Source organism: Hemitrygon akajei, chromosome 27 (genome assembly GCF_048418815.1).
Source record: "Hemitrygon akajei chromosome 27, sHemAka1.3, whole genome shotgun sequence".
NCBI lineage: Eukaryota > Metazoa > Chordata > Chondrichthyes > Myliobatiformes > Dasyatidae > Hemitrygon > Hemitrygon akajei.
This window is the reverse complement of record NC_133150.1, coordinates 7,685,623-7,829,801: the sequence shown is the minus strand read 5'-3', so window position 1 is coordinate 7,829,801 and position 144,179 is coordinate 7,685,623. Positions and strand designations below refer to the sequence as shown.

At 43.4% G+C, this 144,179-nt stretch overlaps 1 protein-coding gene across 2 annotated transcripts; it reads left to right on the top strand.

Annotated features, from left to right (window-relative positions):
• Nucleotides 1–86,526: 86,526 nt before the first annotated feature.
• LOC140717106 (T-complex protein 11-like protein 1) lies at nucleotides 86,527–143,571 on the top strand. 2 transcript variants are annotated; one of them, XM_073030334.1, is made up of 10 exons: nucleotides 86,527–86,625; nucleotides 94,416–94,619; nucleotides 106,384–106,516; nucleotides 108,090–108,210; nucleotides 109,372–109,592; nucleotides 111,565–111,701; nucleotides 120,296–120,465; nucleotides 122,351–122,532; nucleotides 126,884–127,056; nucleotides 133,779–143,571. In XM_073030334.1, exons 2-10 carry the CDS (start codon nucleotides 94,463–94,465, stop codon nucleotides 134,006–134,008), a joined length of 1,524 nt encoding a protein of 507 aa, XP_072886435.1. In that variant the 5' UTR covers nucleotides 86,527–86,625; nucleotides 94,416–94,462; the 3' UTR covers nucleotides 134,009–143,571. The 2 variants fall into 2 exon arrangements, with proteins under 2 accessions (XP_072886435.1, XP_072886434.1); XM_073030333.1 differs by having other exon boundaries at nucleotides 126,881–127,056.
• Nucleotides 143,572–144,179: the final 608 nt, after the last annotated feature.

Below are 144,179 nucleotides of genomic sequence, written 5' to 3'. Positions count from 1 at the left end.
CTAAGAGGCGGTCACAATGTATACTAAGAGGCAGTCACAATGTATACTAAGAGGCGGTCACAATGTATACTAAGAGGCGGTCTCAATGTATACTAAGAGGCGGTCACAATGTATACTAAGAGGCGGTCACAATTTATACTAAGAGGCGGTCACAATGGATACTAATAGGCGGTCACAATTTATACTAAGAGACGGTCACAATGTATACTAAGAGGCAGTCACAATGTATACTAAGAGGCGGTCAGCATTTATACTAAGAGGCAGTCACAATGTATACTAAGAGGCAGTCATAATGTATACTAAGAGGCGGTCACAATGGCATACCAAGAGGCGGTCACAATGTATACTAAGAGGCGGTCACAATGTATACTAAGAGGCAGTCACAATTTATACTAAGAGGCGGTCACAATGTATACTAAGAGGCGGTCACAATTTATACTAAGAGGCGGTCACAATGTATACTAAGAGGCGGTCACAATGGCATACTAAGAGGCGGTCACAATTTATACTAAGAGGCGGTCACAATTTATACTAAGAGGCGGTCACAATGTATACTAAGAGGCGGTCACAATTTATACTAAGAGGCGGTCACAATGTATACTAAGAGGCAGTCACAATGTATACTAAGAGGCGGTCACAATGTATACTAAGAGGCGGTCACAATTTATACTAAGAGGCGGTCACAATGTATACTAAGAGGCGGTCACAATTTATACTAAGAGGCGGTCACAATGTATACTAAGAGGCGGTCACAATTTATACTAAGAGGCGGTCACAGTTTATACTAAGATTTGGTCACAATGTATACTAAGAGGCGGTCACAATGTATACTAAGAGGCGGTCACAGTTTATACTAAGATTTGGTCACAATGTATACTAAGAGGCAGTCACAATGTATAATATGAGGCGGTCACAATGTATACTAAGAGGCGGTCACAGTTTATACTAAGATTTGGTCACAATGTATACTAAGAGGCAGTCACAATGTATACTATGAGGCGGTCACAATGTATACTAAGAGGCAGTCACAATATGTACTAAGAGGCGGTAACAATGTATACTAAGAGGCGGTCGCAATATATACTAAGAGGCAGTCACAATGTATAATAAGAGGCGGTCACAATTTATACTAAGAGGCGGTCACAATTTATACTAAGAGGCGGTCACAATGTATACTAAGAGGCAGTCACAATGTATACTAAGAGGCGGTCACAATGTATACTATGAGGCGCTCACAATGTATACTAAGAGGCGCTCACAATTTATACTAAGAGGCGGTCACAATGGATACTAATAGGCGGTCACAATTTATACTAAGAGGCGGTCACAATGTATACTAAGAGGCAGTCACAATGTATACTAAGAGGCGGTCACCATTTATACTAAGAGGCAGTCACAATGTATACTAAGAGGCGGTCACAATTTATACTAAGAGGCGGTCACAATGTATACTAAGAGGCGGTCACAATTTATACTAAGAGGCGGTCACAGTTTATACTAAGATTTGGTCACAATGTATACTAAGAGGCGGTCGCAATATATACTAAGAGGCAGTCACAATTTATACTAAGAGGCGGTCACAATTTATACTAAGAGGCGGTCTCAATGTATACTAAGAGGCGGTCACAATTTATACTAAGAGGCGGTCACAACGGCATGCTAAGAGGCGGTCACAATGTATACTAAGAGGCGGTCGTAATGTATACTATGAGGCGCTCACAATGTATACTAAGAGGCGCTCACAATGTATACTAAGAGGCGCTCACAATGTATACTAAGAGGCGGTCACAATGTATAATAAGAGGCGGTCACAATGTATACTAAGAGGCGGTCACAATGTATAATAAGAGGCGGTCACAATGTATACTAAGAGGCGCTCACAATGTATACTAAGAGGCGCTCACAATATATACTAAGAGGCGGTCACAATGTATAATAAGAGGCGGTCACAATGTATACTAAGAGGCGGTCACAATGTATACTAAGAGGCGCTCACAATATATACTAAGAGGCGGTCACAATGTATAATAAGAGGCGGTCCCAATGTATACTAAGAGGCGGTCACAATGTATAATAAGAGGCGGTTACAATGTATACTAAGAGGCGCTCACAATGTATACTAAGAGGCGCTCACAATATATACTAAGAGGCGGTCACAATGTATAATAAGAGGCGGTCACAATGTATACTAAGAGGCGGTCACAATGTATAATAAGAGGCGGTCACAATGTATACTAAGAGGCGCTCACAATGTATACTAAGAGGCGCTCACAATATATACTAAGAGGCGGTCACAATGTATAATAAGAGGCGGTCACAATGTATACTAAGAGGCGGTCACAATGTATAATAAGAGGCGGTCACAATGTATACTAAGAGGCGCTCACAATGTATACTAAGAGGCGGTCACAATATATACTAAGAGGCGCTCACTATATATACTAAGAGGCGGTCACAATATATACTAAGAGGCGCTCACAATGTATACTAAGAGGCGCTCACAATGTATACTAAGAGGCGCTCACAATATATACTAAGAGGCGGTCACAATGTATAATAAGAGGCGGTCACAATGTATACTAAGTGGCGGTCACAATGTATAATAAGAGGCGGTCACAATGTATACTAAGAGGCGCTCACAATGTATACTAAGAGGCGGTCACAATGTATACTAAGAGGCGGTCACAATATATACTAAGAGGCGCTCACAATATATACTAAGAGGCGGTCACAATATATACTAAGAGGCGCTCACAATATATACTAAGAGGCGCTCACAATGTATACTAAAAGGCGCTCACAATGTATACTAAGAGGCGCTCACAATATATACTAAGAGGCGGTCACAATGTATAATAAGAGGCGGTCACAATGTATACTAAGTGGCGGTCACAATGTATAATAAGAGGCGGTCACAATGTATACTAAGAGGCGCTCACAATGTATACTAAGAGGCGGTCACAATGTATACTAAGAGGCGGTCACAATATATACTAAGAGGCGCTCACAATATATACTAAGAGGCGGTCACAATATATACTAAGAGGCGCTCACAATATATACTAAGAGGCGCTCACAATGTATACTAAAAGGCGCTCACAATGTATACTAAGAGGCGCTCACAATGTATACTAAGAGGCGCTCACAATATATACTAAGAGGCGCTCACAATGTATACTAAGTGGCGCTCACAATGTATACTAAGAGGCGCTCACAATATATACCAGGAGGCGGTCACAATATATACTAAGAGGCGCTCACTATATATACTAAGAGGCGGTCACAATATATACTAAGAGGCGCTCACAATGTATACTAAGAGGCGCTCACAATGTATACTAAGAGGCGCTCACAATATATACTAAGAGGCGGTCACAATGTATAATAAGAGGCGGTCACAATGTATACTAAGTGGCGGTCACAATGTATAATAAGAGGCGGTCACAATGTATACTAAGAGGCGCTCACAATGTATACTAAGAGGCGGTCACAATGTATACTAAGAGGCGGTCACAATATATACTAAGAGGCGCTCACAATATATACTAAGAGGCGGTCACAATATATACTAAGAGGCGCTCACAATATATACTAAGAGGCGCTCACAATGTATACTAAAAGGCGCTCACAATGTATACTAAGAGGCGCTCACAATGTATACTAAGAGGCGCTCACAATATATACTAAGAGGCGCTCACAATGTATACTAAGTGGCGCTCACAATGTATACTAAGAGGCGCTCACAATATATACCAGGAGGCGGTCACAATGTATAATAAGAGGCGGTCACAATGTATACTAAGAGGCGGTCACAATGTATACTAAGAGGCGCTCACAATGTATACTATGAGGCGCTCACAATATATACTAAGAGGCGCTCACAATGTATACTAAGAGGCGCTCACAATATATACTAAGAGGCGGTCACAATGTATAATAAGAGGCGGTCACAATGTATACTAAGAGGCGGTCACAATGTATAATAAGAGGCGGTCACAATGTATACTAAGAGGCGCTCACAATGTATACTAAGAGGCGGTCACAATGTATACTATGAGGCGCTCACAATGTATACTAAGAGGCGGTCACAATATATACTAAGAGGCGCTCACAATGTATACTAAGAGGCGGTCACAATGTATACTAAGAGTCGGTCACAATGTATACTAAGAGTCGGTCACAATTTATACTAAGAGGCGGTCACAATGGCATACTAAGAGGCGGTCACAATGTATACTAAGAGGCGGTCACAATTTATACTAAGAGGCGGTCACAATTTATACTAAGAGGCGGTCACAATGTATACTAAGAGTCGGTCACAATTTATACTAAGAGGCGGTCACAATGTATACTAAGAAGCGGTCACAATTTATACTAAGAGTCGGTCACAATGTCATACCAAGAGGCGGTCACAATGTATACTAAGAGGCGGTCACAATGTATACTAAGAGGCGGTAACCATTTATACTAAGAGGCAGTCACAATGTATACTAAGAGGCGGTCATAATGTATACTAAGAGGCGGTCACAATTGCATACCAAGAGGCGGTCACAATGTATACTAATAGGCGGTCACAATGTATACTAACAGGCAGTCACAATTTATACTAAGAGGCGGTCACAATGTATACTAAGAGGCGGTAACCATTTATACTAAGAGGCAGTCACAATGTATACTAAGAGGCGGTCATAATGTATACTAAGAGGCGGTCACAATTGCATACCAAGAGGCGGTCACAATGTATACTAAGAGGCGGTCACAATGTATACTAAGAGGCAGTCACAATTTATACTAAGAGGCGGTCACAATGTATACTAAGAGGCGGTCACAATTTATACTAAGAGGCGGTCACAATGTATACTAAGAGGCGGTCACAATTTATACTAAGAGGCGGTTACAATGGCATACTAAGTGGCAGTCACAATGTATACTAAGAGGCGGTCACAATTTATACTAAGAGGCGGTCTCAATGTATACTAAGAGGTGGTCACAATTTATACTAAGAGGCGGTCACAATGTATACTAAGAGGCAGTCACAATGGCATACTAAGTGGCGGTCACAATGTATACTAAGAGGCGGTCGCAATGTATACTAAGAGGCGGTCACAATGTATACTAAGAGGCGGTCACAATTTATACTAACAGGCGGTCACAATTTATACTAAGAGGCGGTCACAATGTATACTAAGAGGCGGTCACAATGTATACTAAAAGGCGGAGAGGCGGTCACAATTTATACTAAGAGGCGGTCACAATTTATACTAAGCGGCGGTCACAATGTATACTAAGAGGCGGTCACAATTAATACTAAGAGGCGATCACAATGTATACTAAGAGGCGGTCACAATGGCATGCTAAGTGGTGGTCACAATGTATACTAAGAGGCGGTCGCAATATATACTAAGAGGCGGTCACAATTTATACTAAGAGGCGGTCTCAATGTATACTAAGAGGCGCTCACAATGTATACCAAGAGGCGGTCACAATTTATACTAAGAGGCGGTCACAATGTATACTAAGAGCCGGTCACAATGTATACTAAGAAGCGGTCACAATTTATACTAAGAGTCGATCACAATGTATACTAAGAGGCGGTCACAATGTATACTAAGAGGCGGTCACAATTTATACTAAGAGGCGGTCACAATGTATACTAAGAGGCGGTCACAATGTATACTAAGAGGCGGTCACAATGTATCCTAAGAAGCCATCACAATGGCATGCTAAGTGGTGGTCACAATGTATACTAAGAGGCGGTCGCAATATATACTAAGAGGCGGTCACAATTTATACTAAGAGGCGGTCTCAATGTATACTAAGAGGCGGTCACAAATTATACTAAGAGGCGGTCACAATGTATACTAAGAGTCGGTCACAATTTATACTAAGAGGCGGTCACAATGGCATAGTAAGAGGCGGTCTCAATGTATACTAAGAGGCGGTCACAATGTATACTAAGAGTCGGTCACAATGTATACTAAGAGTCGGTCACAATTTATACTAAGAGGCGGTCACAATGGCATACTAAGAGGCGGTCACAATGTATACTAAGAGGCGGTCACAATTTATACTAAGAGGCGGTCACAATTTATACTAAGAGGCGGTCACAATGTATACTAAGAGTCGGTCACAATTTATACTAAGAGGCGGTCACAATGTATACTAAGAAGCGGTCACAATTTATACTAAGAGTCGGTCACAATGTCATACTAAGAGGATGTCGCAATGTATACTATGAGGCGCTCACAATCTATACTAAGAGGCGCTCACAATGTATACTAAGAGGCCGTCACAATTTATACTAAGAGGCGCTCACAATGTATACTAAGAGGCGGTCACAGTGTATACTAAGAGGCAGTCACAATGTATACTAAGAGGCGGTCACAATGTATACTATGAGGCGCTCAGAATGTATACTAAGAGGCGGTCACAATGTATACTAAGAGGCAGTCACAATGTATACTAAGAGGCGGTCACAATGTATACTAAGAGGCAGTCACAATGTATACTAAGAGGCGGTCACAATGTATACTAAGAGGCAGTCACAATGTATACTAAGAGGCGGTCACAATGTATACTAAGAGGCCGTCACAATTTATACTAAGAGGCGCTCACAATGTATACTAAGAGGCGGTCACAGTGTATACTAAGAGGCAGTCACAATGTATACTATGAGGCGCTCAGAATGTATACTAAGAGGCGGTCACAATGTATACTAAGAGGCAGTCACAATGTATACTAAGAGGCGGTCACAATGTATACTAAGAGGCAGTCACAATGTATACTAAGAGGCGGTCACAATGTATACTAAGAGGCCGTCACAATTTATACTAAGAGGCGCTCACAATGTATACTAAGAGGCGGTCACAGTGTATACTAAGAGGCAGTCACAATGTATACTAAGAGGCGGTCACAATGTATACTATGAGGCGCTCAGAATGTATACTAAGAGGCGGTCACAATGTATACTAAGAGGCAGTCACAATGTATACTAAGAGGCGGTCACAATGTACACTAAGAGGCGGTCACAATGTATACTAAGAGGCAGTCACAATGTATACTAAGAGGCGGTCACAATGTATACTATGAGGCGCTCACAATGTATACTAAGAGGCGGTCACAATGTATACTAAGAGGCAGTCACAATGTATACTAAGAGGCGGTCACAATGTATACTATGAGGCGCTCACAATGTATACTATGAGGCGCTCACAATGTACACTAAGAGGCGGTCACAATGTATACTAAGAGGCAGTCACAATGTATACTAAGAGGCGGTCACAATGTATACTATGAGGCGCTCACAATGTATACTAAGAGGCGGTCACAATGGCATACCAAGAGGCGGTTTCAATGTATACTAAGAGGCGGTCACAATGGATACTAATAGGCGGTCACAATTTATACTAAGAGACGGTCACAATGTATACTAAGAGGCAGTCACAATGTATACTAAGAGGCGGTCACAATGTATACTAAGAGGCGGTCACAATTTATACTAAGAGGCGGTCACAATGTATACTAAGAGGCAGTCACAATGTATACTAAGAGGCGGTCACAATGTATACTAAGAGGCGGTCTCAATGTATACTAAGAGGCGGTCACAATGTATACTAAGAGGCGGTCACAATTTATACTAAGAGGCGGTCACAATGGATACTAATAGGCGGTCACAATTTATACTAAGAGACGGTCACAATGTATACTAAGAGGCAGTCACAATGTATACTAAGAGGCGGTCAGCATTTATACTAAGAGGCAGTCACAATGTATACTAAGAGGCAGTCATAATGTATACTAAGAGGCGGTCACAATGGCATACCAAGAGGCGGTCACAATGTATACTAAGAGGCGGTCACAATGTATACTAAGAGGCAGTCACAATTTATACTAAGAGGCGGTCACAATGTATACTAAGAGGCGGTCACAATTTATACTAAGAGGCGGTCACAATGTATACTAAGAGGCGGTCACAATGGCATACTAAGAGGCGGTCACAATTTATACTAAGAGGCGGTCACAATTTATACTAAGAGGCGGTCACAATGTATACTAAGAGGCGGTCACAATTTATACTAAGAGGCGGTCACAATGTATACTAAGAGGCAGTCACAATGTATACTAAGAGGCGGTCACAATGTATACTAAGAGGCGGTCACAATTTATACTAAGAGGCGGTCACAATGTATACTAAGAGGCGGTCACAATTTATACTAAGAGGCGGTCACAATGTATACTAAGAGGCGGTCACAATTTATACTAAGAGGCGGTCACAGTTTATACTAAGATTTGGTCACAATGTATACTAAGAGGCGGTCACAATGTATACTAAGAGGCGGTCACAGTTTATACTAAGATTTGGTCACAATGTATACTAAGAGGCAGTCACAATGTATACTATGAGGCGGTCACAATGTATACTAAGAGGCGGTCACAGTTTATACTAAGATTTGGTCACAATGTATACTAAGAGGCAGTCACAATGTATACTATGAGGCGGTCACAATGTATACTAAGAGGCAGTCACAATATGTACTAAGAGGCGGTCACAATGTATACTAAGAGGCGGTCGCAATATATACTAAGAGGCAGTCACAATGTATAATAAGAGGCGGTCACAATTTATACTAAGAGGCGGTCACAATTTATACTAAGAGGCGGTCACAATGTATACTAAGAGGCAGTCACAATGTATACTAAGAGGCGGTCACAATGTATACTATGAGGCGCTCACAATGTATACTAAGAGGCGCTCACAATTTATACTAAGAGGCGGTCACAATGGATACTAATAGGCGGTCACAATTTATACTAAGAGGCGGTCACAATGTATACTAAGAGGCAGTCACAATGTATACTAAGAGGCGGTCACCATTTATACTAAGAGGCAGTCACAATGTATACTAAGAGGCGGTCACAATTTATACTAAGAGGCGGTCACAATGTATACTAAGAGGCGGTCACAATTTATACTAAGAGGCGGTCACAGTTTATACTAAGATTTGGTCACAATGTATACTAAGAGGCGGTCGCAATATATACTAAGAGGCAGTCACAATTTATACTAAGAGGCGGTCACAATTTATACTAAGAGGCGGTCTCAATGTATACTAAGAGGCGGTCACAATTTATACTAAGAGGCGGTCACAACGGCATGCTAAGAGGCGGTCACAATGTATACTAAGAGGCGGTCGTAATGTATACTATGAGGCGCTCACAATGTATACTAAGAGGCGCTCACAATGTATACTAAGAGGCGCTCACAATGTATACTAAGAGGCGGTCACAATGTATAATAAGAGGCGGTCACAATGTATACTAAGAGGCGGTCACAATGTATAATAAGAGGCGGTCACAATGTATACTAAGAGGCGCTCACAATGTATACTAAGAGGCGCTCACAATATATACTAAGAGGCGGTCACAATGTATAATAAGAGGCGGTCACAATGTATACTAAGAGGCGGTCACAATGTATACTAAGAGGCGCTCACAATATATACTAAGAGGCGGTCACAATGTATACTAAGAGGCGCTCACTATATATACTAAGAGGCGGTCACAATATATACTAAGAGGCGCTCACAATGTATACTAAGAGGCGCTCACAATGTATACTAAGAGGCGCTCACAATATATACTAAGAGGCGGTCACAATGTATAATAAGAGGCGGTCACAATGTATACTAAGTGGCGGTCACAATGTATAATAAGAGGCGGTCACAATGTATACTAAGAGGCGCTCACAATGTATACTAAGAGGCGGTCACAATGTATACTAAGAGGCGGTCACAATATATACTAAGAGGCGCTCACAATATATACTAAGAGGCGGTCACAATATATACTAAGAGGCGCTCACAATATATACTAAGAGGCGCTCACAATGTATACTAAAAGGCGCTCACAATGTATACTAAGAGGCGCTCACAATATATACTAAGAGGCGGTCACAATGTATAATAAGAGGCGGTCACAATGTATACTAAGTGGCGGTCACAATGTATAATAAGAGGCGGTCACAATGTATACTAAGAGGCGCTCACAATGTATACTAAGAGGCGGTCACAATGTATACTAAGAGGCGGTCACAATATATACTAAGAGGCGCTCACAATATATACTAAGAGGCGGTCACAATATATACTAAGAGGCGCTCACAATATATACTAAGAGGCGCTCACAATGTATACTAAAAGGCGCTCACAATGTATACTAAGAGGCGCTCACAATGTATACTAAGAGGCGCTCACAATATATACTAAGAGGCGCTCACAATGTATACTAAGTGGCGCTCACAATGTATACTAAGAGGCGCTCACAATATATACCAGGAGGCGGTCACAATATATACTAAGAGGCGCTCACTATATATACTAAGAGGCGGTCACAATATATACTAAGAGGCGCTCACAATGTATACTAAGAGGCGCTCACAATGTATACTAAGAGGCGCTCACAATATATACTAAGAGGCGGTCACAATGTATAATAAGAGGCGGTCACAATGTATACTAAGTGGCGGTCACAATGTATAATAAGAGGCGGTCACAATGTATACTAAGAGGCGCTCACAATGTATACTAAGAGGCGGTCACAATGTATACTAAGAGGCGGTCACAATATATACTAAGAGGCGCTCACAATATATACTAAGAGGCGGTCACAATATATACTAAGAGGCGCTCACAATATATACTAAGAGGCGCTCACAATGTATACTAAAAGGCGCTCACAATGTATACTAAGAGGCGCTCACAATGTATACTAAGAGGCGCTCACAATATATACTAAGAGGCGCTCACAATGTATACTAAGTGGCGCTCACAATGTATACTAAGAGGCGCTCACAATATATACCAGGAGGCGGTCACAATGTATAATAAGAGGCGGTCACAATGTATACTAAGAGGCGGTCACAATGTATACTAAGAGGCGCTCACAATGTATACTATGAGGCGCTCACAATATATACTAAGAGGCGCTCACAATGTATACTAAGAGGCGCTCACAATATATACTAAGAGGCGGTCACAATGTATAATAAGAGGCGGTCACAATGTATACTAATAGGCGGTCACAATGTATAATAAGAGGCGGTCACAATGTATACTAAGAGGCGCTCACAATGTATACTAAGAGGCGGTCACAATGTATACTATGAGGCGCTCACAATGTATACTAAGAGGCGGTCACAATATATACTAAGAGGCGCTCACAATATATACTAAGAGGCGGTCACAATATATACTAAGAGGCGCTCACAATATATACTAAGAGGCGGTCACAATATATACTAAGAGGCGCTCACAATATATACTAAGAGGCGCTCACAATGTATACTAAGAGGCGGTCACAATGTATACTAAGAGGCGCTCACAATATATACTAAGAGGCGCTCACAATGTATACTAAGAGGCGCTCACAATATATACTAAGAGGCGGTCACAATATATACTAAGAGGCGCTCACAATGTATACTATGAGGCGCTCACAATGTATACTAAGAGGCGCTCACAATGTATACTATGAGGCGCTCACAATGTATACTAAGAGGCGCTCACAATGTATACTATGAGGCGCTCACAATGTATACTAAGAGGCGCTCACAATGTATACTATGAGGCGCTCACAATGTATACTAAGAGGCGCTCACAATGTATACTAAGAGGCGCTCACAATATATACTAAGAGGCGCTCACAATGTATACTAAGAGGCGCTCACAATATATACTAAGAGGCGGTCACAATGTATACTAAGAGGCGGTCACAATATTTACTAAGAGGCGCTCACAATATATACTAAGAGGCGCTCACAATATATACTAAGAGGCGGTCACAATGTATACTAAGAGGCAGTCACAATGTATACTATGAGGCGGTCACAATGTATACTAAGAGGCGGTCACAATGTATAATAAGAGGCGGTCACAATGTATACTAAGAGGCGGTCACAATGTATACTATGAGGCGCTCACAATGTATACTAAGAGGCGGTCACAATGTATAATAAGAGGCGGTCACAATGTATACTAAGAGGCCGTCACAATGTATAATAAGAGGCGGTCACAATGTATACTAAGAGGCGGTCACAATGTATACTAAGAGGCGCTCACAATATATACTAAGAGGCGGTCACAATATATACTAAGAGGCGGTCACAATATATACTAAGAGGCGCTCACAATGTATACTATGAGGCGCTCACAATGTATACTAAGAGGCGCTCACAATGTATACTAAGAGGCGCTCACAATATATACTAAGAGGCGGTCACAATGTATACTAAGAGGCAGTCACAATGTATACTAAGAGGCGGTCACAATGTATACTATGAGGCGCTCACAATGTATACTAAGAGGCAGTCACAATGTATACTATAAGGCGCTCACAATGTATACTAAGAGGCAGTCACAATGTATACTATAAGGCGCTCACAATGTATACTAAGAGACGGTCACAATGTATACTAAGAGGCGGTCACAATGTATACTAAGAGGCGCTCACAATGTATACTATGAGGCGCTCACAATGTATACTAAGAGGCAGTCACAATGTATACTATGAGGCGCTGACAATGTATACTAAGAGGCGGTCACAATGTATACTAAGAGGCGGTCACAATGTATACTAAGAGGTGCTCACAATGTATACTATGAGGCGCTCACAATGTATACTAATAGGTAGTCACAATGTATACTAAGAGGCGCTCACAATGTATACAATGAGTCGCTCACAATGTATACTATGAGGCGGTCACAATGTATACTAAGAGGAATGCATACACACGTTCAGGCTCTACATAGACAGCACCAGAGGTCAGGGTTGAATCTAGGTTGCTGAAGCTGTGAAGCAGCAGCTACACCACTCTAGTTTTCTGACCAACATTCAATCACTGAACATTTGTGGGATTTTGCTGTGCAAAATCACTTCCATGTTTTTCAATTTACAACATTTCAGAACATCTTCGGCAGTACAAGAGGTCTTGTTAGGAAATTTATAAATACAAGACTTTGCATTAGGTCCAGGGGTTTCCAACCATTCTTATGCCTACCGTTAACCGAGGTGTCCGTGGATCCCTGTATTAGATTGTTTAAGCAGTCATGCATAGTTATCACTAACAGCCTGTCCTGATTCACCACATTGTCCAAGTCCCACAGATTAACTGCTAAGCTTATTTTGCTTTTCCTATGTAGCCAGGAAATTAATTATTTCATTATTTTTGATGTATTCAGCAGTTGAATGACTCATCAGCTCTTCTCATTATTTTATATTGGCGCACTTCTCTTATCCCAAATCCTCCATTTAAATGATTAATAAGACTTAGACAAAACATCTGATTGATGCTAAAAGAAAATGTTTTATATATGTAATGCTGGAAATCCCTCTCCAAGGCCTCAGCTCAAACAAAATAAAATTGCAAGAAACTTTCTTGGGTCATTCGCCTGGTGCATGAATATGAAAAGGAATTATTTCATTTACGACAGTGAGGGAAGTGCCAAGAAAGCTCACCAGCCCCTCTATTTCGTCAGGATAGCTGAGGGAATTTAGCATAACCACTTTGATTCTCACCATTTTTATCAATGCACTGTGGAGAGCATCCTATCCAGATGCATCATAGCTTGGCACAGCATCTGCTTCGGCCGTGATGCAAGGAATTACAGAGAGTTCAGCACATCAGGGAAACCAGCCTCCCTTCCATTGCCACTTCTTGCTACCTCAGTAAAGCGGTCAGCCAAAGCAAAGACCTCACCAACCTGGGCATTCTTTCTGCTTCCCTCTCCCCTCAGTCAGCAGATACAGAAGCCTGTAAGTGCATACCAGCAGACTCAAAGACAACTTCTATCCCTCCACTGGTTATAAGAATGTTCCCTCGTATGATAAGAATGGACTCTTGGCATCTATTTCATCATGAGCTTGCACCTTATTATCTGCCTGCACTGAACCTTCTTTGTGGCTGTAACACTTCATTCTGCACTCGATATAATCGTTACACCAGAGAAGCATTTCTACTGTGACAATAATGAATCAATTTACAAGAAGCATACATACCTTGGCCTGGTCTCCTCTCTCCCTCTTAAAAACAAAACCAAACTGCTAAGCCAGTACCCTGCATCCTGTTGAAGTATTAAGAATAATTAAGCCAGGAGCATGTTCCTAGCAGACATTTTATTTTCAGCTTCTTATCAGTAAATAGCAGAAGATACTTGTCTCCTGTGCTCGCTCCCTCCTGAACTCTTTGTTGTCATGGACAATGTCTCTTCAGTTCCATTGAGGGATGGGAGCCAAGAGCAACTGGTACACACTATTTTACTTCATTACTTTACTTGTGTGCAGGCAGGTAGCAATATTTGGCCAACAGAGACAAAGGGAGTGGTACAGGAGCTGTACAGTATCAAAAAAAGCAAGAGCATAGAGTAGGGCATCCAACAGAGATCTGTGGGAACATGGAGCATGATGCTGTAGAGGATTATTTGTTCTTCTGCAATCTTTATTTGAAGGTGCATGAATATGAAAACGAATTATTTCACTTACAACAGTGAGGGAGAAAATTTTACTATACAATTGCATCACAAGATTCACATCTGCCATAATTACCCTCTTCCTCAAAATGAAAATTTAAATTTCTCTGTAATGTAATTTTCCATCACTGATGACTATTTGATCAGCGTATAATTTTTTTAAATTTTCTACCTCAAATAGGTTATCAATGTATTTAAAGTTGACTAGTTGCTCCCTCTTGGTGAGACAATATGTTTTAGACATTAGGGTGGAAATTTACAACTTCTTCCAGTAACTTTCAATTCAATTTTCAGTTGAGTACTATTACCTTCTGGGTCAAAAACTGAAAGGTTTCTCAATGCAGACCTCCAGTACATATTTCAGTTTTAACTAGTGCTGTCTTTCAGATAGGATGTTGCCTGTTCAGGGGAATGCACAAAAAAAAAACTCATGACAATTTTTCAAAGAGAGGAAGGCATTCTTTAGCAATAATTGTATCTATCAATTTTTAAAAGTTATTGTTTGTAGAAAACTTGCTGTGCATAAACTGGGTGCCAGAATTGTCTATGAAACCACAATAACTACTATTCCATTTTTATCCAGTGGTAATGAAGCATTTGGAACAGAAACATACTCCTTTTTTCACAGTATCCTAGACACCAGTTAGAATAAACAATATATTGCCAACTCCAGAAATTTCTTCTAGTCAATATAGATTCAAACCAAGTGGAAATATAACTCCCACTTCTGATGCATTAAAACAATGTATTGGCCTATTTGGACCTGTGTTGTCCAAGTCCCACATATTAACTGCTAAGCTTATTTTGCTTTTCGTATGTAGCCAGGAAATTAATTATTTCATTATTTTCGATGTATTCAGCAGTTGAATGACTCATCAGCTCTTCTCATTATTTTATATTGGTGCACTTCTCTTATCCCAAATCCTCCATTTAAATGATTAATAAGACTTAGACAAAACATCTGATTGATGCTAAAAGAAAATGTTTTATATATGTAACGCTGGAAATCCCTCTCCAAGGCCTCAGCACAAACAAAATAAAATTGCAAGAAACTTTCTTGGATCATTCGCCCTGGTTCTGGCCTTACACGAAGCATGTCATCGTATCTGTGGGTTAACAGTGCCGGCAAATCAAAAGGGTACAGCTGGTTACCAGAGACAATGACACATCACTTGAAGAGAAGTACGGAAGTTAAATTCAAATACTTCTTACAGACGTGATTTCACCAGCCTTCTATTCACCCCGCCAACTTTAGTCATTTTGTCAGCTATACTATCAAAGAGGGAAAAGGAAACAAAAAGCTATTAAGGGTTTAAAATTTACACAGTAGCTTTAAGACAGCCATGAAAATGTGCATAATTACCATCTGCTCAACCAGTCTAGTCAAAAGCAAAATTGTAACTGGCTTTGAAGTTATTTTTGTATTGCTTAGAATCAAGATACTTCAGTATATTTCACAAATCCTACTTTATAGTAGCATTTGGTACATATTAAAAAGCAAATTTGCAAAAGGTCCTTTGTAAATTTGCACAGAAAGACTGTAGTTCAAAAGTTGAAAAGGTCATTGAGTACTTAAAGAGGTTAAGGTCATGTGTCCATTCATATTAATAAATTCTCCAATACATTAACGTATTGCTGTTCACAGTACAGCTAATACCTACTACAAGAAGCAAAAGCAAACACAACATTTGAGGTAATTTTACATGAAAAATAATTTGGTCCATTTTTGAATGGTGCATTTGTATAATTGAATGATGGCTATGCCTTTTTATTGTAACTCTGGAAGTTGCTTTATCAATGTCAATAACAATTTGTGAAAAAATGCTGAAAGGATGAACAGCTAATATTTTCCTATAGTGCTATTGATGGACAGGTAATCTAGAACCAGGAACAGGATATTAGATCACATCAGCTACTGGAACTGTTAAACTTTATCCAATCTCCTGAGGCAAATGATCATGAAAACCTGGTTCAGCTCACTAATAGATTGACATTCCACTCAGATAAGAGGTAACTGAATAAAACACGTCATCGAAGATAGATGTGAAATAAGCACAGTGGCACAATAGTGCAAGGGCCTTCACCCCACAGACTGCACTTAATGAACTCCAGAGTCTCATCATCAGCATCTTTAACAATGAATTTTATTTTTGAAATAGCGCCAGTTCTGATGGTGGTTCTTTCACCTAACGTGTTAACTCTGTTTCTCTCTCCACAGAATGTTTCCAGGACTGCTGAGAGTTTGCAGCACATTCTATTTGTGTTGTAAGTAATTAAAAACTCCTGAGTTATCATCCGCTCAGGCCAAAAACATGGAAGAATATGCCTCCAATCAGGATAGAGGTATGCAGCTCACTTTTACCAATTCTACAGTTGTTTTTGTATAAAATGAGAAAATCCTATGCGATGCCACAAATAAGCCACTTCACATTCACCTAGAAATGCCAATGAATGGCATAAGGAAGCAATTACTGTTGCTTATATGGACAGTTATCTTCGTAGCAGTAGCAGATGTGCGAAAAAACATCTTTAACACAGTGCACGCATTCAGTGAGCCAATTACAATAAGTTAATGCAGGTAGTTAAGAAGTTGGCAGACAATAATAGCAACTCTTGGAGAATCCAGATATCTAAATGCGAAGTGATAGATTTTTCTCACTACTGTTACTTATTATAAGTCAAGGTACTTGCTGATTGTGTCTTTGAGATACCTGTATAATTCTGTATTTAATTAACACCTGCCATCTTACTACACGAATGTATGTAACATTGATTCTATAACATTATTATGCAGGGCAGCCACTCTCCAGAAGAACGAGAGTGCAAAATGATAAAATCAATATTCCGTTTGATTATCCATAATGCGGAAGTGTGGTAATGTTACATCCATTCTCAAATAGCATGTAAATTCAAAATCTAGACAAATATATATTACAAAATTGATTTTACAAATGTGTGAAGATTTGTGTATATTCCACTTGTATTAAAACATATAAAGTCATTGTTTAGCGAATTTACACAAAATCTTCTTCCTTAATCAAATTTATTCAAAATATTTATTATAGTTTGACAAGGACATGGCATATAGAAGTAAACCATGTATAATTTTAAATCTGAAAGTTCAGATTTTGAAACACCGTGGAAGCATTAAAATGTCTTAATTTGTGACAAAATACATGTTTAATTCTTCAATTAACACAAATTAAAAGCCAACACTTTTGGCAGCTTGAAATAGAGGCATACAATAGAAATGTAACGTGTCGAATTAATCTGTGCAGCTATAATGTTTGATCGTAGGCCAGTAACTTTCAAAGCTTCACTTGCTTTGTTGAGTTATGCGAGGTTCTTATCCAGCATCTTTGGTTTGCATAATCTGATTAACACAACATTCCCAGTCAAAATGTAGTCTATGTATAGAGTTCAAACAGACAAGTAACTACTTTTTAGATACTCACAAGATAATTTAAATCAAGTTGTGTTGGCAAATTATAACATGCACAATGCTGCTTCAGCAGGGAATGTTTAGCTTATATATATATAGTGATCATCTGGCCATTGCATGAAGAATTGATTGCCATGAAATGCAGTTGTTTACCTTTTCTTGATGTACATTAAGCAATTGTTATATGCAGAGAGAAAGTGTATGCATGCATTCATACTTATTAATAATATACAGGTAAAGAAAAATAGAACTGAAAAAAGTGTTTAAATATCAAAAAGAAAAAATGTACACAAACTGATTCTAGCTGACGTTCTTTGAGAAAGAGAGCTATATGAACAAGACATCATTGATCTAATTATATGGCACACATTATATACTGTGCAAACACACTCAGTGGCCAGTTTATTAGGTACACCTGTACTCCTGCTCATTAAAGCAAATATCTAATCAGCTAATCATGTGGCAGCAACTCAATGCATAAAAGCATGCAGACATGGTCAGGAGGTTCTGTTGCTGTTCACAGCAAACATCAGAATGTAAAACAACTGTGATCTAAGTGATTTTAACCGTGGAATGATTGCTGGTTCCAGACAGGATGGTTTGAGTATCTCAGAAACTGATTTCCTCCTGTGATTTTGAAGCACAACAGAGTTTACAGAGAATGGTGCAAAAAAACAAAAAAAAAATCATCCAGTGAGTGGCAGTTCTGTGGGTGCAAACGCCTTGTTAATGAGTGAGGTCGGAGGAGAATGGCCAGACTGGTTCAAGCTGACAGGAAGGTGACAGTAACTCAAGTAACCACACGTTACAACAACGGTGCACAGAAGAGCATCACTGAATGCACGATACTTTGAATCTTGAAGTGGATGGGCTACAGCAGAAGAACACAAATATACACTCAGGTACAGAAAGTACGTAATATATAGCTGTATATATACAGCTGAATGTATATATACAGAGCTAAGTGGTCATTGAGAAAATTGAAGCTATATTGCTTGACTATAATTGAGCAGTTCAGGATCGATCAAAAGATGAATCCAAACAAAAGCATCAGGTTATATAGAGTTAATCATCCTGTTTCCTCCATTTTATCATTTCCTCTTTTTGCTCTCAATCTACATGCTAACCCAATCCCAATGCCAACCTATAGAGTGTTTCTTTCCCCTCATTTACATTGTACTTGAGCTCAACTCTCCACACTCCTCATGAAAGTGACTGCCAATTCACCATTTGACCAAATGCACCACAAATGAGCGGCAATAGAGTTGTAATAAATGACCATTAGGTCTAGTCATATTTACCAAAGAAGATGATTTTGAAAAACAAATCATCTCACTTTCAGGGGGTGGATACAAAGGCCACTCTTTCAAACTGGCACACCATGATGTAGAGTGTACTATCTCATGGTGAAGTCACATCTTCAGCAAATTCTATCTATTGAAAGCTGTCACCTCGTATAAAGTGAAATCAAGCAACATGGGAGAGAGCAGGGCTTTGCTTCCAGATGAGCTCGATGTCTTCTATGCTCACTTTGACCATTAGAATCATCCCCCGATTATCCTATAATCTCAATTTCTGAAGCTGACTTGCGGGCTGCCTCCATAGAAAGCATCAGGACTAGACCAGGTACATGGCCACATACCAAAGACTGTGCTGACCAACTGGCTGGTGTGCTCACTGAGATCTTTGAACTCTCACTTCTGCAGTGTGTGGTACTCACCTGCTCCAAGCAGGGTTCAATTATACCGGCGCCCAAGAAGAGCGTAGTGACCTGCCTGAATGACTATCACCCTTTGCATTTCCATCCACAGTGATGAACTCTTTTGAGAGGTTGGTTATGAAACATATTGGGTCCTGCCTGAGAGGTGACTTGGATCCACTCCAATTTGCCTACCGGAGCAACAGGTCCACAGCAGATACCATCTCATTAGCTCTTCACTCAACCTTGAAATATCTGCACAGCGAAGGTCCATACATCAGGATGCTCTTTATCAATTACAGCTCAGCATTCAATATCATCATCTCCTCAAAACTATTTGATCAGCTCCAAGACCTTGGCCTCAGTACCTCCTTGTGCAATTGGATCCTGGATTTCCTCACTTGTAGACCCCAGTCAGTTTGATTGGTAACAATATCTCCTCTATGGTCTCCATCAGCACAGGTGCACCACAGGGCTGTGTGCTTAGTCCCCTGCTCTACTCACTTTACACTTACGACTGTGAGACTAAGCACAGCTCCAATGCCATATTCGAGTTTGCTGACGCAACACCACCGTTATGTGCCAAATCAAAGGTGGTGATGAACAAACATACAGGAGGGAGATTGAAAATCTGGCTGAGTGGTGTCATAACAGCAGCCTCTCACACAATGTCAGCAAGACCAAGGAACTGATTATCGACCTCAGGAGAGGGAAGCCACAACCAGTGATCTCATTTTCAAGGACTCTTCATCTCATCATCTTGTGTTCCAATTATTTATTGCTGTTTGAACAGTTTGTTGCCTTCTGCACTCTGGTTGATCTTTCATTGATCCTGTTATAGTTACTATGCTGTAGATTTGCTGAGTATGCCCACAATAAAATGAATTTCAGGGTTGTATATGGTGACGTATATGTACTTTGATAATAAAATTTACTTTGAACTTTGAATTCTCCCAAATGCACTATCTCAGAAGTTGAGGCTGCAGATTCACTGGAACACTAGCATTCCCATTCAATTAACGCCATCTTGATTTGGACATTTATTTTGTTCCCTCGTTGCTGCCTGGTTAAAATCCTAGACCCATAGCTAACGGTGTTCTGGAGACATATTCACATAGATGACAATAGTTCAAAGAGCAGGCTCACCACAGACTTCTTCTGTATAAGAAGGATGATCAATAATGCTAATTTAAGGAAAATTAAGGAATCTATAGATCTGTGGTTAGTCCTGGGAAATGGTATTGAGATAAGAGATCAGTTATGATTTTATTTAATGGTGAAGCAGGAACAAGGGATGAATTAGACAATAGGTGCAGAAGTAGACCATTCGGCCCTTCGAGCCTGCACCGCCATTTTGAGATCATGGCTGATCAATTACTATCAATACCCGGTTCCTGCCTTGTCCCCATATCCCTTGATTCCCCTATCCATAAGATACCTATCTAGCTCCTTCTTGAAAGCATCCAGAGAATTGGCCTCCACTACCTTCCGAGGCAGTGCATTCCAGACCCCCACAACTCTCCGGGAGAAGAAGTTTTTCTTTGACCTACTCTGCTTCTGCACCTGATGTTATTATGTTCTTGTTGGCTGTGCCCTTGTTCAGGGAAAGATTTTTTTTAAATCCTGTGATCTTCAAGCCATGAAGCTTCTCATGTCTCCAAATCTGAACTGTTGTCTGCAACTTGGAGGCTTTTAAAATGTAAATTTGGGATGTGGCCGCTACTTTGCGATTTACTTTTTCCCCTCTTTCCAGTGTCGGTGGAGACCTGAAGCATGGGGTCTATGCCATTCACCTTGGTTTCTCAATAATTGAAAGAATACATGCAAGTAAGCCGATACTGGGTGTGATTATAAGGCTGTAGGGCAATGTCACAAACTATTAGTGGTGAATTCCAGTGTTGCTGTATAAGTGCACAGGGAGCTCAAAAGTTAATAGGCTCCACACAGCTCCAAAATAGGTGGTTTTATGCTGTTGAAAATTGGCTTAACTTGGAACAGTGCATCTCACAGTATCATACGTCCCAATGAGAGAATCACCCTTTGACTTTTCAGCAGGACATTTGGTACGTTATTTCAACACAAGACTCCAACATTCATGCAACAAAGTTATCAGGTTTTACAGATGTTTATTGGTCAGAAACTGCACTAAAGCATCAATCATATTCAAAATGCATTCTCAGCCAAATTGCTGCACGCAGCTCTGCGAACTCCACATATTGTTCAAACCCAAGACTGAACCATAGCCCAAAGAAGCATCACAGTCACCCACAGAGACTGGTGGAGAACAGGCTCATCACACTGATCTCTGCATTATTTATTACCTTGTCCATTCAGGGTTTTTAGGGAACTGCACTCCTAACTGAACTCCTCAGAGAAACAATGCCTACACTGGTTATAGTCCCACTAGGTGCTTGTTACCAAAATCTGTGTCCCTCCAAACGCTCACACGCGTGCCTGGGCTCCTCTCACAACTGAAGTCGATATCACCCAGATTCCTAATCCCAGGATCATTCCCGGTGCTGCTGCTGATATATGTCACATTTCATAGCTTGCCGCTCACGGCTGCATTAGAGTGAACCCCAGAAAAGAGAAGATTTCATTCACTTCTCCTTCGATCTACAGATTCAGGCAAACAGAGCTCAGAGACTTACTGCAATTTCATGCTTTCTAAAGTGCACATCTCATATACTACACTCACACTCACCTTCCTAGGAGCAGAGGATGACTTAATTCCTGTTGGTTTTGTGGGTTATGAGGTCGCTGTTGAACCTGCAGACTCTTCCACAATGGAATGCCTAATGGTCATTACAGTCCAGTTCACAACTCCCAAGTGTCCCTCAACAAGAATGGAGTAGATTTCCAATGTGCAGTTTGTGGTCGTGCCCCTCACCTTTCAGGATTTCCATCTTAGTTGGAAACCCTATATCAATGCTCCATCTGAGGCTAATGTGGTTTTGGCTCTGAGATTCTGCTGCCCTCACAAAATCCCCAGCATCGGCTTTTGCCTTCTATTGTGTGGCTGTACATAACAACGTTGGTATGTTCACAATGCAGAGGCTTGGGCACATGGAAAGGGTAGTGTTTATGAGTGAGGGACTGAAGGAGAGCTGCAGGCAATTTGACGGGGGGGAAAGGAATTTCCACTTCTGTTCTACCATAAGTACTGTCACAGTGCCAGGAGGACACCGTTTGCACAGCATGTGTTTCCAGCTTGCACAACTATTGTCATAGCCCGTCAAGCCACACTAAGGGGTCCTGCAACATGATGTCTCCTGCCTGTAGCCGCAGAGATGTTCTGAAGAGGAACAATTTGAAAGTCAGCTGTCTACTGGTTTAAGGTTAGCAAAGAATGGGGATTATGTCATAGAAGAGACAGAAATCTGCCCCTTCAGTTGCTGTATTCCCTTGGCGTTGCCAGTGCCCACAGAAGAATGAATCACTTCCAAAGGAGGTGTGAGATTCTTCTGCCTCTACAGCCTGTGCATAGAACTCCTCTGCATTCTCAGCTTTTCCTGGATCTGCTCAGAGCCCTCTCTTACAGGCTTCCAAGTCACCACTATTGACTGGACAATGAAACCGTAGCTTCCCTTTCTGTCTGCAGCTCACTGTGATCGCCTGTGATTTGTTGATTGAGAGCTGCAGAGACTGGTGTACAGACACAATGGGCTCTCCAACTTCTGAAATAGGCAGTGACTAAATGCCTACCTGCTCCTCAAAGGTAATTGTGATATCCTGGGGGGGGTGAGGGAAAGCAAGCTGTGGTGAGAACTTGCCTGCCCTGTGGGGAAAACCTGTAAGGAAAGAGAATCATTTTAGGTAATCCTGCAAAAATGAGCAGCCTAGCAGCCTAGATCATTCTACTATCAACTTCCAGAGATCTTTCAAGTTATGGTTTATTTCCTGCATCAGATGCTTATGCTGAAATTAATGACCTTAATTGACTGTTACTACTGGACACATTTGCAGCATTTTTAATGAAGGCTCATACCTCCTGTGATTGTCTTTATGTACCACACTGCAGCCTTAGTAAAGTGTTCTTCAAGTCTTTACCAAGTGTTCCCTGAACCAGCAATATGTATTAGAAGTATCCTTAGGTATTACTGCCTGCAATCATTGTGTAACAATGATATCTTAATATACATGAAATGGTTGTTAGGGCATTTTGGGGTTAAGACATAAAGCGAATATTGACTTCAGCAACCAACCTTCAGAGAACCTTGAACCAAGTTATTGGAAGACACCTCAGTTAGTGGAAGACTAGACAAAAACTGAATTAAATTCGGTATTTCTGTGTCTCTAGTATGGGTGTGAAGGAGGGAGGGGCATAAAAGTGGTGTGTAGTTCAAAGAAAGCATTGTCCTGACGAAGGGTCTCGGCCCGAAACGTCAACAGTGCTTCTCCCTATAGATGCTGCCTGGCCTGCTGTGTTCCACCAGCATTTTGTGTGTGTTGTTTGAATTTCCAGCATCTGCAGATTTCCTCGTGTTTGCATTGTAAATATGGATTTGTTTGAATTATCCTGAATTTTTATTTGATCTTTAGCACATTAAATCTCTCTCCCTCCCCCTCCTCCAAATGCTGTCAGTGTATTTGTGATATTTTGTTGAATAAAGAGACTGCTTCTTGTCTACCAGTGCTTCTCTCCGGTGACTTCATTCACGCAACAAGTGGTGTCCATAATGAATATATTTATGTTGGATTATATGCACGTAAAAATATGTGTAAGATTTGGAAAACCCAACAATGTGAAACAATTACCTTGACACATGTAATTGTTCTTGTCTGTGAAGGAAATAGTGTTCTCTGGATTTTGAAGTGTTGCAATGAATAAATATGTGACTCTGCCAGGGTGTCTGCTGGCACAAGTGCAGTTGATTTATACGTGTACATGTATTGGTCCATTGTTTCCTTCTAACTAATAGATTTTTTCCCCACTGAGGGCAGAGGTTTGATAAAGCCTGCCTGTAAGCCTCTTTTATGTGGGTGTCCTTCCCACCTGTGTCAAAGCAGAGAACTGTACAATGACAGAGAACGCAATACAGAGTCAGAGTCTGGACTTTGGCCTGCCTACTCCAGCAGTATCAATCTGTTCCCCCGATGTGAAGCCAGCTGACAACCTTTGCCCACAATAGGGAGCAATCGTTAAATGTTACTGAGTAGACAAGGAATTGTGGCCTTCTTGGATGATAATGTGGGCCAGTCATGGATTGGATGTGCAGGTACAATGCTTTCAGACAGGATGTGAGAAGGGCGAGGTAGTGGGGTGGTGAAAGCTCCGGGTGCGAGATCCAGCTTGTGTGTGGAAATGAGAATTAAAGAGTCATTCAGCATTCTTCAGTCCAACAGATCCGTACTGACCATCACATGCACATTTACATTAATACTCAAAATCTTTATGCAGATCCTACCACTCCAATACACACTGGGGTCAATTTAGTCACCAATTCACCTACCAATACACACAAAATTGGAATGTGGCCAAGAGACCAGAGCACCTGGTGGGGAACTTACATAGTCACAGAGAGAATGTGTAGACTCCCCAGAGGCAGCATTGGACTAAACCTACATCGATGGAGCTATGAGACAGCAGCTACAGCAGTTATGCCTCTACACTACTCCAAAGAGAGAAATCATGAGGGAGAGAGCAAGGAGAACGTGTGGAAATTGTTGGGTAATGGAATTGTTGGTGGGGACAGGAGAGTCACAGAGTTTCTCAAAGCAAGTTTGAGAACTGATATACCATAGTGAATTATGAACATTGCCCCATCTCATTGAGGGGACTTAGTGCCTCCTGAGCAATTCAGCGCCTGCATAACCAGTGTCAACCCCAACCTTCTGAATAGCCAGCTCCAGAATGCACAACCAACCAGCAAGGAATCCACACCCATTCCGCTGAGATCTCACAACCATTTCATTTGTGTCCTGTGACCACTATGTGGCTCATGAACTGGAAGGGGTGGCTTTTGTTGGAATTGTCAGAACTGTCCAGAGAATATTTCCTGGAGCAAGTTTAGTAACAGAGAAATAATGGTGCAGTTGGAAGTGCAAGAAAGACATGGAGAAAAGGAAAAGGTTGGAGAGAGATGCATAACAGCAAAGATGGGAAGAGAGAGGAAAGTCATGGGGGAAAGAAAGCGAACGATTGGGAGATAGAAGAAAGATGAGAGGAAAAGGCAGAGTCACAGGTACAAAAGCAGGGAAAGGACAAAGAAGTAAAGAGGGTATGGGTGAATGGTGACACAGGATAGAAGGAAATGAAGGAAACTGGAGAAATGCAATGCAGCAGAGACAGGGATGGAGATTAAAGCGTGTGAGAAAGGCGAATTGGCACAGTGAGCCAGGGAGCAAAGTGTGTGTATGCGCATATGTGTTTGTGTTTGCTTTTGTGAAAGTGAATATCTTGGCAGAGTTTGAAATCTAAATTAAGATGAGGGCAAAGGTTGGAGATGTAATAAGGAAGTCTTAATTACTGACATCACAGCTTGACAGATCTCACAATATATTTCTGGTAATTGTCTACTCTGCAAAAGATAGTATTTCTGATTAAGATTTCAGCAGTAACATCTCATCAGTAGCCATAAATTGTCTCCAGTTTAGTGATTATATTTTTTTAAAAGAATGAGCCAATCAACACCAATATTTTTGACAATATACCTTTCAATTCTCTCCCCCTCCCTTCTGCCGTTGACTCACTGAGAGGACGAGTGTTTCATTTACTGTTTCATTTGAACAAAAAAACCAAGCTCACTAAGATCATGCTAATAGCATTTCTACTGCATCCCCACTCACACAAGAGACATCTCCCCAGTGGCAAACAAAGAGTCTCCGGAATATTTTACCCGGAATGTGTTTGCATTATGTACACAAAGAGCACAAAGATCATATGGTATGATTTTTTAAAGAGTTATCAATTCAAATTACATTTGTCATATTCAGTAACGTTGCCTGCTGTCTTCAATGATGAAAATTGGTTAAAAGAATAAACGAGTTATTTGCTCTATTTTGTGCACTAGACTTTAGCGTATCAAGTCAGTGTGATACTTGGTTCAAGGGAGCTCCTTCCAGATCTTGTTCCATGCCTGTTTTGCTGATATAGGTACACTGCCCTCTAACCATGTTACACTTGTCTGCTGTGGGTGCCATCCTCACTGTATCTCCCTTGTGATGGCAGGTCTGTCGTACTTCTGTGGTAGTCACATGCATCCTCTTTTGTCATCTTCCAGTTATCTTCCTGCAACATCCCACAATTCTGTTTACCCTGTTCTATGAATTTGATGAAATATTTTTGGGTCAGCATGATGAATTCCTTTTCATAACTCCTTGGATTCACCAACTTCACAGAACATCTCCCAGACAGCTCCAGCATTATCTTAGCAGACGACTCACTGGTTTTAACTTCACATATTTGAGATTGATGGCTTACTTTGAGAAGACATTACAGAATCTCCTATGTCACGTTGAAATGCCATCAGGTGCCCTTGTATCAACCTTGGCGTGGGTATATTAAGTTGATATTCTTTTCACATAATTGACACTGTCTACACCAGCTATACTGGAACCAAATGGTATTTTGGATCTGCTCCTAAATCTGCCCTCCATTACTTTTATTGTCTACTTCATAGTGCACCATTTGTAGAAGTGATTTTGCAATCCATTCCATTATGCAGGAGGTTTCCTTTTCACTCACTCACATTGTCCTCTACATAACTCACAGAATTCTGCCACCTTGCCTGATCTTTCTCTCCCCTGTCTTTTCTCTCACTCTTCATCGCATGTTCTTTTCTCTATTGGCTGTTCAACTTTTCCAGTCTGGCTTTGGACAGCTCAGCTGCTTCGTAATGACCCTGTGCACTTTGTTAGAGTTCAGTCTGCCTCATAAAGCAGCTGCTCCCTCAGGATTCCACAAATAATCTCATGAGCATGTTCTTCAAACCTTCAAAACTGCAGTCATCTACCAACAACCTAAATTCTGGTAAGAAAATATCAAAGGATTCTCCCTGCTCCTGATTGGATGCAGAGAACTCATTGCAGCCAATGTTAATTTAATACAATCCCCAGGGTCCTACTTGAGAGCTTTATGGTGTGGTATCATTCTCTGATCTCATGGCCACTTGTGATACCACAACATCTTATCTTTAGTCTTTTCTGGTTTACACAATTGCCTTGATTGGACTGGCTACTGCCTGGAAATCCCACGTTGTGGGCCTCTCTACAATATCAATGACATACTCTCTCAAATCAATCACACAGCTTGCTATCTCTCAGCAACCAACCCCCTGTTACCTCACTCAGGAAAGATTGTTCTAAGTATGATATTCCTTTCCAGGCATCTGATCAACCAGCACTTCAGACACTATACGCCTAACATCTTTCTTTTGTTCCTTCATGAAGATACAGGAGGATATACATTTAATGGAACTAGCAAAGTTAGTTTATCAATGGAAGAACTTACTTTGTTCAAAACAGCTTTTCTATTTCTACCGATATCTTTTATAAACCTTACGATTCCAACGGTTGTCTTGACTATACCTCTTCCCACCGTGTCTCCTGTGAAGATGTTATTTCCTTGTCTCAGTTCTTTCATCTCTGCCACATCTGTTTCCAGGATGAGGCTTTCCTTTCTAGGACATCAGAGAAGTTCTCCTCCTTCAAAGAATGGGGTTTCCCTTCCTCCACCATTGATGTTGCCCTCACCAACATCTCCTCCATCTCCCAACATCCACGCTCACCACATCTTCTTGCCACCTTAGCAGGGACAGAGTTCCTCTTGTCCTCACCATGAGCCTCTGCATCCAACACATCATTCTCCACAACTCTGCATCTTCAATGGTATCCTACCGCTAAACTCATCTTTACCTCCCCTCTCCGGTTTCCGCAGGGATCGCTCCCTTTGTGATCCCCTTGTCCATTTGTCCTTCCCCACTATCTCCCTCCTGACACATATCACTGCAAGTGACAGAAATACTACACCTGCCCATTCACCTCCTCCCTCACCTCCATTCAGAGCCCCAAACAGTCCTTCCAGCTGAGACAGCAATTCACCGGCAAATCTCTCGGGATAGTCTACTGTATTGAGTGCTCCTGATGCAGCCTCCTCTACATTGATGAAACCCGATACAAATCAGGGGACCACTTTGTCGAACACCTTCATTCCATCCGCAATAAGTGGAATTTCCCAGCCAACCATTTTAATTCCGATCTCCAATCCCATTCCGACATGTCAGTCCATGAGGCTCCTCCTCTGCCTTGATGAGGCCACTCTCAGGGTGGAGGACCATCACCTCCTATTCCATCTGGGTAGCCTCCAACCCAAAGGCATGAACATCAAATTCTCCTTCTGGTAATTTTTTTCCTCCCCCTTCCCTCTTCTATTCCCTTCTCTGGCCTCTTTCCTCTTCTCCTCTCCTGTCCTGTGTCTCTCCACCTTCTCTTTCTCCCATGTTCCATTCTCTTCTCCTATCAGGTTCCTTCTCCTCCAGCCTTTGCCCTCATGCCTCCCAGCTTCTTACTTTATTTCACCCCCCAACTCCACCCGCCTGGCTTCACTTACCACCTTTGAACTTACCCTCCTTCTCCGCCCCCCACCATTTTATTCTGGCGCCTTCCTCCTTCCTTTCCATCCCGGTAAAGGGTCTCGGCCTCTTTATTCACTTCCATAGATACTGCCTGAGTTCCTCTGGCTTTTTGCATGTGTTGTCTGTTGTGTGCCTACTCTTACACAGGCAGGTAACCTCTTCTCAGAGAAAAACGAAGTCTCTGGAATATTCTGCTCTAAACATTGTTACAATCAGGCCGAGTGTTTAAAGTGGTATTAACCAATATCACATTGTTTTACACTCCCTAGTGGAACGATTCAATTTCTGGCCACACCTTTACTGAGCAGTGGGACTAGCAACAGAGCAGAATACTGTGACATCATGATTATGGTGGTCCAAATGCGGATGGGGGAGAGGAACTAGATAAAGAGGTCACAAAAAGTGACCAGCAGCTTTGAATAAGGAAGGAATGAAGGAATGAGGAAATACTTATTCCTTTACCACATCAATTGATCACTTATCCTCCCTCTACAAACATCAGTAGGGAATTCATATATATTCAAATTGGTAAGCTCGACACATTTTCATCGTGACCAATACCTGGAAATCTATTAGCTTAAGCAGCCAATTTCAGACATTTTTACACAAGGCAATGGTCTATAAGATGGAACAGGAGTTATTGTAGGAGTGGTATAAAATGGGCATTAGCAGACTACTGCACTTTATTAGCTCCATTCAATTCCCTACCTGTGACAGTGACTACATAGAGTGCCGCTAGTCTGATATTGCCCATTTACACCACTCTAACATTAACTCCAAAGTGGTTCATTGAATATACAGTGCTTTGGAACATGGGGAGATGGAAAGTTACATAGAAATGCAAGTCCCTCTTGCTCTTCATTAATACTGTATCAACGAAGAGACATCAATTGGGCAAGAAATGTTCACTGTGGTTGGTCCTGCTTTCGTAAGTCCAAAAACACTTTTGTAGTCAGCCAATCAATCCGAAATGTAAATCTAACTTTGTTAATTAAAAGCCTCATTGGCACAAGAAGAGGAGCTATCTTGCATAGTGAGAGTCCTTAATGATAGATGCCGCCTTCTTTTAATGAAACTACGAGTTTATTTTTGTACATTTCCTATTTTCTTTCTTTTTTTTGTCATTTTTTTTATTGAAGTTCATCATCAAACTAACATTTCCATAAGATGTATTTCAGACATTGTATACATATATCATATAATCATATATATCACAAATCTCCACAAATCTGGGGTATACACTTATAGAAAAGAGCAGAAAGAAAAAACAAGCAAAAGGAAAAAACTATGTACAAGTAGGGAGTGATCTTTTTTTTTTACAATAGATTCATTGATTTGTAAGAATAAAATCAGGCCTGTGAGGCATTATGTAGTTAAACCATTTTTCCCAGTATGAATCAAATTTCCTATTTTCTAACGATTTGTTTTACTATTATGAAGTCTCCAAGATTCGAGTATATTTATTATCAAAGAATATACAAACCTTGAGATTTGCTTGCTCACAGGTAGCCGGAAAGCAAGAAACCTGAAAGAACCCAATTAAAGAAAGGAATAAAAATAAAAGAGCAATACTTGATGTGCAAAAGAAAGAAAACAACAAGTTCATGCAAACAATTGAAGCGAACGACAGCATTCCGAACCAGATCCCAACCCCGGAGCATCCCGGAGTAGGCCCAAAGCCTCACTTATCAGCTCATCATATTAGCGGGCACGGAGCACAGCAGCCGGGGAAGTCTTCATAGCCTCAGCAACAAGGAGATGATCATCAGAGAACAAGTGAAATCGGTTCTTATCCCAACCAACAACCTATCTGTTCAGTCTATCTGGGCCGGCGTTTAGATTGACCCACAATGGAACAGTGAAAGGCTCCATGCCCTGGAGAGAGGAGTGAACATCATAGAGAGTGAGAGAAATCAGCTCTCATCTCCAGACTGTGCCAGCATTTAAATGGTCTAAATTTCACACTAAGACCCAGGCACTGCTGCTGTGAAAGGCTCTGGGCCTAGACCATGCTGTCCAGCAACTCACTCCCAACCCAGATTACATTACACAGCTGAAAGCCACTCTCAAGCATTATAAATCAGCTTGGCGCCCAGAGCAATTTAACCTTGCTCCTGGGCTACGTTTATCTTGCTAGTGAGAAATCAAAGTTACTTTTACCACTTTTGTAAATTCAGTTTGGACTTCTGTTCCATTTTGCAGGGTGCAAAGCTGCCACCCTCTCTCAGACTGACAGCCATTGACTCTGGGCTGCAGTAATACCAGTAAGCTGAATGTGATATTCTGCATCCCATCCTTGCAGGCAATAATTCGACCTAGGGATGTTCTGCTTTGTGACATTCCATTGACTGAATCACATTGCAGTCAGGAATGGTTGACTGATCGCCTTTTGTATGCTTGTATGGTTCTACAATTACTTTAGAAAGATGATTATTGATTGTGGCTGGGAGCTGGGGCCTGCTGTACAAGCCCCTGCAGTTTTACTAATAAGTTAAATAAATGCACTATTCACAGAGATTTCTCACCTGTCCTCCAACATACCCCGTGAATAAATATACTAAAAATGGAATTACAAGGGTGTTTATCATCATACACAGACACATACATACAAATGCATGCAAACATCATGATTAAGTATGGTTTTATTAACTATTTTGAATTCAAATAAGTACAATCAATGAAGCAAGCTTTCCCTGAGCCCAAAAACAACTTGAATTTGAGAATTTTCATACTGGTTTGATGAGGTTAATTTTTACATGTTTTATAGTACACATGTTGCATTTCACAATTTTTATGAAATATAATTTGGATAGAAAATACATCATTCTGCAATTAAAAAAAGTAAATTCCCCTCTGTACAACTGTGCAGATATAAAGTCTGAAATAGAATTAGTAGGATTCTGGATCTCCTTAGTGACACGTTCCCCCTTTTAATTCCAGCAAACTTCTTCATTGAGACTGAAATACTTGTGTCAAGCAAATGAGAGAGAGTTTCAGAGCAAACCAAAACTATCTTTTCTGCAATACTGCTGGAACTGGTAACCCAGTCCCTCTGATCTGATGGAATGTGGGTGGAGGTGAAGCCAGAAGACAGTTATGGAACTAAAACCCAGATCTAATTTCTCTTAAAGGACAACTCCACCCTACTGATAATTGTCGTTAAGCTGAGAGGTCATAGGCTACATTCGGAACTCATTGTCTGTGCTCAACTGAGCAGAGCTGCTGGTGTCAGAAATTCCAGGTATCTTGTCTGAGTTTTTCAGATTAGCGTGGTGCCATTTTTTCTATTCTTCTTCAAAGGTCTGTGAAGAGAATTACCTTGCATCACTTCCCGTGATACCACATTAGATGGAGTACATCCTTTGTAGAAACAAGAAATAGAACCTGATATCGCTCCTTGTCAAACACACAATCCAGGGAAGGGGGAAGGTCATCACACTTATATCCTGCAGTGTTAATATTGCAAACAAAATGAAAGTGTTCGTAGGACAAACACATTCTTACAAAGTCCAGCTTCACATTATGCAAAGAAAAGTTTAGAGGGTCTTTCAAATGGTGGTGAGAGATCAAATTCATGCTTTGCTCTTGGGCTTCATAATATGCTCCTAAACACTGACTAGAATAAGAATTGTTAACTTGCATCAACCTTTGTGATCTCCTGCTTTAAAAATTCTTACAATTTATGGCTAAAACTATGTAACCTACTGACTACACCAAATTGTACTGGATGCATCCTGGCTGCAGTCTGTACTTTAGTATGTATGTAATGCACTTCTATCAGTAGTTGAGATCTCTGAGACCTTTGCTTAGAATTTAAGCAATGGTGTTAATTTTCCAGACTGCATTCTCAAAGTTAAGAAATTTTTTTTAGAAACATGATCATTTGTTCAGTAGTTTCAAAGTGTTCAAGTCCTAATAGTTACCAATAACTTTGTAGGCACTGAAGGTGTTTATAAATAATATTAGCCATAAGAATTCTGATTAATATTGTTAAAATTAGGTAGGTGTTATTGCCCTTTAGTGGTTGTGATGAAATAGTTACTGTAATAACTGGACGCACGCACATTTATTGATCTAAGTTTATCATGTTAGATAAAAATTATACCAAGTTTGTGCAACAATAAACATTTGTTTCTTTTTTCAATATGCTGCCTTTTGTGTTTGAAGCCATTCTGAAAAGTCACCAGTGAGATTTATGCTAAGTGTCAAACATTGGCCCATAGATAGCCCTTTTCCTCTGAGTCCGAGGACTGAGCATTGAAATCCTACTCAAGACTGAAGCTTGAATCAACTGCCAATCCACTTGAGGGAATACTGTACTGTCAAAGGTGCCGCAAACCAAATTCCATTCTGCTACACCAACAAGACATCAAACAAGGTTGTGTACTTTGCCCCATATTCTACTCCTTGTACACTCACGACAGTGGGGTCAGACTTCCATTGGCAAGTTCGTAGCTGATACCACTGTAGTGAACCTTATCTCAAATAACTATGAGTTGGCATACAGAAAGAAGATAGAGAGCTTAGTAAATGGTGTCATGACCCCAATGTCAGCAAAACAGAAGAGCTGATCATTGACTTAAGGAAGGCAAGCAGTGTGTAAGCTCCAGTCTACATCAATAGAGCTGAAATTGAGAGGGTTGAGAGCTTCACATTCTTAGATGTGAATATCACCAACAGCCAGTCCTGGTCCAACCAAATTGATGACAAAGCCAAGGAAGTTCATTAATGCCTCTGCTTCCTCAGAGGCTAAAGAAATTTGGCACATCGCCATTAACCCTTAACAATTTATACCAATACACCATAGAAAGCATCCAACCTGGATGGATCATGGCTTGGTAAGGCAACTGCTCTGCCTGTGACAGCAAAAACTGCAGAGAGCTAGAGCTATGAACACAGCTCAGCACATCTAGAGAAACGTGATCCCCTCTCTAGATTTGACTATACTTATCACTGCCTCAGTAAAGCAACAATCATAATTAAAGACTCCACCCACCCTGAACATTCTCTCTTGTCTCCTCTCCCATTAGACTGAAGATGCAAAAGCCTTAAAGAATGTGCAAGGGCAGCTTCTATCCCGCTTTTATCAGACTATATTGAAGGTGGAATCTTGACCTCACAATCCACCTTATTTTGATCTCGCACCTTACTGTCCACCTGCACTGCACTTTGTAGTTTACATCTTATTCTTCATTCTTATGTTTCATCTTGTGCTACCTAACTGCACTGTGCAATGATTTGATCTGCATGGACAGTATGCAAAATGAACTTTTCATTGTTATCTCGGTACCTGTGACAATAATAAACCAATTCCAATTTCAATTACAAGCATTATCTGAAAACAATCAGGAAGTTCTTAGCAGCGACCCAACCAATATTTAATCCTCAATAACATTGCAAAAACAGATTGCCTGGTCAATATGACATAGTTTGCAGGAGATCGTTGGAGAGAACAGGTCATGGCACCTCTTGTGTTACAATGCTGACTACATAACAGAAGTATCAAAGGGTGTTACTGAGACCACCAATGCCTCTTTTAGAAATCCATCTGTATTCTTCAGATGGAGAACCCATAATTGGGAACACAGGGAAAGGACAGCCCAATTTCCAATTAATTTGTGTTTAATCAGGGAAAATATTAACCTCATGACGTTAGTTCAGGCCTAAAATCAGGAATCGCTGCCGAGGAAGTGGGAGAGATCGAAACTCAGGAATCGGGCATGTTGTGACTACTTATAATAAATGACATGAGAAACTTGAATATCTTGCATATAAAGAGGAAGGGAATAGTTTGCACACATTGTACACATGATAAGATGCAAGTAGCTGATAAAACAAAGTTTTAAGCTTTTGTTTAAAGTGTTTGAACATCAAGGTGCTCAAGATTGTATGAAAGCCTGAGAAATATCATATAGCATGCTCCAAGTCTTACAATTCTGTGGAATCAAATGTAGAAGCATAATGCGGTCCTGATGGTTCAATGAGTGTGAAATAATAGATGTATTTATATCCAGCTTCTCCACATTCAAGGTGTCTTTTCACAAATTCCCACTATCTAGATTTATAGTTAATGTTTGTCAAATTCTAACTGAATGTGAATTGGTTCAGTGAATTTCTGTATGATTCATTTCTGGGATTTGGGCATTTATTACATGAGCTTAAATAGCCTTGAGGACATGCAGTTCTTTTTGGCAAAGCTCCTACTGTAATTCTGCTGGGCAGGAATTGCTCAGATACGAAACCACTGAGCATGAAAAAATAGTGACACCTTTCAAAGTGAGAGTAGTGTGAGACTTTGGCAAAGAGTCATTGGTGCTTCATGGATTTGCAATGCTTTACCTAGGCGAGGAACCGCACAGATAAAATACACAGGAGACATAATGCCCCGCTGGAGAAATGGATGTTTTGGGTGATGGATGGGGTATTGAGCCAAGCTGATTGCTTCATCATGGGCGATGGCATTGAGTTTCTTGTGCAGTGTTAGAGTTGCACACGGGCTTGTGTATTCTCACATCCCCCTCACTTGGAATCACCTATCACCTGCCAACTTGCTCTCCTCCTTCTCCTCCCTACCTTCTTACTATGGCTTCTACCCACTTCCTTTCCCGTCCTGATGAAGGGTCTCAGTGAGAAATGTAAACGGTTTATTTCCCTCCAGAGATGTTGCCTGACTTGCTGAGTTCCTGCAGCAATTTGTGTGTGTTGTACATTCCACCACTCCTAACTCGTGCACTCTATATAGTGGAAAGGCTTTCAGGTGTCAGAAGTGCCACTTACCATAGGATACCCAACTTCTGACCTGGTCTTGTCACCATGGTATTGTTCCATTGTATCCATAGCACAGTAATCGTGGCTGACCTAGTTGAGTGTCTGTGCAATGGTGACCAGCCCGTAGGAGACTTCCTGCCATTGAATGTCAAGGTTAAGTGGTCTGACTCTTATGTTGTTCCCAAATGGAATTCAACATTATTTCATCGGCAAACAACCTAATTTGACCTTATAATGTAAAGATGGAGTAGCTCAAGATGGCTGCACTTATGCACTACCCTGAGGAACTCCTGCAGTAGAAAGTTTTTGTCTGGGATGATTAACCTCCAAGGATCACTATCAACTTTCTTTGTGCAAGATGTGCTCCTTGATGCCAAACTCCGTCAAGTGCTGCCTTGATGCTTTATCTCTGGAATTCAGCTCTTTGATCCATGCTTGGACTAAGGCTACGATCAGGTGCCAAGTGGATCTGGCATCATTTGATGAGTAAATGGCATTTGATCCCACCGCCAACATTCTCTAACACTTTTCTGATGATCAAGAGTAGAATGATAGGAAGGTAACTAGCTGGATTGCATGTGTCCTGTTTTTCATGGGACTGATATGAAGTTAACATATGCAAGTCCTTATCAATATCCCGAATCTAGCAACCTTCCTTTGGTGCCTTCCTCCAAGTTACATGTAATTCGTAAGAATTTAAAGACTTAGCTCTGATTGTATAACATACCACTTGTTTTACATGCCAAACAAATAAAAACTTGTTTACACCTCTTTGATCAAACTTGCATTCATATCTCCTTATGAGGTCTGGAGACAAAGCTTGTTTGATCCCTCTTTTTAGGAGCAGATTGGATGATTTAATACATTAAAGACTTTATATATACGCAAACTGCTGTTGTTGAAGTGTCAGGGATGACTTAAGACAGGCTATATTACTCTGACATCACACTCAAAAAAGCAACGGATGGATATTTTATATTTTTTTAATATAAAAACTGAAACATGTGTATCTATCATTGGGCTCTTGGCCTGCTTGCTTGAAGCTATTGAACAGATTAACTTTGTTCTCTTGTTTTGTATTAAAGTGGGTGTTCACATAAAATAAAAGCCCACATTCTGGGAATGGTATCAGCCATAATTGGATCAACATTTGTGTTAGAAGAACCGCCATTGCCTTTGGTCTCTTCGTGTGACATAACATTAAGCTCCAAGAGTACTGTAAAGTATATAATGTAAAGGCAAGGCATGCTGTAACACCAACGCCCCAAAACAACACAAACAGAAGTTCCAGCACACTGTAGTACGTTCATACTGAACATGAATGAACAAAGGAACATCGGTGACAACATATTAGGACACCATGCTAAATATCAGTAAGTCAAGGAAACTAAATACTCACTGCCAAAAATGAAGTTCAGTTTTCAAATATAGTTATCCCAGGAACTAAATTTACAGATGCATCCCACAGGGAGCTGAGAGTATCTAAGTACTGACGTACTTACAGCTTAAGTATCAACTAATCAGAAAGTCAACACACAGTGGTGCAGCTAATGAAGTTGCTGCCTCACTACAGCAGTGACCCAAGTTTGATCCTGGCTCTGGTGCCAACTGTGTGGATCGCACCACTTTCCTCCACATCCCAGGTTAGTCAGCTAATTGGCCCTACTGTTTAGCTGAATGGCAGAATGGGTGGGGTGGGGGGTGGTTGGTGAAGATTGAGATTTAATCAGTGTAAATGAGTGCTTGATGGGCAACACTGAGTTGCTGGACCAAAGGGCTTAGTTCTTTGCTGTATGACTTTATGATGTCCAATACTGTACCAACAAAATACCAAAATACTGGACAATGTGAGTAAGACAGAGTGGGATTGGGGGTGGAGTGGTGGTTAGTGGAGTCCAGTTTATTTCTGCTAAATTTTATTAAATAAGCCCACCCTTCCCAAAGGGGATTTGGTACACAGTGTCTTTCACAACCTCAGGATATTCCAGAAATCTATTTCTCAAGTTTTGCCACTGCTACAATCTAGTGATCATATTAATTAATTTGCAGAAATGATCTCACATACAGAAATTAAATAAAAGAACTGAGAACCTACTTCAGTAACTTTGGTTGAAAGGTAAAAATCAGCCAGGGTATCAGGGCTGATACCCTGAACTCCTTTATTCCTCTTTGCGTAAGACTGCAATAGGAGAGGGTATTATGCTTCAATGGGATTTGTTTGATAAGGAATTTTCCTTTGTCCTTTATTGAGAATTATTTTCTCACTGATATGGAACTTCAAACATATTTGTAAATTACTTTTAGTTTCTTGCTGTTGAACTTTGTAACCTATAACATACATCGATGATGCAAAAGGCCCGCAGTTAGACACATTAAATTAGTTCTATAGACATAACCATTCTCTAGATAAATCAGTTGTTACATTTTCTAAAACATTTCCACTAATAATAACTGTCATTGCAAAAAGGAATTGTAATGTTCGAAATTGTAGACCAGTTTCAATCAGGAGAAAAAAGCAAATGACACTGAATGCTTTGGTAGACAGTATTTGTTAAGAGCAAGGAAATTTTAGAATACACTGATCTATTTCCCTGAACTAGTTCATTTTACTTCTTTATGTTTGGTAAGAAACAATGGGAATGCATGGGAATGGGAATTTTGGGGATTGACAGCTTAAAAGCGGAAGAGTTAATTTCTAAATCTCTGGTAGTGTTGATGTGAAGTATATAGTTACAGCACTGATTGAAATCCTAATCAAGTGCTGGAGTATTCCAGGGTGAAATATGAGATGTACTGGTGAGTTCTTGGTCTTTCATTCTGAACCCAGATTCTACAAGTCGAAGTGGTGATATTATTATGTTTCAATACAGACCGCATTCTTTTATTGTAATGCCACAGGCCCATTTGTGTGCTCTGCACAGGGATGAGAAAGAAACCATTAGAAAGGCCGCACAATTAGATATGATCTGGACCAACGCGATTCAGATCAGAATACCATTGCATACAAAGATTTCTCTATTCCTTCAGTAATTATCTTAAATGCCAGTTAATTATCCAGACTACTTGAAATAATTTTTCTCACTCATCTTATCATAACCCATCCACTGTTGAATGTGCCAATCCTTAAGAATCACACCAAAAAGGATCCAATACAAAAATAATTATAGATTAAGAAATTCTGAAATGAAATACAACATGCTGGAAGTAATAGGTGGATCAGGCAGAGCGAGTGGATCGAGAAACAAAGGCAAATTCATATATTGAAAGTATGTGAGAGAGTGAGTGAGTGAGAGAGAGAGAGAGAGAGAGAGAGAGAGGGAGATTGATTGGTGGTTCCTTCCCCCTTCCCTCCTTACTTTCCATCTTAAAACCTGTTTACCCTGACCTTTCCCAGTCTATGATGAAAGATCTTTGACCTGAAATGTTAGCTCTGCTTCTCTTTCCCAAATATAATCCAACCATCTGAGTACTTCTAGCCTTTTCTGTTGTTAATTATAAATATCAATGTACATGTTGAATCGAGACATGAACTGTGAATTATTTCACAATAAAATAAACTTCATTGCTAACATATTCTGACGGTATTTGGTGCTCCTCTTGGGAGCATTCCACATCATGACTGGCACAGTAATCCTAACATGTGTGATTCCATTCCAGTTCTTGAGGCGTGCTTGAGAAAATACGCGGATCCAAGCAACACACATACAGTGCCGGAGGAACTCAGCAGGCCAGGCAGCATCTGTGGATAAGAGTACAGTCAACGTTTCGGGCAAACCAAGGAAGATCCATTCACCAGAAGTGGGATCTCCAAGTGGCCACCCATTTAAATCCCACTTCCCATTCCGACATGTCGGACCGTGGCCTCCTCCACTGTTGCGCTGAGGCCACTCTCTGGTCGGAGAAACAACACCTTATATTCAGTCTGGGTAGCCTCCAAACTGATGGCACGAACATCAATTTCTCAAACTTCCAGTAATGCTTCTCCCCCCCCACCCCCATCTTCACCATTCCCTTTCTCACCTTACCTCCTTGCCTCCCTCTGCTGGTCCTCCCCCCTTTTCTTTTTTCCATGGCTTCCGGCCCTCATCTATCAGACTACCCCCTTCTCCAGCCCTACATCTCTTTCACCAATCAGCTTCCCAGCTCTTTTCTTCATCCCGCCCCCTCCCGATTTCACCAATCACCTTGTGCTTCTCTCCCCTCCCCCCACCTTTAAATCTGCTCCTCAACTTTTTTTTTTCTCCTGTCCTGCTGAAGGATTTCAGCCTGAAACATCAACAATACTATTTCCCACAGATGCAGCCTGGCCTGCTAAGTTCCTCCAGCATTTTGTGTATGTTGCTTGAGACATGTTTCTTATTTTTAAAAGTATAATTTGATTACAGAAACATTATCTGCTCTAAGTCAATCCTTCAATTATCACTTTCTTACTGAAAAGATCCCCGAGCCCAGGAAATTTGCCGACCAGGAAAGATGACTTCCCCCAAATTTGGCAATGGAGACTTGCGGTATATCTGTAGGATCTGCTGTAAGTATCAGCTATTACTCAGATTTCTAAATGCAAATTGATTTGAAGTCTGCTTAAGATCAAACTATCAAAATTTAGGATCCATTTGTCCAAAAGTCCATCCAAGCATAGTGCATTGATACATCTGGAATTACACATTGCGTAAACAGGGCCTTTGGCTCACTGACCATTGAACACATCGATCTTATTTCTTTCCCCATGCATTCCCATCATCCCACCACAGACTCTACCACTAAGCCACACACAAGAAGCAATTTACAGTTGCCAATTAGCCTATGTCCTTTGGGATCTGGGAAGAAATCGGGAGGAAGCCCATTCAGTTACAGCAAGCTCTGACAAACTCAAAAAACATTGCACTGGAAGTGAGGGTTGAACTGAGGTTACTGGAGTGGTGTGTGAAGCAGCAGCTCTACGAGTTCTGCCACCTCTTGCTTTTGTACTCTTTCCCAAGCATTAACTAATTTGATCAAAATCAGGCTTTCTTTGAAGTTCACTTTGTTCATTAAAGAGCAACGAAGAGTCTCAGAAACACCTTGTTTCCCTGGAAACGTTCTTCCCACATTTGAAAGCAGTACCAGTCACACCCACCGAAGCACCACTAGCTATTTAATGTCTCTTATCCACATACTGTAGGTCTCTCCCGATCACAGGCTAGAGGCTGAAACCTCCAGTTAGTTGATTCTCAAATTGAACTGATTCAATGAAGTTCTATGCAGCAACACTGCCACCTGCTGTCAGATACTGTCCGGTTCTGTCCTCTCCCTGACTGAATAGGTGGTGTTCCACAACTGCAGTCAATAGATGTGCTTACGTGCACTTTGTAACTGCCTATCAAATAAAATGGACAAGGAAAAAGCTCATAGTACGAGGGGAAGTGCATTGGCTTGGATCGCATAGGCAATCAATTGGTTGTTTTATAGAATTACTTTTATATTGATATACAGTGGATTCCAGTTAATTGGCCTGTCGGTTAATCAGACCAGCCATTTATTTGGGGCAACTCTTAAAGAACAAAAACTAAATTGAGAAAATAGCCGGGATTTCCTTCTTTTAATTGGGACAGGAGACTTGCCGAACTGCTTCAGTCGAATGCACTTGTGTGACCGTTAGACACTGCACTGTCTAGAGCGATCAGTTTTTAAATAGCATCATTTGCATGTACTTGTCTTCAAAAAGCAGTGACTTTTGTTATTGATAGTTGTCAAGAAGTAGGCAGCAAGACAATTTGGAACTGTTTTGCTCACCGCACTTTGAATGCTACAATGAAAATGAAGATTTGGAAGATGCAATCACCTAAGGCTTTGTATGAAGGCAGTCTATCACCCGAACCAGGTGTCTGCACTCATTTTGTTCATTTACCGCCAAAAGAACACAACACTGCGTTAGTTCCTCCAGCGATAGGTATTAGGAACTGAGCTCAGTTTTATAATACAGTACTGTAGATGTATTGGTAGTGTTCTGAATTATTCTGTAATCCATTTAAATACATAAGTTGTTACTCAGTTAAACAGCAGTTTGTCTTTTTTATTCCTTTTAACTATTCCCATGAAACTACATCAAATTGGGGTAACCACTTAATTGGGCCAGAATGAACTGGTCCTGATGTGTCTCAATTAACTGGAATCCACTGTATGTTATGATTATTTTGTTTTTATTGTGTTCTTTATGCTTTTTGTGCTGCATCAGATCTGGAGTAACAATCATTTTGTTCTCCTTTACACTTGTGTACTGAAGAATGACAAGAAACAATCTTGAAGACAGAGTTGGAAGTGAAGAGGTCTTTTTCAGGCTGAAAGTATGTAACTAGTGCATTGTCCCATGAATCAACATTTGATTTATCTTAGAATAGATTTGCGATTTAGATTAATAACCTAGTGAAGTGGCCAGAACATAAGACGTTGGGGAGTGCTGCTGTCCGGAAAATGGGAAGAAGGGCATGTTGGGATAAAGATATTACGACACTGCAGCTGGATGTAAATGGGTTGAGTGAGCAGATGAAAACTAGGCAAATGGAGTTTAATGTAGGAAAGTGTGAAGTTATTGACTTTGATAGGAGGAATCTAAAGGTAGACACTTTTGCAAATGAAGAACAAATGCAGGTGAGTAAGGCATCTAGGTGTTCTTGTTCATAAATAACAGTAAATTTGCAGAAAGTGTATCAAATGGCGGGAAATGTAATTGGCATCCTGGCCTTATTGAAAGAAGACTGGAGGATAGAAATAGGGAAGTATTGTTGCAATTGTATTAGTGAAGTCACACTTTGTGTATTCTGCACTGTTTTGATCCCCTTATTTCCAAAAAGATATACTAGCTTTCAAGGTAGTCCAGAAGAGATCCACTGAGCTAATTCCTGGGATGAGGAGGTTGTCCTGTCACAAACAACTGAAGTAATTGTATCTGTATTCTTTGGGGTTTAGAAGAATGACAAATGATCTTAATGAAATGCATAAGATTCTGAGGGATCTGATGAGAGTAGAGGACTAGAATATAAAAGCAAGGATGTAATGCTGAGGCTTTATATGGCATTGGTCTTATATTCAGCAGTTAAAATATCATGAGAAGTTTTGGGACCCATAACTGCAGTGGATGTTGGCATTGGTGATCTCTGGGCTATAATCACTGGGGTTTAGAAGGATGAGGGAGGATTTCATTAAAATTAATCGAATATTGAAAGGCCTGGATACAGTGGAGAGGACGTTTCTAGTAGTGGGAGGGTCTAGCACCATTGGTCACAGCCTCAGACTACAAGGACGTCTCTTTAAAATAGAGATGAGGAAGAATTCCTTTAGCCAGAGGGTGGTTAATACTGTGGAATTCACTGCCACAAATGGCTGCAGAGGCCAAGTCATTTGGGCATATTTAAAGCAGAAGTTGATAGGTTATTTATTAGGGAGAGAATCAAGGTTATGGAGAGAAGGTAGGAGAATGAGGTTGAGAAGGAATATAAATCAGCCATGATCAAATTATGGAGTACACTCAATGGCCCAAATGGCCCAATTTTGGTACTATGTTTTAAGATCTTATGATGTTGAGATACATAGAACATAGAAACATAGAAAACCTACAGCACAATACAGGCCCTTCGGTCCACAATGCTGTGCCAAACATGTACTTTCTTTAGAAATTACCTAGGGTCACCCCTAGCCCTCTGTTTTTCTAAGCTCCATGTACCTATCCAGGAGTCTCTTAAAAGACCCCTTTCACAAATGAGAGAATCTTTTAATATTGGGGGTGATCATATAAAACAGGTCTGTAGGAAATTCAGTAGATGGTGAATTTCTGGAATTCTCTACCTTGTGGGGGAAGGGAGTGCTGTGGAGGCCAGATCATCATGAGTATTTATAGAGAAAGTAGATAAATGTAAAGTTTAGGGAATTGAGGGCATTGCAGAGTTGACACAGAGAAGTAAGCTTGGAGCAGATTAGCCTTGATAATATTGAATGTGGGAAGGTTTGAGGGGCTGACTCCATCTATTTTCTCATGCTCCGTTATCTTCACATTTCTGCTAACTTTATGTGATTCTCTGAATTACAGAACAAATGTTGGTTAAGTGTATTCTTTTCAGTCTGTTTGATGAAGCTGGAAAAGGGGAAATAATGAAAAATCGATACTACTTACATGGATTTGATAGAACAAACTTTAGATCCTTGTTAAAAAGTATTTGAGATGAGCCTTATTGCTTGTAACAGTAAATCAGAGAGTCTTAAAACTTTGAAGGAGATTGGTCAGCCAATTGTGTTTGTGCCAAATATTTCAAGGACCATTAATTAATTCCAGTCCACACATTCTTCATACTTTTTCCCCCCATTTATGTCTCCATCAAACTCCCTTCACAATATTTACCAACTTTATAGGCTAACTCTGGCCCTTCAGGGTACATACATTCCATAACTCACTGAGTTAAATAATCACTCTTCATTATCTGTCCCCCTCCTGCACCCCACTAGACTCATTTACCAATTACCTTAAAAATATAACAAAAATACAATTATCAGTTATTATTGCACAATTATTATCTGCACAAATACAATTACAATCCTAGGCAAATCAGTGGAAACATAACCTGCTGGACACAAAGGCAAGGACAAACTGGATTTGAATCTCATCCACAGTGGCCTCAGGAGCTATCATGTGAACTCAGCCTCTGCGTGAGATTTGCTCACTCTGAATCTGTGTGAGCTATAAATATTAATGCTCCTTTTCTCAATTCATTGTTCCTCCACTAACGTACAAGCCAGAGATACCTTTTCCTGCTGCATCCAAAGTTAAGGTTGAGTCAAGGAGAAAAATGCAGATCTATTGTTGGACTTTTCTTGGTTTTAATATTTACCTTCTAATATTACCTTCACAACATTCAATATCAGAAGTAGCAGAATTGAGTAAATCCTGAGTTTACTTCAGTAGACAATATCATGAGACAATAACAAAAATTGTTGCAGAAAAAATAGCTAATATATAACCATATAACCATATAACAATCACAGCACGGAAACAGGCCATTCCGGCCCTCCTAGTCCGTGCCGAACTCTTAATCTCACCTAGTCCCACCTACCCGCACTCAGCCCATAACCCTCCACTCCTTTCCTGTCCATATACCTATCCAATTTTACCTTAAATGACACAACTGAGCTGGCCTCTACTACTTCTACAGGAAGCTCATTCCACACAGCTATCACTCTCTGAGTAAAGAAATACCCCCTCGTGTTTCCCTTAAACTTTTGCCCCCTAACTCTCAAATCATGTCCTCTCGTTTGAATCTCCCCTACTCTCAATGGAAACAGCCTATTCACGTCAACTCTATCTATCCCTCTCAACATTTTAAATACCTCGATCAAATCCCCCCTCAACCTTCTACGCTCCAATGAATAGAGACCTAACTTGTTCAACCTTTCTCTGTAACTTAAGTGCTGAAACCCAGGTAACATCCTAGTAAATCGTCTCTGCACTCTCTCTAATTTATTGATATCTTTCCTATAATTCGGTGACCAGAACTGTACACAATATTCCAAATTTGGCCTTACCAATGCCTTGTACAATTTTAACATTACATCCCAACTTCTGTACTCAATGCTCTGATTTATAAAGGCCAGCGTTCCAAAAGCCTTCTTCACTACCCTATCTACATGAGAGTCCACCTTCAGGGAACTATGCACTGTTATTCCTAGATCTCTCTGTTCCACTGCATTCTTCAATGCCCTACCATTTACCCTGTATGTTCTATTTGGATTATTCCTGCCAAAATGTAGAACCTCACACTTCTCAGCATTAAACTCCATCTGCCAACGTTCAGCCCATTCTTCTAACCGGCATAAATCTCCCTGCAAGCTTTGAAAACCCACCTCATTATCCACAACACCTCCTACCTTAGTATCATCAGCATACTTACTAATCCAATTTACCACCCCATCATCCAGATCATTTATGTATATTACAAACAACATTGGGCCCAAAACAGATCCCTGAGGCACCCCGCTAGTCACCGGCCTCCATCCCGATAAACAATTATCCACCACTACTCTCTGGCATCTCCCATCTAGCCACTGTTGAATCCATTTTATTACTCCAGCATTAATACCTAACGACTGAACCTTCTTAACTAACCTTCCATGTGGAACTTTGTCAAAGGCCTTGCTGAAGTCCATATAGACTACATCCACTGCCTTACCCTCGTCAACATTCCTCGTAACTACTTCAAAAAATTCAATAAGGTTTGTCAAACATGACCTTCCACGCACAAATCCATGCTGGCTACTCCTAATCAGATCCTGTCTATCCAGATAATTATAAATACTATCTCTAAGAATACTTTCCATTAATTTACCCACCACTGATGTCAAACTGACAGGTCTATAATTGCCAGGCTTACTTCTAGAACCCTTTTTAAACAATGGAACCACATGAGCAATACGCCAATCCTCCGGCACAATCCCCGTTTCTAATGACATCTGAAAGATCTCCGTCAGAGCTCCTGCTATCTCTACACAAACTTCCCTCAAGGTCCTGGGGAATATCCGGTCAGGACCCGGAGATTTATCCACTTTTAAATTTCTTAAAAGCGCCAGTACTTCCACCTCTTTAATTGTCATAGGTTCCATAAATTCCTTACTTGTTTCCCACACCTTACACCATTCAATATCCTTCTCCTTAGTGAATACCGAAGAGAAGAAATCGTTCAAAATCTCTCCCATCTCCCTCGGCTCCACACGTAGCTGACCACCCTGATTCTCTAAGGGACCAATTTTATCCCTCACTATCCTCTTGCTTTTAATATAACTGTAGAAGCCTTTCGGATTTACTTCCACCTTATTTGCCAAACCAAACTCGTAACTTCTTTTAGCTTTTCTAATCTCTTTCTTAAGTTTCCTTTTACATTCTTTATATTCCTCGAGCAATTCCTTTACTCCATGCTGCCTATATCTATTGTAGACATCCCTCTTTTTTCGAACCAAGTTTCTAATATCCCTTGAAGACCATGGCGCTTTCAAACCTTTAACCTTTCCTTTCAACCGAACAGGAACATAAAGATTCTGTACCCTCATAATTTCACCCTTAAGTTACCTCCATTTCTCTATTACATCCTTCCCATAAAACAACTTGACCCAATCCACTCTCTCTAAATCCCTGCGCATCTCCTCAAAGTTAGCCTTTCTCCAATCAAAAATCTCAACTCTAGGTCCAGTCCTGTCCTTCTCCATAATTATATTGAAGCTAATGCTATTGTGATCACTGGACCCGAAGTGTTCCCCAACACATACATCTGTCAGCTGACCTATCGCATTCCCTAACAGGAGATCCAACACTGCCCCATCTCTAGTCGGTACTTCTATGTATTGTTGCAAAAAACTATCCTGCACACATTTCACAAACTGTGAAATCCAGCCCTTTTACAGAATGAGCTTCCCAATCTATGTGTGGAAAATTAAAATCTCCCACAATCACCACCTTGTGTTTACTACAAATATCTGCTATCTCCTTACACATTTGCTCTTCCAACTCACGCTCCCCATTAGGTGGCCTATAATACACTCCTATCAGTGTTACTACACCTTTCCCATTCCTCAATTTCTCTTAGTGACTGAGATAATCCAGAGGAAGGCATCTACTCTAGTTTCATTTCTTTACTTTACATTCTTTTTATATTATTTTAAATGATGACATAATCTTGATAATGCACTGTCTATTCTATTAACCAGCTGTAAAAAAAGTATTTTTCCAATGTTCTCCTCTTTGGATATTCAGATAGTCTACACCCCTATTCTAATTGATTTCCAAACCAGCCGTAATAAATTCCTTAATATCAACCTATCATCACTTAATAATTCTGAATCTAGCAATGTTGCAGTTATGAAATAAACTCGCAACCAGAAGTTGAAATTCAAATCCAACTGTGGCAAGTAAATTGAACATATTTGTGCCTTGTTGATTGGGTTCAGATGAACTATCCATTACCCTGGTGTATTGTACTAATGTTCTTCGGAGTAGAGAATCTGCGACTGTGTAACTCCAAACACAAATTGGAGCCTATAATACTCTTAAACACTCTCGGAGCAAACAGAGTTTTTATATGTCTTGTGTTGCTAGTTACATTCATAAAACGAGTCAAAAAAATACCAAACTCATCCATGACTTCTTAAAATTCTGGGATAAATATTGTGCTCAACAATTTCATATCATTATCACTGCTCACTTTTGCTTGGGTCAGCAGTTGAACAAAATATTTATTGGCCAGTGTCACACTGGCAGCTGAACACCCCACTATTAATGTCAATCACCTCAAAGCACTTGCAGTACATCTCCAAGTTATTCCAGGTCATCAATATGAAATGCAAACTGAAGGGCTCGGCCTGAAACATTGACTGTTTATTCCCTCTGAATAATGCTGCCTGACTTGCTGAATTCCTCCAGTTGATCAAAATTTCCAGCATCTGAAGTCGTTCTTGTGTTGGTCACTTCTAGCTGTAGCCTTAATCTGCTGCGTTTTCACAGGACCATCTGTTTGTATTCAGACTTCTGTCATCAGTATTATTCGACTTTTGTGCGAGTTAAGTAGCAGATGAAGTTGTCCAACTCTTTGTGTTTTTTGGAAGCATTGATCTTAAACTGATCATGTAACAACCAGGAATCACTACTTTTAAAAAACACACAGCAACAAATGTTACCGCATAGCGTATCTCACAATACGTGCTTGCACACCTTTATACAAGTAACCACTAAAATTCTTCAGTGGATAGTCGTATTTTTTTAAGTGGACTCCAACAATTTTCACAATATAAAATTAACTGTGCTTCCTCCATCCTTTTTCCTCCTCCTGATAGCTGCAGATCAATTTACAAGTATGCTTCTGGCCTTTCATTTCCACTGCTAACAATCCATGACAAGCATGGCTCCATATAATTTATAAAACCCCAGTGAGTAATGCTACAAGCCAGCCTATAATTAAACATCAAACTGTTACTTATTGCCATTTTCTATACCACATCTATGTGCGTAAAGCCTGAAGGCAGTGATGTTTTTGGAGAATTAAGAACTGTAAAACACCCAGGTCTGTGGAGTACACAATCATTGCATTTTATATACAAGTGATACAACATGGAAAAGTGATTATTTAAAAAAAAATCTTTGCCAGTTGACACCAAATAAATACCAAAATGTAAAACCTAATAGGCCATTTCCATCAAGTTGTTTCCTACTACATTATTATAGGCACTTTACCAATTGTCCAATTTTTTTTAAGGGAAACTGTGTAAAACTTCTTCCAAATTTCTAAGGTCTATCTCCCCAAGGTTACTCCTCCATGAGTTTGAAGAAGTTGGTTACTTTCCACGTACTCACATAGGGTTAGCAGCAGAGAAATAATATTAGTCCATAGAGTAATTAATTGTCACTGTCTACAACACTTCCTCTAATATTTTCAAGTTTACATTGGCCCAATTCTTTTTGAAAGAATGTGTTGATGAAGCCCATTCTTTTTGTAAAAGTCAAAAACATATATCTTCTCGATTTTTTTTGTGAGAAAGACCCTGTTGGAGTAGGGTGCAGATTGTTTTTTGTAATGTTTCTCCTAGTAGTTTAGCTTTCTTTATGCTTGCTTATATATTTAGATAATCACCCTTTATTATATCACTAATTTTTATTGCAACACCAACAAATTACATTCAATACAACCAGTTGCCGATTACATTTTGACTGTTTAACCCAGCCACCCAACCTTCATCACGATCCCCTCCACCCCTCATCCTCACCCTTCCCCCTCTCTACCTCTCTCTCTCTCCTCCCCCACCTCTCTCCCCTCCACCAACCAACAGACAGAGCATTCCTATTTTAACAGAAGATTTTTTAAGTTAGATATCAAATTTGTCCACATTAAGATTGTGTTTGGCCGTGCATCATTTAATCTTGCTGATGATAATTCCAGATAAGAAATGTCCAAGAAGCTCCGAAGCCAGTGAGTACTTGAAATATCATGAGGAGGTTTCCAACGCTGGATTACAACCTTCTTAACAGCGGTCAGGCCTGCCAGCCGGATTTTGCGTGTTTTTCCCATAAGGGAAAGGTGGGATTCATCATTTAGAAGATGTACAGCGGAGTCCATTGGTAATTGTACCCCCATTAGTTCTGTAAGAATACTGATAACCTTCCCCCAGAAACCAAACACCCCTGGACATTCCCATACAACATGTATAAAAGAGCCAACAGTTCTGTGGGGGCAAAATGAGCAATATGGGTCAAGATGTCTAATTCTCGGTGTTAGATATGCTCTATGACAAAATTTCAAGTGTATATACCGACGATTTGGGTTTTTCGAAGCACCGGCAGCATTATCCCAAATCGCATCCCAGTCTGAGTCTTGTCCCAATTCAGGTATGTCCCTATCCCAGGCTTTCATTCCTGATGGGGGCATATATTTCTGGGAGTTTAATTTATCATAGATATATGACACTATCTGTCTTGGAACACTCTGTATCCATCTTAAAATGGGGTGGTCCTTTAAACCTGACCCCTAGGGAACCCCGAGGCTTTACAAGCTGATCTTACTCTAAAGTAGAAGAAAAGCGAGTGTTTATCAATATTATATCGAGATACCAGTTCTTGAAAGCTAAGGAGAGTACTTGTCCCAGTAATATCTTGAAGAGTAGTAATACCTTTATCCTCCCAAGTTCTGTTAGTGAATGATTTCCTCCCAGACAGATTATGGCTCCATAGTGGAGATGATTTGCACCATACGCTTTTAAATTTTAGGAATTTTTCTGCTGCTCTAAACACTTGTAGTATATGGGTTAAATCGTACTTTTTGGTAGACATATCTATAAGGAGAAAGTCCTTCAACCTTATTGGTGCTATTAGCTCTTGTTCCATATTTTCCTCTGATGAAACTTCATCCTCCTCCATCCAATAGCTAAGACTTTTTAATACAAATGCCCAGTGATACAGTTTAAAATTTGGACATGCCAATCCCCCATCCGACTTTCTGAATTGTAGAGCTGACCACTTTATATTGGGTCGTTTACCGTTCCAAACATAGCATCGTAAGTAAGGAGTCCAGTTTTTGCCAATATCCTGCTGGAGGCGCAAGTGGGATCATTAATGCGGGGTAAGATGTTCATTTTAATGACCAATATACAGGCTGGGACTGATGCTGGCAGGTGTCTCCATCTATTAATATCTTCTATTTTTTTCCAAATTAAGGAGTAATTTGTTTTAGTCACAGACGATAGGGAAGTATTAACTTTAATACCCAAGTAGAGGACCTCATTTGTAACATTAATCTGGGGAGGGAGGACACCTTACTTTTATCTGTATTAATCAGCATCAGTGCTGATTTTGACAGATTAACTTCATATCCTGAAAAAAATCCAAATTGCTTCAGTGTTTTTAAAACATAGGGGAGAGTTGGTTGAACATTTGCCATATAACGCAACATTTGCGTCGTCCGCGTAAAGTGATATCGAATGTGATGTTGTACCTATTGTAATAGGGGAGATCTGAGGAGATTTTTGTTTTCTGTAAGATTTTAGTAACATCTGTAATAAATTGTGATTTTTTTGCCTGCAAAGCTGAAGTGTGACTCAGTGAGAACTCGTTAACAGATTTTTTAAATGAACTCATTCAGACCAGGTTGCAGAATAAAAGGAAAACACGTGCTCCAGTTCTTTTGCTACTTGGTTGCTTGACTGGCTTTCTGGTTCATGCCGATCCTGTCCTATGTCACTACAATGAACACATTTGTAGCTCATTCTAGATTTCCAATGAACCTTCAGACAACATCATTTCCAGATCTAACAGTGTCTTTCCATTTGTACATTTATAAGATGGCATAAATTGTGTGTGCTGCTCGGATTTCTAGCATCTGCAGATTTTCTCTTGTTTATAAAATGGCCCTATTGCTTATAAGGCAACCTTACAATGTCAAAAGTTAGGATCTATAAGTTTAAAAAGATAGATACTTTCTAATCCTACAACAAAGACCTTTATTCATACATTTGTTTGAAAGGCTTAACTTCTCCCTGAAGCATGGGTTTAAATTGATATCTTTGCTGAATTGGGAACAGAGCGCAATCAATATACATAATTTTAAACAACACACACAAAACACTGGTAGAACGCAGCAGGCCAGGCAGCATCTATAGGAAGAAGTACAGTTGACGCTTCGGGTCGAGACCCTTCATCAGGACTAACGGGAAAAGAGATAGTAAGAGATTTGAAAGTGGGAGGGGGAGGAGGAAATCCAAAATGATAGGACAAGACAGGAGGGGGAGGGGGAGGGGTGAAGCTAAGAGCTGGAAAGGTGATTGGCAAAAGGGATACAAGGCTGGTGAAGGGGGAGTATCATAGGACGGAAGGCCTTGGAAGAAAGAAAGGGGGAGGGGAGCACCAGAGGAAGATGTAGAACAGGCAAGGAGTTATTGTGAGAGGGAAAGAGAGAGAAAAAAATTTAAAAATTAATAATTAGGGATGGGGTAAGGAGGGGCATCAACGGAAGTTAGAGAAGTCAATGTTCATGCCATCAGGTTGGAGGCTACCCAGCCGGTATATAAGGTGTTGTTCCTCCAACCTGAGTTTGGATTCATTTTGACAGTAGAGGAGGCCATGGATAGACATATCAGAATGGGAATGGGACATGGAATTAAAATGAGTGGCCACTGGGAAATCCTGATACCTCTGGCAGACATAGTGTAGGTGTTCAGCGAAACGGTCTCCCAGTCTGCGTCAGGTCTCACCAATATATAAAAGGCCACACCGGGAGCACCGGACGCAGTATACCACACCACCCGACTCACAGGTGAAGTGTCGCCTCACCTGGAAGGACTGTCTGGGGCCCTGAATGGTGGTGAGGGAGGAAGTGTAAGGGCAGGTGTAGCACTTGTCCCGCTTACAAGGATAAGTGTCAGGAGGGAGATTGGTGGGAAGGGATGGGGGGGACGAGTGGACAAGGGAATCGCGTAGGGAGCAATCCCTGAGGAAAGCAGAAAGGGGGGGAGGGAAAGATGTGTTTGGTGGTGGGATCCCGTTGGAGGTGGCGTAAAATTACAGAGAATTATATGTTGGGCACAGAGGCTGGTGGGGTGGTAGGTGAGGACAAGGGGAACCCTATCCCGAGTGGGGTGGGGGGCGGATGGGGTGAGGGCAGATGTGCGTGAAATCGGAGAGATGCGTTTGAGAGCAGAGTTGATGTTGGAGGAAGGGAAGCCCCTTTGTTTAAAAAAGGAAGACATCTCCTTCATCCTGGAATCAAAAGCCTCATCCTGAGAGCAGATGCGGCAGAGACAGAGGAATTGTGAGAAGGGGATAGCATTTTTACAAGTAACAGGGTGGGAAGAGGAATAGTCCAGGTAGCTGTAAGAGTCCGTGGGCTTATAGCAGACATCAGCAGATAAGCTGTCTCCAGAGGTAGAGACAGAAAGATCAAGAAAAGGTGTCAGAAATGGACCAGGTAAATTTGAGGGCAGGGTGGAAGTTGGAGGCAAAGTTGATGAAATCAACAAGCTCAGCATGCGTGCAGGAAGCAGCACCAATGCAGTCAGCGATGTAGCGAAGGAAAAGAGGGGGACAGATACCAGTATAGGCTTGGAACATGGACTGTTCCACAAAGCCAACAAAAAGGCAGGCATAACTGGGATACATACGGGTGCCCATGGCTACACCTTTAGTTTGAAGGAAGTGGGAACTGGTTGGGACTGGAATCCAAAAAGAAGTGGAGAGCTTTGAGATCTTCCTCGTGGGGGATGGAGGTATATATGGACTGGACATCCATGGTGAAAATTAGATGATGGGGGCCAGGGAACTTGAAATCACTGAGAAAAATCCAGAGCATGAGAAGTATCACAAACATAGGTGGGAAGGGATTGAACAAGGGGGGATAAAACAGCATCAAGGAATGTTGTACCTATCTTCCTGATGCCTCGGAGAACATAACTGACTTAGGCCAGCACATTATGGAGAAGGTTAAGGAGATTAGGAAGGTGGGAGAACAGCTGGAAAACTTTAACAGTGGAGGATCTTGGTGGGAAGGAATATGGGGATGATTTTGTGGATGGGGAAGCTGGATCACACATGGAATTATAATAGTGGCCATGATATGTGTTTTAGGGTGTTGCACATGCGGAGCATTGAGGTTATTCTGTAGTCAGTTAATGAAGGAAGTTTTGTCTGGCCCTGAAGTCCCTATGGTACCCCAAATGGTAAGAGATAAATCTAGCAAGGAACACTGGTGGAGTGAAGCGAAAGACCCTTCCCCTATGGATATGAAACCCCTTACGAGGAAGAGGAGGAAATACCATAGGAGGAATATTGATCTAAAACATCAACAAGGAGGGAACTGTGGAAGAAAGTTTCAAGCATTATTACCGATTAGGGACCACAGGGTTAAGTCATTTCTGCCACAACAGCAGTACTGTCTGTTCTTGGTAAAATACCAACTAACTAACTGTACCTAGCTATAAGAAACTGGCTCGCATGCTCGCTTGTACTTTAAGAAGGATGGGGTATCTTGTTTGTCTTTGGAATCATTGTTCCGTAATCTGCCCTATCGCTGCTGGCAGAGTAACTCTTCAGCTGATTGGTGCTTTGGGTTATCACCCAGAACATGCTGTGAAATTTCTCTATTCTATTTGTGTGATTATGTGCTTCCTGTCACATAGATTTTGACTATAGAATATGAGTGTAATCTTTTAATAGTCTCAGATCTCCGCTTTTTAGGTGTCTGAGCTCTCCATGATATCATGCTACAATAAAGGCTTTCTGAAGCGACCTCCCTCCGGGTCCGAGTAATATTTTTCCACGACAGATTGACCCTGCAGGAATTGAGAGAAGGGGATGGCATTTACTTCCACCCTGCCCTCAAATTTACCTGGTCCATTTCCAACACCTCTCTATCTCTGGAGACAGCTTATCTACTGATGTCTACTGTAAGCCCACGGACTCTCACTACTACTTTTTTTCTCTCTTTCCCTCTCAGAATAACTCCTTGCCTGTTCTCCATCTTCCTCTGGTGCTCCCCTCTCCCTTTCTTTCTTTCAAGGCCTTCATCCTATGATACTCCCCCTTCTCCAGCCTTGTATCCCTTTTAACATACATAGAACATAGAATAGTACAACACAGTACAGGCCCTTCGGCCCACAATGTTGTGCTGACCCTTAAACCCTGCCTCCCATATATCCCTCCACCTTAAATTCCTCCATATACCAGTTTAGTAGTCTCTTAAATTTCACTAGTGTATCTCCCTCCGCTGACTCAGGCAGTGCATTCCACGCACCAACCACTCTCTGAGTGAAAAACCGTCCCCCTTGAACTTCCCACCCCTTACAAGCCATGTCCTCTTGTATTGAGCAGTGGTGTCTTGGGGAAGAGGCGCTGGCTGTCCACTCTGTCTATTCCTCTTAATATCTTGTACACCTCTATCATGTCTCCTCTCATCCTCCTTCTCTCCAAAGAGTAAAGCCCTAGCTCCCTTAATCTCTGATCGTAATCCATACTCTCTAAACCAGGCAGCATCCTGGTAAATCTCCTCTGTACCCTTTCCAATGCTTCCACATCCTTCCTATAGTGAGGCGACCAGAACTGGACACAGTACTCCAAGTGTGGCCTAACTAGACTCTTATAGAGCTGCATTATTACCTGGCGACTCTTAAACTCTGTCCCTCAACTTATGAAAGCTAACACCCCATAAGCTTTCTTAACTACCCTATCTACCTGTGAGGCAACTTTCAGGGATCTGTGGACATGTACCCCCAGATCCCTCTACTCCTCCACACTATCAAGTATCTTGCCATTTACTTTGTACTCTGCCTTGGAGTTTGTCCTTCCAAAGTGTACCACCTCACACTTCTCCGGGTTGAACTCCATCTGCCACTTCTCAGCCCACTTCTGCATCCTTTCTATGTCTCTCTGTAATCTTCGACAATCCTCTACACTATCCACAACACCACCAATCTTTGTGTTGTCTGCAAACTTGCTAACCCACCCTTCTACCCCCACATCCAGGTCGTTAATAAAAATCATGAGAAGTAGGGGTCCCAGAGCCAATCCTTGTGAGACACCACTAGTCACAACCCTCCAATCTGAATGTACTCCCTCCATCACGACCCTCTGCTTTCTGCAGGCAAGCCAATTCTGAATCGGCTTGGCCAAACTTCCCTGGATCCCATGCCTTCTGACTTTCTGAATAAGCCTACCGTGTGGTAGGCTTATTTTGCCAATCAACTTCCCAGCTCTTAGCTTCATCCCTCCCCCTCCTGTCTTCTATCATTTCGGGTCCACCCCTCCCACTTTTAAATCTCTTACTACCTCTTCTTTCCATTAGTCCTGACGAAGGGTCTCGGCCCGAAACATCGACTGTACTTCTTCCTATAGATGCTGCCTGGCCTGCTGTGTTCCACCAGCATTTCGTGTGTGTTGCTTGAATTCCCAGCATCTGCAGATTTCCTCGTGTTTGTGTATATAATTTTAAAGATTGCTTTTGTGTGTGTGTGTGAGTGTGTGTGTGTGTGTGTGTGTGTGTGTCTGTGTGTGTGTCTGTGTGTCTGTGTGTGTGTGTGTGTGAGTGTGTGTGTGTGTGTGTGTGTGTGTCTGTGTGTGTGTCTGTGTGTGTGTGTGTGTGTGTGTGTGTGTCTGTGTGTCTGTGTGTGTGTGTGTGTGTGTGTGAGTGTGTGTGTGTGTGTGTGTTTGTTTCTCTCATGGAGGGAGAAAGTCAGAGCATCCATCCTTAGAAATATTTTCTATTTTCTTGATAAAATATTTCAAATTTGAAAGTAAAAACTGCAAGGGAATAAAAGCTTATTCTGTGAAAGCTGTCCTTGTAACTTAATCCTCTTAGCCCAGGTATCATATCACCAGGTAAAATAAAACAAACAGCCGGAGAACCTCAGTGGGTCAGGCAGCAGATGAAAGGTCTTGACCCAGAAAATTGACTGTCCATTTTCCTTCACAGACGCTGCCCAACCTGCTGTTAATACTTTGCTCCAGCATCTAGCAACATCTGCAGTGTCGTGCAGTCCCCAAAAAACTGATTTGGGGAGAAAACCAGAGGGCTGTAAGATAGACGACAGGGTCAAATGTATGACAGTATGACAGAGACTGAAGGGGAATTAGGAAAATGATCAGACAGCATTAGGTGGACAGAGATGAGTGGTCAGGGAAATGATTTCAGGTTGGGGAGACTACAAGTTGGCCTGAAGCGGATGGCCCAATGATATCAGTGAGATGCTGGATGGTGTGGAGTGGAGTAGTAGGATACCCATTGCAAATACAACTCTATAGATGATATCATTTTGAAAACAAGTAGATAGTTCTGAGTGGCCAATAAATCAGAATGTATTCTACAGAATTTAGCTCAAGTGACACTAAAACCAGATATTATATTACAGATGCCTAGGTGACTCCATGCACCTGTGTATCATCAAATAACTGGCATACAAAGAGCATCAGCAACCTTTTCAAAAGAGTTGCATCACCATTGTTTGAAACTGTTACTTATGTACCAGAACTTACAGCTATTTGTTTAAATAAAAGCATCAAAAGATCATGTCATTAAAATGAAAAATATTTCCAAGTACTTGACTAAAAGGTAATCAAATATTGACCCATTCTGGGACAGTTAACCAAATGCTGAATGGGCTGGGTTTCTTCAGGGAGGAAGGAAAGATAAAGTGGTGATGAGATTAAGGAGGGAGTTCAGGTTCTTAGGACCTTGAAGGTAAGGATATGTTCAGCACAGATTTGAGGGCCGAAGGGCCTGTAGTGTGCTGTAGGTTTTCTATGGTCTAACCAGTATGGCTGGAATTTAGTTTGTAAGGATGGATAACTTGAGAGGGATACAGTGGCTCATCTGAAGACATGAGAGGGTGGACTTGGAGAAGGAGATCTACTAAAGATATTGGCTAACTTGATGGTTAAGAACAGCAGTATTCCTATGCAATATTTTTTCTTCAAATCTGCACATTCACTTTTGTTAATGTCGGCCTATTTGCAGTCCTGCTGAGTGTCTATTGAAAATTCATATGAATAGAGTATTTAAAATTTCCTTCATCTTCCTCATTGATTGCCCTAAACATCCATGCTGTGTCTGTCTGATCTGCACAATTGCTTCGTCGGAAATCAAATCATTAATTCTGTTGCTATAGCAGTGGGTTACTTGAATGGTAAATACCAAAAGCAGAAGTAGAAGACTACAATTGATGCATACAGCCATGGAAGCTCCATTGAAGGATGTCAACAGGCAGTCAACAATCAGAGTCCCTGGGCATCTTCAATACTTAATCAAGGTCAAGAACAATACAAGTAAATGAGGAATACTCAGGTGTTTACAAGTGACTTCATTCCAAACCGACACTCTCTCTTATCCAGGTCAGTGTCTGTATAATTTAGTTAGAAGCTATCGAAATGTGGCCAAGGACATTGGACCCAGCCAAAGCTGACCTGTGAGCGACAGCCATTTACTAAATCTATCCCAGTGCACCTAGTGTATGTCACTGGCACCTTCACTCCAATGTAGAACATTTTCCAGGTATATCCAGTCACTAAAAAAAAGTCTCAAAGCAAGCCAATTACAGATAATTTAATGTTCCATTGAATCCTTATTTATCACGCATTCTGTTCATACTAATTAGAATTTTAATACTGAGCTAGACTGGCAGAGAGACTCAGGCCATGAAACCTGATCGGATGTTTACAACAAAATCAATTACTAGCAGAGAGCAGTTACGGTAATTGCTGCTCCTGGGCACTCAGTGGTGCTCAGCTATTCCTTACCGTGATCCTTCTGCCAATAGACGGCAACAGTTGACCAGGACGCAAACCTCAATTGGATTCCTTCTTATGATGTTCTGCCTCCGCTCCAATTCTGTGGATGCTGCAGACCCTGCCACAGATGAGTAAAGTATGCTTGTGTGCGTGGGATGGTGGACATTTGGGGGCTGGTGCACTGGGCTCCTGTGTGCTCCCAGTGTCTCTACTCGATGATGTCAACAAGAACGTCTTGAATGCTCCTCCACTTTGTGTTGGCGTTGGCCAGGGATTACCAGCAGTCAATGGGAATATTACAGTTTTTACGGAAGCCCTGAGAACATCGTTGAATCATTTCCTGTACGATTCCTAGTAAATGCTTGCTGTGAAAAAGTTCAGAATAGTGGGACTGTTTTGGAGGTAGCCTGCGGTTGGGCAGACTGCCTCCAAAGTTTGCTTGTGGGAACCTGGAAGTCTTGGTCTAGGAGAAAACATAGACTTTGGTTCATTTATCTTGCCAGTGGGTAGGAGGATTTTTCAAGGAGAATATTGGTGGTATCCCTTCAGTGCTTTGATGTGCCTGAGGTAGGATATCCATGTCTCTGAAGTACGCTGGTAATCAGAGGATCGTTGCTGGCAAAAGATTTGAGGTCCAGATATTCAAACATTCTTTTCCTTCAGTATGCTAAAGGTTGTGCTGAAAGTGAATTTTATCATCAGTGTCTACGTTCACTGAGTGAGGGCGAGAGTAGCCTTTCTGTTCCTCAGACCTTCTCCACTGTTCAACAATATCATAATAAAGACACAGCAAACTGCAGATGCTGGAATCTTGACCCCAAATGTGGACAATTCCTTCCCCCCCCCCCCCCCATAGATGCCTCTCAACCCAGAGTTCCTTCAGCAGTTTGATTTTTAAACTGTTATCTATCTTTTAGTCAATGCTTATTTTCCCCTCTATTAACCCATTTTCTTGACTCCCTTAATTGTGATCCCGGTCTTAAATTAACACAACAACTGCCCTCCTGGGTTGAATTCCCAGGTTTCAGTATCCTCTGGGTCAGGGATTTCCAACCATTTTTTATGCCATGGACCCCTACCATGAACTTTTTTCTCATTTCAGTCCTAAATGACTAATCCTTTTTTCCAAGACTGTGACTCTTAGTTCTAGACTCCTCAGCAGGGGAAACGTCAAATCTGCACCCACGCCAACAAACCTTTAAAATCTTAGTACGTCTTAATAACCTGAACCACAGTGTTTATTTACACTACCATACTGAGATGTAGATATCTAGTGTGCCCAAAACTTTTGCACAGTACTGTAGTAACTTTATGTATTGCATTGCACTGTTGCCGCAGAAAAAACAAATTCCATGATATATGTGAGTGATGATAGTCCTGTTCCTGACATGGGTCTTTATGATGAACTGTGAGTGGGAAGGGGACAAGGAGGGAATCATGGTTGGGAAAAGGGAAGAGAACCAGAAGCACCAGAAAGACATTGCATGATGATCAATTGTTTGGAATCAATTGACCTTACCTGGAGTCTCAGGGCTGAGTGTGTATACATCCGCGTCACAGCCCCCCCCCCCCCCAGCACTCCTTCTATGCCACCTGTTCCATACCCCTCCCACAGCACTCCAACCTCGGCATTCCCAACATCCTTTTCTCCCCCACCAGATTTACAAACTTGCTCTCCATTTCACAGCACTGTGCGAAGGCCTCGGGCACCCTAGCTATATGTATGTGCCTAAGCCTTTTGCACAGGACTGTATACTCATCCTTTCTACGGCCACCTTCAAACTTTGCACCCTAGGGAGACCGAAAGCTAATGTACAATTTCATTTCATAGTGTGTCGCACCAGACAGTCAGCCATTCTTGTCTGGCGTGTGGTGTCAGGATTGGTCTCCTTTCAGATTAACCGGATCACGATATGAACGTTCCTGACTCGACCCTTGTTTTTTTTTTTACGAGGCCGAGGGGCTAGCTCGACGCTCAACCCAGCACGGATGTAAAGTGTGCCTGGTGGGGGCCAGCTGGGTTCGAGCTCGGAGCCTTCGCTTCCGAAGTGATGCCACTGCACCACCAGCCGGCTGAATGTATGACTAGGATGCATGATACACAAGCCAACCAGCTGTCCGCCAGTTTGGCTTTTAGAAGTGTTGATCCATTTGTTTTCTGGGCATATACATCATAGTGGCAGGGAGCATGGAACAACTGTTCCAAAACCTTCAGATCCTCTCATAGTTCAAACGTTTCAAAAAAATGAACTTTGGTGATCATTATAATGAAGGATGTTAGAGCAGGAAATGCAGACCTGGAAATTATAGACCTGTCAATCTAACATCTGAAATGGAGAAAATGCTTGGGGGGATTAAAAGGGTTGCTATCAAAGCTGATCTAAAGAGCACAAAGGCCGTCAAGAGTGGCTGCAAACTACCGAGAGGCAAAAGTTCATGCCTCACTAGTCTGATGGAATCCATTCAGGTCAGTTTTAATATTTATATATTTTTTCCCATTTTCTCCCCCAGAAGAGTGCATATTTGATCAGGGTTTGTGCAATTAATAGTAGATTAGCTGGCTATTATTTTCTATGGACAATTCTATTATCTCTGTTATGGCCACAATATTCTTCTAGAAAGATGGCAAAACGCTTGGACTTTGCAGCTTCTACAGGGTCAACCAAAGGTGTTATTGTCTCTTCTAAACATATTTTTTTTTACAATCGCAAGTCCCTGCTGGACATTAAGAACTTAAAGTACTGCAGGTCTGCCCCATCAGAGGGTTGCTCATTGGTGGAGGAACTGAAGGTGCTGGACAGTGCGAAGCGTGATGCACCCTGTGACAGAGAGGTGTCGATGCACAAAGGCAGTGTACTGTCTAACAGCAAGTCATTGTTTAGTCGCTTTACTTGTGATGGCAAGATCCTCTTGGACATTGGCGGCATGGAATGCTGCAAGTCCAATTCATTGGTTTATTGGCAAATAGCGGGGGCAGACATACTGAGGGCCAAGCCGTGGTGTTGTCTATTTGCTGGAGGAGGTATTGCAGTCACTGCCCTCCATCCGAGGTGGTGTGGCATGCTGCCCAGGCTGGAGTTGGTGCTGCATCTCCCTCCCACCCCCCGAGTTCGCTGGCAGAAGACAAGCTGTATTGTGTTTGACTGCCGACTGCTGCAACATTCATGGACTCAGGGATTTGGACTATATACTGTTTGTGTGACTATATTCTATTGTATGTGCTTGCTATCTTATATGTGCTCTACGTAGCTATGCTATGTGTGTCCATTGGTACTGGGTTTGGCACCTTGGCCCCAGACTAATGCTTTCATTTGGCTGTGATCATGGGTATTCCTGTATGATTGAATTCCTGTGTTCATGGGTATTCCTGTGTTCATGGGTATTCCTGTATGATTGAATTCCTGTATTCATGGGTATTCCTGTATGATTGAATTCCTGTGTTCATGGGTATTCCTGTATGATTGAATTCCTGTATTCATGGGTATTCCTGTATGATTGAATTTCTGTGTTCATGGGTATTCCTGTATGATTGAATTCCTGTATTCATGGGTATTCCTGTATGATTGAATTCCTGTGTTCATGGGTATTCCTGTATGATTGAATTCCTGTATTCCTGTATGATTGAATTCCTGTGTTCATGGGTATTCCTGTATGATTGAATTCCTGTATTCATGGGTATTCCTGTATGATTGAATTCCTGTATTCATGGGTATTCCTGTATGATTGAATTCCTGTGATCATGGGTATTCCTGTATGATTGAATTCCTGTATTCATGGGTATTCCTGTATGATTGAATTCCTGTGATCATGGGTATTCCTGTATGATTGAATTCCTGTGTTCATGGGTATTCCTGCATGATTTATTATCTGTATTCATGGGTATTCCTGTATGATTGAATTCCTGTATTCATGGGTATTCCTGTATGATTGAATTCCTGTATTCCTGTATGATTGAATTCCTGTGTTCATGGGTATTCCTGTGTTCATGGGTATTCCTGTATGATTGAATTCCTGTATTCATGGGTATTCCTGTATGATTGAATTCCTGTGATCATGGGTATTCCTGTATGATTGAATTCCTGTATTCATGGGTATTCCTGTATGATTGAATTCCTGTGATCATGGGTATTCCTGTATGATTGAATTCCTGTGTTCATGGGTATTCCTGCATGATTTATTATCTGTATTCATGGGTATTCCTGTATGATTGAATTCCTGTATTCATGGGTATTCCTGTATGATTGAATTCCTGTGTTCATGGGTATTCCTGTATGATTGAATTCCTGTATTCCTGTATGATTGAATTCCTGTGTTCATGGGTATTCCTGTATGATTGAATTCCTGTATTCATGGGTATTCCTGTATGATTGAATTCCTGTATTCCTGTATGATTGAATTCCTGTGTTCATGAGTATTCCTGTATGATTGAATTCCTGTATTCATGGGTATTCCTGTATGATTGAATTCCTGTGATCATGGGTATTCCTGTATGATTGAATTCCTGTATTCATGGGTATTCCTGTGTTCATGGGTATTCCTGAATGATTAAATTCCTGTATTCATGGGTATTCCTGTATGATTGAATTCCTGTGTTCATGGGTATTCCTGTATGATTGAATTCCTGTATTCATGGGTATTCCAGTATGATTGAATTCCTGTACTCATGGGTATTCCTGTATGATTGAATTCCTGTATTCATGGGTATTCCTGTATGATTGAATTCCTGTATTCCTGTATGATTGAATTCCTGTGTTCATGGGTATTCCTGTGTTCATGGGTATTCCTGTATGATTGAATTCCTGTATTCATGGGTATTCCTGTATGATTGAATTCCTGTGATCATGGGTATTCCTGTATGATTGAATTCCTGTATTCATGGGTATTCCTGTATGATTGAATTCCTGTGATCATGGGTATTCCTGTATGATTGAATTCCTGTGTTCATGGGTATTCCTGCATGATTTATTATCTGTATTCATGGGTATTCCTGTATGATTGAATTCCTGTATTCATGGGTATTCCTGTATGATTGAATTCCTGTGTTCATGGGTATTCCTGTATGATTGAATTCCTGTATTCCTGTATGATTGAATTCCTGTGTTCATGGGTATTCCTGTATGATTGAATTCCTGTATTCATGGGTATTCCTGTATGATTGAATTCCTGTATTCCTGTATGATTGAATTCCTGTGTTCATGAGTATTCCTGTATGATTGAATTCCTGTATTCATGGGTATTCCTGTATGATTGAATTCCTGTGATCATGGGTATTCCTGTATGATTGAATTCCTGTATTCATGGGTATTCCTGTGTTCATGGGTATTCCTGAATGAATAAATTCCTGTATTCATGGGTATTCCTGTATGATTGAATTCCTGTGTTCATGGGTATTCCTGTATGATTGAATTCCTGTATTCATGGGTATTCCAGTATGATTGAATTCCTGTACTCATGGGTATTCCTGTATGATTGAATTCCTGTATTCATGGGTATTCCTGTATGATTGAATTCCTGTGTTCATGGGTATTCCTGTGATCATGGGTATTCCTGTGATCATGGGTATTCCTGTATGATTGAATTCCTGTATTCATGGGTATTCCTGTATGATTGAATTCCTGTGTTCATGGGTATTCCTGTATGATTGAATTCCTGTATTCATGGGTATTCCAGTATGATTGAATTCCTGTACTCATGGGTATTCCTGTATGATTGAATTCCTGTATTCATGGGTATTCCTGTATGATTGAATTCCTGTGTTCATGGGTATTCCTGTGATCATGGGTATTCCTGTATGATTGAATTCCTGTATTCATGGGTATTCCTGTATGATTGAATTCCTGTGTTCATGGGTATTCCTGTATGATTGAATTCCTGTATTCATGGGTATTCCAGTATGATTGAATTCCTGTGATCATGGGTATTCCTGTATGATTGAATTCCTGTATTCCTGTATGATTGAATTCCTGTATTCATGGGTATTCCTGTATGATTGAATTCCTGTATTTCTGTATGATTGAATTCCTGTATTCCTGTATGATTGAATTCCTGTATTCATGGGTATTCCTGTATGAGTGAATTCCTGTATTCATGGGTATTCCTGTATGATTGAATTCCTGTATTTCTGTATGATTGAATTCCTGTATTCCTGTATGATTGAATTCCTGTATTCATGGGTATTCCTGTATGATTGAATTCCTGTATTTCTGTATGATTGAATTCCTGTATTCCTGTATGATTGAATTCCTGTATTCATGGGTATTCCTGTATGAGTGAATTCCTGAATTCATGGGTATTCCTGAATGATTGAATTCCTGTGTTCATGGGTATTCCTGCATGATTTATTATCTGTATTCATGGGTATTCCTGTATGATTGAATTCCTGTATTCATGGGTATTCCTGTATGAGTGAATTCCTGTATTCCTGCATGATTGAATTCCTGTATTCATGGGTATTCCTGTATGATTGAATTCCTGTATTCCTGTATGATTGAATATCTGTATTCATGGGTATTCCTGTATGATTGAATTCCTGTATTCCTGTATGAGTGAATTCCTGTATTCATGGGTATTCCTGTATGATTGAATTCCTGTATTCATGGGTATTCCTGTATGAGTGAATTCCTGTGTTCATGGGTATTCCTGCATGATTGAATTCCTGTGTTCATGGGTAGTCCTGTATGATTGAATTCCTGTATTCCTGTATGAGTGAATTCCTGTATTCCTGTATGATTGAATTCCTGTGTTCATGGGTATTCCTGCATGATTGAATTCCTGTATTCCTGTATAATTGAATTCTTGTGTTCATGGGTATTCCTACATGATTGAATTCCTGTATTCCTGTATAATTGAATTCCTGTGTTCATGGGTATTCCTGCATGATTGAATTCCTGTATTCCTGTATAATTGAATTCCTGTGTTCATGGGTATTCCTACATGATTGAATTCCTGTATTCCTGTATAATTGAATTCCTGTGTTCATGGGTATTCCTGCATGATTGAATTCCTGTATTCCTGTATAATTGAATTCCTGTGTTCATGGGTATTCCTGCATGATTGAATTCCTGTATTCCTGTATAATTGAATTCCTGTGTTCATGGGTATTCCTGCATGATTGAATTCCTGTATTCCTGTATGATTGAATTCCTGTATTCCTGCATGATTGAATTCCTGTATTCCTGTATGATTGAATTCCTGTATTCCTGTATGATTGAATTCCTGTATTCCTGGGTATTCACTCAGAAGGTCGTGAGAATATGGAACAAGCTCCCAGAACAAGTGATTCATGCAAGCTCAATTTGAACATTTAAGAGAAGTTTGGATAGGTACACGGACGGTAGGGGTATGGAGGGCTATGGTCCTGGTGCAGGTCGCTGGGAGTAGGTAGTTTAAATGGTTCTGCGTGAGCTAGATGGGCCAAATGGCCTGTTTCTAAGCTGTACTTTTCTATGGCTCTGACTCTAATGGACAACCTAATACTGGAGTTCATAGCGAACTACAGATGGGTTGAATAATGAAGATGTATAGTATATCGAGGCGTACTGGAATTTAGTTTGGTACTTATGGTATTGCTTTCTACTCCTGGAAAACTCTCCTTATGACTTATAATAGCTGGTGAATATCAGAAGCCATTTTTAGTCAAGTATGGGTTTCAGACAATTTTTTCCCTCTATCATTTTCTCCTAAATCAATGTTATTGCAACTTTTTGTAAATCTAAAATCTTTTGCCTCAAAGCAGATAATAGCATTTAACTGAAAAACTGATTGTTGAATGTGTGTGTATTTCTACAGTATTCTTAAAGTTCCTAAAATTGCTCTAAGTACTTCATGCATAATACCAGTAATTTATCGCTGTGAGGTCAAGAGTATAGGAACAATTTAAAAATCCGCGTACAACTCTCAGCAATTTAGAACTGAATACTTTTACAAAAACAGAATAAAATACATATGTATGTAGCATTCTAAACTGTTATTTTTGCTAAATGAAACTTAACTATTTCCTTCATTCTATAACTAGCTGTTCATACATGTTCCAAAGTGATTTTTCTCACTTAACTCTGACAAATAAAACATACAGTTGATGCAAAAGTTGCTGAAATGTCTGCATATTTACTGGTTTATTACAACATGGATTACTTTCTTCGATGATCATTGTTGGATTTATTCCAGCTGACTGGATGGCCAGATATTAGCTAAAATGCTAAACTCGAGAAGAATGCTAAACTCTGTGTCAAGTATAATTATCATGCTATACAGAATATGTCAGCAAGCAGTACAAGTAACTCTTTAGGAAATAGTTCACATATAATTCATACTTAGAAAACATCCAAACATTGAACATCAGCTTGACACCCTGCTGAAGCTAACAAGCTATGTCAGACCCTAAGTGCATGCCTTTATCCTGTGAACTCACAGAATTTACAAGGGATCTGCAACTTCAGCAGGACATAGACCCAAAGCTGACTTACCCCTCCACTTTTCTCAACCCCTGCACAGTCAAACTAAAATTTCAGTTGAACCACAATGGCCTTCAGCTGAATGTTATCCCCTCCACAAACTCCAGTGCCCTCTCCACTTGCCATTTTACTGCATGAGACAACACCATTCTATCTGACTCTGGGTTCGTGACACATTCCATCTTCAACATTAGAACTAGTCATTTCATAACAGTGTCCTCCTCTGCAACCCAGCTCCCCTACCACATCTGCTGCTGAAAATTTGCACCCATGTCCTTTTCAGATCATGTGTTCTAATGTTCTCCAGGATAACCTCCCACATTCCACTCTCCACAAATCTCAATTCTTCAAAAGTTGCTTTCCTTGTATATGACAGTCCTACCACAAATACGCAGCACACCAGTCCCTACTGGCCTGTTCCTGAAAAGATTGTAAATTTTAAGCATGCTCATGCTTGACAATTGATTTTCTTTAGTCTGAAATAAAAAAGAAAAGATATGATATTTGCAGTTTGAATAGTCCAACCAGATCATCCCTTCTACAAATACCACCTCTAAATTCACACGTCCATGTCCAAGTTTCAACCTTGCACTTCCATCTCTGCCGTATCCCAAATTAGCCTTAGTTCATAGAGAAGCTTTGTCCTATCCAACCTCCCACAGCCCCCCATCTTTTTCTAATTAGAATCATAGAGTGATACAGCATTGATAAAGGCCTTCAGGTTCCTTTCAAATCTTTCCTCTCTTTCTACGATGCTAATAATTAAAGTCATAAAAATTCTCTCCCTTTACAGAGACTTAGCCTTCTCCAACATTTCTTGGTCATATATTTTAGCTCGATGTCAGATTGACTCATAAGTTACACTTTACTCATTGAGCCAGAAGGATGTGGGCTTAAAGTCCATTTCAAATTTTTGAGCACATAATTTGGCTGTCATTTTAGCAAGGAAATGATATGCAGCACTATTGAAGTAGTATTCTTCCTATGACACTATCTACCCTCTAGCCTGAGCAACAATGATTCCCTGACACAGTTGAGAAAGAACAATAATGTGAAAATGATTTATGTGAGTCCCAACATGCTCCAGAACAAAATAACCAATCATGTAATAAATTATGCAAATACAGTAAATATGCTGAGAAACATAGTTAATATTTCATTTTGATAATAATTTCATAATTTCCAGCATTTTCTGCTTGTATTTTTGCTTTTACTGCATTTTAGTTTTTTTTTGCTATTTAATCATTAGTAAAGAATGTTTAATTTTACAATTGGAATCAAATCACTCACACACACACACACACACACACACACACACACACACACACACACACACACACACACACACACACACACACACACACACACACACACACACACACACACACACACACACACACACACACACACACACACACACACACCCATATCTGAAAATGCTTAAACTACTTGAATGAAGTTAAATGCAAGAAACACACACAAAATGCTGGAGGAACTCAGCAGGCAGCATCTATCGGAAAGAGTACAGCTGACCTTTTGGGCCGAAAAGTTTCATAATGGCTGATGTTAATGCCACCAGACGATAGTCATTTAGGTAGGCTACTTTCACCTTCTTTAGCACTGGATGATGGTTGCCACCTTGAAAACCGAGGGGACAATGGATTGTTTCAGCTGATGTTAAATATATCTGTCAACACCTCCAACAGTAGGGCTGTGGAGTCTTTCAGAAAACCGTCCGGTATAATTATCAGCTTTGCATGGGTTTACTTTGGCCAGGGTCTTCGTCACCTCAGCTTCAGCCTGACGGAGTGTCTGCTCCCCTGGGGGGAGGGGTGCCTTCTTCACCAGCACATAGTTCTGCATGTAGAATACATTCAGCCTCAGGGAGAGGCTCCTTCTTAAAGAGCTTAGAGCTAGAAGGGGACATGAAAGACTTGGCGATTAGGATTAAGGAAAACCCCAAGTTGTTCTACACATACCTGAAGAACAGGAAGATGTCTTCTTCTGCACATTAGTTGTTTGTCAGTTGGTGAGGCTGCACTTTTCATATTACATTCAGCTTTGGTCACCCTGCAATAGGAAAGATGGCATTAAGCTGTAAATAGTGTAGAGTAGAAGGATCTAGTGCTTTCCTGGTGTATATGACAAACTAATTCTTCTTGGGCTTCCAGGTGGGTACAACTAACTCAGTCCCTTGAATTCTGACAATGTCCTTGTAAACCTTTTCTACTGTTACGTACCCCGTAACTGGGTCACTCACCAGCAAAGATAGAGAGGTCCGTTGAAGTCTGATGGTACTATTTTTAACAGTATTTATTGATAAAAATACACAAAAATAATATCAATGCAAACATACAGATAATATACGTCGTCAATACTAAATCTAAAAGCGCGGGTATAATAATAATCAATAAGAAATAGCTCTATCGTTGTCCAGGGGATAATGTATTGTCCGATGGAAATAATAAAGTCACTCAAGTTCATGCAGGCTGCAGCCTTTGGTTGGAGAAAGACAGATTTTTAGAACTTGCCAGCTTTTCCTTTTTATGATGTCGATCCTTCAAAATGTCGTTGGTGGTGATCTCTTCTTTAGCTAAGCCATCTTCCGTGGTAAGGCCCCAATCCCGGCAACGGGAAAGGACACACGTGGGCCCTCCACCGGCTGTCGCTATTAAACGCTGTCACGAGATTTCTAGCGTTCTCTCCTGGTGCGTCTGAAGGGGTTGTTCCCCAGACCCTCTTTTATCCTTACTCACAGATGTCAATCAGGTTGGGATGATGCAATCCCTCAACCAGCCCCCTCTGCTCATTCCCTGAGGGCTTCCATGAATAGTACAGTACTCAATACACAATTCCGTCTCCAAGAGACAATGGCCGTTATCCGTGGCTTTGTATCGCGGAGGCCAGGACACATTCCAAACGTCTCTCTCTCATTTCCTGGGTCTCCTGACCTGAATTAATAGCGATCTTGTGATTCTCAAAAAGGAAGGGGCTACTTCCCTCAGAGTTGGGGCACAGTCGTAACACTACACTAATGTTATTATTTTACCTGCCTCAAACACTTCATCTGGCAGATGATTCCAAGTATTAACCTCCGAGTGAAAATGTTGCCCCTCAGGTTCCTCTTCCTCTTAGATCCATGCTCCAACCTTGGGGAAAAGACTGTGCATTCACTCTGTCTATGACCCTCCTTCTGAATCTTCTCCTATAACAACACATCATTCCTTAGATATGGGGCCCAGAACTGCTCACAATATTCCAAATGCAGTCTCGCCAATGCCTTATAAAGCCTCAACATTATACCCTCACTTTTTTCTTCTCATCCCCTGGAAATGAATGCTAACCTTCCTCATTACTGACTCAACCTGCAAGTTAATCTTCAGGGAATCCTCAGTCTACTAGGAATCCCAAGTCCACTTGCACCTTCAATTTCTGACTTTGCTCCTTGGGCCGGTGCTTGAATTACCACCCAGTCACTTCCAAGAGAGTCATAAATTGGTGATGACATGCAATTAATGTTCAGGAATTTGGGAGAATTTAATTATTGTATGAAATATTCTATTGCACATAATATTTGGCATTAATTTTAATTCTTTAAACATGGTAATTCATGTGTAAAGAATCTGATTGATCTATTTTCCACGGAATGATAAAGTGGTGGATATTGAATATTGTAAGCTCAAACATCCTTCTATCAAAATCAATGCTACATTCTTTCCAAGGCCAAAATATCCTTATTGGTTATAGTGCCAAAAACTGCCCACAATATTCCACCCAGGTTCAATTAGTTAACTATTATGCTGCCAAGTCCTACATGACAAGTTTTATGAGCTGAAGGTGCATATAAGAAAATAGTCAGAGATCAGCTATTATCTCGCTATGTGGTGGTATAATGGGAAGCACCTTAAATGATCTAACTCATTTCTTCTATTCCAATGTTCTTTATGACATCTCTAGAAATAAAAGAATGGATATTGAATGTTGCAAGAGGTGGCGAAATAAGACAATTCCCTAATCATTCCACTCTTAAAGGAGCACAATTCTTCAGAACTTCCAGATGAAAATGCATGCCATCTTATAGATTTTCTTTACATTTTCATAAGAAGGATTATTTTTAGTTTGATTTCAGAATCAGAATGCAGTGAAAACAAAGGTGATCAGTTAATTAGTATTTGCATGGGCACATTTTAAAGATTTCTTCAATAACCAAATATTAATTATTGTAATGCTTTTTAAGGTGAAGCGATTAGGTGTATTTAATTTTAGAGGCAATAATCTGCAGTGGTATAGGTACAACTCAATAAGCAGTTCATCTGATTGAGAAAAGATCTTCTAACTTCTAGTTCTGTATTGGAAGATTATTAGTTTCAAGTGTCTAGTTAACCTATCAAATTTCAGAGACCCAACCAGTCCCCTCCACCAAATCTCATTTAATTGAGTCAACTCATTCTCGTAATAACATTTCCTTCAAGCTGATTCACATTTTCCAGAGTAAAGGTGTGTCTGTTGAAATTCTTATGGGTATGATGAATAGTCTTGCTTGGGCCTCCTCCTCCAATTCTGTTTCCAGTATATCAATGGTTGTAAAGCACTCATTAAAAATTCAGAAGCTTCATTATCTTTGCTACCAATTTCCACCCTGCTCTTACTTTCATATGGCCCATCTCCAATTTCTTTCCTTCCCTTTTGGATCTCTCTGACTTCATTTCATGGGATAAGTTAGCAACAGATAAACAAGTCTTCCACATCAGTCTACTTGTTCCCCACACTACGTCCCGTAAAAACACCATTCTGTTATAACACTTTGCACACATCTGTTGCGGAGGTGATTTCCTTGTCCCTGAACATCAGCTACCATAGCAACACACACAAAATGCTGGAGTGTTATATACCCCTAGGTTTCATATTCTCTGTGGACTGTCATTTTAAAACACCGGGAGAATGAGACTGACTTTTGGACACTGTTTGAGCTGCTCCAGAGAGAGAGAGGTGGAGTTATTTGAGGGACAATCGATGTTATAGTTTCTCTGCAGCTTGTTTTGAATATACAAGGACACACAGTTAGAGTCAAGATGGATTCAGTCAATGGAAGACACCAGTGAGTTGGTCACTGGTTTAAACTTTCGGTAGCCCGAAAGGGTGAGTTGAGATCAATCCTGAGTTTTGATAAATGACTCTCACAAGTTTCTGCAACTAGAAGAAGTTTGCAGAGAAGAGGAGAGGAGAGGAGAGGAAGGTTTGAAACCTAGTGACAAAGAGTTCACTGTTTGGACTCTCTCTCTAGTAGCCCATGAGGGTGAGTTTGTTTCCATCTGACTATGAAGGTGTGATCTTCACTTAGTTAATCCACAGGAGTGGATTCTCTGGTGAGGGGAAAACCTTTGTGAATACCCTTTGTATTTACCCTTTGTCTGGGTGTGGTAGTTCACTGAAGAAAGGCACCCCTGTGGCATATCACTGCTGGAGTTATTTCATATGTCGTGGAACTGGATAAGTGGCTGTCGCATTGTGTGTGATTGGGGTAACCTTGTGGCATCTACTGGTGTGTCGACCCTTGCCTGGGTGGTGGTTCCCTGGAAGATGGTCCCCTTTGTGACAAGCTACTGCTGGTGACAATCCATACGTGGATTCTGTTTGACTATCCTGTGGTCACCACTTTGGGATGTCTCGTAGCTGAATTCGGGTGTGGTACCACTTGTGTTGAAAGGATATTCGTTGAAGATCATTGTCAGTGATACTTCGTGTGTGAAGTGGAACAACTTCGGAGATAAAACCTACTGCTATTGTTATTTTGTATTGCTGTCGTGGAATCTGTGGAGTATCGACGTAATTGCCTTCTGACAACACTCGCCTTTGGATTACAAACATCTCGCATTAACTAACCTGTGGTTGAACTGAATTTTCCTACCACACCATCGTAAGACTGGATCACTCACCACCTAAGCTTGAAGAAGTTTTGGGGATTTATATATTTACACCTATATATGCATAACACCGTTAACTCTTGATTTACCTGGTTTAAGTTACTATATGACGTAGTTACAAATAAAACAGTGTTTTGTTAATAGCAAAACCAGACTCTGGGTGTGTTCTACTGCTGCTGATACTGTTACAGGGTTATGTGTACGTGTCAGGAGGAACTCAGCAGGTCAGGCAGCATCTATGGAAGTGAATAAACAGTCAACATTTTGGGTAGCAAAGGAAGGGGAAGGCTGGGATAGGCTGCAGGCCTGGGAAGGAAGGGGAAGGCTGGGATAGGCTGCAGGCCTGGGAAGGAAGGGGAAGGCTGGGATAGGCTGCAGGCCTGGGAAGGAAGGGGAAGGCTGGGATAGGCTGCAGGCCTGGGAAGGAAGGGGAAGGCTGGGAAAGCAGACCCCTGGAAAACACCTCACTATTTCCCATTCCTCTAATCCCAGATCCCCCTCTCCCAAACAGAGTGAGGAGAAACATTCTCTTGCTCCTCTTTATGCCTGTCAAATTCAATAGATCACCGTCATTGCTGATAATAAAGTAGGATGCAATAATTAAAATAACTGGGCCCAGAACACACACACTGGTATGACTCAAGCGTTCTTTTTGTTTTACTTGTGCTTAAGCAGAACAGCATGGCCCCTGTCACCTAAACTCTTCTGAAGCTGGGACAGAAAACTGCTATTATTGTACAGAATTGGCCTATCAACTACAGAACCCCAGGGCACAGTTCATCTGGTCTGGGGGACTTACATAGGCAGTGGTTTCAGCTTTTTGAGCCCCTTCTCCCTTGTGATAGTAATGGCACTCAATTCACTTCCCTCACAGAACATAGAATATAGAATAGTACAGCACAGTACAGGCCCTTCGGCCCACAATGTTGTGCTGACCCTCAAACCCTGCCTCCCATATAACCCCCACCTTAAATTCCTCCATATACCTGTCTAGTAGTCTCTTAAACTTCACTAGTGTATCTGCCTCCACCACTGACTCAGGCAGTGCATTCCTCACACCAACCACTCTCTGAGTCAAAAACCTTCCTCTAATATCCCTCTTGAACTTCCCTCCCCTTACCTTAAAGCCATGTCCTCTTGTACTGAGCAGTGGTGCCCTGGGGAAGAGGCGCTGGCTGTCCATTCTGTCTATTCCTCTTAATATCTTGTACACCTCTATCATGTCTCCTCTCATCCTCCTCCTCTCCAGAGAGTAAAGCCCTAGCTCCCTTAATCTCTGATCATAATAATCATACCCTGACACAGTGAACAGATGAACACTTCAACAGTGAAGACTGTTGCAAAATACTCATTTAGTTCATCTGCCATCTCCTTATCCTCTGTTATTATTCCTCCGGCCTCATTTTCTAGCGGTCCGATAGCCAATTTCATCTCTTAATTTTTTTTAAAAAACAGAACGAGATTCAGTGTACCGGCTTTTGTTCAGGTTAAAAGGCTGAGCTGTCTGACCAGTACGGGAGGGAAATATAGAAAGTTGCCTCAGTTAAGTGCAAACGCCTAATTTTCGCGTGTTTTTTTTTTACCCAGATCGGGAAGAAAACACGTCACAGAAAAATTACACGCGGGCTTACAACGGGCAAAACTTAAATCGTACAAGTTCTGAAGTACAGTCTGGGAAAGGAGCATTTAAACTGCGTCGTGTACGGTTCTGGTGGCGGTGCAACTGTATTCGAAGTCGTCTTGGCCCAAAGGCATCTACGGGCCCAGTGACCAGGCAGACCGCACACAAAATACACAGTCTTTACCCCTACCATGTCCACCGTCCCACTTCCGTGCTTATTGGATCAAAGACCTGTACACCCCATACATTTCCAATTGTGTCATCTAAACAGCTGTGCTGTTCAAACCAAATATTACCGGTCACGTAAGCCATGTTTATGAAACAGGTAAGGTTTTCAGTGACATTGTAAGCAGAAGTTAATCTGGTAACGATCAGCCAGAATGTGGTCACTGTCAGCTTGGTTATAAATATAAAACAAAGCTACAAGTTAAAGCAACATTCAAATTGTATAGGACAGCTATCGCAATATTTTTAAAGCAATGTACAATATTGCCCGGAGTGTACAGTGGAGCCGCCCGGGAAGTCTCACACAAGTATCGTTCCCATTCCCCTTGACAGCTTCAATCCTTCACGTTGTAATTGCTTTTGGCAATATTGTAAAACACACAATTTTATTTAACTCTTCTCATCTCACACAAGTAACAGTGCATATTCTCCTGTAATCTAGGTTGCAATTTAATTACACTATCATTTATTAAAACAGGCGTCCCTGTCTCCACTGTTAATGCCGATAGTTTTGAAAACATTTACGCACGCGTTTTACGTATCTATTAACAACATTGTCTCCCGCCTGACCCTGTTTTTAAAGCCAATCTACAGTGCGAGGGAAACAATTTCTTGGGGCTCCTATTAGATCAGCTCTAGGGACATTTCCTTCATTCCCTCCGCACCCTTCCGCCTCCCGTAATGTTCTACAGGCAGGGCACCGGCTAACGCTGGGTGTACTCCAGGCGTCACTGGCCTGTTAAAACCGTGCCAGAGGAGGTCAGGGGTTTGCAACATCCTCAGACTCTAGTGCTGATTGTTTCTTTTCAGACACTGTGATAGTTTTATACTTTGCCACCTGGACTTATTTCCACTTGGCATGATTAACTTATTATTATTTAATTATTTATAGTTTGATATTGCTATATTTCTTCACTAGTCTTGTTTGGTGCGGCTGTAACGAAACCCAATTTCCCTTGGGGTCAATAAAGTATGTCTGTCTGCCTCTTCGTTGTGTTTATATCGATATGGAACAGTCACAGACCACCTGTGACTGAGAGTCTGTCACCGTTTCCTGTCTCCAACAGGTATGCCGACACTCAGTCCATTCCACGCATTTCAACATACTTAATACTATCTGGTAGAAACATGGGGGTCCTTTAGAGGACCGGGACAGGGGACTTTCACGCTACCATTCACGCACAGACACAGGCCCACACATCTCGGAATTCCTCTTCTTTTCTCGAATTTTCCTATGTTTCGTGCGGGACACGACCCGGACAACGGTAACTTTAAAATAAAAAGGCCGCAGCTTTCGTGTGTTGGCGACAAAGATGTTGGCGTACCTTGACTCCTCCGTACAGGAGGAGAGGTACGTTCCAGCTGCAGGTTCTAATTTCTTGTTCAGTCATGAACAGCTTACCATCTGCCACCGGGGCTGAATTCCTTTCTCCCGTATAACGGGTTAGCCATCTCGGGGGAACCTCCAAGTAACTTTCGTCGCTGATTATAAAATAAGATAAATAACTGGGCCCAGAACACCTGCGTTCCTTTTGTTTTACTAATGCTCAAGAACAGCATGGGTTCCGTCACCAATCTTCTTCTGAAGCCAGGCCGGAAAGCTGCTATTTTCATACGGAATTATCAGTTAGAGATATTGACCATTTGGTAAAATGTACATGTTCGAATTTTTTATTTGCAGGATCAATCACCACTCACAACAGATGTTAAAAGTCAATCGAAACTTCAAGCTGACAACCCACATACTTTGAAGTTAGTAAAGCAATTGTCCCTTAGTTGCTGGATGTGTTTAACACTTATGAATTCTGTCTTGTCTGTCTCTGGCATGCCCCCCCCCCCCATCCCCCAAGTTTTAGGCCAGGGAGATTTTTCTGGAAATGTCTCACTACGGAGGCCTCCTCACTCCTTTGTCTTGAGTACATACTGTACTGCGGTCACCTCAGCCCACCTCATCTGCACCAACCAGAGGCACCTCCACCAGTCTCACTCGATTACAACCGACCCCGGCTCTCCTTGCCCGGGCGGGTCTTCAACCCCTGCCTGACTGAAACTTGCACGCTAACTTTTGCAGTTTCCACAATCATCAATGGGATTCCGCAAACAGACAAATCGCCTCACTCTCCCATTAGCATTCAAAGGGGACGGTGACACTAACGATTTTCTGCTCTGTTGTTCCATCCCCATCAATCACTTCCCTGAAACCAGAGTGGCTCATGTCAGATAGAGGACAAGGGTAAATGTCCACGCTGAGGGCTCAGAATCTTCGAAACTCCATACCACTGATAGTTGAGAAGATGACCATTAAATATATTCAGGGCAGTGAATAACTTTTAAACAAGGGAGTGAATGAGCGCAGCGTGTCAGCAAGATCTCTGAGGACATAACCTGGTCCCGATATCTCAATGCAGCTATAGAGAAGGCATGACAGTGACTATACTCAATCAGGAGTTTGGAGCGATTTAGTATGTCAACAAAAACACTCAAAAACTTCTATAACTTCTCAGTAAGGGCCTCGGCTTTGTCCTCTTCGCCCACACCTCAGCGAATTCCGCGTACGCTGAACTCTTCTTCCGCCGGCTCCGTCTCCGAGCTTACTCCTTTGACAAGGACTCTCCTACCCCCACCGATGCCTCCTTCTCCCGTCTTCAACCCTCCTCCTCTTCATAGACACCCCGCTCTGGTCTTCTGCCTGCTCTGGATCTCTTTATTGCTAATTGCCGACGGGACATCAACCGTCTTGACTTCACCACACCCTGTTCCAATTCCAACTTCACTCCTTCCGAACGCTCTGCTCTCCGCTCCCTCCGCACCAATCCCAACCTCACTATAAAACCCGCTGATAAAGGGGGGAGCTGTTGTTGTCTGGCGTACTGACCTCTACCTGGCCGAGGCACAGCGACAACTCACTGATACCTCCTCTTATTTACCCCTTGATCATGACCCCACTAAGGAGCACCAGGCCATTGTCTCCTATACCATCACCAACCTTATCAGCTCTGGGGATCTCCCATCCACTGCCACCAACCTCATAGTTCCCACACCCTGCATTTCCCGTTTCTACCTCCTACCCAAGATCCACAAACCTGCCTGTCCAGGTAGACCCATTGTCTCAGCTTGCTCCTGCCCCACCGAACTCATTTCTGCATACCTTGACACTGTCTTATCCCCCCTTGTTCAATCTCTTCCCACCTATGTTCGTGACACCTTCTCATGCTTTGAATTTTTTCAATGATTTTAAGTTCCCCAGCCCCCACCACCTTATTTTCACCATGGACATCCAGTCCATGAAGGTCTCAAAGCTCTCCGCTTTTTGGATTCCTGACCTAACCAGTTCCCCTCTACCACCACTCTCCTCGATCTAGCGAAATTAGTCCTTACACTCAATAATTTCTCCTTTGGTTCCTCCCACTTCCTCCAAACCAAGGGTGGGTCCCAGCTATGCCTGCCATTTTGTTGGCTTTGTGGAACAGTCCATGTTCCAAGCCTATACGGGTATCTGTCCCCCTCTTTTCCTTCGCTACATCGACGACTGCATTGGTGCTGCCTCCTGCACGCATGCTGAGCTTGTTGACTTCATTAACTTTGTCTCCAACTTTCACCCTGCACTCAAATTTACCTGGTCCATTTCCGACACCTCCCTCCCCTTTCTTGATCTTTCTGTTTCCATCTCTGAAGACGGCCTATCTACTGATATCTACTATAAGCCTACAGACTCTCACAGATACCTGGACTATTCCTCTTCCCACCCTGTCTCTTGCAAAAATGCTATCCCCTTCTCACAATTCCTCCGTCTCCGCCGCATCTGCTCTCAGGATGAGGCTTTTCATTCCAGGACGAAGGAGATGTCTTCCTTTTTTAAACAAAGGGGCTTCCCTTCGTCCACCATCAACTCTGCTCTCAAACGCATCTCTCCCATTTCCCGCACATCTGCCCTCACCCCATCCACCCGCCACCCCACTCGGGATAGGGTTCCCCTTGTCCTTACCTACCACCCCACCAGCCTCCAGGTCCAACGTATAATTCTCCGTAACTTCCGCCACCTCCAACGGGATCCCACTACCAAACACATTTTTCCCTCCTCTCCCTTGCTGCTTTTCACAGGGATCGCTCCCTACGCAACTCCCTTGTCCACTAGTTCCCCCCATCCCTTCCCACCGATCTCCCTCCTGGCACTTATCCTTATAAACGGAACAAGTGCTACACCTGCCCTTACACTTCCTCCCTCACCACTATTCAGGGCCCCAGACAGTCCTTCCAGGTGAGGCGACACTTCACCTGTGAGTCGGCTGCTGTGGTATACTGCGTCCAGTGCTCTCGGTGTGGCCTTTTATATATTGGTGAGACCCGACGCAGACTGGGAGACCGTTTCGCTGAACACCTACGCTCTGTCCGCCAGAGAAACCAGGATCTCCCAGTGGCCACACATTTTAATTCCACGTCCCATTCCCATTCTGATATGTCTATCCATGGCCTCCTCTATTGTCAAGATGAATACACACTCAGGTTGGAGAAACAACACCTTATATACCGGCTGGGTAGCCTCCAACCTGATGGCATGAATATTGACTTCTCTAACTTCCGTTAATGCCCCTCCTCCCCTTCTTACCCCATCCCTGACATATTTAGCTGTTTGCCTGTTCTCCATCTCCCTCTGGTGCTCCCCCCCCCCTTTCTTTCTCCCTAGGTCTCCCGTCCTATGATCCTTTCCCTTCTCCAGCTCTGTATCACTTTCGCCAATCACCTTTCCAGCTCTCAGCTTCACCCCACCCCCTCCGGTCTTCTCCTAACATTTCACATTTCCCCCTCTCCCCACTACTTTCAAATCTCTTACTATCTTTCCTTTCGGTTAGTCCTGACGAAGGGTCTCGGCCCGAAACGTCAACAGTGCTTCTCCTTATAGATGCTGCCTGACCTGCTGTGTTCCACCAGCATTTTGTGTGTTGTTGTTGCAAAAACTTCTATAGTTGTACCACGGAGAGCATTCTGACAGGTTGCATCACTGTCTGGTATGGGGGGGGGGGGGGGGGGGCTACTGCACAGGACCGAAAGAAGCTGCTGAGGGTTGTAAATTTAGTCGGCTCCATCTTGGGTACTAGCCTACAAAGTACCCAGGACATCTTCAGGGAGCGGTGACTCAGAAAGGCAGCGTCCATTATTAAGGACCTCCAGCTCCCAGGGCATGCCCTTTTCTCACTGTTACCATCAGGTAGGAGGTACAGAAGCCTGAAGGCACACACTCAGCAATTCAGGAACAGTTTCTTCTCCTCTGCCATCCGATTCCTAAACGGATATTGAACCCATGGACACTACCTCACTTTTATTAATATGTATTATTTCTGTTTTGCGCGATTTTTAATCTATTCAATATAGGTATACTGTAATTGATTTACTTATTTATTTTTACTTTTTTCTTCTAGATTATGCATTGCATTGAACTGCTGCTGCTAAGTTAACAAATTTCACAATACATGCCGGTGATAATAAACCTGATTCTGATTCTGAGACAGTGGGCAGAGCTAATTCTGTAGAATGGAATATTCCAGCCCGGTTTTGTTTTACACTTTAGAACACCACTGCGCAGAACCAAGCCTTACCGCATAACTAGCCAGTTCCGAACTATTAATCTGCCTGGTCCCATTGACTTGCATGTGGACCATAGTCCTCATACCCCTCCCATCCATGTACCTATCCAAATTTATCTTAAATGTTGAGGTTGACCCCGCACTCACCACTTCCGCTGGCATCTTGTTTCACACTCTTACCACCCTCTGAGTGAGGAACTTCCCACTTTAAACATTTCACCTTTCTCCCTGAACCCACGAGCTCTAGTTCTAGATTCCTCCAACCCGCTTGCATTTATCCTTTCTCTATTACGAGAACTATCTAACCGCAAAGAGCTCCCGGAATTTAGCCACCTTCTAACTCTCCGGAGAAAGGAGCAGCAGGCGCGAATTCTTTAAGGATTCAGAACTGCCCCGCTAGTTGGCAATCATGTTTTGGCGCCAAGGATTCAGTATTTAAAGGGCACCTGACAGGCGCCTCAATGCTCAATCATAGTTCAACTGGAACCGAGGTCTGGTGTTTTGTTTGCGCTCAGTTCGCGTTCCAGCTTTATACCGTGTCTCGATCCTTACCTCGGCATTTGGGTCCCAACCATCTTTGGCAAGGTCTCTCATCACAGTATGGTTAAACCAACATGGACCCAGCGGGCCATCAGTCTTCCGTCCGCTGTCGCCAGTCACGGCGAGATGACCTCGAGAAAAAGCCTGGAGATTCAGGACCTCTATGTCGTCGTTCATCAGCTTTCACAAGGAGGAGGCCAGAGTCCCCCGCGAAAGCTAGTCGGTCGCTCTGCAGAGCCAGTACATCTTCCAAGGCCGCAGAGATTCCGTGGTGACCCGGGTTCTTACCGCGGCTTCCTCATCCAAGGTTCGTTAGTGTTCAAGCCCAGCCGTCCTGGTTCCTTTCTGAGCGCAAAGGTGGCCTTCTTTATCTCTACTCTGACTAGAAGTGCACTGGCCCTTCTGGTCCAGAAGGTCGGAGATTTCCTCTGATTCGGAGGAACTCAACGCCTTCAGGCGAAAGGTGTTTTAGCACCCCACCGGAGCCAGCTGGTCCTCCTGACAGACCGTGGAATTGCCAATGAGGTTAGGGGATCATGTGGAAGACTTTAGTTTCTACATTATCGACTCTTCACTCATCGCCCTGATCATCAAGTACCCTCGGCTGTCTCAGCATAACCCATCCGTGGACTGGAGGGCGGGGAGAATCATTGGTCATCGTAAGAGGTTATGCTTGTGGCATAGTGTTCTGACTCCAGACTCTCAACGATCAACAAGGGGGAAGCTTTCAGTGCGAGGTACTGTAATCTGAAACCTTCTGGAGGCCTCGTTCTGCCCTCAAAGCTGACCCTGTCTAGTCGGGACTGTGCGAGTCCCGCTCCTGTCTAGTCGGGACCGTGCGAGTCCCGATCCTGTCTAGTCGGGACCGTGCGAGTCCCGATCCTGTCTAGTCGGGACCGTGCGAGTCCCGATCCTGTCTAGTCGGGACCGTGCGAGTCCCGCTCCTGTCTAGTCGGGACCGTGCGAGTCCCGCTCCTGTCTAGTCGGGACTGTGCGAGTCCCGACCCTGTCTAGTCGGCACCGCACGGGAACTTTCACCTGAGGATAAGGAGTCCAGTGTACCTGGGGAGGACACTCGGCGGACAGTCGAACCACCTCTGCCACCTAAGAAGCCTCGGTAGTCCCCCTGAAGGAGGGTTCGGAAGAACTTGCCGCGCCCAGACCGGTTGTAGTTCCTTTCCTATACAAGGACTTGGATGAGGCTTTCAGCACGGGAAAGGCATCGACCCTTCCACCACCGACTGTGCTGTAGATCTTCTGTACGTCCTCTGCGGGTCCATTATACACACTCTCAGGCCCAGAAAGTGGAGGCTGTTGCCGGGTCCACCTCAGCAGCTAGTGCAGACTTCCTCATACAAAAAGGATGGGAGCCTGTGGCCATATAAGGGATTAAATCACGTAATAGCCAAGAATCATTACCCCTTTCCATTGAAGATAGGAATACTGCCTTCAGGTTCTCCAAGGGCCTAGACCTGCAGAGTGTACAATCTGATCTGTATACAGGAAGGTGATGAGTGGAAGATTGCATTCAACGCCAACAGGGCAGCACGGGTACCCAGTTACGCCTTTCAGGCTTGTGAATGCTCCAGCAGTTGTTCAGGCCTTTATCAATGACATTCACTGGGATACTCTCCATGAGTATGCCTTCAACTACTTGGAGCTATCCTAATCTCAAAGTGCATAGGGGATCACGTCACTCATGACAGGGACATTTTAAAGTGGCTTCTAGAAAATGGACTGTCAGGCTGGTGAAGTCTGAATTTCACGCAATGACCATTTCATTTTTATTTTGGTTTCATCTCCAGTGGCAACCTCAAGATGGACACTACAAAGACCCAAGGCAGTCAGAGATTGGCCACAACCATCCTGTTATGAGATTCACCCAACCTCCCAGCTGCCAGGGTTTCGATGCTCTAACACTCCAGCGTATGGATAGCCAGTGCACGACCATCCCACCAATTGGCAATCATGCTTTGCAGTCAAGAATTCAGTATTTAATGAGCTCCTGAATGAAGCCTCTGTGCTCAATCACAGCCTAACTAGAGATGTCCTCTAGTGTTTGTTTTGTGCTCAGTTCCCAATCTAGTTTGATAGTGTCTCGATCCTTGCCTCAGAGACTCAAGCATTTCGGTCCTAACCATCCTTGTCAAGGCCTCTTGGCACAATTTTTATAACTCTATCAAATCTCCCCTCATTCTTCTATGCTTCAGGGATAAAGTTCTAGCCTATTCAACCTTTCCCTATAACTCTGGCCCTCAAGACAAGGTCACATCCTTGTAAATTTTCTATGTACTTTTTAAATCTAATTGACATCTGTCCTGTGGGTAGATTACCAAAACTGCACACAATACTCTAATTTGGGGCTCACCAAAGTCTTGTACAATATCAACATAACATCTCACTCTAAATTTAATACATTGATTTATGAAAGCCAATGTGTCAAAAGCTCTTTATGAAGTCACTTTCAAGGAATTGTGGATTGGTATTCCCAGATCCCTCAGTTCTACTGCATTTAGTGCTCTACCTACCACTCCCTGTATAAAGCCTACCCTGATTTGTCTTCCCAAAGAGCAACAGCTCACACCTGTCTGCATTAAATTCCATATGCTGCTTTCAGCCTATTCTTCCAGCTGGTCCAGATCCCTCTGCAGTACTGATAGTCTTCTTTGCTTTCCACCACGGCCCCAGTCTTGGTGAGATCTGAAAAGTTGCTGATCCAGTTTACCACATTATCATTCAGCTGCCACCCTGATATGATCCAGACACAATATCACCAGGACATGCTCTCCACTCATTGCTACTCAGATACAGGAGCTTGAAAACGCACATACACCATAAGATACAGGAGCAGAATTAGGCCATTTGGCCCATCAAGTCTGTTCTGCCACTTCATCATGACTGATCCATTTTCCCCAGCTTCTTCTCCATCACCATCGGATTTCTGAATTGCCAATGTCCCCAAGTACACCAGTGCACTATTGTTTTCTTCTATTCTGCACTCTTTTTGCACTCATTTTTTAAAGTTATATATATCTTATGTTTTTCTGGATTGCAATGTATGGTTATAAGAAAACAACATATGCCAGTGATATTAAATGCCGTTCTGGTTCAGATTATTGATATAGATAGCTCCTCCCACAAAGCCAATGTTTAATCCAAAGCTACACACAGAAAATGCTGGAGGAACTCACAGACAGGCAGAATCAATGGGAATGAATAAAAGTTGCCGTTTCAAGGTTGAGATTCTTCTTCAGGACTGGAAGCTAGAATAAAAAGGTGGGGGAGGGGAAGGATAGCTGGAAGATGATAGGTGAAGCCAGCTGGGTAGAAAAGGTAAAGGGCTGGAGAGAAAGGAATCTGATAGAATTTTGGCAGGTGGAGGCACTAGACAAAGAGGTCTCCCAATTTACAATGGGTTTCACCAACGTAGAGAAGGTCACATTGGGAGCACTGGTTGGAGAAATTTTGTTTTGGCAAATTTCCAAAAGCAGAGTTTCCTGGTGGTCAACCATTTTAATTCCTATTCCAACATGTTGGTCCATTGCCTCCTATTTTGTCATGATGAGGCCACTCTGAGTGGAGGAACAACACCTCATTCCATCTGGCTAGCCTCCAACCTGATGGCATAAGCATTGATCTCTCCTGGTTTAAAAAAAATCTCTCCCTCCCCCTTCCCTCTTCTATTTCCCACTCTGGCCTCCTGCCTTTTCTTACCTGCCTATCACCTCCTCCCCTTTCTCCCATGGTCCACTCTCCTCTCCTATCAGATTTTTCTCTCCAGCACTTTATCTTTTCTACCCACCTGGCTTCACCAGTGCTTTTTCCCCTTCTGGCATCGTCCTTGTTCTTTTCCAGTCCTGAAGAAGGGTCTCAGCCCAAAACATCAACTCTGTTCATTTCCACAGATGCTGCCTGACCTGCTGCGTTCTTCCAGCATTTTGAGTGTGTGTTGCTTTGGATTTCCAGCATCTGAGGAATTTCTTGTTAATGATTCATCCAATTTACTACTTCATCTCGGATGCCAAGTGACTGAACCTCTCATGCAGGATCTTGTCAAATGCTTTGCTGAGGTTTGTGTAGACAACACACTGCCCCGCCTTCATCAACTTTCCTGGTAATTTCCTTGAAAAACTCTACAAGGTGGGTTAGACTTGACCTACCATGCACAAATCCATGTTGACTATCCCTGTCTATCCAAATACTTCTGTTTCCTGTACCTTAGAAAACCTTCCAATAACTTGCCCACTACTGATGTCAGACCCTCCAGGCTATAATCTCCTGTCTAGTTCTTAGAGCCTTTTTTAAACAACTGAACAACTTTAGCTGTCCTCCAATCCTCAGGCACCTCACCAGTGGCTGAGGAAGTTTTAAATATCTCTGCTAGGGCCCCTGCCATTTCTGCACTTGCCTCCCACTGGGTCAGCGGGAACACCTTGTCAGGCCCCGGGGATTTATCCACCCTGATTTGCCTCACTTTTATAGACTGTTTCAGTCTCCTGAGTAACTACAAATGCAAAACAAAAATCCATTTAGAGTCTCCTCCATCTCTTTTGACTCCATTCATAGATGGTCCTCTGATCTTCCAGAGGACCAATTTTGTCACTTGCTGTCATTTTGCTCTGAACAAAAGGATAAGGAGAAGCCCTGGGATTCTCCTTCACCTTGTCTGCTAGGATCGTCTTTCTAATATCATTCGTGTCGGTACAGCACCACGTTCAATGCTCGGGTCGAAGTCTCTGGTCACGGTTTTGGGGCAAATACAGTGACTTAGATTTGCAGTATCACCCCTTCTAGAGTCTTTGTGCAATGGGGAGAATGGGAGCTGCAGTTTTCTGTACAACCGGAGTGAATGCAATCAATGGATTGAAAAATGTTTTGTGACATCCTGCGGTCAGAACAGGCGCTTTAGAAATGTAAACCTTTCTGTTTTCAGCGATTTAATATACGTCTCTTGGCACCCAGGCTGTTTATCATAGAATCACTTCCTTGTTGCCATGGTAAAATGCTGCTTACTTTTAAAAAAACAGATTACATGTTGCAAATCGACCTTCGCATACTCACGATTTAATGCAAATTATTTTGCATATAGATTTTCAAATCATTCAGTATTAGACCCTTTGTCCAATATTCATAAATGTGGTTTTAATGGACCTTTCCGAATTTTAATACATGTTTTGCAAGGTTGCAACTGACTGGGAGGCGGAGCCTCGGCGCTGTTTAGTTTCAATATTGGAAGAGCTCATTGAACGAGGGGAGCGTAGAAGCCATTAAAATACTGCGCTGCCATCCTTTTTGAATAAATGAAACATACAGAGACCTCGCATATATGAGTAAAGTATTAATTCTGCTATCTAAATAGACAATTGATCCTCTTCCATGCGACCCTATGAATTTGAATACAAAAGCGTGACTTGGGCATCCCCCGAGTTTGCAGAGTGGTAGGATCTAATTTGAAATTACAGCGGGCTGGTGGTCGGTGTAAACACAAAGTGAACGAGAGGACGCGAGGGTAAGTGGCTTTGATCCGATATCGATGGCAAAACAAACCATTTGGGTTCTCCATACATTTTCGTATTTACCTCACTGCAGTCGACAAACTTCTGTGTCTAATGTTTCAGATTTTTATACGCATTTCAAATTTACATGTATTCCAGTCGAGGTAGTAGGTGATGCTAAGGAATTGTTCTGTTTTAGTCTTTTGATCTAACATGCGCTTCTCGCTGCTAAAACGTGGACAACTATGTAGTAGTTGCTGTTTAGTTTTGCTATAGAGAGATTGCTAACTGCAAATGCTACAAATCTGAAATAACTGGGCGGACGTCGCCAAAGGAGTTGACAGGTGTTTAACTTCCGTGGAGCTGCTGGGCATTTCCAGAATAGCCCGTGGAGAGGACTGAGAGTTATTCAATGGTTTATTGTATGGAGAATGGCAGGACTGTTCGGGGATGGGTGACATGCCTCGGTCATTGAATCATCTTTGCAATGTCTGTCTCTGTGAGGGCGGAGAGATGTTGGACAGTAATTTAGGAACAACTCAATTGACAATGTCAGATATTTGTGCAGCGCTGGTTAGTAATAGAGGAGGCAAATACTGCAGGTGCGAGTATGTCTTGTTACGGCATCTCAATTGTAACAGCGGTGCTGTATTCAGGTTTGAATGTTGAGTAGTATCCGAATATCAAACACGAGGAAATCTGCAGATGCTGGAAATTCAAACAACAACACACACAAAATGCTGGTGGAACACAGCAGGCCAGGCAGCATCTATAAGGAGAAGCACTGTCGACGTTTCGGGCCGAGACCCTTCGTCAGGACTCATTATCCGAATATTCTTGTTTTGTTAGAAGTTTACAAACTCCGTGCCGTGTGTGACAGCAGTTTTAATCTCAGTAGTCACAGATTATGTTCTGGCAGCGGAGATCACGTCCACCCGTGTGAAATGCTTTATATTTGTTACGAAGAACCCAGCATTTTGTCCAGATTCCTAGTTCAGTTACCTGGTTTACTTAATAACAAAACATCACGAACCTGGGTGGAAGAAGCCTTAATCTTCTGTTTAGCAGGAATAAAGAGTGGAAAATGATGGAAACAGGAAATGCTGAACTGACCAGGGAGGATGAACGTTTCAGTCAGTGAACTTTGGTTCTGATTAATGGATTTTGACATGAAACATTAAATCCGTTTCTCCCGTCACAGCTGCTGCCTAACCTGCTGAATACTAAGTAAATGTCCTGTTCCACCCCCACCTCCAGATTTCTAACATCTGCAGTTCCTTTACTTCTCAGCAGGAAAAATTTGGGTTGGTATGTTTTAAGAATATTTTTGAAGACGGGTGGATGGCCCGTGGGTTTTCAAGAGTACAGGAGCTTGAGTTTGGAGATACTAATGCTGTATAGGAGTAGGAACCGAGGAGGTGGGTGTTCGTGGAGGGAAAGTGAGAGGAGGGGGCTACATTGATGGTCAGGGATGAAATGGGGATGTAGTGCTGAAGAGGTTAGGAAGGGATGTGGAAAATGACAATGGGGAAATTTGCAGAGAATTCAGTGCAGTAAATAATGGATGGCAGTCAGGGACTCGGTGTGAATAAAGCACCTTCTGTTTTGCTTTACGGTTTCTAAAGGAGAAAATCTGCCGATACTGGAAAGGCAAAGCAACAAGTGGGAAACGGCTGATGTTTTGGGCCAGGGTCTCTGCTCAAACTGTCAACTGTTTCCATGGATTGTGTGTGTGTGTGTGTGTGTGTGTGTGTGTGTGTGTGTGTGTGTGTGTGTGTGTGTGTGTGTGTGTGTGTGTGTGTGTGTGTGTGTGTGTGTGTAGTGTGTGTGTATGTGAGGTGTGTGTGTGTGTGTGTGTGTGTGTGTGTGTGTATGTGTGAGTGTGTGTGAGAGTGTGTGTGTGTGTGAGTGTGTGAGTGTGTGTGTGTGTGTGTGTGTGTGTGTGTGTGTGTGTGTGTGTGTGTGTGTGTGTGTGTGTGTGTGTGTGTTTGTCCCATTGGAGCCAGGGAAGGATGAAGAAACCATAGGTAGAGATGTGAAACATTCTTCAACAGGAAGAAAGAAACATTCTTAAGGTTTAGGAAGCAGGGATCAGACAGGGCTCTTGAAAGTTCTTAGGTAGCCATGAAAAAACTTGAGTAGGGAATTATGGGTGAAGAAGGGTGCAGGAGAAGGCCTTGATGACTAGGATTAAAGATAACTCCAAGGTATTCTACAAACAAGACAGAATCTGCAGATGCTGGAAATTCAAGCAACACACACAAAATGCTGGAGGCCAAGCAGCAACTATGGGTGGGGGCGGGGGGAAGTACAGTCGCTGTTTCAGGTCGAAGCCCTTCGGCAGGACTGGAATACACAAATGTGAAGAACAGGAGGATGAGCAATCAGGGATAAATGATGAAACATAAGACCATATAACACAGGAGCAGAGTTACACCATTCAGCCCATTGAGTCTGCTCTGTCATTTGATCATTCCCCTTCAAGCCCATTCTCCTATCTCCTCCCTGTAAGCTTTCACACCCTATCAACCTCCACCTTAAATACACCCAATGACCGGGCCTCCACAGCCAGGTTAACCAGCCCCATCTGGCAAAGAATTCCACAAATTCGTCACCTTTTGTGTAAAGACATTCCTCCTCATCTCCGTTCCAAATGGAACACCCCTCTATTCTGAGGTTGTGTCCTCTGTTCCAAGTCTTCCCCACTATCAGAAATAGCCAATCATCTAGACAATTGAACATTCGAAAGGTTCAATGAGATCCCCATTCATCCTTCTAAATTCCAGTGAGTACAGACCCACAGCCATCAAACACTCTTCATATGATCATCCTTTCATTCCTGGAGTCATTTTCGTGAACCTCAATTGAACCCTTTTGAGTGTCAGCACATCCAGGAGCTAGAAACGGGAGGAGTGGGGTGCTGGAACTGAGGTTGGTGGTGGTGGATGGGAGATACCAACACTCCTTTCTCTAATTCCAACCTCACTCCTCCCAAATGCTCTGCTCTCCACTCCTTCCAAATGCTCTGCTCTCCACTCCTTCCAAATGCTCTGCTCTCCACTCCTTCCAAATGCTCTGCTCTCCACTCCTTCCAAATGCTCTGCTCTCCACTCCTTCCAAATGCTCTGCTCTCCACTCCTTCCAAATGCTCTGCTCTCCACTCCTCCCAAATGCTCTGCTCTCCACTCCTCCCAAATGCTCTGCTCTCCACTCCTCCCAAATGCTCTGCTCTCCACTCCTCCCAAATGCTCTGCTCTCCACTCCTTCCAAATGCTCTGCTCTCCACTCCTCCCAAATGCTCTGCTCTCCACTCCTCCCAAATGCTCTGCTCTCCACTCCTCCCAAATGCTCTGCTCTCCACTCCTCCCAAATGCTCTGCTCTCCACTCCTTCCAAATGCTCTGCTCTCCACTCCTCCTAAATGCTCTGCTCTCCACTCCTTCCAAATGCTCTGCTCTCCACTCCTCCCAAATGCTCTGCTCTCCACTCCTTCCAAATGCTCTGCTCTCCACTCCTTCCAAATGCTCTGCTCTCCACTCCTTCCAAATGCTCTGCTCTCCACTCCTTCCAAATGCTCTGCTCTCCACTCCTCCCAAATGCTCTGCTCTCCACTCCTCCCAAATGCTCTGCTCTCCACTCCTTCCAAATGCTCTGCTCTCCACTCCTTCCAAATGCTCTGCTCTCCACTCCTTCCAAATGCTCTGCTCTCCACTCCTCCCAAATGCTCTGCTCTCCACTCCTCCCAAATGCTCTGCTCTCCACTCCTCCCAAATGCTCTGCTCTCCACTCCTTCCAAATGCTCTGCTCTCCACTCCTTCCAAATGCTCTGCTCTCCACTCCTCCCAAATGCTCTGCTCTCCACTCCTTCCAAATGCTCTGCTCTCCACTCCTTCCAAATGCTCTGCTCTCCACTCCTCCCAAATGCTCTGCTCTCCACTCCTCCCAAATGCTCTGCTCTCCACTCCTCCCAAATGCTCTGCTCTCCACTCCTCCCAAATGCTCTGCTCTCCACTCCTCCCAAATGCTCTGCTCTCCACTCCTTCCAAATGCTCTGCTCTCCACTCCTTCCAAATGCTCTGCTCTCCACTCCTCCCAAATGCTCTGCTCTCCACTCCTCCCAAATGCTCTGCTCTCCACTCCTCCCAAATGCTCTGCTCTCCACTCCTCCCAAATGCTCTGCTCTCCACTCCTTCCAAATGCTCTGCTCTCCACTCCTTCCAAATGCTGTCGTAGTCTGGTGGACTGACCTCACTAAGGAACACCAACCCGAACGCCATCTCTCAGACACCTCCTCTTACTTACCCCTCACACAGGACCTCACTAAGGAACACCAACCCGAACGCCGTCTCTCAGACACCTCCTCTTACTCACCCCTCACACAGGACCTCACTAAGGAACACCAACCCGAACACCATCTCTCAGACACCTCCTCTTACTCACCCCTCACACAGGACCTCACTAAGGAACACCAACCCGAACGCCGTCTCTCAGACACCTCCTCTTACTCACCCCTCACACAGGACCTCACTAAGGAACACCAACCCGAACACCGTCTCTCAGACACCTCCTCTTACTTACCCCTCACACAGGACCTCACTAAGGAACACCAACCCGAACACCATCTCTCAGACACCTCCTCTTACTTACCGCTCACACAGGACCTCACTAAGGAACACCAACCCGAACGCCGTCTCTCAGACACCTCCTCTTACTTACCCCTCACACAGGACCTCACTAAGGAACACCAACCCGAACGTCGTCTCTCAGACACCTCCTCTTACTTACCCCTCACACAGGACCTCACTAAGGAACACCAACCTGAACGCCGTCTCTCAGACACATCCTCTTACATACCCCTCACACAGGACCTCACTAAAGAACACCAACCCGAACACCATCTCTCAGACACCTCCTCTTACTTACCCCTCACACAGGATCTCACTAAAGAACGCCAACCCCTTGTCTCCCAACCCAACATTATTGACTCTGAGGATCTCCCATCCACCACCAACCCCATAGTTCCCACACCCACACCTTCCGTTTCTATCTCCTACCCAAGATCCACAAACATGCTTGTCCAGGTAGACCCATTGTCTCAGCTTGTTCCTCCCCACTGAACTCGTATCTGCATACCTCAACTGTTTAATCTAAACACCACCCCCCCCCGCCAAGTTCAGTCCCTTCCTACCTACACCTGTGACACTTTACACTCTTTGGATCCTTTCAATGATTTCAGGTTCCCTGGCCCCCATCTTATTTTCACTATGGATGTCCAGTCCCTATACACCTCCACCCCCCACCGGGAAGACCTCAAAGCTCTCCCTTTCTTTCTGGACACCAGACCCAACCAGTTCCCCTCCACCACCTCTCTCCCCTGTCTAGCGGAACTTGTCCTCACTCGAAATAATTTCTCCTTTGGCTCCTCCCACTTCCTTCAAACATGTAGCCATGGGCACCCACTATGCCAGTGTTTAACAGGGTTCCCAGTGTAGGCACATGCAGAAAGTCAGGAAGCATGGAACCCAGGGACACTTGACTGCAGAACTGGCCTGCCACATGAGGCAGAGGGAGTTAGTAGATGGAGAGAACTCTGTCTGGAAGTCAGTGGTTTTCCAAGAGGATCTGTTTGGGGACGCCTGTTCTTTGTAATTTTTACAAATGATTTGGATGAGGAAGTGGAAGGGTCAGTTAATAAATCTGCAGATGGCACAAAGGTTGCTGGTGTTGTGGATAGTGTAGAATGATGTCATGGATTGCAACAGGACATTGAAGGGATGCAGAGTTGGGCTGAGAAGTGACTGATGGCGTTCAATCTGAAAAGGTGTGCTATGATATACTTTGGAAGGACGTATTTGAAGGCAGAGTACAGGGCTACTGGCAGGATCCTTAGCAGTGTGGAGGAACAGAGGGATGTCAGCATTGATCTCCATAGATTCCTCAAAGTTGCCACTCAAAAGTGATAGGGTGGTTAAGAAGGTGTATAGTGTGTTGACCTTCATTGGTTGGAGTATTGGGTTCAAGAGTTGCCAGGTAATGTTGCAGTTCTGTAAAGTCCTGGTGAGGTCACACTTGGAGTATTGTGTTCAGTTCTGGTTAACTCATTATTGGAAGGACATGAAAGCTTTAGAGATGGTGCAAAGGGATTTACCAGGATGCTGCCTGGATTAAAGAGCGTATCAAATGAGAATAGGTTGAACAAGCTAGGTTTTTTCCAGGTTAGAGAGAAGGAAGATGAGCGGTGACTTGATAGAGGTATACAAGATGATAAGAGACATAGATAGAATGGACAGCCAGTGACGTTTTTTGCAGGGTGGAAATGGCTAATGCAAGAATGCATAATTTTAACGAGATTGGAGGAAAGTATAGGGGATGTCAGAGGTTTTTTTTATACAGTGGTGGGTATGGGGTAGAGGCAGATACATTAGGGACACTTAGGAGACTCTTGAATGGGCACACGGATGAAAGAAAGTGATCTTGGAGCAGGTTAAAAAGTCGACACAAGTTTGTGGGCTGAAGGACCTGTACTGTGCTGTGCTGTTCTACTGTATGTTCTACGTTAACATGTGGTTAGACACAGGAAACTTTTTTTAACTATGTAAATGACAATCTGCTTTGCATACTGTTACGAACCCCGTAACTGGGTCACTTACCAGCAAAGATAGAGAGGTCCGTTGAAGTCTGATGGTACTATTTTTAACAGTATTTATTGGTAAAAATACACAAAAATAATATCAATGCAAACATACAAATAATATACGTTGTCAATACTAAATCTAAAAGTGCGGGTATAATAATAATCAATAAGAAATAAGCTCTATCGTTGTCTAGGGGATAATGTATTGTCCGATGGAAATTTAAAGGTCACTCAGTTCATTCAGGCTGCAGCCTTTGGTTGGAGTCAAGAGAGAGATTTTTAGAAACTTGCCAATTCCTTTTATGATTCCGATCCTTCGAGAGTTCCGTGGGTGTGGCCGGTCACTTATGGCCTCTTCTTTAGCTAAGCCGTTCTTCCGTGGTAATCCCGCCAATTCCTAGGCAAAGGGAAAGGATGCACACGAGCCCCCCCACCAGCTGTCGCTATTAAACGCTGTCACGGGATTTCTGGCGTTTCTCCTGGTGCGTCTGAAGGGGTTGTTCCCCAGACCCTCTTTTATCCTTACTCACGGGGTCTCAGATGTCAATCAGGTTGGGATGATGCAATCCCTCAACCAGCCCACTCTGGTCACCCCCTGAGGGCTTCAATGAATAGTACAGTACTCAATACACAATTCCGTCTCCAAGAGACAATAGCCGTTATCAATGGTTCCGCCTTGCTGAGGCCAGGACACATTCCAAAACCTGTGTATTCTGGACGACTCTCTCTCATTTCCTGGGTCCCAGACCCGAATTAATAGCGATCTTGCGATTCTCAAAAAGGAGGGGGCTACTTTGTACCCTTCGGCCCCTCAGAGTTGTGGCACATTCGTAACAATACAAAGACAATGCAGGGTTTACATGATATTCTCACAATGGAAGAGAAACTCTGGCGAGGCTGTGGCATCAGTCGATGGGTGTTGACTGCAGCCGAGGTGTTGACTCTCCAGAGTCTCGAGAAGAGAATGAGTGAGGGTGAATGTGCAATGGGTTTTAGGCAACTTTTCAGATACCTTTTGCAATGTGGATTCGACACTTAGTAATTAGTCTCCTTTCCCACTTCACCCCTCAAGGGGATATTCTAAATATCTGGGCAATTGGGAGGTGCCCTTCTGTATTACAGAGGGTCAGAGCATTGATCTGAAGGATGCATTTTCATTCTTAACCAACAGATTTTCCTCTTCTACTGGATTTGGAAGGGGAAATAAATGCAGACATAATGCCCAACAGTGAGGACAAACTGCCTGTGGATGACGGTCACAATAAAGGTCGAGGAGAAGAGGAAGGTAGAAGAGCTCTACCCACTGGTGTCGGCTCAGATGGTGGGAATGACAGCTCCAGTATGCCTAACCTCTGCAAGCCAAGTATTTCCTGCTGTAAGTATGAGGTTGCTGCTCAGCGACCATCGCTTGTGAAGTCTTGTGTGTCACCTATCCCGAGCTGCCACATGACATTTGAAGAGCAGCACTGGCATATAATGATGAAATGGCTTCACCTGATATTGCTAGGCATAATCCCGAGTGTCGTCATTGAAGTATCACTCAAATAATATTTATAATACTGTATCACTAATTGTTAATGTGCAATAGTAAGTGTTTATACATCATTAGTAAATGGCACAAGCAACATACTTGCATCTCCACTGAACCGTCGGTATCGGACCGTGCTCACTTGGATGTTATTGCACCACCTCCAATACTTCACCCACATGAATGTGATTATTGTCAGTATTTCAGGCTCCGGGGCTATTAACAGCCCTCAATATGCTCTTATTTTCTTTTTATTTGCCACTAAAGGTAAGATTGGGCACTGAAGCTGAATGGTATGTCCTTTTTAGGACCAGTCCCAAAGTAGCTTTCAAAACAACGTCTAGTGAGGTGCTCCGGTACTCAATTCCAACAAAGCCAGGACACGTAAACTTCTGTGCTCTGAGTGTCGTGAGCATTTATGACACTATGAGCTGTCAGGTAAACTGGGCGTTGTTCCAGGGTATGAGAAGCTAGTTTCCAACAGATGGCATTTCTCATTGTGTTATTGATGAACACATTTTACAATCGGCTGTTAGACCACTCCATTATCATTCAGAAATTCAGGTTCAGGACACACAAAATGATTTTGGCTTCTTCAATGGCTAATGCAGATTAGAATAGGACTATGTTGTCATTGCTCAAAACAACGAGATTGTGGTGCAACTCCAGTCCGTGCAAAACTGACGCATGAGCAAAGCTGTTGTGGAAAGGTTTGGGTGGACACAGTGCCAGTCACCCTTCATCATGTTCTTCACTCAGCTCTGAAGCGATGAAGGTGTGTAGGTCAGGGTGTTCTTTGTTTACTACAGCTCAGCATTCATCACTATCATCTCAATGAAACTCATCACTAAGCTCCAAGCCCTGAGGCTTGACACTTCCCTATGCAAAATGATCCTGGATTTCCTCACTGGCAGACCCTAGTTAATACAGATCGACAACAACATCTCCACACTCACAGTCCACCGCAGGGCTGAGTGTTTAGCCCCCTGCCCTACCCACTTGATACTTGTGATTGTGCACAACAACAACCTCTCACTCAATGCCAGCAAAACCAAAGAGGAAGAAGCCAGACATCCATGAGCCAGTCCTTATTAGGAGAACAGAGTTGACGGTGGTCAGTAGTTTTAAATTCATTGGCATTAACAATCTCAACTGGGACCAGCTTTTAAGTCAGTCGCAGAGCAGTACAGAACTGAAACAGGCCGCTCGGCCCTTCTAGTGTGTGCCAAACTATTATTCCCATTGACCTGCACCTGGACCGTATCTCTCCACCCCACTCTGATGTCATCACAAAGAAAGCCCACCACCACAACACACTTCTGGTGTAAAGCTTTAAAGAACAATTTTCAGTCACTGGCACAAACTAGCAGTTTTAATCAGCTTTTGGAGTAATCATTGCATGCTAAAACCTGAAACTCAAATCCATTGGACAGCGTGCAAAAACTGCACATGAAAGGAATTTCTTAACATTATTTCATGAAATCACAAACATGATTTGAAGAACAGACTATAAAAGGATAATCAGAGAGCTATTTCTCACATCTTAAAAACAAGTTGGAACTCCATCTGCTCCTGACCTCGGGACTGAGGTTCCTTCAGGTATAACCTGGGTGTGTTTTGAGATCTGCGTGAAGAAGAATGAGGCAGGTGACTGTTCTGTTAAGGCAGTTACACCTAAAATAACTTGACTATTAATTACATTTTTCCTTTAAAAATTAACAGCAGTGTAATAGGTCTAACAGTTTGTTTATTTTGGAATTCATAGATTGAGCTGTTAAAATGGTCAAGGAAGGGGAAAAAGAAAGAAGCTTTGAAAGTTGGGATTATCCAAACCCACTGATTAGCTTCACTGAATAATTGGTTCAGAAACTATCCCATGGAGATTTCCTAGATGTATATTTGCTAGCCACACCCTGTACCTGTCCCTTGGACAATACAGTGGCATTTAAGATGACCCATAAAATTTATCCGGAATGTAACAGGCAACTGATGTGAAACAACGGTCATCACCTCACTGTGGACATTGGGCTAACGAGCCATCCTGCGGGCTGTACAGTGGCGGAGCTGGTAGTGCTGCTGTCTCACTGCTCCAGTGACCTGGGTTTGATCCCAACCTCCGTGCGGAGTTTGAACTCTATGACCGTTCTCCAAGGTGTTTCAGCTTCCTCCCAGATCTCAAAGGTAGGTTAGTTGATCATTGTAAAATTGCCTCAAGAAGAGTGTTAAAATCTGAGAAGTAATTGATAGGGAAGCAGGAAATTAAAATCAGTGAGGATAGGATTAGTGTAAGAATGGATGCTTGTTGGTTGAATGGAACTCGATGGGCTGAAGGGCCAGTTTTCCTGCTATATTGATCTATGACTAAATTCTGGCAGTAAAGCAATCAATTAAGAAGGCATCCATTATGTTGGCCTTTATTGCAAGGGGATTATGTTTTAAGAGTGAAAACATTTTGCAGTACATATCACGTATACTCCATTTCCAAGGAAGATTATATTTTTTAATAGAGGAAGTGCAGTGGAGGTTCACCAGATTGACTCCTGGATGGCAAATTTGTCTACAATTAAATATCAAATTAAATACACTCTCTAAGTAAGCAAAGTCATCTCATTAAGATGTACAAAATTCTTAACAGGCTTGGCAGGGTAGATGGGGAATTGATATTTCTCCTATCTTGAGCCAGAGAGTAAAGTCTAAGAATAAAAGATCAGCTACGTACAACTGAGACAGAATTTCTGCACCCAGAGGGTGGTGACTTGTTAGATTAACCTGCCTAAAAGGACTGCTGAGACTGATTCACTCCTTTTATTCAAGTTAGATCAGAATAAATAGTGCTGGAGTAAAATACTGCCCCAATACTGAATATTTGAATGTTTGAATAGGCACAAGACGCCAAATGGATTTTTGATGCTTTGTAATGTTCTTTGATAAAAGAACATAGTAGCAATAATTTGATAAATTTGTTTATCAGACTTCAAGGAGAATGGAAATCAATATTTTTCTGATCACACAGGAACAAGAGAATTTGTAAAAGTTCTATTAAGACCATAAGACATAGGAACAGAAATAGGCCATTCAGTCCATTGAGTCTGCTTTGCCATTCCACCATGGCTGATTTACTTTTCCTCTCAACCCAATTCTCCTGCCTTCTCCCCATAACCTTTCTTGCCCTGAGTAATTGACAAACTATCAATCTCTGCCTTAAATACACTCAATGATTTGTCCTCTACAGCCACCTGTGGCAATGAATTCCACAGATTCTCCACCCTCTGGCTAAAGGAATTCCTCCTCATCTCTGTTCTAATTGGACGTCCCTGTATGCTGGGGCTGTGCCTTCTGGTCATAGACTTCCTCACCAAAGGAAACATCCTCTCCGTCTCCACTCTATCTAGGCCTTTGAACATTTGAAAGGCTTCTAATCCTCAGTCATCTAAATTCCAGTGACCTCTTTATTCTTTTTATAATTTACTAATTTAATAATATCCCACTGTAATTATTATCCCATGTCTTGGCAACCGTTCAGAAGCCTTTTATTCCCCAAATCATTCTCATGAACCTCTTCTGAATCTTCTCCAATGTCAACACATCCTTTCTTCAATAAAGGACACAAAACTGCTCAAAATACTCTAAGCCAGGTCTCACCAGTGCCCTTATAAAGCCTCAGCTTTACATCCTTGCTTTTCCATTCCAATCCTCTCGAAATGAATGCTGTAATTGTAATTACCTTCCTCACCACACTCAACTTGCAAGTTAACCTTTAGGGGATCATGCACGAGGACTCCCTTGTCACTTTGCACCTCAGATTTTTGAATTTTCTCCACATTTGGGAAATAGTCTACATTTTTATTTCTCCTACCAAAGTGCCAATCCAAAATTGCCTCTCCTCTACTGGGCTCAACTACAAGCTGCTTGAAAACCCATCTCATAGACATCATACAAATTTCCTCTCTTGGGATCCAGCACCAACCTGATTGTCCCACTCTACCTGTATATTGAAATCCCCCCATTACTAGCAACATTGCTCATTTTGCATGCCTTTTCTATCTCCGGTTGTAATTTGTATTCCACATCCCAGCAACTGTTCAGAAGCCTGATTATAACACCCAATCAGGGTCTTTTTATCCTTGCAGTTTCCTTACTCTACCCACAAAGACTCTACATCTGGTTTAAGATTCTCCAGTTTAAGATGGTGCTACAGAAGTCAGGCGACAGCTTTCAGGTAGTTCAAAAGGCAAGAAATTTAACTAAAATATTAATAACACTTATTCTGAGGTATTTTATGGTCAAGTATCACTGCAAACAGTGAAGAGATGAGGTCAAAGGTGAAGCTGACTCGAGGGATGAACTGTGCTGGAGTGTTGCAAAGTTGTGTTTGAGACAGTGTCAGAGTCATCAGTGGTATCATAGTTAGAGCTGGAGCAAACATTTCAGAGGGGAGTTGAGGCAGAGGAGTGAGGTTGGATCAGTGCCAAGCTGATTTGGAAAGGTCAAGAATGGCTTTGGGCTGGGAGCAGGGTCTAGGCCATACCGTGGCGGGGCCTGTGTCCTACTGCGCGACACGATATGGTGTTTGGACGATTTAAGTGTTGGCCCAGATAGACTGGAAAGGCAAAAAAAAAATGACAGGACCAGAGATGAGGCTCAGGCCATTTCCTCTTGCCGTTCTGTGACGTTTCCTCCTCTCTCTGGCGCTGAGGCTGTGAGATTGCTCTGGCTACGACACGCTTCATGTCTGTGAGCTTTGCAGTGATTTAACCCATTATATGATGAATTGACACTGAGGATATGAGCCTGCTCTGGGATTTGGGTCTATGGTTCTGTTGTTTGCATGATTTGTGTTTTTTCCCCCTCTTTGTGCACTGGCTGTTGGACTTTTTTTTAATTGGATACTTTTGGGTTTCTTGTTTTGTGGCTTCCTGTCAGCAGATGAATCTCAAAGTTGAGCAACACATACAAAATGCTGGAGAGACCCAGCAAGCTAGGCAGCATCTATAGAAGGAGTAAACAGTCGATGTTTTGGGCCATTTTGTGTGTGTTGCTTGGATTTCCAACATCTACAGATTTTCTCATGCTTGTGAATCTCAAGGTTGTATAATTTAAACATACTTTGATAAAAATGTACTTTGAATCTTTTGAATCTTCTGTGTAATCATCTATAACATCTTCGCTTGTATACCAACTGCACCCCACCCCACCAGCCCTGTCAATCTGGTTCCCATTCCCCTGCCCTCCCCAGCAGTTCCATCAAACCTGTCCACAAGCACAGTGGGTTCAGTGTAGACTGGCATTTTGCTATACAGGTTACAACTTCCCCAGAAGAGACCCCAATGAACCAGAAATTTGAAACCCTGCCCCTGCACCAGATCCTCAGCCACTCATTCATCTGTACGACCATCCTATTCCTGTCCTGATTAGCACATGGCACCAGGAGTAATCCTGGAATTTCTGCCTCAGAGATCCTGCTCTGCAGCTTCTTCTCTAACTCCCGATTCCCACTGCGCAGGACCTCGTCCCCTTTCACCCTCTGTCATCGGTGCCCTCTGGCTGCTCACCCTCTCTCTTCTTCAGCTGCTCAGAAACATCCTTAGCTCTAGGCAACACACCATATGGTGCGTCTTTCACAGTCACAGAATCTCCTGTCTGTTCCCCTAACTATTGAGCCTCCTATCACTATCGCCCTACCTGACTCTACTGCTGAGCCTCCAGAGCTGCTACTGTGTCATTGACCTGGCTGCTTCTGCTGTGCCCTGATAGGTCATCCCCTTCAGAGTGTCCACAGGGGAACCTTGCACTGACCGTTTACTCCCCTTCTCCTGGTGGTCACCCACCTACAAACTGAAGCCTGCACTCTGGGTGTAACCAGCTCGGTAAAAGTCTCATCTATGAGGGCTTCAGACTCCCCAAAGGTCCTGCGTAGATCCAGATCCAACTCCAGTTCCTTGACCTTGTCAGTCAGGAGCTGAAGTTGGCTGCACTTCCAGCAGCACCCTGCAGTCCCACAGCATGATTCCAATCCCTTAACTACCACCCCAACTACGCTTGTTTTACCTTGGTGTCTAACTTCTTGAGCTTAAGTTCTACAATCAACTAAATAATTCCAAACATTTGTGCACCCTTGTCCTCTGCCTGTCGAGCCAAAGTCTGACCACTCCAGCACTGGCCCACTCCAACATTGTCCGCTCCCACAATGACCACTGTGCTTGCACCTCACATTTTACTGACCCTTGCTAAGTTACTAATAACCCAAGCGATCTCTCACTCAGCAGACCAGTTGCAACAGGCCCCAGCTGCTCTTTAAACCTGGCACACGAGGTCCACAAAGCACTGTCTCTGGCTCACTCCACGATCTCCCACTCAGCAATTTCTGTTACTCAGAAAGGAAGTTGCAACAATTTTAGGAAATGCAGTTCAGAGATATATTTCTCTTATGTCACTGGAGCTAACCAAACAAGTAAGGTGATCCACAAGATTATGGAGAGATACACCAGAAATATTTGAATTCATAATGGGTTAATAACTGGGAGGAATGTTTCCATTGGTGGCAAGATGGACATTCCAGGAAACAGAATTTAACAATTCTGGAGGGCAGGTGAGGAGAACTTGCTTCCATGATCTGGAGTGAAAGGACAGACCTGAAGACTCAAAAGAAAGAGCAGAGTAGTGGGATGGTTTTGAAATTCTTCACTAGCCTGGCAAGTTGAATAGTTGCCTCTTGTGTTGAGATGTGACTATTTTTCAGTTTTGTGACTGATCTGCCTCATCTCAGTGAAGAAAGAGATGGGGAAACAGTAGTCTATGTCTCCTCCACCCATCTCTCCTCGGATGACTTTCTGGCACCTGTAGCTGAGAAGTAGATATGAGTGGTTTGTGATCCCAAAGGATCCCCAGCAAGCGACCATGTTTTTTTTGGAGGTGCAAGGTTTGCAGTTTTGAAGTCAAAGACAACTTGAGCAATTGTATTCTTCATCCTTAACCTTCACATTGTTCTTTTTAAATCTGTATTCTAAATTCCAATTGTGAACAAGAGCAGAAATAACCACCAGTAGTGGAAACCAGCATCTACAACAAAGCCAACTCACAGTTTGAGAGTGTTGCGTTTCCTGGAACCAACAATTTGGCCATTTATATCTGTTTCCTGTTCTATGTTCATAAGAATCCAATTCAAAAGCATTTCTCACAGGGTAGTATTTTGTTTAAAACGTCAACTGTTCCTAGAAAGGCAAAGTTCTGGCCAGTATTGAAACATCAGTAAGACAGTTTAATTGGTCTTTTATCTCATTGTTGTATAATGGTCATCAGAATATGTAAATTGCCTGCTGCTTTGCAAAAGTAATCACTCTTTAAAAAGTTCTGGGGAAAGTACTGTACACTCATAAGTTTTAAGTAAAATGCACTTTACAGTGTGAACAAAAGAGTGGTGAATCAGCATCTAAGTTCCCAAGTTCGGTTATGTATTAGAGAAAAAAATTAGTTCTGGAGAAGCTCAGCAGAACAGGCAGATCCTGAGAGAGAGAGTGAAGTAAAATTAATGTTTTTTTGTCAGATAATAAACCTTCGTGAAGATGGATCTCTGTGCTAGGAAAGAATCCAATGCTAACTGCAGATTCTGAGTTTTCTCTTTGCCAGAATTTGTTATGTATTGTTATTTAAATGTATTAAAGTGATAGCACGCCATAGCATTCACATTATGGCATAGGAGTATAAAAATAGGTGCATTTCACCTCAGATCAACTATAAACCTTGGATAGAAACTCACTGATACCTTTCTTCTCAATGAAGAGGTTTGAAAACAGAAGGTCAAGTGTGGGAGTGGAATCTATTTATAAACTCAATTCTTCGTGCATGGAAGAAATCATGTAAATTATCTTTAGCTGGGGAAGGGAAGCCTAAGTGCTAAGGCCAAGGAATTGAACCCAGAACAGTAAACTACTATCACTCCACTTGCACATCCAATCACTGCAGAGTACAATCACTCTCAGTTATGCATTTCTAGACAGCCACTGTCTAGACATCCAGGAACAGATAACGGACAGTCCTCGAAGCTTATAACATGCCAGTTTAGCAGAATTTATTTTTGGAGGTGTGAGAATATTCACTTCTTTCATATGTTCATCCTCACTTGGCATATTGATTAGGACACCTTTATCTGTGTTCAAATTAAAAACTACTTTCTGAATGCATCAACTTCATAGTTCTCCTATTCTTTAGGTGAAGCAGGTGATGTGTATTCAGTTTTCCAAGGTTATGGTCTAAAGTGTTGCCATCGAATGTGCCAAACAAATGTCATAATTCTCTGCCAGAACAGGAAGAGAGTCTCCTGGCATTTCCTCAAAACAGAAGATAGCCATTTGAGTGTTAAATTACACTGGGTTACACCTGAACATTTGCTGTGAATCTCCTTCTGTAATGAGGGAGTGATGAACCAGGCTGGTAGCAGACACTTGGCACAGTCCCATCTTTACGAGTGTTCTCTACAGTGGTGTCAGACAATTGGAATGCTGCTTGTCCCAATGCCTGTTATTACCAGACAGAGCTCTTACTGAATGAGTAACCCAATGCAAAATGCAGGCTTTGCCTTAGAACGTAAAGTTTAAAGCAAAGGAACACTGGAGGCAATAAGCAAAGTACATAAAGCAAACTTCAAATGATCAGCTTTCATACAGGTTTGATCAGTGGACTCCATTCATTTTCCACAAGATTGAAAGGGTTACTGGTTGATTAACTTGTTGTGAAAATAGCAGCAGATAGTGTCAGTATGGGTCATCTTGGGTGAATTGTCCAAGACTAGTGCAATTAGGATGACGAATGCATGTGATTTGCGTTTCTCCTGTGTGGTGGAATGATAGTGTGCGTGCAATAGGACTGGCTGCTAAGTATGGCACTGATGGAAGTGTGCTGGTACCTGATTCCTCAGACCAGATCTCCTCAGTGTAACCCCAAGCAGCTGCTCTTCCTTGAAATAAATTTATTATCTAAAATCTCATTTTGTACTAGACTATTTTAATCTGCAAACTGTAAATTTGGGTGATGTTGAGGTTTGTTGCGTGGCAAGGGCTACGGGGAAGTAGGGAGCACCATGTGGAAGATGTCTCTCACTGAGGGAGTCCCTGAAAGCCCAGGTGCTTTCCTCCCTCTCTTGAGAAGCAATTCCCAGTTGGAGACTCTCTCATGTTGTTATCCCTCTTAAACACAAGGAAACAGGAGCAGGAATCGGCCTTGGCTCCTCAAATCTCCCTGGCATTCAAAGTGAATATGGCTGATCTATGCTGGCCTCCATTCCTCTTCTGTGCCAGCTCCTCATAATCCACGATTCCTAGCTCTTTAAAAAAAAAAAATTCCATCTCTAATTAATGGTCTGGTCTCCAACACTGTCCAGGGAAGAGAATTTCAGAGATTCATCATCATCTGATAAAGAAATTCCCTGCATCTCGGTTTTAAGTGACTGTCCACTTATTCTGTAACTTTGTCCTCTTCTTTCCGATTCTTCAACTTGTGAAAACATCTCAACCTTAAGTCCTTAAGGATCTTATACATTTGAGTAAGATCACCCCCCCCCCCATTCTTACAAACGAGAACACAGATAAAACTCTCTATAATCTCCTGAGAGGACTACCCTCCCATCCCAGCAATCATCTTTGGACCGCCTCCAGTGCTCCTGGGCTTCCCCAGGTTACAAACCCCCGAATAATGAGCGTCTCGTACCTATGATTGAACATTCGAGAGACTGGTGAGATGAATGGGGATGGACTTGTTGCCTGATACAGGGTTGCAGACATTGTCTTCAGGGTGGGAATGGACATTTTCACATTCCTCCTCCCTCTTCCCCCCCCCCCCCTTTGATGCAACAATTGGGGCTGGGTCAGGCCGAGCGGAACTGGGAGCACTGAGTTAGTTGCTCGCTCGACCACCAAGTCACTGAGGCCAGCTGGCGACCTCTCTTCCTGCAGTGGTTCACCCTGTCATCGGTGTTTCTGTGATCCTCTCACGCACACTCTTCATGTCCATCCTATAGTAACCTGAAAACCGTCTGCATAAAGTGGCACATTATTCCAGCTGTGGCCTCATCAACCCTTTGCACGACTGTAACAAACCTCACTGTTACTGAACTCCAACCACCTCCCCCCCACCCCCTCGCAATAAAGAACCGGCTGTTGTTTGCCTTCTAAACTATTTGTTGGTCTTGCCTGCTTATTTTTGAGTGATTATTTAATTAGATCCCTTTGAGCATCGTTCTGAGATGCTCTCCATTTAGAAAATAATTGTCCCTTTGGTTCTTCTTATCACAGACTACTGAGCGCTCGAACATTGACACCAGCACCAAGTACGGGCCCTTTGGCCCACAATGTTATGATGAACTAATTAAACTGGTACTTAAACTTTTTATTACAAAATAAATTTGAATATTAGAAGGTTATTGACAAGGACAGGCCATCCAGCCCAACAAAGCTTGCCAAATTCCTATTCACGCAGTGTGTTGAAATAACTATAGAGTTTAGATTTGGAAGTCTCTAAGGTACTACTCTCAAAATCCTCCTAAATTAATCTCCTCTGCCTACACAAATTTACATTCATGCATTCTCTGCATATTCATGTGACTATCCAAGAGCCTCTTTAACACCTCTATAGTATTTGCCTCCACGGCCACCCTTAACAGTATATTTCAGGCAACCACCATTCCCTGTGTTAATAAAAAAAACAACTTGCCTCACGGAACTTCGAGGTTATCCTTATCCCCTTATCTTACATGTATACTCCCTAATATTAGACTTTTCGAAGTTCCATTTGCCAGAACTTGGTCTGATCACTCAATCACTCTGCAGCTTGTATCTCTAGCTGTATGTCTATCAATATACGTACAGACAGAAATACTTGGAAACGTTACATCCATGCACTCCTTCAGGTCATTAATATAAATAGTCCGTTTCCATATTGTAATTTCAATGTAAAGTTTTGCATAAAAGCTGTCGAAGGCAACTCGTTCCTAAATTACCACATGCAGTAAATTATTTTGCACTGTTCCAATTGTGCGAGCCTTAAATATTATAGGACTAAAACTTAAAAGGATTTGGATTTGAGACATGAGAAAATATTTAACAAGCAAAGGCAGCCAAATATACAAACTTTATTTATTTAAGGCTTACTAGATATTTGCTAGAAGATACTTTAAAATGTTAACGGTCGCAATGTAATTTCCTTTCTTTTAAGAAACATGAGGATGGTTATAATCTGAAATGATGGAAATTTAGACTTATCTCAGTTCTTTCCTCAGACAGGTGCCACATGTTATAATGTCAAGTAGTGAGAAATCAAATTCTAAATAGAATTCATCTCCAGTCCCTTTAAAGTAAATTTATCCTTGATTAGACATGTTATTTAGTAGCATCCTGGATCTTTGTCTCTTTAGTTCAAATTAAATAGTTTATTCTCAGATGGGAACCTCAATAAAACTCAGGTTGACCCTAGCATTAATCTTCAGATTGGTCACATGGAGACCAGATCGACAGCCACACACCAGTGAAGTTGGTAAGGGTGCAAGTTATAGCTTCGTGAAGAACTGATGTGGTCATTTTGAAAATAAGAATATGCTGTGTACATGTTGTTCTTTCCACAGCCAGCCCGCCGCGACTCATATCTGTGGCTGAAGTTCTGGAAACTGCCCGAGGTGTGTCCAACCTGGCCATCGCACATGAAGTGGTCATAAACAGCAACTTTCAGTTCCAGCAGAAGGAACTACCTCAGAACAGGTAACGGTCAATTTTACCGAGTTTAGTTTCTGGATTAATCATTTGTCTTCCTTCCCACTGTTAGTTGACATGTTTATGTGTTAGTTTATCAACTAAACCAGGGGTGTCAAACTCATTTTAGGTCACGGGCCGGATTGAGCAAAATGCAGCTTCATGCGGGCCGGATCAGTCGGACGCGTGCGAACGCAGCTTTCGTTGCCTCCGTTTTTTCAGCCTGCTCTCATGTGTCTCAGTCTCTGCTATAACTACAAAGAGTTTCACTTTACAAATTCCATTTCTTATGAAGAAGACTGCCGAGCAAGACTGCCGAATAAACACTAAAAACCCTGAAAACCTGGTACCTGAATAAACTCAGCATTAGCCATATCATACGCCATAGGCGCTTCGATTACTGGGGCCAGCTTTAATAGTAATTAGATATTATCTCGCGGGCCAAAGATAATTCCACCGCGGGCCTTGAGTTTGACATATATGAACTAAACCATTCAGAAGGAATTGATTATGAAAATAAAGCTCATGTGATTCAAGATTTAATGCAGCTGGATATAAGACTTCGAGATAGAAAGCAACTCCTTCATTGTTTTCTCATAATAGAGAATTGTTTTGATGTTCCCCAGGTGATATTGTTGGAGCCAATGCCCTTTTATGACATATTTCTGACCTGGGTTGCAAGGATATTATTTCAAAGTGTGCCGCAGGAACAGCTCAAAAATGTAATAAACTATGAGATGCCGTCAGGGTGAAATAGAGAGTCTGGTCACATGACAGCATTTTTAATGCTGAGAAGTGGGAAGTGATTCATGTTGATAGGCAGAACGCAGTGAAGTAATGGGAACCAAATGGTACAATGTTAAAGTTCTGTGAAAACAAGGCTCCTGGAGATGTGTTCACAAAATACTTTGAAAGTGGCAGGACACATTTTAGAAAACACTTAAAAAAATAAGAAACCCTTGATTTTATTAATTCATAAAAGATAGAAACAGTGAAATTATTGGTTAACTGCTGTAAAAGGATTAGGCTTGGGATTTTGTGTTCACTTATAGATTCCACCTTTTACTAAGAATATCAAGGCCTCAGGAAATAATACTGAACATATTTACCAGGATGGTATCATGGGAGAAGGACTTCGATTGTCTGGAGAAAATACCAAAGCTGGGTTTGTTGTCTTTGGAGCAGAGAGTGATTGAAATGTTCAGATTCATGAAAGGCTTCAACAGGGTAAATAGGAATACATATCCTATTGACAGAAATGTCAGTAACCAAAGGAAACAGATGTGAGGTGATTGACAAAAGGACCAGAGGTGATATGAGAAAAGCAAATACACGGGAGTTTTTATGACCTGAAATACATAGTTGAGAGGAATCATGAAACGAACTTCCAAAATGAACTGTATGAATACTAGAAGGGAAAAGGTTACTAGACCACAGGGAATGAAGGGAAATCGATAGCACTACCAAACAGCTATTCAGACAGTAGTCAGAGAGCTTTACTATCGTGCAGCCTGTACCGATGATGCACCCTTGTTTCCCTGTCGCAGTCTCACTGTTAAATATCTGCTCATTTTTTTCACAGTTTGGAAAGGAGGGTGAAGGAGATCATGCACCAAGCATTCTGGGACTGTCTGCAGGCCCAGCTAAACGAGACCCCACCACAGTACTGCCAGGCCATCAAGCTGCTGCAGGAAGTTAAAGAGGTGAGGGCTCGAGATAGACAGAAGTCCAGTTCAGGTCAGTCTGGAATACCATACAGATGCTAATCGGCCCAGTTCTCGTACCTTTTCCCTGGAAAAGACAGATTGGAATTTAACACTGAAACCTCAAAGCAGCTGTTTACAACACTACAGAGCCTTTCACATCCACTGTACATCTGCCTTGGATAAGGACATCCAATAGAATAATTTATAAACCCTTCAGAGTTGTGCTGGACAGTGACATCAGTTGTAGAATGGGCAAATCCACATTTACCCTTGCACTGGGGATAGAGAATACTTCAAACATGGCTCACATCTTTGTAAATATGATGCTAAATTGAGTCTTCACTCTCCCTGAATTTCAGCCAAAGTTTCTCAACTTCCTGTCATAATATCAATGGGAATTCTGTGGAACTATCACCAGTATAGCAACAATCTCCAATCCTTGGAGCAATATTTCTGAAAGTTCTCCCTTTGGAAAACTGGCAAGCTATCCATCTGCCCACTCACTCAATCACCAACTGCCCCATGTGTGAAAGAGTCTTCAGTTTACACATTGACCTCATCAACCACTTTAGAACCTGCAAAACCAAAATTCAAGCAAATTATTTTCATTCTTCAGGGAACAGAATAGGAAAACGGCTGTCCTCTGCCACACTCTAAATCTGTGCATCCACCTGAAGTTATCCTGGAAAATAACTCGGGTAGATTCTAGGAGTTGATCAAAATTGCTCAGCAAGTGCAGAACTCCTTGTCCAAGGGAGGAATTCTTATAGCTATACAATGCCAAAGTAGCCCTTCAGCTCAACTTGTCCGTGCTGATCAAATAGTCTAACTGAGTGAATCCCTTAGGTCTGCATTTGGCCCATATCCTTCTACACCTAAAGCTTTGCCATCCATCCTCTAAACCTTCCCTATCCTCCAAAGGTAAAGGAGCGGGAGAGAAAGGGTCACAGCACGGTGGGCCAACAGGAAATGCAGCTGCTGGCAATTCCAGCAACCTGATCTTTGATACTGGAGTCTGCACGTTCTTCGAGTGACCACATAGGTTTCCTCCCACAACCCAAGACGTGCAGTTTGATGGACTTATTATAAGTAAGTTACTATAAATTGGGGCGATGGTCTGATGGGGACCCTGCTCATTGTTGATTTTGTTCTCCTCAGTCACTGTTGTCACTCCTGCTCCCCGGTCACACCCGCTTGCGATCACAGATTGGTGAGGTACTGGACACGGAGCTGATCCAACAACAGGCCAGTCACAATGCGCTGGACATCCACCGACTGGCTGGCTTCATCATCAGTACGATGGGAAGTCTCTGTGCGCCAGTCAGGGATGAAGAGATAAAGAAACTGAAAGGCGTCACAGGGACCGTATCTCTCTTTAGGTAAGTGAGGACGGGCATGCATATTATATTAGAATTAACCCTCTTTCCAGCCTTGAAGATTCACTTATTCTGATATCGGCTGTTGTGCCTTAGTCTGTTTTAGTGGACCACCCTGTCACATTTTACTGCATTAAAGGCAAATATATAAATGCAATGTCTTATTACTGCAGGATTCACATGGACGTACAAATAATACAAGTTTGTAGTTACGTTTTTAAGTTATAAATTACAGAAGTATTATAACCTCCTTTAAAGCATGGTTCTTCCATTTTATAATAAAATCCACAATTTTGTTCATTCTCTTACCAGAAGCCAAGAATAGACTTGATAATGAAACTACAAAGTCTCTTGCTCATTTACCTCTCTCAGTGTTTTCCCATGAGTCTTTTAATTTTGTACCATTGATGCTGCACCGATCAGTTGTGAAAGTGTTGATTAGTCTGCATTCTATCGCAAATTCTGACACCATTTATCACGTCTCTTCGTCCACAGTCCTTGTTATTTGCAAAGCTGTCATCTTTCTGCTGTTCATAATTTGCTTTACTTTATATTAAAAAAAACAGAAAATGCTGGAAATACTTAGCAGCTCAGGCAGTGTCTCTAAATAACGAATCTTAGCATTTCAAGTCAATGGCCTTTCATTGGAACTGAAGGATATTAGCAATGTAACAGGTTTTAAGAAGAGAACAAAATGGGAAGTCAGCAAAACTTCAATGATGAAAGATAAGTATGTTGATCCACATAGGAGTTAACATTAGGGCAATGAAAGGGTAATAAATGGGTCTAGAGGAGGTATAAATGGAAAAAGTAGAATCATCAGATACAGGGGCTGTTTGGAAAAGCTGGGGGTAGCAGTTATACAGTCGGCCCTCTTTATCCGCGGATTCCGCATGTGCGGATCGGGAAAACCCGGAAGTTCTCTCTCCAGCATTCATTATTTGAGCATGTACAGACTATTTTTTCTTGTCATTATTCCCTAAACAATACAGTATAACAACTATTTACATAACATTTACGTTGTATTAGGTATTATAAGTAATCTAGAAATGACTTAAAAGTACAAGCAGTCCCCGGGTTATGAACATGTTCAGTTCCTGACTCCGTCTTTAAGTTGGATTTGAAGTTGGAACAGGTACATCCGGTATTTAGCATCAGTTAGTCAAACGTTTTTCTTAGTATATAGTACATATTTTACCTTTCTATGCATATAAAACACTTAAGAAACATATGTGTTTCAATAATTAAACCACTGCGTTGCTTAGTAATAATCGCAGCTTTCATCAGGGCCGTGTCTTTCACATGCTCCATTAAAATTGTTCCGATCATTGACTGACTGTAGTCTAACGCTTTTCCAATGACCGATGGTGTTTCACCTCTTTCCAATCGCTTTATTACTTCCACCTTATTTTCAATCGTGATCGTGATTATTTTCGTGAACAGAAACACTGCAGATTCAGAGCAGCACCGCCGGGTCCTAATGTCCACCGCACTGAGCGTGTTAAATAAAGTCCGGGGTTCCGCTGGATCCTAAAGACCACCGCATTGAGCCAGGTTAAATAAGGGACTTGAGCATCCGCGATTTTTGGTATCCGCGGGGGGTCTCAGAACCAATCCCCCACAGATAAGGAGGGCCGACTATAATTGAAAATCAATCAAGCCCTTCAGATTTCCTGCCTAGACCGGAACTGTGGCTCTGTTGGACTCTGAGGTTTATAAGCACCACTGAAGCACATTAATATTTGAAAGTAAATCTTCATCAGAAATTATCTGTGTCCTCTCCTAATGGCTCTGCTCATTAACCCCATATTGCACCCTAGTTATAATGTATTAAAGGTTTTTCCACGTCTTCTTGTTCTCTACCCATCCAACTATCCTTATATCCTGTGATGCTACTCCATCCTAAACATTGTGGAGTACAGAGGCCTGTTCTGTTGAAATGATGTCTCTAATCCATCTAGTTTTACGTTTTTAGGGAGATCTTCCGTGTGCTTGACTTGATGAAGATCGACATGTTGAACTTTACCATTAAGACACTGAAGCCACACTTGCAGCAACAGTCTATTCAGTATGAACGCAGCAAATTCCAGGAGTTCTTCAACAAGCAGCCCAGTGAGTAACTCAGTCATGATGGAGACTGAAAGGTTAAGGTGCAGGACTGTAGAGAATGCGCTGAGAAAAAGAAAGAGGCAAAGGGAGGGTGTAATGATGAACGGGGAAAGATTTAATTTTGTAACTAAATTGGTAGCATGTTATATCTGAATGCATTCACAATCTTGCTGCATATATTGGAACCAAAGTGACCCCTTCCTTCTGCAAAGCAGAGTTCAATGGAATTGTTTTGTGTAAATGTAATAAGTCTGATATTCCCCGAGTGTAATGGTCATGGTGGGGGGGTGATACTAATATAACAGTCTGATATCCCCAGAGTGTAATGGTCACGGTGGGGGGGGGGAGATACTAATATAACAGTCTGATATCCCCCGAGTGTAATGGTCACGGTGGGGTGTGATACTAATATAACAGTCTGATATCCCCCGAGTGTAATGGTCACGGTGGGGGCGGGGGGATACTAATATACCAGTCTGATATCCCCCAAGTGTAATGGTCACGGTGGGGGAGGGGGATACTAATATACCAGTCTGATATCCCCCGAGTGTAATGGTCACAGTGGGGGGGGGGGGTGATACTAATATACCAGTCTGATATCCCCCGAGTGTAACAGTCACGGTGGGGGGGGGTGATACTAATATACCAGTCTGATATCCCCCGAGTGTAATGGTCACGGTGGGGGGGGGGGATGATACTAATATACCAGTCTGATATCCCCCGAGTGTAATGGTCACGGTGGGGGAGGGGGATACTAATATACCAGTCTGATATCCCCCGAGTGTAATGGTCACGGTGGGGGGGGGGGGGGTGATACTAATATACCAGTCTGATATCCCCCGAGTGTAATGGTCACGGTGGGGTGTGATACTAATATACCAGTCTGATATCCCCCGAGTGTAATGGTCACGGTGGGGGGGATACTAATATACCAGTCTGATATCCCCCGAGTGTAATGGTCACGGTGGGGGGTGATACTAATATACCAGTCTGATATCCCCCGAGTGTAATGGTCACGGTGGGGTGTGATACTAATATACCAGTCTGATATCCCCTGAGTGTAATGGTCACGGTGGGGGGGGGGATACTAATATATACCAGTCTGATATCCCCCGAGTGTAATGGTCACGGTGGGGGGGGGGGAATACTAATATAACAGTCTGATATCCCCGTGTAATGGTCACGGTGGGGGGGGGGGAGGTGATACTAATATACCAGTCTGATATCCCCCCGAGTGTAATGGTCACGGTGGGGGGGGGGATACTAATATACCAGTCTGATATCCCCCGAGTGTAATGGTCACGGTGGGGGGGGGAATACTAATATAACAGTCTGATATCCCCCGAGTGTAATGGTCACGGTGGGGGGGGGGGAGGGTGATACTAATATACCAGTCTGATATCCCCCGAGTGTAATGGTCACGGTGGGGGGGGGGGAGGTGATACTAATATACCAGTCTGATATCCCCCGAGTGTAATGGTCACGGTGGGGGAGGGGGATACTAATATACCAGTCTGATATCCCCCGAGTGTAATGGTCACGGTGGGGGGGGGGGGGTTCGATACTAATATACCACTCTGATATCCCCCTGAGTGTAATGGTCACGGTGGGGGGTGATACTAATATACCACTCTGATATCCCCCGAGTGTAATGGTCACGGGGGGGGGGGGATACTAATATACCAGTCTGATATCCCCCGAGTGTAATGGTCACGGTGGGGGGGGGAGGGTGATACTAATATACCAGTCTGATATCCCCCGAGTGTAATGGTCACGGTGGGGAGGGTGGTGGGTGATACTAATATACCAGTCTGATATCCCCCGAGTGTAATGGTCACGGTGGGGGGGGGGGGAATACTAATATAACAGTCTGATATCCCCCGAGTGTAATGGTCACGGTGGGGGGGGGGGGGAATACTAATATAACAGTCTGATATCCCCCCGAGTGTAATGGTCACGGTGGGGGGGGGGGAGGTGATACTAATATACCAGTCTGATATCCCCCGAGTGTAATGGTCACTGGTGGGGAGGGGGGTGGTTGATACTAATATACCAGTCTGATATCCCCTGAGTGTAATGGTCACGGGGGGGGGGGGAGATACTAATATACCAGTCTGATATCCCCCGAGTGTAATGGTCATGGTTGGGGGGGGGGGGGGGAATACTAATATACCAGTCTGATATCCCCCGAGTGTAATGGTCACGGTGGGGGGGGGGGGATACTAATATACCAGTCTGATATCCCCCGAGTGTAATGGTCACGGTGGGTGGGGAGTGATACTAATATACCAGTCTGATATCCCCCGAGTGTAAATGGTCACGGTGGGTGGGGTGATACTAATATACCAGTCTGATATTCCCCGAGTGTAATGGTCACAGTGGGGGGGGGGTTCGGTACTAATATACCAGTCTGATATTCCCCGAGTGTAATGGTCACAGTGGGGGGGGGGTGGTACTAATATACCAGTCTGATATTCCCCGAGTGTAATGGTCACGGTGGGGAGGGGTGATACTAATATACCAGTCTGATATCCCCCCGAGTGTAATGGTCACGGTGGGGGGGGGGGAATACAAATATACCAGTCTGATATCCCCCAAGTGTAATGGTCACGGTGGGGGAGGGGGATACTAATATACCAGTCTGATATCCCCCCGAGTGTAATGGTCACGGTGGGGGAGGGGGGATACTAATATACCAGTCCTGATATCCCCCGAGTGTAATGGTCCACGGTGGGGTGGGGGAGTGATACTAATATACCAGTCTGATATCCCCTGAGTGTAATGGTCACGGTGGGGGAGGGGGATACTAATATACCAGTCTGATATCCCCCGAGTGTAATGGTCACGGTGGGTGGGGGAGTGATACTATATATACCAGGTCTGATATCCCCGAGTGTAATGGTCACGGTGGGGTGGGGAGTGATACTAATATACCAGTCTGATATCCCCCGAGTGTAATGGTCACGGTGGGGTGGGGAGTGATACTAATATACCAGTCTGATATCCCCCGAGTGTAATGGTCACGGTGGGGGGGGGTGGTACTAATATACCAGTCTGATATTCCCCGAGTGTAATGGTCACGGTGGGGGAGGGGTGGTACTAATATACCAGTCTGATATTCCCCGAGTGTAATGGTCACGGTGGGGGGGGGTGGTACTAATATACCAGTCTGATATCCCCCGAGTGTAATGGTCACGTTGGGGGGGGGATACTAATATACCAGTCTGATATCCCCTGAGTGTAATGGTCACGGTGGGGGGGGTGTGGGTACTAATATACCAGTCTGATATTCCCCGAGTGTAATGGTCACGGTGGGGGGGGAGGTGATACTAATATACCAGTCTGATATCCCCCGAGTGTAATGGTCACGTTGGGGGGGGGATACTAATATACCAGTCTGATATCCCCTGAGTGTAATGGTCACGGTGGGGGGGGAGGTGGTACTAATATACCAGTCTGATATTCCCCGAGTGTAATGGTCACGGTGGGGGGGGAGGTGATACTAATATACCAGTCTGATATCCCCCGAGTGTAATGGTCACGGTGGGGGAGGGGTGGTACTAATATACCAGTCTGATATTCCCCGAGTGTAATGGTCACGGTGGGGGGGGAGGTGATACTAATATACCAGTCTGATATCCCCTGAGTGTAAATGGTCACGGTGGGGGGGGGGGTGGTGGTACTAATATACCAGTCTGATATTCCCCGAGTGTAATGGTCATGGTGGGGGGGGGGAGATACTAATATACCAGTCTGATATTCCCCGAGTGTAATGGTCACGGTGGGGGGGGGGGAGGATACTAATATACCAGTCTGATATTCCCCGAGTGTAATGGTCACGTTGGGGAAGTGATACTAATATACCAGTCTGATATCCCCTGAGTGTAATGGTCACGGTGGGGGGGGGGGGGGTTGGGTACTAATATACCAGTCTGATATTCCCCGAGTGTAATGGTCACGGGTGGGGAGTGATACTAATATACCAGTCTGATATCCCCGAGTGTAATGGTCACGGTGGGGAGTGATACTAATATACCAGTCTGATATCCCCCGAGTGTAATGGTTTACGGTGCGGGGGGTTGGTACTAATATACCAGTCTGATATCCCCTGAGTGTAATGGTTACGGTGCGGGGGTGGGTACTAATATACCAGTCTGATATCCCCCCGAGTTTAATGGTCACGGTGGGGGGGGTGATACTAATATACCAGTCTGATATTCCCTGAGTGTAATGGTTACGGTGCGGGGGGTGGTACTAATATACCAGTCTGATATCCCCCGAGTGTAATGGTCATGGTGGGGGGGGTGGGTACTAATATTACCAGTCTGATATCCCCCGAGTGTAATGGTCACGGAGGGGTGGGTGGTACTAATATACCAGTCTGATATCCCCCGAGTGTAATGGTCACGGTGGGGTGGGGGGTGTTACTAATATACCAGTCTGATATCCCCCAAGTGTAATGGTTACGGTGGTGCGGGGGTGGTACTAATATACCAGTCTGATATCCCCTGAGTGTAATGGTTACGGTGCGGGGGTGGTACTAATATACCAGTCTGATATCCCCTGAGTGTAATGGTTACGGTGCGGGGGGTGGTACTAATATACCAGTCTGATATCCCCTGAGTGTAATGGTTACGGTGCGGGGGTGGTACTAATATACCAGTCTGATATTCCCTGAGTGTAATGGTTACGGTGCGGGGGGTGGTACTAATATACCAGTCTGATATCCCCCGAGTTGTAATGGTTACGGTGCGGGGGTGGTACTAATATACCAGTCTGATATCCCCTGAGTGTAATGGTTACGGTGCGGGGGTGGGTACTAATATACCAGTCTGATATCCTAGTGTAATGGTCACGGTGGGGGGGTTGGGTACTAATATACCAGTCTGATATCCCCTGAGTGTAATGGTTACGGTGCGGGTGGGTGGTACTAATATACCAGTCTGATATCCCCTGAGTGTAATGGTTACGGTGCGGGGGGTAAGGTACTAATATACCAGTCTGATATCCCCCGAGTGTAATGGTCACGGTGGGGGGGTGATACTAATATACCAGTCTGATATTCCCTGAGTGTAATGGTTACGGTGCGGGGGGTGGTACTAATATACCAGTCTGATATCCCCCGAGTGTAATGGTCACGGTGGGGGGGTTGGTACTAATATACCAGTCTGATATCCCCTGAGTGTAATGGTTACGGTGCGGGGGTGGTACTAATATACCAGTCTGATATCCCCCTGAGTGTAATGGTTACGGTGCGGGGGGGTGGGTACTAATTATACCAGTCTGATATTCCCTGAGTGTAATGGTTACGGTGCGGGGGTGGTACTAATATACCAGTCTGATATCCCCCGAGTGTAATGGTCCAGTGGGGGGGGGTGTGATACTAATATACCAGTCTGATATTCCCTGAGTGTAATGGTTACGGTGCGGGGGTGGTACTAATATACCAGTCTGATATCCCCCAAGTGTAATGGTCACGGTGGGGGGGTGATACTAATATACCAGTCTGATATCCCCTGAGTGTAATGGTTACGGTGCGGGGGGTGGTACTAAGTATACCAGTCTGATATCCCTAGTGTAATGGTCACCGTAGTGGGGTGATACTAATATACCCGTCTGATATCCCCCGAGTGTAATGGTCACGGTGGGAGGGTGATACTAATATACCAGTCTGATATCCCCCGAGTGTAATGGTCACGGTGGGGGGGGGGGGTAGGTGATACTAATATACCAGTCTGATATCCCCCGAGTGTAATGGTCACGGTGGGGGGGGGGCAGAGTACAAATATACCAGTCTGATATCCCCTGAGTGTAATGGTCACGGGGGGGGGGAGATACTAATATACCCGTCTGATATCCCCCGAGTGTAAATGGTCACGGTGGGGAGGGGTGATACAAATATACCAGTCTGATATCCCCTGAGTGTAATGGTCACGGGGGGGGGGGGAGATACTAATATACCCGTCTGATATCCCCCGAGTGTAATGGTCACGGTGGGAGGGTGATACTAATATACCAGTCTGATATCCCCCGAGTGTAATGGTCACGGTGGGGGGGGGGGATACTAATATACCAGTCTGATATCCCCCGAGTGTAATGGTCACGGTGGGGGGGTGATACTAATATACCAGTCTGATATTCCCCGAGTGTAATGGTCACGGTGGGGGGGGGGATGATACTAATATACCAGTCTGATATTCCCCGAGTGTAATGGTCACGGTGGGGGGGGTGTGGTACTAATATACCAGTCTGATATTCCCCGAGTGTAATGGTCACGGTTGGGGGGGGGGGAGATACTAATATACCAGTCTGATATTCCCCGAGTGTAATGGTCACGGTGGGGGGGTGATACTAATATACCAGTCTGATATCCCCTGAGTGTAATGGTCACGGTGGGGGAGGGGGATACTAATATACCAGTCTGATATCCCTGAGTGTAATGGTCACGGTGGGGGGGGGTGGATACCTAATATACCAGTCTGATATCCCCCGAGTGTAATGGTCACGGTGGGGGGGGTGATACTAATATACCAGTCTGATATCCTAGTGTAATGGTCACGGTGGGGGGGGGGTGGTACTAATATACCAGTCTGATATCCCCCGAGTGTAATGGTCATGGTGGGGCGGGAGGATACTAATATACCAGTCTGATATCCCCCGAGTGTAATGGTCACGGTGGGGGGGGGAGGAATACTAATATACCAGTCTGATATCCCCCGAGTGTAATGGTCATGGTGGGGGGGTGATACTAATATACCAGTCTGATATCCCCCGAGTGTAATGGTCACGGTGGGGGCGGGAGGATACTAATATAACAATCTGATATCCCCCCGAGTGTAATGGTCACGGTGGGGGGGGTGGTACTAATATACCAGTCTGATATCCCCTGAGTGTAATGGTCACGGTGGGGGAGGGGGATACTAATATACCAGTCTGATATCCCCCGAGTGTAATGGTCACGGTGGGGAGTGATACTAATATACCAGTCTGATATCCCCCGAGTGTAATGGTCACGGTGGGGGGGGGGATACTAATATACCAGTCTGATATCCCCCGAGTGTAATGGTCACGGTGGGGGGGGGTGGTACTAATATACCAATCTGATATCCCCCGAGTGTAATGGTCACGGTGTGGTGGGGGAGTGATACTAATATACCAGTCTGATATCCCCTGAGTGTAATGGTCACGGTGGGCGGGAGGATACTAATATACCAGTCTGATATCCCCTGAGTGTAATGGTCACGGTGGGGGGATACTAATATACCAGTCTGATATCCCCTGAGTGTAATGGTCACGGTGGGCGGGGAGGATACTAATATACCAGTCTGATATCCCCTGAGTGTAATGGTCACGGTGGGGGGATACTAATATACCAGTCTGATATCCCCCGAGTGTAAATGGTCACGGTGTGGTGGGGAGTGATACTAATATACCAGTCTGATATCCCCTGAGTGTAATGGTCACGGTGGGCGGGAGGATACTAATATACCAGTCTGATATCCCCTGAGTGTAATGGTCACGGTGGGGGGATACTAATATACCAGTCTGATATCCCCCGAGTGTAATGGTCACGGTGGGGGGGGGGGGGGTGATACTAATATACCAGTCTGATATCCCCCGAGTGTAATGGTCACGGTGGGGGGGGTGGATACTAATATAACAGTCTGATATCCCCCGAGTGTAATGGTCACGGTGGGGGGTGGTACTAATATACCAGTCTGATATCCCCCGAGTGTAATGGTTACGGTGGGGGGGGGTGATACTAATATACCAGTCTGATATCCCCCGAGTGTAATGGTCACGGTGGGTGGGGGATACTAATATACCAGTCTGATATCCCCCGAGTGTAATGGTCACGGTGGGGTGTGATACTAATATACCAGTCTGATATCCCCTGAGTGTAATGGTCACGGTGGGGGGGGGGGTGATACTAATATACCAGTCTGATATCCCCCGAGTGTAATGGTCACGGTGGGTGGGGGATACTAATATACCAGTCTGATATCCCCCGAGTGTAATGGTCACGGTGGGGGGGTGATACTAATATACCAGTCTGATATCCCCCGAGTGTAATGGTCACGGTGGGGTGTGATACTAATATACCAGTCTGATATCCCCCGAGTGTAATGGTCACGGTGGGGGGGGGGGGAATACTAATATACCAGTCTGATATTCCCTGAGTGCAATGGTCACGGTGGGGGCGGGGGGATAGTAATATACCAGTCTGATATCCTAGTGCAATGATCCCAGTGGGGGGATGCTAATATATCATTATAATGGTTTTAGTGCAGAAGATTAAGAAAAAAATTGAAGCTTATGTGATCAAGTTACAAGGTCTTGGGTGCGAAGCTTGGTCGAAGTGGTAGTTTTAAAAGTGTTTTAAACAGGTTGGGAGATGTAGCAATTTAGGGAGGAGACTGCAAGTGCTGAGAGTAACAGAACTGAATCAAATGGGAGTTGGCAGCTGTCTTTATAAACCAGCATCACTGTGGAAATAAGCCAGCCCTTCAAAGGTTAGGAAACAGACTAGTCCACCGAGCTGTTAGTACCTGTTCTACATCCGGCTGACTTCGATACCCCCTTCCTTCTGTTCCCAGATGCTTTGGAGCACACCACTGCTTGGCTAAAAGCAGCAACTAAAGAAACTATCGATTCAATCTCAGAGAATCATAACAACAATCCAGCAGTGGCGAGTCCCGATGCAGTGCTGAATCAAGGCTACATGAACTTGCTGAAATGGAACCACGACACCAACCCTTACCCAGAGGTAAGCTCGGAGTCATTTATGGAGGTAGAAGCCCCCATTCAGGGCATGTTGTGCCACAAGGTAAGTTTCTTAATGAGTGAATAAAGCATCCAAACAAAGATAACTAAAGACACAAGGTAAGTTTCTTAATGAGTGAATAAAGCATCCAAACAAAGATAACTAAAGAATGTTTCATACTGCTTTATAACTAATTCTTTTAAAATCAGTATGTTGAAATCAAATAAATTACTTGAAATAACCTTTAATTAACAGGAAGTATCAGCTCATACCAGGTATCAAGTGAGCTTTTTAGACATGTCATTGAATACCTGGTATCTTTTGAAGGTGACTGGGAGGGTCAAACATGGTCATCCCTCAAAAAAAGGAATCTTGGATATTATTGGATACAGGGTTGATGATTTTAGTCCTTCTGGCTGGGGGGTGAGTTTCTAATTAACTAACTCTTTCTGACCTGTTACTCCCTAAGTGCCAGAAAATTACAACAAAAGAAGAAATTGAGTGGATTCTGTTGGACAAATGATATCTAACAGTAACACTAGTGGTGAATCTCATTCCATGTACAGCTGCCAAGAATGAGTTTCTTCATAGCTTGTGGAGAAGCAGTCCTGTCAAGAATATCCATTATTTTAAATTTTTTAAAAATCAAGACTAACCTCAGGTCTGTTTTGTTGATAGGATTTATTCACGTCAGTTATACTGGGAAATAAGTGGCTCAGCCTGGACTTAAAACTGTCAGTTGTTCCAGGAGCAACCTCCCCATTAATGGATATTAACATAGATAGAGGAAATGCAAACATAAACTGACCCCAACTTGAAACCATCATCATTATTCAGAAATTTTTCTGGAAATAAATGTGAAAAAACAGGCCCAAGAAATTACAATATGCTTATTTTTTCCCCCAAAGGTAGCTAATTATATGCTTTATCAATGGTTAATTTAGGAGAGTCAATCATGTTTAGCGGTTTAGCAATCCATCACCCAAACCATGTCAGGGACAAGTTTTGAACCTGCAGTTTACCATCATCAAAATGATCAGATTTTGTTCCGATGGACTCAGCTGTTAATACGATTCCCCACCGTTGTAGAGCTCTCTCTGTGTGACAGGGATGGACTCAGCTGTTAATACGATTCCCCACCGTTGTAGAGCTCTCTCTGTGTGACAGGGATGGACTCAGCTGTTAATACGATTCCCCACCGTTGTAGAGCTCTCTCTGTGTGACAGGGATGGACTCAGCTGTTAATACGATTCCCCACCGTTGTAGAGCTCTCTCTGTGTGACAGGGATGGACTCAGCTGTTAATACGATTCCCCACCGTTGTAGAGCTCTCTCTGTGTGACAGGGATGGACTCAGCTGTTAATACGATTCCCCACCGTTGTAGAGCTCTCTCTGTGTGACAGGGATGGACTCAGCTGTTAATACGATTCCCCACCGTTGTAGAGCTCTCTCTGTGTGACAGGGATGGACTCAGCTGTTAATACGATTCCCCACCGTTGTAGAGCTCTCTCTGTGTGACAGGGATGGACTCAGCTGTTAATACGATTCCCCACCGTTGTAGAGCTCTCTCTGTGTGACAGGGATGGACTCAGCTGTTAATACGATTCCCCACCGTTGTAGAGCTCTCTCTGTGTGACAGGGATGGACTCAGCTGTTAATACGATTCCCCACCGTTGTAGAGCTCTCTCTGTGTGACAGGGATGGACTCAGCTGTTAATACGATTCCCCACCGTTGTAGAGCTCTCTCTGTGTGACAGGGATGGACTCAGCTGTTAATACGATTCCCCACCGTTGTAGAGCTCTCTCTGTGTGACAGGGATTGATTCAGCGTTGAGTTTCTTTAAGTCAGATGGCATGAACCAACCCTGCTGCTGTCCTTTCCTCACAGACTGTGCTGATGGACAAATCCCGTCTACAGGAGCTGCAGTGGAGACTTCAGCAGCTGACCCTGGTGGCAACTGTTCTTCTGGTCACCACGAATGCAGCGGGAGCTGCTATTGGTGCCTTGCCTGGGTTTGTAGACAAACTAAAGCAGGTGACTTGTGCCCTGTTGGATGAGCTGAACTGCAAGTAAGTTAATCTGACCATCTACGTCTCCAGGAATCGATAGAACACAGAAAACCTAGAAGCTTATGAGCACCTGGTATTCCTAAAGCTCGATGTCGTCTGCAAATCCAGGTGAAACGAGGCATCGAACAAATCAGCTTCTAACTACAAGAGCAAAAATAGACATCAGCAAGGCCGACAGTAGAATATTCAGTCCCTGTGTTTCCGTTTTGCTGTCAGGGTTGCACAATCGAGTTCTTTTGTCTTATTTGGTACCATTATTTCAGAATCTTCCCAAGTACGAGTGCATAACCGTACTTTCTCCTGTTCTGCTGCTGGATTCATTCCATCCCTAGTCATGTGCTCCCCTCCCCATCTCCAATCCCTGTGCTCCCCCCCTCCCCATCTCCAACCCCTACGCTCCCCCCTACCCATCTCCAACCCCAGCACTCCCCTCCCCCATCTCCAACCCCTGCACTCCCCCTCACCCATCTCCAACCCCAGCACTCCCCTCCCCCGTCTCCAATCCCTACACTCCCCCCTCACCCATCTCCAACCCCAGCACTCCCCCTCACCCATCTCCAACCCCAGCACTCCCCTCCCCCATCTCCAACCCCTGCACTCCCCCCTCCCCATCTCCAACCCCTGCACTCCCCCTCACCCATCTCCAATCCCTGCACTCCCCTCCCCATCTCCAACCCCAGCACTCCCCTCCCCCGTCTCCAATCCCTACACTCCCCCCCTCACCCATCTCCAGCCCCTGCACTCCCCCTCACCCATCTCCAGCCCCTGCACTCCCCCCTCCCATCTCCAACCCCTGCACTCCCCTCCCCCATCTCCAACCCCAGCACTCCCCCCTCACCCATCTCCAACCCCAGCACTCCCCTCCCCCATCTCCAACCCCTGCACTCCCCCCTCCCATCTCCAACCCCAGCACTCCCCTCCCCCGTCTCCAACCCCTACACTCCCCCCATCTCCAACCCCAGCACTCCCCCTCCCCATCTCCAACCCCTACACTCCCCCCTCCCCATCTCCAACCCCTACACTCCCCCCTCCCCATCTCCAACCCCAGCACTCCCCCTCTCCATCTCCAATCCCTGCGCTCCCTTCACCCATCTCCAACCCCAGCACTCCCCCTCCCATCTCCAACCCCAGCACTCCCCCTCCCCATCTCCAACCCCTGCACTCCCCCCTCCCCATCTCCAACCCCAGCACTCCCCCTCCCCATCTCCAATCCCTGCACACCCCTCCCCCATCTCCAACCCCTACACTCCCCTCCCCCGTCTCCAATCCCAGCACTCCCCTCACCCATCTCCAACCCCAGCACTCCCCCTCCCCATCTCCAACCCCAGCACTCCCCCTCACCCATCTCCAACCCCAGCACTCCCCCTCACCCCATCTCCAACCCCAGCACTCCCCTCCCCCATCTCCAACCCCTGCACTCCCCCTCCCCATCTCCAATCCCAGCACTCCCCTCCCCCGTCTCCAACCCCAGCACTCCCCTCCCCCGTCTCCAACCCCTACACTCCCCCCTCCCCATCTCCAATCCCAGCACTCCCCCTCACCCATCTCCAACCCCAGCACTCCCCTCCCCCATCTCCAACCCCTGCACTCCCCCTCCCCATCTCCAATCCCAGCACTCCCCCTCACCCATCTCCAACCCCAGCACTCCCCCCTCCCATCTCCAACCCCAGCACTCCCCCTCCCCATCTCCAACCCCAGCACTCCCCCTCACCCATCTCCAACCCCAGCACTCCCCCCTCCCCCGTCTCCAATCCCAGCACTCCCCCTCACCCATCTCCAACCCCTACACTCCCCCCTCCCCATCTCCAATCCTTGCACTCCCCTCACCCATCTCCAATCCCAGCACTCCCCTCCCCCATCTAAAACCCCTGTGACCCACCTTCCCATCTCCAATCCCCACACTCCCCCTCCCCGTCTCCAACCCCTGCACTCCCCCTTCTCCAACCCCAGCACTCCCCTCCCCATCTCCAAACCCTGTGACCCACCTCCCCATCTCCAATCCCCGTGCTCCCCCTCCCCGTCTCCAAACCCTGCGCTCACCCTCCCCTGTCTCCAACCCCTGTGACCCCCCCTCCCTGTCTCCAACCCCAGCACTCCCCTCCCCATCTCCAAACCCTGTGACCCACCTCCCCATCTCCAATCCCCGTGCTCCCCCTCCCCTGTCTCCAACCCCTGCGCTCACCCTCCCCTATCTCCAAACCCTGCACTTCCCCCTCCCATCTCCAACCCCTGCACTCCCCCTCACCCATCTCCAGCCCCTGCACTCCCCTCCCCATCTCCAACCCCTGTGACCCACCTCCCCATCTCCAATCCCCATGCTCCCCCTCCCCATCTCCAATCCCTGTGACCCACCTCCCCGTCTCCAATCCCCATGCTCCCCTCCCCCCGTCTCCAACCCCTGTGACCCACCTCCCCATCTCCAATCCCCGTGCTCCCCCTCCCCTGTCTCCAATCCCCGCGCTCCCCCTCCCCCATCTCCAAACCCTGCGCTCACCCTCCCCTGTCTCCAACCCCTGTGACCCCCCTCCCCATCTCCAATCCCTGTGACCTCCCTCCCCGTCTCCAACCCCTGTGACCCACCTCCCCATCTCCAATCCCTGTGCTCCCCCTCCCCTGTCTCCAACCCCTGTGATCCTCCCTCCCCGTCTCCAACCCCTGTGACCTCCCTCCCCGTCTCCAACCCCTGTGACCCCCCTCCCCATCTCCAATCCCCGTGCTCCCCCTCCCCCGTCTCCAACCCCAGCACTCCCCTCCCCCCATCTACAACCCCTGTGACCCACCTCCCCGTCTCCAATCCCCGTGCTCCCCCTCCCCCATCTCCAATCCCCATGCTCCCCCTCCCCTGTCTCCAACCCCTGAGATCCTCCCTCCCCGTCTCCAACCCCAGCACTCCCCTCCCCCGTCTCCAATCCCTGCGCTCCCCCTCCCCCGTCTCCAATCCCTGCGCTCCCCCTCCCCTGTCTCCAACCCCTGTAATCCTCCCTCCCTGTCTCCAACCCCTGTGACCCCCCTCCCCATCTCCAACCCCAGCACTCCCCTCCCCCCATCTACAACCCCTGTGACCCCCCTCCCCATCTCCAATCCCCGTGCTCCCCCTCCCCCATCTCCAACCCCAGCACTCCCCTCCCCCCATCTACAACCCCTGTGACCCACCTCCCCATCTCCAATCCCTGTGCTCCCCCTCCCCCGTCTCCAACCCCAGCACTCCCCTCCCCCCATCTACAACCCCTGTGACCCACCTCCCCTCCAATCCCCGTGCTCCCCCTCCCCGTCTCCAATCCCCGTGCTCCCCCTCCCCCGTCTCCAATCCCCATGCTCCCCCTCCCCTGTCTCCAACCCCTGAGATCCTCCCTCCCCGTCTCCAACCCCAGCACTCCCCTCCCCCGTCTCCAATCCCTGCGCTCCCCCTCCCCCGTCTCCAATCCCTGCGCTCCCCCTCCCCTGACTCCAACCCCTGTAATCCTCCCTCCCTGTCTCCAACCCCTGTGACCCCCCTCCCCATCTCCAACCCCAGCACTCCCCTCCCCCCATCTACAACCCCTGTGACCCACCTCCCCATCTCCAATCCCTGCGCTCCCCCCTCCCCTGTCTCCAACCCCTGCACTCCCCCTCCCCTGTCTCCAACCCCTGCACTCCCCCTCCCCTGTCTCCAACCCCAGCACTCCCCTCCCCCCATCTCCAACCCCTGTGACCCACCTCCCCATCTCCAATCCCCTGCACTCCCCTCCCCTGTCTCCAACCCCTGCGCTCCCCCTCCCCTGTCTCCAACCCCTGCACTCCCCCCTCCCCCGTCTCCAATCCCTGCGCTCCCCCTCCCCTGTCTCCAACCCCTGTAATCCTCCCTCCCTGTCTCCAACCCCTGTGACCCCCCTCCCCATCTCCAACCCCAGCACTCCCCTCCCCCCATCTACAACCCCTGTGACCCACCTCCCCATCTCCAATCCCCTGCGCTCCCCCCTCCCCTGTCTCCAACCCCTGCGCTCCCCCTCCCCTGTCTCCAACCCCTGCACTCCCCTCCCCCCATCTACAACCCCTGTGACCCACCTCCCAATCTCCAATCCCCGTGCTCCCCCTCCCCTGTCTCCAACCCCTGCGCTCCCCCTCCCCTGTCTCCAACCCCTGCACTCTGACTATATGTTTGGAAGGGGGTGGAATATGTCGGAGCTACTAATAATATCTTTTTCTCCTTATCAATATATCATGTATATTGGTTTGAAGCTTTGACATATAAAGGCAAGAGCAGCTGAATTTTGATTTGATTTGGCAAGAAATGAAAAGGGACCCTCTCCATAAGCAGTAACAGAAAACGTTCTAAAAGATTCTTGTTCTGCTTTTCCCTATCATTCAGCAGCACGTCAGGTTTGGGAGAAGTGCTGCATGCACTCAGTGACCAAGTACACCGAGAGATCAACAGATCACTTACTGAGCATGGATACCCTCCTCTGACAGATGAGCAAGAAGCCATTCTAAAAGGACAAGTCAGAAGCATTAGACACAAAAGCAATGTTGTTCGTATTCTGATAGGTGAGTCTTATGTACAACTTCCAAAGAATGTAAGTGAAATCAATTCCTGAGTGAGATAATGCTACATTTTCTTTGTTATTTTAAAAACAATGATGTTATCCTTTCCTTGGAGTAAAATTATTTTTTCATAAATTCTACTGTATTTCTGTGAATGCCTGCATGAAAATGAATCTCGAGGTAGTATATGATGACATATGCATACTTGATAATTTACTTCGAACCAGTATCACCGATTATTCACACTTACGATTTTTAAAATGAGTGTACACAATTCCTGAACTGAGACATTGGTGGGCAAGATCCCACAACTGATTTCCACTCGGCTTATTGAGTGGTTTGTTGCCAGATTAGCTCTAGCCTTAAAAGATGACTAGGCATTGTTCTTTAGCTGGTGTCCTCATTCTATTTCTGTAGGCCATCGGAAAGCAATACTTGATCTGGTATTGGGAAATGAACCCGGTCAGGTGTCAGATCTCTCAGTGGGAGAGCATTTTGGAGATAGTGATCACAATTCTATCTCCTTTACAATAACATTAGAGAGGGATAAGAACAGACAAGTTAGGAAAGTGTTTAATTGGAGTAAGGGGAAATATGAGGCTATCAGGCAAGAACTTGGAAGCATAAATTGGGAACAGATGTTCTCAGGAAAACATATGGAAGAAATGTGGCAAATGTTCAGGGGATATTTGCATGGAGTTCTGCAGAGGTACATTCCAATGAGACAGGGAAAGGATGGTAGGGTACAGGAAGCACGGTGTACAAAGGCTGTTGTAAATCTAGTCAAGAAGAAAAGAAGAGATTATGAAAGGTTCAAAAAACTAGGTAGTGATAAAGATCTAGAAGATTATAAGTCTAACAGGAAGGAGCTTAAGTAAGAAATTAGGAGAGCCAGAAGGGGCCATGAGAAGGCCTTGGCGGACAGGATTAAGTAAAACCCCAAGGCATTCTACAAGTACATGAAGAGCAAGAGGATAAGATATGAGTGAAAAGGACCAATCAAGTGTGACAGTGGAAAAGTGTGTATGGAACCAGAGGAGATGGCAGAGTACCTTGCATCAGTATTCACTATGGAAACAGATTTTGGCAATTGTAGGGATGACTTAGAGCAGACTGAAAAGCTTGAGCATGTAGATATTAAGAAAGGATGTGCTGAAGCTTTTGGAGAGCATCAAGTTGGATAAGTCGCCGGGACCAGATGAGATGTACCCCAGGCTATTGTAGGAGGCAAGGGAGAAGATTGTTGAGCCTCTGGCAATGATCTTCGCAATGGGGCCGGGAGAGGTTCCGGAGGTTTGGAGGGTTGCAGATGTTGTTCCAGTATTCAGGAAAGGGAGTAAAGATCGCCCAGGAAATTATAGACCAATGAGGCTTACTTCAGTGGTTGTTAAGTTAACCATATAACAATTACAGCACGGAAACAGGCCATCTTGACCCTTCTAGTCCGTGCCAAACGCTTACTCTCACCTAGTCCCACCTACCTGCACTCAGTCTATAACCCTCTATTCCTTTCCTGTCCATATACCTATCCAATTTTTTTTTAAATGACAATATCGAACCTGCCTCTACCACTTCTACCGGAAGCTCATTCCACACAGCTACCACTCTCTGAGTAAAGAAATTCCCCCCCATGTTACCCCTAAACTTTTGCCCCCTAAGTCTCAATTCATGTCCTCTTGTTTGAATCTCCCCTATTCTCAATGGAAAAAGCCTATCCACGTCAACTCTATCTATCCCCCTCATAATTTTAAATACCTCTATCAAGTCCCCCCTCAACCTTCTACGCTCCAAAGAATAAAGACCTAACTTGTTCAATCTTTCCCTGTAACTTAGGTGCTGAAACCCAGGTAACATTCTAGTAAATCTTCTCAGTACTCTCTCTATTTTGTTGACATCTTTCCTATAATTCAGTGACCAGAACTGTACACAATACTCCAAATTTGGCCTCACCAATGCCTTGTACAATTTTAACATTACATCCCAACTCCTAAACTCAATACTCTGATTTATAAAGGCCAACATACCAAAAGCTTTCTTCACCATCCTATCCACATGAGATTCTACCTTCAGGGAACTATGCACCATTATTCCTAGATCACTCTGTTCTACTGCATTCCTCAATGCCCTACCATTTACCATGTATCTCCTATTTTGATTAGTCCTACCAAAATGTAGCACCTCACACTTATCAGCATTAAACTCCATCTGCCATTTTTCAGCCCACTCTTCTAACTGGCCTAAATCTCTCTTCAAGCTTTGAAAACCTACTACATTATCCACAACGCCACCTACCTTAATATCATCTGCATACTTACTAATCCAACTTATCACCCCATCATCCAGATCTTTAATGTATATGACAAACAACATTGGACCCAGTACAGATCCCTGAGGCACACCACTAGTCACCAGCCTCCAACCTGACAAACAGTTATCCACCACTACTCTCTGGCATCTCCCATCCAGCCACTGTTAAATCCCTTTTACTACTTCAATATTAATACCTAACAATTGAACCTTCCTAACTAACCTTCTGTGCGAACCTTGTCAAAGGCCTTACTGAAGTCCATATAGACAACATCCACTGCTTTACCCTCGTCAACTTTCCTAGTTACCTCTTCAAAAATTCAATAAGATTTGTCAAACATAACCTTCCACACACAAATCCATGTTGACTGTTCCTAATCAGACCCTGTCTATCCAGATAATTATATTTACCATCTCTAAGAATACTTTCCATTAATTTACCCACCACTGACCTCAGACTTAATTGCTAGGTTTACTCTTAGAACCCTTTTTAAATGATGGAACAACATGAGCAATACACCAATCCTCCGGCACCATCCCCGTCTCCAATGACATTTGAAATATTTCCGTCAGAGCCCCTGCTATTTCTACACTACAAGTTGACGGAGAAGTTCCTGAGAGGCAGGATTTATGAACATTTGGAGAGGCATAATAGGAATTGGAATAATCAACATGGCTTTGTCAAAGGCAGGTCATGCCTTACAAGCCTGATTGAATTATTTGAGGATGCGAATAAGCATATTGATGAAGGTAGAGTAGTAGATGTAGTGTATATGGATTTTAGCAAGGCATTTGATAAGGTACCCCATGCAAGGCTTATTGAGAAAGTAAGGAGGCATGGGATCCAAGGGGACATTACTTTGTGGATCCAGAACTGGCTTGCCCACAGAAGGCGCAGAAGTGGGTGTAGACAAGTCATATTCTGCATGGAGGTCAGTCACCAGTGGAGTGCCTCAGGGATCTGTTCTGGGACCCCTACCCTTCGTGATTTTTATAAATGACCTGGATGAAGAAGTGGAGGGATGGGTTAGTAAATTTGCTGATGACACAAAGGTTGGGTGTCTTGTGGATTGTGTGGAGGGCTGTCAGAGGTTATAGCAGGACATTGATAGGATGCAAAACTGGGCTGAGAAGTGGCAGATGGAGTTCAACCTAGATAAGTGTGAGGTGGTTCATTTTGGTAGGTCAAATATGATGACAGAATTAATTATTGGTAAGAATTAATGGTATTAATGGTAAGAATCTTGGCAGTGTGGGGGATCAGAGGGATCTTGGGGTCCGAGTCCATAGGACACTCAAAGCTGCTATGCAGGTTGACTCTATGGTTAAGAAAGCATATGGTGCATTGGCCTTCATCAATCGTGGGATTGAGTTTAGGAGCCGAGAGGTAATGTTGCAGCTATATAGGATCCTGGTTAGACCCCACTTGGAGTACTGTGCTCAGTTCTGGTTGTCTCACTACAGGAAGGATGTGGAAACCATAGAAAGGGTGCAGAGGAGATTTACAAGGATGTTGCCTGGATTGGGGAGCATGCCTTATGAGAATAGATTGCGTGAACTCGGCCTTTTCTCCTTGGAGCGATGGAGGATGAGAGGTGACCTGATAGAGGTGTATAAGATGATGAAAGGCATTGATTATGTGGATAGTCAGAGGCTTTTTCCCAGGGATGAAATGGCTAACATGAGCAGGCACAGTTTTAAGGTGCTTGGAAGTAGAAACGGAGGAGGTGTCAGCGGTATGATTTTTTTACACAGCGAGTGGTGACAGTGTGGAATGGGCTACCAGTGGTGAAGGCGGATACGATAGGGTCTTCTAAGAGACTCCTGGATAGGTACATGGAGCTCAAAAAAATAGGCTATGGGTAACCCTAGGTAATTTATAAGATAAGGACATGTTCGGCACAGCTTTGTGGGCCGAAGGGCCTGTATTGCGCTGTTGGGTTTCCGTGTTTCTATTCAGGGTTCCTAGCATTCAGTTGTTTTGCCAATTGTACATCCCCTCCCCCCCATTCCCCAATGGATCTTTGCTCAGAAATAAAGAGTGTCCGCACTGCAGAATACCAAAGAATGCTAGCAACTACAGAAAATTCATCCACTCCTTCAAAATAAACAACATACTGTATTACCGTGTAAATCAGACCGGGGTAGAGATAGGAACAGCATTTCAGCAGTTGATAAGGAAGGTAAAATCGATCAGGAATGTCCACTTACACATGACAGAAGAGATTCTGCAGGTGCTGATAATCCAGAGCAAGACGTACAAAATGCTGCAGGAACTCGACAGGTCAGGCAATATCTATCGAGGGAAATGGTCAGCGTTTCGGGCCAAGGCCATTAATCATGGTTGTCCAGTTGAAGGGTTTTGGCCCAAAATACTGACAGTTCATTTGCCCTCGTGGATGCTGCCAGACTTGTTGAGTTCCTCCAGCGATTTGAATGTGGTACTCCACCAATGAATGCTATCCTGAAATCAACTAACAGATGGATTCTCGATCCACGGGTATTGTCCGTTGTAAAGCAATCCAAGGTCTGGACATTTCAACCAAACATCTGGATAATGCAAACATCTGGACATATTACACAAATACAAAACAAATATCTAGATAATTTAACCATGCACATTATATCCTGTCTGGGGAACTGAATTAAATATTTGTTCCACCAAAATACGCAAGGTCTGGATCATTAAATCTAGCAGAGAACATTAGTCAGTTGATACATTTTATATTCGGTGTGCTGATACTGAAACTATTATGTAAAGACAATTAATTTTGGCAGCAAACTGATAACACACAGACAGACAGACATACTTTATTGATCCCGAGGTAAATTGGGTTTCGTTACAGTTGCACCAAACAAGAATAGTGAAGAAATATAGCAATATAAAACCATAAATAATTAAATAATAATAAGTAACTTATGCCAAGTGGAAATAAGTCCCGGACCAGCCTATTGGCTCAGAGTGTCTGACACTTCGAGGGAGGAGTTGTAAAGTTTGATGGCCACAGGCAGGAATGACTTCCTATTATGCTCAGTATTACATCTCGATGGAATGAGTCTCTGGCTGAATGTAGTCCTGTGCCTAACCAGTACATTATGGAGTGGATGGGAGAAATTGTCCAAGATAGCATGCAACTTGGACAGCATCCTCTTTTCAGACACCACCGTCAGAAAGTCCAGTTCCACCCCCATAACATCACTGGCCTTACGAATCAGTTTGTTGATTCTGTTGGTGTCTGCTGCCCCAGCACACAACAGCAAACATGATAGCACTGGCCACCACAGCCTCGTAGAACATCCTCAGCATCGTCTGGCAGATGTTAAAGGACCTCAGTCTCCTCAGGAAATAGAGACGGCTCTGACCCTCCTTGAAGACAGCCTCAGTGTTCTTTGACCAGTCCAGTTTATTGTCAATTCGTATCCCCAGGTATTTGTAATCCTCCACCATGTCCACACTGACCCCTTGGATGGAAACGGGGGTCACCGGTGCCTTAGCCCTCCTCAGGTCCACCACCAGCTCCTTAGTCTTTTTCACATTAAGCTGCAGATGATTCTGCTCACACCATGTGACAAGGTTTCCCACCGTAGCCCTGTACTCAGCCTCATCTCCCTTGCTGATGCATCCAACTATGGCAGAGTCATCAGAAAACTTCTGAAGATGGCAAGACTCTGTGTTGTAGTTGAAGTCCGAGGTGTAGATGGTGAAGAGAAAGGGAGACAGGACAGTCCCCTGTGGAGCCCCAGTGCTGCTGACCACTTTGTCTGACACACAGTGTTGCAAGCGCACGTACTGTGGTCTGCCAGACAGGTAATCAATAATCCATGACACCAGGGAAGCATCCACCTGCATCACTGTCAGCTTCTCACCCAGCAGAGCAGGGCGGATGGTGTTGAACACACTGGAGAAGTCAAAAAACATGACCCTCACAGTGCTCGCCGGCTTGTCCAGGTGGGTGTAGACACAGTTCGGCAGGTAGACGATGGCATCCTCAACTCCTAGTCGGGGCTGGTAGGTGAACTGGAGGGGCTCTAAGTGTGGCCTAACCATAGGCCGGAGCTGCTCTAGAACAAGCCTCTCCAGGGTCTTCATGATGTGGGAAGTCAATGCCACTGGTCTGTAGTCATTGGAGCCACTGGGGCGTGGCGTCTTCGGTACAGGGACGAGTCAGGATGTCTTCCACAGCACAGGAACCCTCTGTAGACTCAGGCTCAGGTTGAAGACATGGTGAAATACTCCACATTGCTGGGGGGCACAGGCTCTGAGCACCCTGGGGCTGACACCATCCGGGCCTGCAGCCTTGCTTGGGTGGAGATGTTTCAGCTGTCTTCTCACCTGTTCAGCTGTGCAGCCAGCTGTGAAACCAGTGTAAGTGATCACTAGTACTGAATGTTAGTTGGTTTTGTTACCCTTTCTGTAGGTGAGCGGATTAACTCCTACGTGAAGGGATTCCTCAGTCTCTCCAGCCCACAGAATTGCAATCATGCTGTCCCAAGGGGCCTTGCTCCAATTCAAGCAGAACTCAAGGACATCGGCTCCAATTTCCGGTGTCTAGTGCACCACAATAGGATGGTCTTTGGACCTTATTACTCAGGGATTCTGGCGAAGGTGCTCTTCACAGATGGCGACATTGGGATGGACTCTCGCTGAATTGAGAAGCAGGATCTGCAGTAAAACTGTGTGTAAACTGTACAGGGTGAACAATCATTGTCTGAAGCAGCACCTTGATCATTTACTACGAGCCAGAGCAGTTCTAGAAGTATATTAAATATTCAGAACTTTCAAAAACTGTTTCCAAAACACAGACCATCACTAGTACCAGAAATATTCATTGCAAATTGATAATTATATATCATCATAACTACTCAGCCATCGCATTAACCTTTTCTGTATTGGGAAGGTGTTCATGACTTATTCATCCTGCCCCATGCAGTGCATTTACAGCTGTTCAAATGGTAAAGCCTGTGTTTCCTTTTTAACTCCCTTTCTTATTGTAGGTCAACAAAAGTACATACATTCTTATTGTATGTAAGTTTCTGTACAGTGCACACCCTGTGTCCCATTTGACTTTTCACCCCAAAAGGTTCTGTGAACACAAGGTCCCCAGTATATGTTGGGTAACATTTATAATGCAGGTCAGGTAGATGCCTCAATCCATAAATCAGTGATTAACAAAGCTGTCAGTTATAAATTGGTACTGACGCAATGTGGTATTTTCAGTCGTGTAAATGGGCTTTATCTTACTGCTTTTACTGGTGCAATATTCTGTTTGTTTCAATCATTTTAGAGTGCTTTACTCTCTAACTTTTTCATTGGAGACTAGTAACACAATACTTTACATGTTTGATAAATGATACTCAGAATGGAAGTCTCAATTGGACTGTAAAACTGATCGTTTACGTTCCTAATGTATATTCAATTTGGCACACACCCGATTAAACTGAAAAACCAAGCAGGAGTCAATTAAAGCATTTAAAAAAATTATTTTAATATATATAACATGTAGTTGCAATGAAACATAATTAAAATGTTTCAATAAACTAAATCTTTTTAAAAAAACTGCCAATTGATAAAAGTTACCTTGATCCCTCACAACCATTCTTCTCCATTATATCAATAAAACCCATTGTTCCTACGGCAGATCTAGCTATTCAGATGGATTCAGCAGAGTAGATAATGTACCTGCATACTCCACTCCTGGGCTCCAGAATGAACCTCATTACAAAAGTACAGCCTAACAGATTGCACCAAGTTTCCCAACTTACAACAATTTATAGAGAGCATTTTTCTGCAAACTCCAGATTTTTATTGACTTTATTAAATAAAGCACATCTTTACAAGTGTAATTCAGGAGGAAATGATTGTCTCATTATATAAATTACTCTGCCCAATTTCTCCAAAAGATGTTCTCCCCATACATTATTCCCAAAAATGCAATACTCTACACAAAGTAGACTCACCTTGATTGTTTATGGAGATTTTTTGGCCATTAAGGGACATTGGTCTTGATCTCTTTTCTCTTTTCTCTTCTGGCTTTCCCTCCATCTGATCAGAGTAAATTCTGAGATACAGTAGGTACAGTGTGAGGAACCCAGTGTTGAAGTGGCTGTGGACTTAAGGGAGAGAACTGTTAAACCTGTATTCTATCAATGCATTGTACAGGGCACTACAATAGTAATTGTTTTGTGCCTTTTTGAAATCATATCACATTTCTATGGCTGCTAGTACTGGAGTAGGCGTTTGAACTTCTCTCAAGTATGTTAATTGAATGCCACCTAGTGGTAAATTCAACTTCTCTAAAAGTTGTTTCCCCTACTTCAATTTACAGAGATACCTATGTAGGAATAGGGAGACTTGTTAGCAGCACAGAAGAAAGTTGAATGTGCCACTTTCAGGTCTGATGCTAGTTTAAGAGTTGTCAGACTTGTATCTCAATAAAGTTTATTTGAAAAAGAGCTAGACAATTCCCTGCACACTCCCAATTAATAATTGTCCCTCAGTCAACAGATTATCTGTCCATTATCAAAACACAGAATGCTGGCAGAACTCAGCAGGCCAGACAGCACCTATGGGAGGAGGTAGTGATGACGTTTCGGGCAGTTTGTTTCACAGTATTGCAGGGCACAGATTGACCGATACATTTTCCTGCATTGTAAGTCTTGCTACGCTTCAAATAAAACTTACCTCTCTGGCTGTAAGGAGGTTTGAGCCATCCTAAATCTTTCAAAGATATGGTATATATGCACATCTTTCTTTCCAACCTAATTTTACAAATACACAGCTGTTTTTTTTTAGTGTGAAGTGGTTTTTATTACAAGTTCAGGGAATTCTGAATGAACAGCTTTACAAATCGGCAGGAAAGACAAACATCTTATAGTTTGTCACAAAAAGGAGGAAAAACTAAATATGCTTGTTTTCTCATTTCTGATGAAGGGTCTTAGAAACATTAACTCTGTTGTTCTTCCGCTGAGGCTGCCTGGTGTACTGAGTGTTTCCAGCACTTTCTGCTTTTGTTTCAGATTTCCAGTTTCTGCTGTTGTTTGGTTCTTGTAAAGCTATGTTTGTTGACATCTCCAGAAATGAGCAGTTTAGGTTTGCATGCTTTTCTACAGCAAGAGTATAAATACAGAAACATGCTGGAAATACTTAGCAGGTCAAGCAGCATCTGTGGAGAGAGAATGAGTTAACAGTGCACCATTTGGCAGAACAGAACACCTCCGTTCATAAAGTGTCTGTAGTCAATTCAGAGGCCAAGGAGATGAAAAGGAAATGAATCTTTAGTGCAGTGGCTGGGCAGGGATGGAGCAGAGATATATAACTGCATTATTTAATTAGGATTTAAAATCCTGAAACATATTTTAAACTGGAATTAAAACTCTGAATTTTGATGATTTTTTTTGTCAAAGAAGCATCATGCAAAGTGTTTTGTGAACTGAGGGCATCAACTTCAAAAGTATGAACATCTTAAATTGAAATTTTCACACAAACCAGAAGAATATGGCAGCTAGTTGTAATTCAGGAATATACTTTCAAGTTAAAAATAGAAGTTTCAGATTTAAACTGGGACAGAGTTAAAAAGGGCATAAATTTGTATTGCTCATCTGCTGAAAGTCATATCTACACTCTTGACAAAAAGCACATCAGTTCCACAGGATAAAAATGCTTTATGCAGACCTGAAGCGTGGAGCACATTCTAATAAACAATGTAACTTCTGCATTGATAGCTTTGCAGCTCTTCAAAATTATGGTTTAATTTACCCTTCCATTCTTTAAAGCACCTTCTGAAATTCTTCCTTAAGGTTACATAGTTTTAAAGCTGGACACTTCCAGTTACATTCTGTAACAAGCCACCAGGGGGCAGATCATCACCACATTGGCCATTCCTCAACTGTCAACGTGACAATGTTTTCCCTAAACGTTCTGAGTAAGTGAAGATGTCCATGTCCCTCTCATTTATGGCCAGCATTGGTAACGTGTTCAGTACTGAGTGCTGCATAGTACTCCGTGTTCATTGGTGCCAATGAATCCAATGAGGTTAGTAGGTTAATTGGTCATTGTAAATAGTCCTGTGCTGTGCTAGGCATGCTGGGCAGCTCAGCTCAAAGGGCTGGAAGGGCCTATTCCACACTTTGAAATAGACAGACAGACTGACCCTGAGGTATTTCAAAATCTGTCATGGAAAATGTACCTGATTTTTTAAAAACCTTCAGTTTCCCTCATGTTTGTTAAAATGCATGATCAAACCACCAACATTGATAATACAAATTGGATTAGATCACTGAACACACTGACCTATTCAATGAGATTATAGCTGAACTATATCCTGACTGCTTATCCACCTCAACCTTGCTTCCTTGACAGTTCGCAAATAATTAACAATTTCATAAACCTTATTACAAACTGAGCTGACACTGAATTTTGTGGGAGAACATGCTGTCTGTGTGAAGGACACAGTCCTGATATCCCTCTGCCTCTGATTCTTGTTAAGACCCTTTTGCTGAACTCCTCATTGTTTAAAACAAAGTAAAATCTCTGTATCTCCACAATCCACTCTAAATCCTAAAGACCTTAATCAAATTGCCTTTTTCCCGGAACAGAACTTTGTCTTGTGTAATCTTCTCGTATGACTTAACCCTAAGAGCCCTGGCTGCTTTCCAATGAAAATGCATTCCTTCCAAAGCTCATTTATCCTTTCTAATGTGCACTTGGTTTCACCCAAATATTATTTCTATAACTGTGATAAAATTTCCTCTATCTTAATGGAGATATTAATCTTAACATTTAACCAAGAAAGGTTGATGATTTTGAAATAGTCCAGAATATTAATTTAAAATTTGCATTTAAAATTCTGCATTGTCACAGAGCATCATTTCCAGTTTGCAGATTCTGTAAATTATTTGTCTCCGCCTGTCCAACACACAGAGACGGAAAAACCAAATAATTCAGCTTTAATCAGTTGGACCTCAGGTAATTTCCTATCGCAGCACACCCACTGGCACCTGAATGTTGATAATTCAAGGGAAACCATTAAAATCAAATGTTGCTTCAGAGCATGGTGCCACCTGCCGCGTTACTCTGGCCCAGTTCCCACCCTCTTTTAGATTGTAGTGCAGCTTCTTATCAAAACAAACAATGAAAAGACAGGCTGTAAATATTTTCAATGCTTATCCATATTTTTAATGAGCTTACGAAGGTGACATAGATTGCATGTAAAGGGTAGGAAAGAATTTCCAACCTAATTATCCATGAGGAATGCAGCATAATCAAAATTAAAAGACAATCTATCTCTTCATTTTGTTTTATACTATTAATTCTGGTTGTGTTTGCTGCCTCATGTTTAATTCATTGTCCTTTATACCTCTTGTAGGTGACAAGATTCTGGTTGATTAGTTATGCGGTTCTTACAGGCTATTTATTTTTTACTACGCAGGGTAAAAAGGATGAATGCTAAAAAATTAAATTATATCAAATTGATGTAATTGGAAAATTGGCCTTGAAAGGGAAACAGCAAATCTAAATTGTAGCTGGAATTCGATCACATATGGCTTTCTGGTGGGAATGGAATCAAATTCAATTTTCAAGTAGGGTGCTGATTAAGGTGTTGCTTAGACAGTGATGCTCTAACTAAGTGCAATCAGTTTGTCCTCTGTTTGTTTAGTTGCTGATGATATCATGTATTTTCAGAATGTTTGGCTTTTATTTTACAGTTTTATTATAAGCATTATTGAAGTTACTTAAGTTTTATGGGATTGAATTGATTGTGGATATTAGTTATACTGTACATTATATTAGTTTCAGAATATATTTTGGATTATGTGAATTATGAATGATCTGAATTGCAGGATCGTGTATGTATTTGACTATGGTTTGGTTTCCAAGTTGTGTAACATGTACTACCCTCTCTTGATTGCTAAAATAGAAAATACTCCAAACTGTTGGTTTTGTCATTTCCAATCGAGATTTCAGAAGTGAAGTTTATCAAAGTAGGATGGAGTGAGCCTCCTAATTTTATTATGGGACCTCCACCAATTGCCTCCTCCTTTTGCCAAAGCCCTGGTGGGTATAAACTCAAAGATTGGCATATCATGTTGTGTGGTACCTCAGCTCCTTTGAGGGGTGAATTATTAAAAGGAGCATCACAATTATACCACCACACTCAATTCCATTATTCACTAAAAGACAAAAGAGAAAGGCTGAACTTCCCACCGAGAAACAGATGAATAAGACTACCAGAATCTCTCTTACCTCATCTCTGCTGACCGAGCATGAAAATGAGAGACTTGGTGGAAATGTACATAATTCACTGCCACTGGCATTGAATGGGGGTTCACTTTAAAAGGCTGGTCTGATGTGACAACATAACTACGTAAAATACTTTTACCGCACTTCATGTTCAGTGTTTGGAGTACAATAAATGAGTTGTTGTGTTTTTTATTAAGCATAAAACACCTCTGCTGTTTTTATTTGCAAAAACCAATATTGGTGACCCTGATGCTCTAGGACAATTCCAGAGTTATTGAACCAACGCTGTTGCTTTGAAACTGCAGGAGATTTGGGAGCAAAAATGCCGTTGTTTGGTTTGTACAAGCTGAGGCCCAACTTGCACTGAGAGAAATTTCCACCAACAACACCAAATATTTCTATGTGGTGGCTTCGCTCAACAACTCCACGGCTGTGAGAGTGGTGAGTCAATTAGAAACCCGTCTGAACGTGATTAATACCGATCGCTGAAAACTCACCTTTTGCAGACTTTTGGACTACCTGAGTCTGAGCGTGCCTAAGTTGCTCTCCTTACCTGGCTTCAGCGATGCTAAGCCGTCGGAGCTAATGGACCACGTACTGTCTCTCCTGGGAAATCACCATCCTCGTTACTCTTCATGCAGCAGATGCCGGATCACTAATGCACTCGTGAAGAACTCGCGAGCTTGCTAAAATGGCTGACAGTCTACACTCAGCCAGGTAGTGGGGCATCATTACTACTCCTTTCTCTACCTCAATAAGCCCGGTCAACAAGGCCCCCAACACAAGGATGGCCATGGCTGTGAGATAGATGACGATGGGCCTCTGTTTTTACCATGCTCACTTTGGTACGAACGCTAGGAAGTGCCAACCGTCTTGCAGCTTCGACAGTGCCAGCGCATCGGGACCTCAGAGGTCTGTGATCGCTGTTCATTACAGACAGCGTTTCAGGGCAATGCTTCCTGTGTGGCATGGGTGCTCAAGTGAGTGTGCTGCCAGCATCGCCGTCTGATGAGAAGGCAAAAAGTGACGAAACCTCACTGCAGGCTGCCATGGCAACAAGATCCAGACCTACAGGACACAATGGGTGACTCTCTGGTTCAGTGGGAGACATTACACATGGGACTTCATCCTGACTGACATTGCTAGACCTCAGTGCAGATTTCCTGTGTGCCCGAAGACTATTAGTCGATCTTAAGAACCGCTGGTTTGTGGATGTCAAGGCCTTTGGGTAGTTACACTGCTCCCCACAAGTTCCCACAACGACGCTGACTCTGTAAAGCACTTGCACCACCGCATGGGAGTTTACTCGACTGCTGGGCGAATTCCCAAATCTCAGAAAGCCCACGTTCTCCACAACAGTCACAAAACATGGGGTCAGGCCCCACGTTCCCACAACTGGCCCACCAGTCCATGTCCGCGTGCATAGACTGGGCCCGGAACAGCTGGCAACCACGTTTACCAACATGGAAAAGGTTTGGCATTCTACACTGGTCAAGTAGCCCCTGGGTTTCGCCTCTCCACATGGTCCCTAAGTCCATGTGGCGATTACTGATACCTTAACACAACCACCACCTCCAACAGTCCCAGTCCCACACATCCAAGACATTTTGGCACGTTTAGCCAGAAAGTTAATTTTTTCCAAAGTCGATCTAGTTAGGGGCTACCATCAGCTGCTGTGAGCTCCGAGCGCATTCCCAGAATGACTGTGATAACCCTGTACAGCCTCTGAGTTTCTGTGCATGCCGATGGGACTGAAAATTGCTGCACAGTCTTTCCAACAGCTGACAGACTCTCTTTTAAAAGATTTAGATTTTCTTTTAGTTTACTTGGATGACATACTTGTCTCCAGTGCATCCAAATCTGAACATGTCTCTCATCTCTGCACACTTTCTGAGTGCTTAAATCAACATAGGTTAGTTATTAACCCTGCTAAGTTCCAGTTTGGGTTGTCAGCCGTCGTATCCCTGCAGAGTGTGCAAAACCCCTCCCATCAAAAGTAGCCACTATTATAGATTTCCCAGCACCTCGCACTAAAAAACTGACGGAAATTTTCAGGCCTGGTGAATTCCTGTCACCGCTTCATTCCGGGAGCTGCTGAACTTACACTCCCCTACGTAATACGCTTAAAGGCAACACCCCTAATCACGTGCTAGACTGATCAGTGGACATACCAAGGTATCTGAAGACACCAAACGAGCTCCTTCCCATGCCGCCCTACTGGTGCACCTGCTCCCAACTCCCCTAAAGCCATCGCTACTGACACTCAGACCGTGCTGTGGGTGCTGCACACAAACAGATGGTCGGAGGCGTGTTGTAGCCACTCACTTTCTTCAGCCAGCAGCTCCATTCCCCTGAAAAGAAACACAGCACGTTTGACCGTGAGCTTCTGGGTCTCTAGCTGGCTGTCTGCCATTCTCGTTTTCTTCCAGAGGGTTGCCATTTCACAGTGTTTGTTGACTGCAAACCTCTCGTGCACACGATTGTCAAAATATTGGTCTGTACGGCAGCAACGCCACCTGGCCTACATACCCGAGTTCACAACGGGTATACTGTACAACATAGCAAAGGGAAAAATAATGCCGTGGCCAGCCATTGCCCAGTACATATAGGGTTTGACAATGGCAGCCAACCAAGTTACTGACCCAGAGGTCCAGGCTTACCGAACAGCAGTCACTGGCCTGCGGTAAGTCTGGGGAAGCTGGGGTTTCTCCCCTGTGCGATGTTTCAACCAGCCAACCTTATTCTACAGTGTTCGCAAACTGGAGCTGGACTGGTTTTGACTCCGTGCATGGGCTCTCGCATATGGGCTTCAAAGAATCTGGTTGTACTAAAGTTTGTGTGGCACAGCCTTGGAAAGGTGCGAGATTGGACTGCAACGTGTGTGGAGTGCCAGTGGGCAAACATTAACCATCATGTTCAGGCGTCATTGGCACCTTGTGAGGCCCCTGAGAGACAGTTTGACCATGTCAACGTGGACCTTGTTGGTCCTCTTCCCCACCTCCTGATGCTTCACGCACCTCCTTACTACGCACTATGCCACCAGGTGGCCAGAGCTCGTCCCTCTAGCATCAACGATGGCCGCGGACACGGCTCGGGCATTCATCAGCACCTGGGTTACTCGGTTTGGCACCCCATCTGCTAGTTCCTTTGACTGAGTCCCCAATTTTTATCAGACCTCGGGGATGAGATGGCCCAGAACCTTGGTGTAAGGCAACATCACACCAGGGGTATCACCCACAGTCCAATGGCCTATGTCAGTGAATTCATTGCTCCTTAAGGGCTGATCTGAGGGCTTCCCTGACCAATGAGTGTTGGCATAATCGTCTACCATGGGTCCTGCTGGGGCTCAGAACTGCTCCAAAACAGGACCCTCGGCTGAGTTGGTATATGGACAGCCGTTACGTGATATCATTCCTGACACCGTGACTGTCTGGTTGGCCTCTCAACAACGTTCCACCCTCCTCGGTGAATTCAATTTCTTTGCACCTACTGTATTCCATCCTCCATCATGTCGTACAACACTCTTTGGTTCCTGTTGACCTTTTCTTCTGCCTCATTTGTTTTTGTCTGCTATGATGCACACCAAAGTTCCCCATATGATGGCCCGTTCCACATTTTGGAACAGAGAAAAGACTCTCATCATAGATAAACCTGAATGTATTTCAGAAAATCACCTTAAACCGGTCCACCAAGATTTGGAGGATTCTGCTACCACGCGACCATGACACACCTCTGGATGACCCAGAGGCCTCTGCTGGTCCCCCGCCCATGGAACATAGAATCTGAGCTGCGGACAGGCTCGCTAGCCGGTTTTGGTGAATTCTGATAGGGTAATGTTTTAGTGGTAACGTACATAAAGTGAACCCCAGCTCACCATCAGTGTCTGTAAATTAAGAGGCTGGTCTGATGTGATGACATTAGTACACAAATCACTTTTACCACACTTTGTGTTCAGTGTTTGGAGTACAATAAATGAGTTGCTATGGTTTTTCTTAAAACATAAACCACATCCAGTGTTTTTATTTGTGAAAAACTATAGACTAAGTGCATGTCTCACTGAGAAATAGTACATGGACAGTCCTATTGATGGGGAATTTCTAAACACATAATATAATTTCTTTCAGAAGAAAGGACTTGTCTCTAACTTTAAGCAAATCCAGCTTGTTTCTGTAAGACTGAGCAGGTCCATATCTATATTTAGAGTCCACCGAATGTGCAGCATGTACCTTTCTTCGGGGTCAAGAATGATTTGCTTTCATTCCATTTCTTCAGCGTCGCAGATGACTGATAAGGCCATTCATTCAAATTCACGTTTCAAGTTTCACATGCACATTGAAACATACAGAGAAATGCATCATTTAGCAACCAACAAACACTATTTGGTGTTTTTGTTGGATTCCTGCCTTTTCCCAATGATGTTTCCATTCCCAAAGGCCAGAACATTGCACAAATAGGTTAAGCTGCCCCAATTGGTTAAGGAATCTTAGACAATGTCCTTGAATCAACCTTCATATAATTCTTTGACACAGAGTTTCTGATTACCCATCAGAGCCAGCTGGATGTAACTAGGGCTTTAATG

Bases quoted from the DNA above. Each gene is read 5' to 3' on its own strand.
- LOC140717106 (XM_073030333.1), top strand. From the start codon at position 94,463: ATGCCCAACAGTGAGGACAAACTGCCTGTGGATGACGGTCACAATAAA. The intron at 109,593-111,564 runs GTAAGTGAGGAC...TTACGTTTTTAG, and splicing joins GGGACCGTATCTCTCTTTAG to GGAGATCTTCCGTGTGCTTG. The intron at 120,466-122,350 runs GTAAGCTCGGAG...CTTTCCTCACAG, and splicing joins ACACCAACCCTTACCCAGAG to ACTGTGCTGATGGACAAATC.